This window comes from Podarcis cretensis (assembly GCF_951804945.1).
Source record: "Podarcis cretensis genome assembly, chromosome: 8".
NCBI classification, from domain to species: Eukaryota; Metazoa; Chordata; class Lepidosauria; order Squamata; family Lacertidae; genus Podarcis; species Podarcis cretensis.
Window position 1 is genome coordinate 79,047,249 of NC_137177.1, and position 144,179 is coordinate 79,191,427.

Consider the following 144,179-nt stretch of genomic DNA (forward strand, 5'->3'; position numbering starts at 1 on the left):
CCTTTCGTCCTGAGTTCGAGAGTCTTCAAAGCCCAGGACACCTTTGCTAAAGGCAAACTCCAATTGTTCTCCAAATGGAGTGCTCACAGGCCAGTGATTCCCAGTTGTTGGTGTTCATGCTACTTTTTTCTCTTTTTTTTAGGAGCACACTGCCTCCAACAAGGGAGGTATAACATGGCCTTCACAATTAGTATCCACAGGTAACCCCTAAAGGAATCTAACTCAACCAGCAGGGGTCATCAAACTTTTTCAGTCCACTGTCCATCAGACCATGTGGTGGGCCAGACTATATTTTGGAAAAAAATATGAACAAATTCCTATGCCCCACAAATAACCCAGAGATGCATTTTAAATAAAAACACACATTCTGCTCATGTAAAAACACCAGGCAGGCCCCAGAAATAACCCAGAGATGCATTTTATATAAAAGGGCACATTCTACTCATGCAAAAACACGCTGATTCCCAGACCATCCACAGGCCGGATTTAGAAGGCGATTGGGCCACATCCGGCCCCCGGGCCTTAGGTTACTTAGCCTTGCTCAACCAGGGTCATATTCATCCTACAAACACCCCCTGCCTGCTTTTATCCATCCCCATATTCAGGTTGCCAGTGAATATTTGGGTTGCCATATTTTTCTTGTTTCTCTTGTTGATTTATTATTATTATTATTATAGGGTGTGTGTTTTTTTTACAAGTGAAGGCTCTGGAATGTTAATCGGTATTCACAGCATCAACATGTAGCAATAAGCACTGTGCAATTTTGCCAAGTGTGCCTTTCTGAGAACAGAGGAGAGAAGCCGAGGGGGAGGATTCCGATAGGAGAAGAGCCAGAAATGGGTGTTTGGGGAATGCAAATGAGCCTTGGGTGACAGAATCCCTTTTCAAGGCAGGGAGGGAGAAAAATATCTTAAGTGGGAGGAGGAAGGCATGCATGGCAAAAGGTGTATAATCTTGTCGCAGAAAGGTGGCTTGCAAAGGAAACAGTTGGGGATAATTGCTTCTGGATATTATATCCCCATTCGAATCTCTTGCAAGAATTGTGAATTAGAGCTGTAATGCTGGAAGGGACCTTGAATGCAGTGGTGACTGGTGCCCATAGGAACTGGTGGGGAGGAAGACAAGGAGGTCAACAGTAGGGGGAGCCAGAGCCCAATGGCTGCCTATGGCTCAGCTTTGGTGACAACTTTTATCATGAGGACCAGAGACTCTCTCCTAGGTGTCAGGCGTGGAGAGTTCTCCTCTCCATTTCTTAACTTCACAGATAAGAATTAATGAGCAGTTGATCTATTTATAGTCCTTTTATCACAGCATCATGTTGTAAGCACAAATACACAGCTCTCCGCAAGGAGGGCAGTTGGCTACACTAAATCCTCCTTCCGATTTCTGCAGCATTTTAGACGCCAACATGAAGTTCCTCCCTCCCTCTGACTCCTTTGCTCTCTGATACATTCGGACCTCCAAGTCCATGGGGGGGGGGTCCCCCACACTCTCAAGTGACGTATCAACTAGTTGCCCCCTCCTTTCTGGTTCCCTTGTCATTATCTCATAGCTGGGTAACTCCTCCCTAAGCTGTTCAGCTTCTGCCTCTCTCTCTCTCTGCTTCTGAACACGTTGTGGACAAGGGGGGGGGGAGAAGACTCTTCCCCCTCCAGCTCTCCATCAGAGAGAAGCTGGTCTGCCATAGAATGCACTCCCCAGTCCTCGTCTTCAGACCGTTCCCTGACACTAGGTCTTTTCATCTCTACACTGCTGTTACTTTCTTGTGCTGGCCTATGATCGAGTTTAGAGATACTGGAATCAAGTATCCTCAGAGATGAGATTAAAGTAAGCAAATTTAGAGAGCTGGAATTAAAATTCTTTCTAAAACGGTACAGAACTCTGGCCCAGCTGGCTAATACGGTAGCAGGATTGAATTCTAACTGTTGGCACTGTAAACTAGCCAAAGGATGGTTTCCCCATATATACTGGGAATGCCCAGAGATAAAGGAATTCTGGAATAAAATCCTAAAGGTTATTAATGAAATTTTTAAAGTGAAGCTTTCAATAGACTTTGATTTCATGACAATGGGTATACTTGGAAACACGGCTATAGAGAAAGGTGACCAGCTTACCTTCAAAGCTATGATATTAGTGGGAAAGGCAACAATAGCTTTAGGTCGGAAAGCTAGAGAAAAATGGACAGTAGAGGCATGGAATAGTTATTTGTTTGAATTTATTCAGTTGGACATTGTCACAGTCATGTCACAGGAAACAACATGGAAGGTCAAGTCCACCACGATAAGGAACAGATGGAACCCCTATCTTCAATGGATAAAAACTACTGGAACAAAAGACATTCAGTGGAAACTAAAGACGCTATGCCCGTGGCTGAGGATAATTGTTTGAACCCTTCCAATGGATATGGGTGGGGCAGGGTGGGAAGGGAGGGGAAGGAAAAAATTGTACGGGAAATTTAAAAATTGGAAGGAGATAATATAATGTATGTAAAAATTCCAAACTCAAAAGAAAGAAAGAAAAGAAAAGAATCAAGTATCCTCAACCTGCTGTTTTTTTTAACCCGACTGCCCCAGGGAGCTTCATGGCCAAAGGTTTATTTATTTCTATATTAAGTTATGAAGGTTGCGCCTTTGCCATTAAAGCAGTGAACTAAATTTTAGTTTGGTAAGTACTTATTGCCTGTATTTCAAACTTTCCAAACGATTTCTATTTGTGTGTGTGTCTGTGTAAAAATGGTAGGAAACACGCCCCGCCCAGTCTGTTTCTGAACGTGTTGCAACTCTAGAGTTGATCTTCACAAACATGAAAACCTCTGTTCTGCCTTGGTCAGACCCCACCTGAAGTCCTGAACTCTTTCTTCTTTCCATTGCACCAGAACCATTTACAAGCAGAGCTGACACATTCTAGTTTTGTCCCTGTCCTCCTCCTCCTCCCTGCTGAGTCCTACAAGGACAAAACAATGGTACCTCGGGTTACAGATGCTTCAGGTTACAGATGCTTCAGGTTACAGACTCCGCTAACCCAGCAATAGTACCTCGGGTTAAGAACTTTGCTTCAGGATGAGAACAGAAATTGTGTGGCAGCAGCGGGAGGCCCCATTAGCTAAAGTGGTACCTCCGGTTAAGAACAGTTTCAGGTTAAGAATGAACCTCCAGAATGAATTAAGTTCTTAATCGGAGGTACCACTGCACTGAGATTGAGGAGGAGGAAGCTAGCAGCCAGAGTCATTCCCTTGAACAAAAGCATCGCTCAAGTGCCAGTCTACTCAAGATCTCCATAATTCAAAATATGCATTTGGAGTTTGGTATTTGCCTTTTGCTCTTCGTTCTGCTTCGCTGGCTGGTGACAGCGGGCCAAGAACTCCAAAGCCTTTCAGACAATCAGGGAATAATAGACCTCGCGGAGGCTGGCTGTCCCCCAGACAGAATTTACAGGGCCCGAGAGAGTCTCCTTGGTGTTATTTAACACCCTGGTAATGAGCACCTGAACGGGGAAGATTGCTCAGGCGGTGTCACACAGCCTAGACAAACCACCAGGAGCTCCAAATGGAACCATAAATTTAAAAAACCACCGGGCTGGGTGGCCAACCAGATTTCATTCTGTCAGGAAAGATGAAGGTGAAGGCCATTGTGAGGATGATGAAGAAGAAGTTGGCCAGGGATCATGGGAAATGGAGGAAGTTGGTGACAGAGAGCAACAATTATAAAAGTGGGGTGGGTGCAGGATCAATGGTCCTTTACTGGCAGCAAGAAAGATAGGGGGAAAGAGACAAGGGGGGGGGAGGCAAAGTACATATTTGCAGCTCAGTGGCTCCCAAACCCCCTTAGTTCCTTAAATTCATCCCCAGTGCTCCCTACCCTGTAAAAAGCATTATTCAGAATAGTGCTTTGCACAACTCACTACGGAAGATAATAACACAATATAATTCAAAACAGTAAGTTAATTGCACGTTTATTCAAAATCCAATAAGTTTCATTAATTGATGAACTTGATCCAGTGATGCCAGCTTTTCAAAGTCTGATAGTCTTTTGCAACTCCAGGGGTACCTGCAGTGCCCTTGCCTCTTAGTGCCTCCCCAGGGAATCCCACTTCCCGTCAGGGGGTGGTCCTCCCCAGTTTGGTAGCTACTGTTCTAGCTGTTTTATCCTGAGTTCTCAGCTATAGATCAATAAATGTTTTTTTTTCCCTTCCTATCCAAAATCCTAGGGCATTTCCTTTTTTAGATATTCATTAGGAATTGAGAATCTTGGGCTTTCTCGGCCTCCCAATCCAGCCCTTGGACCTCTCCCTAGACCATGTCCCATGCCCTGGGCACACCTCTTGCCAGCCTTGTTCTAGGCCCATCCTCATCCATTGGCCGGGCTGGAATGTGCCCCTCATCCTGCATGCATGAAGATCTCTGCTTTTTGTGAGTCTGAAACGGAGTCTACTGTGTAAAGGTAAGAGTCACATCCCTTGCTTCACCCACTTTTTTCTCAGGCTCTGCCCACCACTGTCAAAAGGATACTTGGAAATGTGATGGCCTGGGACTCGGACTCGGAGGCTGAACCTGAGGAATCCCAACCTGCACAGGAGTCCCTGCCTCCAGGACCAGCTGAGCCAGGGCTGGGGCTTGAGCCTGAAGGGTCCTCACCTGTGCCGGATCCTCAGGAGCAGACACCAGCTGAGTCTGCTCTGGAGGTGATGGAGGACCTATTGCCTGCAGGTGCTCCACTCCCAGCTCCGTCAGGGGAAGGTGAGGTTGCCTCTGGGTCCAGTAACCCTCTATCCTTTCCTGAGCAGCAGAGGCTCAGGGCAGAAAGGCGGAGGGAACTAAGTTCCTGCAGGAGGAGTGCTCGCCTCCAGGCCAGGAGAGGCGAGTCACCTGTGGACCGGGGCCGCCCTATGCCTTGGGGCAGATAAAAGCCAGTCAGCCCCAGTCCCAGGTGTGGGAGCAACATTGTTGCTAGCCTGTTCCTGCCTGCACCCTGTCCTGCTCGTCTGCCAGAGTTCCTGACCCCACCCGACTCCCTGCCTTGGATCCAGCTACAGCCTTGATGGACAGCCTCCATACTGCACCATCGACCTCAGACTGGACTCAGACCTCGACTCTCGGTTAGCCCCTGGGACCAGCACAGGAAAGTTCCTAACTAGGGAATGAAATTGTACTTCAATCTCCAGTTATCTCCAGATAGGACTAGGAAATGTATCACACTTGGAGCTGTTCCAGGTGCTGAAACTCAATCTATTGCCCACAGAATGGGACCTTCAGATGTTGTTGAACTCCATTTCCCATCAGCCCCACCCAGCATGGCCAATGGTTAAGAGTGATGGAAGTTGTAGTCCTGCAGCGGCTGGAGTCCCCCCCCCCCAATTCACTGCCCTTGCTCTTCAGCATATCAGGGTCCACAATCCCTGGGATGCTGGGAACAGGACTTTGCCCCCAAATCTATTCTGACACAGCTTTGGAAGGAATGTCACTTTGCAGTAGAGTAGAGCATCTTCTCTGCATGCAGAATGTACCAGATTCAATCTCCAGGCAAGGATGGGAAAAGACTCCCTGCCTGGAATACTGGAGAGCTGCTGCTGGTCAATGTGGACAATACTGAGCTAGATGGACCAATGATCAGAATCAATATAAGGCAGAGTTTCCTATGTTCATGCAATGTGATAGTAGGTTTTTGGGTGTGTGTGTGTTTTATTACACAGGATTCCAACAGATCAGTGAACAATTGGGCTCAAATAATATAAATCTACAATTGTGGACTAAAAAGATGCGACAAATCACACATTCTTTGTATTGTCTTGCTTAATCTAGAACACCAAATCCCAAGGAAATGGTCCAGGGATGAAAACTGAGGTATTCATAACTGGAACGTGGTAGAAGATTGCAGGGCCACAGGTGAGGAGATGTCCTTCCTGGGGCGAGTTTGGGACATCTGTGAGGCTGCCTGAGGCTTTTTGCTGGAGTCATTACCAACAGCTGCATTGCAAGTGGAGAATGGGGGCATTGTGGCGCATGCTAATTTAAGATTGTTTACTGGCCTCTCGGTTTGATTGATTGATCACTGTCCCTCACACCCACAGGGGTTCCACTCGCTTGACTGCACTGCCGCATTCTCCATTTGGCCCCTAAATGCTCTCTATATTCCCCGTGTGGACTTGAACAGGATCAGGCCCAAAGCGACCCATCACACCCACCGTCCTGTTCCCACAGTGGCCAGCCAGATGTCCCTTATGGGAACCCTGCATGTAGGACCTAAGCACAAGAGCATTCTCCCCCTCTTGTGGTTTCAGCTACTAGGATTCAGCACCTTGGAGAGAGAGAGAGAGAGAGAGAGAGAGAGAGAGAGAGAGAGAGAGAGAGAGAGATATGGTGGTACTCACATCAAAGCCCTGGGTCTGGAGATGCAAGAGACTGAACCAGAGATCTTTTGCATGCGAAGTAGATACCACTGAGCTAAGGCAAGTCTCCCTCACCACCAACAGCTCAGTATCCAAGGATGTGTACCCAAACTCTGCCCTGAAGATGACATGTAATTCTCTTTACAACTGAAAGATAAATTCTGGGGAAAGTGAGGGTTGCAAGTGGGAGCAGCCCCTTGCCTTCAGCAACAGTGGCCCCCAGGTCCTTGCTGCATCACACGTGTGCAGATTATGTCTGCCCCTCCTTTCCTATTTGCCTCTGTTGTGTGTATATTTTATCATTCAATATTTTATCAGCTCAATATTCACATGATCCCTGCACTGAGGCCAGTCAGGTCCTAGGGATTTTCAAGGGGATAGATACCTAATGGTATTACAGTGCTGTGCCTCTTGTGTCGCTAGTCTTGAGTGAGGTTCTGCCTCAACCCTTCCCTGTCTTTGAATCTTGCACTTGACTCCAAATTCACATGTTTTGTTCAGCAACAAAAAGGACTGTATTTTGGTGGTTGGGGGGTGGTGGTTTAGACTTCCTTTAGCTCAATTATATCATTATTTTTATTTATTTATCACCTACCCTTCGCACTGGGACACGGGTGGTGCTGTGGGTAAAAGCCTCAGTGCCTAGGACTTGCCGATCGAAAGGTCGGTGGTTCGAATCCCCGTGGCGGGGTGCGCTCCCGCTGCTCGGTCCCAGCGCCTGCCAACCTAGCAGTTCGAAAGCACCCCTGGGTGCAAGTAGATAAATAGGGACCGCTTTATAGCGGGAAGGCAAACAGCGCTTCCGTGTGCTGCGCTGGCTCGCCAGATGCAGCTTTGTCACGCTGGCCACGTGACCCGGAAGTGTCTCCGGACAGTGCTGGCCCCCGGCCTCTTAAGTGAGATGGGCGCACAACCCTAGAGTCGTACACGACTGGCCCATACGGGCAGGGGTACCTTTACCTTTACCTTTACCCTTCGCACTAAGATACCAGGGTGGGCTACACCATTCAAACACAATATTAAAAACAATTTAAAACAACATTAAAATTAAGTGGGTCTCAAAAACATACACCTCAAGTGTCATAAAGCCAGGATGAAAAGGTGTGTCTTCAGCATTTGCCAGAAGCTGTAAAATGATGGTGCCAGATGCTTCTCTGTTGGGAGGGTGTTTCACAGATTAGGGGCTACCCCAGAGAAGGCCATTCCCTTCCACGAGCCTTTGAGGGCAGAGGAACTGCCAAGAGGGTTCTCTCTGCTTATCTTGGCACCTGGGAGGTTCTGTAGGGCCTCCAGTGTTGCTAGTCCTGTGTGAGATTTTGTCTCAACTCCTTCCTGTCTCTTGGACATATGTGAGGCTGATGCCACTCCTCGTTTTGCTCAACAACCCCCTTCCTGAAGACTCTCTTTCCCCTTAAGGTAAAGGGACCCCTGACCATTAGGTCCAGTCGTGACCAACTCTGGGGTTGCGGCGCTCATCTCGCTTTATTGGCCGAGGGAGCCGGCGTACAGCTTCCGGGTCATGTGGCCAGCAGGACTAAGCCGCTTCTGGCGAACCAGAGCAGCACACGGAAACACCGTTTACCTTCCCGCTGGAGCGGTACCTATTTATCTACCTGCACTTTGACGTGCTTTTGAACTGCTAGGTTGGCAGGAGCAGGGACCGAGCAACGGGAGCTCACCCCGTCACGGGGATTCGAACTGCCGACCTTCGGATCGGCAAGTCCTAGGCTCTGTGGTTTAACCCACAGCACCACCTGTGTCCTTCTTTCCCCTTACACCTTGCTAAAGCCCACTCCCCCTTATTCACTCCCCACACCCTCATGTCCCAAGGCCCCGGGGAATGTTTCCCACAATCACCTTCCAGCCTTTTTTCGCCTTGCCACTTGTCTCTATATATTCAATCAAACATATGACTCAAGATTCACATGATTTCCAGAGCCAGAGCAAGTGGCGTCTGAGTCAGAGGACAGGCTGCATGCCGGCTGGTTTACCAGGAGGACTAAATGATGCAAGAATGCTGGGGGTGGGGGTGGGGGCCGCTCTCGCTCTCTCACCCTCCTCCGCTGCAGCTTAAAACTCATCCTCGTCTCATCTCTCTTCATTAAATTTCTCATTACTCAGCATTTGACACTGCGCAGCCCTGATACATCAGGCGATTATAGACTGCAGGCATCTCTTCACTGACTTCCCCAGGGAATTCACCCCCACCTCCCAAACCAGCAGGCGAGAGAAGGGAAGGCTGCCTCCAATGCTTGCCCTACTCAGAGTAAGCATGCTGAAATTGATGGCTCTCACTTAGTTTTACTTATTTCAATGGGTCGATGCCAAGTAAAAGTTTGTGGGTGGCAACCCAGAGTTTTCTAAGTTTCCAAGGTCCATGGCTGCAGACAGTTCTCTGGCCAGACTTCCACAGGAACAGTATAGTGTAGTGGTTAGCGTGTCGGATCAGGACAAGTATGCTCAGTCTTTTGTGTATTTCAGGGGTCTTTACATATGGGGAGGAAAGGGTTAAAAGCTCCAGCCAAAAACAGCCCCATCTGCTGCATTTAGGCTTAACATCCCCTGTCACACACACACACACACCCCTGTTCGAATAGGAGGCTGTTTTTAAGCCTTATTGCAGCTGCCATTGACAAAGGGTTGTATCAAGAGAGTAGGCACATTCAAATTTATGAGCCTAAGTTTGTAAGGCCCATTGATTCATTGTGGCTCTCAACCTAACCTACCTCACAAGGTTGTTGTGGGGATTAAGTGAGGGGTGGCAAAAATACTTACACCGCCATCAATGCCCACTGGCAGCAGTCACTCTCCAGGGTTTCAAACCTGGAACATTCCTCTCCTACCTCTATGCCTACAGAACCTCTGGAGCAGCCTTTCTCAACCATGGATCCCCAGATTTTGTTGGACTCCAACTCCCATCATCCCTGACCACTGCTAGCTAGGGATGATGGGTGTTGCTGTCCAACAACACCTGCAGATCTAAGGTTGAGAAAGGCTGCATTAGTGTGTTAATATCAGCAGAGAGGACTCCTATTCTGCCATCCTCAGAAGGGCTGGCTACGGGAAAGGGCTCTCTCTGTGGCAGCCACTAAGCTGCTTGTCTAGCATATTCGTTGCATAGCTTTCCCTGACTCATACAAAATCTAACTGTGCAATGCATAAACTTGCAGGTTGAGCCCTAAGCATGCCTACTTGGATGCAAGCCTTAGAGATCCATAGGGATTCTAAAGAAGCATGCAGAGCAGAGGTTGAGAACCTGTGTGGTCCTCCAGAATGTTGTCATTTGACTCCAACTCCCATCAGTCCCAATAGCCAAGGATGATGGGAGTTGGAGTCCAGCGGCATCTGGAAGGCCACAGGCTCCCCAGCACAGGAAAAAGATCTTCTTCTGAAGATCATAGGAGGTCTAGCATGAGTGGCAGAACCTCTACTTTGCACGCAGAAGGTCTCAGGTTCAATCGCCATATCCAGAAAGGACTAGGAAAAGTGACGTGCTCGGAGCTGTCCTAGGTACTGAAACTCGAACTACTGAACACAGAACAGGGTCCTGCAGGCATTCGTGGCCCTCCAGGTTGAACTCTAACTTCTATAGAAGGTGCGTGTGATGTAGTGGTTAGAATGCCAGACTAGAACCCGACCTGGGAGACCAGAGTTCAAATCCCCACTTGGCCATGAGGCTCACTAGGTGACTTTGGGCCAGTCCATGTCTCTCAGCCTAAAGTACGTCACAGGGTTGTTGCGGAGATTAAATGGGGGGGGGGGGGGTGAAGGATTGTTCAACTGCCCCGAGCTCCTTGGAAAAAAAGCTGGGATAGAAAAGCAATAAATAAAATAATGAATCAGCCCAGTAAAGGATGATGGGAATTGTAGTTCGGCAACATCTGTATGCCCACAGCCACTGTCGAAAAGCATTTTACCCCTACTATACAAAGACCCGTCCCCCCCCCCACTTTCCCCCCTTCTTCTCCCCCCTGCTTAAAATCTCCCTTTCCCCCTCCACGCCGAGGGCTCCTCCTCCTCCCTCCCGCTCAAAAGCCCATACCATCGCGTCCGTCCTCGCAGGGGGAGGCGAGGGTCGTGCGTAAATGAAATACACCCCCACCTCCATCCCACTTACGCGCGAAGCTCTCCAATTTGGAGAAGCCGGAGGCGAGCCGGACGCAGGAGGCGCACAATCCGGGAAAGGATTCGGTGCCCCTTCTGCCTCCCCTCCTGCAGGCGAGGCGTTGGTAGAGGCCAGGATTCTCGGAAGCCGAGCAGCCGAGGCGGAGTATAAAAAGCTGCGGCAGGAGCCGGTGGAAGCTTGTGAGCTGGGCGCTACTTCCCGGCGTGGCGCTTGGTGAGAGGAGCGCGGGTGGGTGGCTGCCTGACTTGCCTACGCGCGCCCTGGCCGTGCTGGGGGAAGGCGCCATTGTCCCGTGGTGTCTCCCCACCTCTCCTTTGCATGAGGGAGTGGTCCCTTGAGCGCCCTCACACCAGCACTAAAGAGGTAGCGGTCTCTGGTCGTGCTCTGCAACGGAGTGCCTTCAGATTTATTATAATTATTTTGTGGGAGGTGGATGCCTTATTAGTTGCCCGCTTCCGAGCCAGCGATTGTAGTGGAGATCGGTTTGCTGGTCGGGACGGAGAGGCAGATTTCCCTGGTTGAATTTACGCCCTATGTATTTTTGGGGGACGGGGGGCGGAGGCTAGGCTATATACCTGTTCCTAGAGAGTGAGCAAGCTTTCTGTATTTTAACTGGGGAGAGAGAAGGGGTGTTTGTGTGTGCCCATTAGTGGTATCTATTGATTCCCAAGTGCTAACTGGCGTTCCTAAGTCTTCGCAGCTGGAGGGCGGGTGGTTTATCCTGAGTCTGCATTGGAGGTTATTATTATTTTGAATTCTTACTCGCAATGCAATATAAGGAACCTTCAAGCGACTTACAAAAATTCAAAAGCATAATATAAAATCAGAGGTCTTGCCTCAAATCTGTGCCCAAGGGTTTTTTTGTCATTGTCTATGTTGTTGTTTTTTTGGGGGGGGGGGGTGTCAATGTGTTTTCTACACTGTAGCTATGCTGGGAGTGGAGAATTATAACCTAATGCTTGTGAGACATTAAGGTTATCCTGCTTTCTGTGATTCTAAGTGTACCCATACTTTAAAAAGGAGTGTTTTGCTTGCTAAGGGTTTTGTTTGTTTATTAGTGGGGTGTGCCTTCTGGGATCCCCTTGATATCTGCCTAGAGATTAAATTTCTCTGGCACCTTTGCTCTAGAGGGAGGGAGGAGGCTGGTGCCCTGATCCTGGCTCAAAAGAGTGTTGTGGCGTGTGTGCTTTGTGGGAGGTTGTTTGCGGCACCCCCACCACCCCAGCTTCTGCTGAGAAGAGAAGTTTTCCCCTTGCCATCTTCTGCCAACTTCAGCTAAACAAAAGTGATCCTGTGTCCAACCAAGAGGTAGGAATCAAACTTGATATTTAAAAAACGACAACTTTATGGAGTAAAGCGAGAGGTGGAGGAAAAATGAAGATGCGTGAAACAGCACTGGTGGGGAGAGGGTGTCCCAAGGGAGGCAAAGGACCACTAATTCAAATCTTTCAGTAACATGAAGAATGGCACTCCTCAATTAGAAGCTCACTAAATGGGGGGGGGTCACTTCCCCAGTTCCCAATGGAGCTCTCCTGCAGAAGAAGACCATAGCTCAGTGGTAGAGCATCTGCTTTGCATGCAGAAGGTTGCAGGTTCAATCCCTGGAATCTCCAGGTAGCGCTGAGATTGTCCCCTCTCTGAAAACCTGGAGAGCCATGGCCAGTCAGGGCAGACAGTCCTGAGCTAAATGGACCAGTGGTCTGATCTGTTGTACTTCCTATGTGCCGACGCCGGGTAAAAGCTCTCACCTGCTTGCTTTATTTAAAGACTCTGAACCGAGCAAATATGTTTTATGAAGTGTGGACGTTTCACTGGCATATGTTTGATGATGTGGAGCCTGGCTAGCAGATCGCTGTTGCCTTCACCTTCTGCTTATAGTCTTCCCAGAAGCGTCTGGTTGGTAGCTGTGGAAAGCGGGGAGGATATAAAGAGATAGTTGGCAAAGGAGCCTGATCCAGCCATGACTCAGGGGGAGAGGAACCACTCTGCATGCAGGATGTCCCCAGGTTTGATTCCTGGCATCTCCAGTTAGTTCTGGAGAAAACTGTTTGAAACTGGCCCTGGAGTGAGCAGTGCAGAGCTTGATGGACCATTGGGTCTCATTCATTTATTATTATTATTATTATTATTATTATTATTATTATTATTTTATATACCACTGATATGCCAAGAGTACATAAGGCAGCCTCCTTTGTTTCTGACTCGATGAGGACTAGAACCTTGTGTTATTTTGAAGGAAAAGGGTCTGAGCTCAGTGTTAGGAAAACACGTTTTGCATGTGGGGGGGAGGCCCCAGATTCAGGTTCTGCGCAGGGCTGGGGAGATTACAAAAAAGGCTGGAGAGCTTCTGCTGGTCAGTACTGACAGCATGGAACTAGAATCATAGGACTGTAGAGTTGAAAGGGACCCCAAGGGCTATCTAGTCCAACCCCCTGAAATGCAGGGATCTCAGCTAAAGCATCCATGACAGGTGGCCATCCAACCTCTGCTTAAAAACCTCCAAGGAAGGAGAGTCCACCACCTCCTGAGGGAGTCCTTTCCACTCCAACAGCTCTTACTAGATGGGCTAATTGTCTTGACTTGAGATAAGGCAGCATCCCTTGGGTGACAGTGGGATTAGTTGTGGCTTCCCTTTCCACCCCAGCTCCCTCTAGACATCATCCTGCTTGGGTGTCTGGCTATGTTTGTGGTTTCCCACAGAGAAAGTGGAGTGGCAGGCGATGTGGAAGTTGTACAAACACAGAAAGCTGCCTTAAACCCTTGGAGAGCTGTTGCCAGTCAGTGTAGACAATACCAAGCTCTTTGGACCAGTGGTCTGATTCTGTATCGGGCAGCTAGCTTCATTTGTCCCTGTCTGAGTCATCCCATCAGAACCATGATGACTGGAATCTTATTTTCTTTCCGGTGGGGATCTCAGCAGTAGATCACCTGCTTTGCATGCAAAAGCTCGCAGGTTCTGTCCTTCACTAGGGCTGGGGAAGCCCCTGTCGGAACCCTGGAGTGCTGCTTCCAATCAGTGTGGACAGTACTGAGCTAGGTGGGACAGTGGTTTGATTTCGGTATAAGCTTCCCATGCTCTGTGTGGCAACCATTCACCCATTTGAAAGCTAGTGTTGTGTCTCCCCTTATCTTCCCTGCCATCGGAATCAAACTCGGCTAGCTTGCAGGAGTGTGTTTGTGTGCAACAAGAATTGACCATCTGGCCCATAAAGGCATTAAGATCAAGAAATGCAACCCAGTTACGTTTGCCAGTGCCTGGTGATTATCAGCATGCGGTAACTTGAAAGCGGGCTTTTCCCCCTGGTAGCGCCAGTGTTGTGGAATGCCCTCCAAGTTGAAATATGAGCGACCCCATCAGTGCCGGCGTGCTACAAGGATACACCTGCTTTGACAAACCTTTCTCTGATCTGGTTTGAGTCTCCTGCTCTGATTGCTGTTTTGTTATTCTGTGTTCATAGGCTCGCCTATTACATATTTTAATTACGGGTGTTGCAATGCAGCTGTTTATGTTTAATAAGATCTCTTTCAATTATGGGCAGTTCTATTTTTGCAACTTGATTTTTATTCTTGTTATCTTGCTGCTGGCTTTTATCGGTTCCACGACCCATTTGGTATTCCTTCTTGAAAGGAAAGGTGTTGTGTGTGTTCTTCTCAGTTATCCTAATGAGCTCAGCATTGCAAATCTAACCTCAGGTCCTTCACCAACAACACCTACCCATGTATGTTCCTGAGCTTCCTAAAAGCTGTGACCATAGGATCAGCCCCCAACTCTTCCCAATATCCCCTTTCTTCATTAGGAAAATTCTCCCGTCTGGTTTTTCCTCCCGAAACCTGTGCTTAATTACTGTTACGAGCCTGCATAAATTATACTGCAAATACCTGTGATTAAAAAGTGATCACCTCTGCTAATGTTGGAAGACTCGGAACGGATAAGAGAAAGTCCTCCTTCACACAGCGGATATTTAAACTGTGGTACTTGCTCCCACGAGAAGCAGGGATAGCTGCCAACTTGGATGGCTTTAAGAGAGGATTAGACAAATTCCTGGAGGATTTATTTAGAAATTTATGTATTTATTTATAGTTCATAACTATAAACTATGGACTATAAATAGTTCATAAGTGGAAATAAAATTCCACGGGGGTTGGGGTTGGGAAGGAAAGTCCGGGGAAGGAAAATCCCTAGAAAATTCCCCCTATCAGTGACTGTGGGGCGGAATTTGCTGGTTGAGAGGTTGCCCTACTTAAAGCGAAATATATGTAACTTGTTTTTTCTTGGCTATGTGGAAAGCAGTGCACATCAGGACTCCAGTGCTGTCTTCTCTCACTGCTTCTGTCAACCCTTCCCCACCCCACCCCACCCCGGTAAGAATTCTAGTTTTTCAGTCCATCCATTTGTATTCCTCCGCTTCCGAGGCAGAAAGCCAGATTTGATGACAAGCTTCCCGGTATGATAAAAGACGAAGAAAATCAATCTCCCTTTTCTCACTCTCATTCTGTTTCTCCCGGCCTTTTCTAGGCAATAGTGACTTCAGTTGCTAGGCTTCCATCTAGGTTTGTGCTATTATTTATTTAAATACGGCGTAATCATCAGCATGTTTCAGCTGCGCCCATAAATATGAACCCCGCAGAGAATAAAGGAAATAAAAAGTCGGGGTAAAACCAGACACTACTTTAAAATGCCTGCTGGAATGAGAAAGCCTTTGTTGTGCACCGAAAGCTAAGCAGAAGAGCGTGCCTGTCTAATCTCAAGTGGGAGGGAGTTCCACAGGCTTAAGCCCAATACACCGAATGCACAGCTTCTGGTAGTTGCAAGTCATGCGGCTGACCCACGGGGGGGGGGGAGGCAGAAATGGAGACCCCAGATACATTACACCATATATTTAAAGTGCTATGATGACACTTTAAACAGGCATATCTCCCCAAAAAGCATTCTGAGAACTGTTGTTTTTTTTTAGGGGTGCTGAGAGTTGTTAGGAGACTCCCTGTTCCCTCCCCTGAGCTACAATTCCCAGACCAGTTTAACGAACAATCCCATCCAGAATGTTGTTTATAAGGCCCTGTCTGCACCATGCATTTAAATCACTATCATACCACTTTAAACAGTCATGACTTCTCCCCACCCCTCCAAGCCACCCTGGGAACTGTAGTTTGTAAAGGGTCCTGAGGGTTGCTAGGAGGCATCTATTCCACTCTCAGAACTACAGTTCCCAGAGATCCCTGGGAAGATGGATTAATTGTTAAACTGTTCTGGGAATTCTAGCTTAGGGAGTGGGAGGGGTTCCTCCTAGCAGCTCTCAGCACCCTTAACAAATGTCAGCATCCAGAATTATTTGGGGTAAGGCGTGACTGTTTGAAGTGGTATCATCGCACTTAAAATGTGTGGTGTGAATCTGGCCTCATTCAAAGATCTCACTGATGGTTCAAGGATATAAGGGATCAGGTGGCCCTTAAGATATCCAGAATGACCTTTAAAATATGCATGGAGTTTTGGAAAGCAGAGTTTGTGTCTCTCTATTGGCATTTGAGGGACGCAGGTGGCACTGTGGGTTAAAGCCTCAGTGCCTAGGACTTGCCGATCGAAAGGTCGGCGGTTCGAATCCCTGCGGCGGGGTGCGCTCCCACTGCTCGGTCCCAGCGCCTGCCAACCTAGCAGTTCGAAAGCACCTCCGGGTGCAAGTAGATAAATAGGGACCGCTTACCAGCGGGAAGGTAAACGGCGTTTCCGTGTGCGGCTCTGGCTCGCCAGATGCAGCTTTGTCACGCTGACCACGTGACCCGGAAGTGTCTCCGGACAGCGCTGGCCCCTGGCCTCTTAAGTGAGATGGGCGCACAACCCCAGAGTCTGTCAAGACTGGCCCGTACGGGCAGGGGTACCCTTACCTTTATTTTATTGGCATTTGACCAGGAGGTGGAAGGTGAGCTAGGAAGAAGCTTGACTTCAGATAACTCTGAGCTGCAGAGGGGAAAGAACAAAGCAAGGCTTGGAACAATCTCCTTTGCTTTTGAAGACATGTCCAGAGTACAAATTTAGGAACATAAAAGAAGAACCTTCCTAGATCAAACACGCTCTGTTTCCCCGCTGCCGATCTAGGACCAGCATCTAATTTCCAATGGATGACTCCAGGAGGCTTTGAAGGAAAGCAAGATGAGGATAGTTTTCTCTCCTTTGTCCGTGCAGGATCTGGCCTTCGGGGGTAGGCTGCCTTCAAGGTGGAGGTTCCACAAGGCTGTTAGTTGCAAGCTGTTAAATGAAACCATCCTTGCAGAGTCTGCCCAATCCACAGGGAGCTTCTGTGAGATATTATCCAGGTAGATAGCAATACAAGAGGCAGCGAGGGGCACAAATGTGGATGGCTTTAAAAATCATGGAAGAGGGTAAGTCTATCAGTGCCTACCAGCCACAAGGGCTGTGTTGCCCCTCTACCATCGGAGGCAGTGAACTTCTGAATGCCGGTTGCTGAAAACCAGAGGTGGGGTTTACTTGCCTTTTGCCCCCTGCTTTCTAGGTACAGGTCTGCTCTTTAAAGCGCCCTTTCCGAGCACTTTTTTTTGCCCTAGTGCTTTCCCTGTGAAAACCTACTCTTCGCTGCCGAATTGGAGCAAATGACAATTCAGGGATTGCTGTTTGCTCCGATTCAGCAGCAAAGAGTGGATTTTGGCAGGGGAAACGCAAGAGCGAAAAATGTTTCAACTGAACGTTCAGACAGAGAGCTTTGAAGTGCAGACCTCTGCCTCGGAATGTGACACAAATTGAAGTCTGGATGAGCTCCAACTGTGGCACTAAGGTCTTGCTTGTGGGCTTCCCATTGGGGCAGCTGGTTGACCACTGAGAGACCAGGAAGCTGGACTAGATGGGCCTTTGCTGTGATCCAGCAGGACTCTGGATCAAGGTGGGGGGACTCTCCATTGGGGGCTTTTAAACATAGATCGATGGCTGGCTGCCTGCATTTCCAGGTGGGGCTAGGAGACATTCCCTGCTTGAAACCCAGAGGACTTGCTGCCAGTCAGTGCGTTCAGTAATTTTAAAAACTTGTAGCTTGGAATTCTTTGCTAGAAAATATTAATGATAGATTCATTCTGTCAAAACAAGAATCATGTAATTTCTTTTATTTGGCTGCTTAGGAAGGATCTGTGAGTAGGGGTTGCTTTTCCAAGAAAGAAAAAAAATTCTCCTTTTTTGAAATGCATAAAGGTAAAGGTAAAGGTACCCCTGCCCGTACGGGCCAGTCTTGACAGACTCTGGGGTTGTGCGCCCATCTCACTTAAGAGGCCAGGGGCCAGCGCTGTCCGGAGACACTTCCGGGTCACGTGGCCAGCGTGACATCGCTGCTCTGGTGAGCCAGAGCCGCACACGGAAACGCCGTTTACCTTCCCGCTGGTAAGCGGTCCCTATTTATCTACTTGCACCCGGAGGTGCTTTCGAACTGCTAGGTTGGCAGGCGCTGGGACTGAGCAGCGGGAGCGCACCCCGCCGCAGGGATTCGAACCGCCGACCTTTCGATCGGCAAGCCCTAGGCGCTGAGGCTTTAACCCACAGCGCCACCTGCGTCCCTTGAAATGCATAGGCAAGGCTAAATTAAGTACCGAAAATAGAAGTGGCTTTTACTGTGGAAGCTTCCCCGAAATGTTTCAGCGAATGTAGGGTGTATCGACAGCAAATGAGATCAAATAGATTTCACTGCCAGCATCTTAAAAAACAGAGAGAGAATTGTCCCTTTCAGATTAATTATCCATGTGCCTAAAATACTAGGGAACAATCGGAGCTGTTCTTTGGGGAGAAATGAAGTGGTATCTACATATTTATTTTCCTGGCTTTTGTAGAACTGTGGAATGCCAGTTTGGAGCTGAAGGCAGCTCGAGTCGTTCTCCTCCTCTCTGTTTTGTCCTCATAACAACTCTCGGAGGTAAACAGAGACAGATTGGCCAATAGCCGCCCAGTGAGCTTCGTGGCTCAGTGCGAGATCTGAACGTGGGATCTCTCAAACTCCTACACCGGTGGTGGAGAACACAAGGCCATGGGTCTAGTTAGGAGTGAGAGACCCTGATTTAGCCTATGAAATTATTTCCCACAAGCCCACCCACACACCTGGTATCATATACTACAGGTTGTAATGCTCACAGTAGACTGTTATAAGAATTTTAAGGTCTCAAATATAGAATAAATATTCATTGATGCACAAATACCTAAATATATGAACCATGTGTCTGAAATAGGACAGAGGAGCAATCCTGAAGCCATTTTGACTCTCCCAATGACCTCCCTCTGAAGTAAGGGAGGCAAATGGGGAAAGCCTTCCCATTGCCTTTTTGCTTGCAAATCCTGTCTTAAGGGCGTATTTGTGTATGAATAGGGTGAGCCTGTGACCTGGAATCAGATAGGCAAACTAAGGCCTGGGGGCCGGATCCGGCCCAATCGCCTTCTTAATCTGGCCCACGGACGGTCTGGGAACCAGTGTGTCTACTCATGTAAAGAGAAGAATGTGTCCTTTTATTTAATATGCATCTCTGGGTTATTTGTGAGGCATAGAAATTTGTCCCCCCCACAATATAGTCCGGCCCCCCACAAGGTCTGAGGCACAGTGGACCGGCCCCCTGTTGAAAAAGTTTGTTGACCCCTGAACTAAGGTATTAACCATCACAAAAGAATGGCCAGACTGTCAGTGGCAGAGCAAGCAGACCGGGTGCCTGGGGCAGCATGGCCCGCGGGGCCTCCAAGGAGTCTGCCTGCCTCCTCCCACTCAGCCACCCTACAGCTGGAGGGGAGGCAGTGGGCGGACCATTTGGGGCATTGCGGAGCCTGTGGGTGCCCAAGCCACCGCGTCATTCCCAGGAGAGACACGTGGCTGAGGCGTGCTGCAGGCCCCACAATGAGTGCCACCCGCCATTTTGTCACCCCCTCAGTGGTGACACCTGGGGCAACCCACCCCCACTGCACCCCCCTTTCTCCGCCCCTGCAGACTGCCCAGGAAATGCAATCAGTGACCACTGTCAGGTATCCTGGCAGGCAGGATTTCTGCTGGAGACTGCCTCCTGTGATGTATGTATGATGTTTTTGGGGGGTGGTCGGGCCTACAGGGTGGGCAATTTCAAAAGTCTATATAAAGGCTTGCACACCATTGTTCAGGGTTCTCCTCCCTCCTGCGTATGTTAATCTTGTTGCAACAGTTCCTTGAATAAAAGCCAGGCTTACTAGCCGCTTTGCTTCTCAATATACTTTGGTTGGCCTCTGTTTCTTCCCACCGATAGGGAACCCACTTAAGGACTCTATACGTGCTCCAGAATACCCCATAAGGGAAAGGGAGCAGTTTTTCTTATACAGTGGTGCCCCGCAAGACAAACGCCTCGCAAGACGGAAAACCCGCTAGACGAAAGGGTTTTCCGTTTTGGAGGCGCTTCGCAAAACGAATTTCCCTATGGGCTTGCTTTGCAAGACGAAAATGTTGCGAGTTCCTGCGGGTTTTTTTCCCTCCCCCCCTTTCCTAAGCCGCTAAGCCGCCTATCAGCTGATCCGCTGATAAACCGCTTAACAGCTGATCCGCTAAAAGCCGCTAAACCGCTAATAGCGCTAATCCGCTAAGCTGTCAAAGGGCTTGCTTCGCAAGACGAAAAAACCGCTATACGAAGAGCCTCACGGAACGGATTAATTTCGTCTTGCGAGGCACCACTGGAACAAGGCCCATTGAAGTTAATTGGCATCCTTCACTTAGGCCCATATAGTCCCGCATGCAGATTCCTGTAGGAAACCCACATGCAGGACATCAGCACAAAAGCCCTTTCCCCTCCTGTGGCTTCCAGCAATAGGTATTCAGAAGCACCACTGCCTCCAACTGTGGAGACAGCGCAATGGTCATCGTGGCTAGTTTCCATTGATAGCCCTTTCCTCCATGAATTTGTCTCTTTTAAAGCCGTTGACAGTGGTCGCTGCTGCCTCTTGTGGCAGTGAGTTCCATAGTTTAATTTCCATGGATCTACCCCAGGCTTCCTCAACCTCAGCCCTCCAGATGTTTTTGGCCTGCAGCTCCCATGATCCCTAGCTAGCAGGACCCAGTGGCCAGGGGTGATGGGAACTGTAGTATCAGAACATCTGGAGGGCCAAGGTTGAGGAAGCCTGATCTACCCAGTGCTTTTTTTCTAAAATAAAAATAAAAATGTTCAGTGGTAGAGTGGTACCTTGGGTTAAGAACTTAATTCGTTCCGTTGGTCTGTTCTTAACCCAAAACTGTTCTTTACCTGAGGTACTACTTTAACTAATGGGGCCTCATCCTGCCACCATGCCACCGGCGTGTGATTTCTGTTCTCATCCTGAAGCAAAGTTCTTAACCTGAGGTACTATTTCTGGGTTAGCGGAGTCTGTAACCTGAAGCGTCTGTAACCCGAGGTACCACTGTACTCTCATTTTGACTCAAGAAAATCACCATTTTATAGTTCAAATCAGGGGAAATAAATACAGTAAATGGACAAAACATTCACAAAATGTTTAGGGGTATGTGTACCCCTGTGTCCCCCCAGAAAAAAAAGCACTGAATCTACCATTAATTAAAGACAACCAGTTCCTTTTTTCTTTTCTTTTTAAAGAAAAAGGTGCTGTTACTCCACAGTTTCAGTAAATGCCACACTTTTGACATTGGGGGAGTAAATAAGGCTTAGAAATAGCCTTCCATTGAAACAGTAAAAGGTGTGTCTGAATGTTTGCGTGTTGGGTGGGGGGAAGCCTAAATGGGTCTGGTTTTGAGTGGAGGTGTTAACCTTTCCCTCCTTGACCATAAACAGCCCCCAAATATTCACATATTTCAGTTAGGCTGGCAGAAGCTCCTTTTGTTTTTGATGGAGGTTTTATTCCAAGATGTATTCCGGTGCTGGATAATGAGTAGGAGTGGGAGAGCCAGGGAGGCCATGGACCAGATGGGGAGACCTTGGGGGCAGCACTGTTTTTCCACCCCTGCTCTGTTGGACGCTGAATAATGGGTTTTGATAGACGTTTGTTTGGGGTCCGGCAAGCCAATTAATGTTGAACAGCGGCCCTGGCATCCACTGCCCATGAATAGTTCATCGTATGGTTTTTTCACCTGATGCACCCCTTGCCTGGCTTTTACTCAGTAAGAGCCTTGTGAAGAGCAAAGGTCTTCATCCTGTCCTCGGAATATGAGGCACTGCTAGCTGCATTATTATTATTCAGACTGATACGGCCAGCCCATCCATAAACATTCCCTGGGTGACTTACAATGAAATATTAAAAACCGACTGCCCCTCACTGGGACATGGTTACACTGGCAGAGGCTGAAGTCCTACTCAGAGTAGACCCCTTTAACTTAATGAACCTAGGCTTGTGTTTGCTAGCATCAGTGGGTTTACTAGCATTATACACAGCATCTAATATTTCTCTCTCTCTCTCTCTCTCTCTCTCTCTCTCACACACACACACACACACACACACACACAAACATATAGTTTTTATTAAATTTTCTATTTTGCAATTTAAAATACTCATTTTACTCATCCTTAAAATATCAATGACTTCCTTTCTTCTCTTTCCGTGGTTTATTTTACATATCACAAATCCCTGCATATTTTACAAAAACTATACCAATCGGTATTCCATTATTGCATCCATCAAAACTTATTTACACTCTTGAATTTATCTTAATGCTGCCAGCGTTCTCAGCTGTACACAATTATTTCCCATTTATTCAATAAACGCTTTCCAGTCTTCTTTAAATGTATATTCTTCTTGTTCACTTATTTTATATGTGAAGTCTACAGGTTGTGCATATTCTGTCCGCTTAAGTTGCCATTCTTCTTTGGTTGGGACTTCGCTTGTTTTCCATTTTGGGACTAACAAAACACGGGACGCAGCAGTGGCAAACATAAATAACCTTTTTTGACACCTGAAATTTTCAGTTTGAATTATCCCCAACAGAAAGTACTCTGTTGGTGTGTTTTTTTTTTGGGGGGGAGTACTTTTAAACATTTTTTTCAATTCGTTATGGATCATTTCCCAATACAGTGGAACCTTGGGTTGCATACCGTCCTCCTTACAAATGCTTTGGGTAGCAAGCTCCGCTAACCCGGAATTAGATGCCCCTAGTTGCGAACTTTGCCCCAGGATGAGAATGGAAATTGTGCGCCGGTGGTGCGGCGGCAGCGGAAGGCCCCATTAGCTAAAGCGCTCCTCATGTTAAGAACGGTTTTGGCTTAAGAACGGACCTCCGGAACGAATTAAGTTCATAACTGGAGGCACCATCTGAAGGCAGGCCTGTTTAGGGAAGCTTTTAATGTTTGATGCATTACTGTATTTTAATATTTTGTTGGAAGCCATCCAGAGTGGCTGGGGAAGCCCAGCCAGATGGGCAGGGTATAAATAATAAATTGTTATTGTTATTGTTATTGTTACCACTGTACTCTTTTACCCTTTTACAAGTCCACCACATGTGAAGGAATGTTCCCTCCACCTCTTTGCATCTCCAGCACTTATCTGATTCAGTCTTATGCATCTTAACAAAGCCACTCGGAGTTAAATACCATCTGCGAATCATTTTCAGGTAGTTCACCTTCAAAGAATAGCACGTAGTAAACTTCAAGTCGCTATTCCAGAGTTTTCCCCAGATGTTAAAATCTATATTGTGTCCTATATCTATTGCACTTCTATCCCACTTTTTCCTCCAAGTTGCTGAGTTCCTGTGTATTTTTTTTATATAATATTTATTAATAGTTTTTTTTAAATTATAACATAATAAACGAAACATACAAAAAACATCACATTTCATAACATATTTTCTTATCCTTTTTGGACTTCCTCACATCTCCCTCTCCTACGTTCCAAAATATAAAAATTAATTCAGCAATTTATCACCTTGTCCCCACCTTATCTAATTTTCCAATGTTATATCTTAAATTTTAGATATATTCATTTGACTTTTTAAAACTTTTTAGTTTAGCCTAATCATTATCTAAAAGTTGATTTTTTCCTAAATTTAGCTTATCTTCATAGTTCAGTTTATCTAATTCAATGGTGCCAAGTTGTTTGTGATCAAGCATCCTCCTTAACATTCATACAGTTTACAATATTTTTGCAAATAGTCCTTAAATTTCTTCCAATCTTCTTCCACCGTCTCCTCTCCCAGGTCTCGAATTCTGCCAGTCATCTCAGCCAGTTCCATATAGTCTATCAGTTGCATCTGCCATTCTTCCAGTGTGGGTAGATCTTGGGTTTTCCAATGCTTCGCAACGAGTATCCTTGCTGCTATTGTTGCATACATAAAAAATGTTCGGTCATTCCTTAGCACCCTCTGGTCAACGATGCCCAAAAGGAAGGCCTCTGGTTTCTTAGGGAAGGTATACTTAAATACCTTTTTCAGCTCATTGTATATCATTTCCCAGAAGGCCTTAACCCTAGGGCAAGTCCACCAGAGGTGAAAGAACGTTCCTTCACTTTCCCTGCATCTCCAACACTTATTATCAGACAAGTGGTATATTTTTGCAAGTTTGACTGGGGTCATGTACCATCTATATATCATTTTCATTACATTTTCTTTCAAAGCATTACATGCAGTGAAATTCAGCCCAATGGTCCATAACTTTTCCCAGTCCTCAAACATAATATTATACCCAATGTCCTGTGCCCACTTTATCATAGCCGATTTAACCATTTCATCTTGTGTGTTCCATTTTAACAGCAAGTTATACATTCTTGAGAGTACCTTAGTCTTAGGCTCTAACAGTTCCGTTTCTAACTTTGATTTTTCCACCTGGAATCCTAACTTTTTATCAAGTTTAAAAACTTCTTTAATCTGAGCATAATGTAACCAATCTCGCACTTTGTCTTTCATCTTCTCCTGACTCTGCAATTTCCAATTATCTCCATCTTTTTCTAATATTTCCCAATACTTCAGCCATTTGGCCTCCATATTGAGTCTTTTCCGGGCCTTAGCTTCCAATGGTGAAAGCCACCTTGGAGTTTTGTTTTCCAATAAGTCTTTGTATTTTGTCCAGACATTAAACACTGCTTTTCTGACAATATGGTTCTTGAAATTCTTATTGATCTTAACCTTGTCATACCATAAATATGCATGCCAACCAAACGCATTGTCAAAACCTTCCAGATCTAGTACATCAGTGTCTTCGAGAAGCAGCCAATCTTTCAGCTGAGTTCCTGTGTAATTCGGTTCCACAGGAGGCAGTGACGGACACCAAAGCTTTCGATGGCTACTAGCTAAAATGGCTGCACTCATCCTCCACGGTCAGAGGCAGCAATGCCTCTGAACACCAGTTGCTGGAAACCTCAGGAGGGGAAAGAGAGCTCAAATCCTGCTTGCAGGTTTCCCAGAAGAGGCATCTGGTTGGCCACTGTAAGAACAGGATGCTAGACTAGTCCATAGGCTGGATCCATCAGGCTCTTCTCAGGTTCTTATGCCTTCCCTCTTGAACACCTGGTCATCTGTAGGTTGTGGTGTGTGTTTGTGCATTTTAAAAGCAAAAACCACTCTGCTAAGCACACAGTGGCTCCACACCTTTCCCCTGCCATCTGCCCAGGGGCCGCACGCTCTGTGAACTGGCACAATGAAAGCCTCGAACTTTGCCAGGCCTTGTTAATGGAGAACATTCCTTGCAGCCAAAAAGGTGGGCTGATCTCTCTGCCGAAGCGTTGTTGGAAGAGGACGGCAGGTGTGCCGAGGGTGGGCGAGAAGGAGCAATGTTCTCTGGCCATCTGGATGCTCCAGAAGCATCAAGGCTGGCGTTTGACACACCTGATGTTGAGGGCGAGGAGGAAGGGAGAGGAATACCCGGCCGAGTTTCTGAGGATGTGAGTTCAAGCAGATCTAGGCTGCAAAACCAGAGAGGCTTTCAGGCTAGTTCAGCTGTCTGCAGGTATTGGGGGACATCCGATAAAGCTGCACATTGGAAGATTGAGGATAGTTAAAAGGAAGTCCTTCTTCATGCAGTGCAGATGCGGGTTGGCGCTGTGGTCTAAACCACTAAGCCTCGGGCTTGCTGATCAGAAGGTCAGCGGTTCGAACCCCCATGACAGAGTGAGCTCCCGTTGCTCTGTCCCAGCTCCTGCCAACCTAGCAGTTCGAAAGCACATTGGTGCAAGTAGATAAATAGGTACCTCTGTGGCGGGAAGGTAAATGGCATTTTCATGCACTCTGGTTTCCATCACGGTGTTCCATTGTGCCACAAGTGGTTTCGTCATGCTGGCCACATGCCCCGGAAAGCTGTCTGTGGACAAACACTGGCTCCCTTGGCTTGAAAGTGAGATGCACACCACAACCCCATAGTCGCCTTTGACTGGACTTAACCATCCAGGGGTCCTTTACCTTTACCTTTCACCTGGTTAAACTATGGAACAAACTCACACAGGAGGCAGTGATGGCAACCAGGTTGAATGCCTTTAAAAGAGGATTAGACAAATTCACAGAGGAGAAAGCTATCAGTGGCTGCTGTCCGAGGTGCTAGGCTTCTGAATACCAATTGCTGGAAACCACAGAAGGGAAGAGTGCTCTTGTGCTTGGGTTCTGTCTAGGGCAGGGGTCAGCCCATGGGCTGGATGCGGCCCACAAAGACCGTTTTACCTCCCCACAAGTTGCCTCCAAACCGAACGGCCCGCTTGGCAAGTACCCCCACATGCTGCGCTGAACCGGCGCAGCGCGGCATGGGGACTTGCCAAGCGGTGCCAGAAATTGTGTCTACGCACATGCAGATACTGAAAATCACTTCTGGGCATGCCCAGAAGCGGAAAATCATGCCTGCGCAGGGGCAATTTTTGGCATCTGGGCATGTGCAGACACGATTTCCGGTGTCACGCTGCACCAGCCCGGCCCACAGACGATCTCCGTGGGAGTGATCTGGCCCATGGCCGGTAAGCCTTGCTGACCCCTGGTCTAGGGGTTTCCCACAACCATCTGGGGGCCCACTGGGAGAACAGGATGCCAGACTAGATGGGCTACTGGCTTGATCCAAGAGGCCCTCCTTATATGTGGCGCCTACCCTTTGAATTTCCCTCCTCCTGGTAAATATTAGACAGTCTGTTGTCATTTCAGCACCTACCAAAGACCTTCCTCATTTGGGGTGGGGGACACAAAAACCTTTTAAGTTGAGATCTTCCTGGTTGACATCTGTACTGAATTCTTTTTCAAATATTTTATCGCTTGTTGTTTGCCGCCCTGGGCTCTTTTGGAAGGAAAGGTGGGTGTAGAGATTTGACAAAGAAATAAATAGCACTAGGCAAATTCATAGAGGGCAAGGCTGTCAATGGCTGCTGGTGGTGACAGATGTGTGCTACTTGCAGTATCAGAAGCAGTATTTCTATTTCATTTTACTAGATTTACAACCTACTGTCCAATTCCTTGGTTCCCAACTCTGATAGCCTTGAAGCATTCTGAATGCTCCACTAGATATCACAAACTCACTGGCCGCTTACGGGAACGGGATGCTGGTAAGGTGCTCTGGTCCAGCATCTTCTTCACAGGGGCCACCTGGAAACCTGTAGGAAACCCTCAAGCCCAAAAGCCCTCTCCCGTGCTGCAGCTTTCAGCAACTGATATCCAGAAACATTACTATCTTCGTCCATGGAGGCAAACCATAGCCAGGATGACTAGTAGGGCTGGGCGATATATCAGTATATCATGCAAAACCATTTTGAAGTCCATATCATGATATCGGTTTCATAACTTTTGACCTGGCAATATATTGTGAATCATGCATGATTTTGTGTGTGTTTGTGTGTGTGAACGCTATGCAAAAAAATCACGATGCGGGAAAAACCACGAAGCCAGACAATGCCTCTCCATCGCTCCATCCTTTTTTTATTTTGCCAATTAATTTTTATTCATTTTTCAAATTTATAACACATCCAAACCAAATCAGAATTTGCGTAAACCAAATTTTCTTTAAAAACTGGCTTCCCATTCTCAGATATATTCAAATTCATTCCCTTTTGCATGCTGCTTATTTTGCAGATTTATCTCTAATTAACATCCATTTCCTAGCAAATCACTCATCCTTCAGCTGTCCCTTTACCAACTCCTGCATATAGATACAACAAAATTACATCGCTCCATCCTTGTTTCATGCATTGTGATATATCACTATCCCATGATGTATCATTGGTGATATATCACAATGTTAAAAACCAGACATCACTCATCACTAGTAGTAACCACTGATAGCTTTATTCTGACTGATCCTCCTTCTGATCCATGGAGGCTCCTCAGCCCAATATATCTGAAGGAATGTCTCTCCCCCCCCCCATCGTTCAGCCTGGACACTGAGGTCCAGCTCTTCTGGTGGTTCCCTCCCTGTGAGAAGTGAGGTTACAGAGAACCAGGCAGAGGGCCTTCTCGGTAGTGGCGCCCTCCCTGTGGAATGCTCTCCCATCAGATGTCAAGGAAATAAACAACAACAGTGCTACCTTGGGTTAAGAACTTAATTCGTTCTGGAGGTCCAATCTTAACCTGAAACTGTTCTTAACCTGAAGCACCACTTTAGCTAATGGGGCCTCCTGCTGCCGCCTCGCAATTTCTGTTCTCATTCTGAAGCAAAGTTCTTAACCCGAGGTACTATTTCTGGGCTAGCAGAGTCTGTAACCTGAAGCGTCTGTAACCTGAAGCCTCTGTAACCCAAGGTACCACTGTACCTGACTTTTAGAAGACATTTGAAGGCAGCCCTGTTTAGGGTGGTGTAGTGGTTAAGAGCGGTAGTCTCGTAATCTGGGGAACCGGGTTCGCGTCTCCGCTCCTCCACATGCAGCTGCTGGGTGACCTTGGGCCAGTCACACTTCTCTGAAGTCTCTCAGCCCCACTCACCTCACAGAGTGTTTGTTGTGGGGGAGGAAGGGAAAGGAGAATGTTAGCCGCTTTGAGACTCCTTCGGGTAGTGATAAAGCGGGATATCAAATCCAAACTCTTCTTCTTCTTCTTAATGTGTGATGTTTTGTTGTGTTTTCAATATTCTGTTGGGAGCCTCCCAGAGTGGCTGAGGAAACCCAGCCAGATGGGTGTGGTATAAATAATAAATGATGATGATGATGAATACTTAAAAACATGAAAGTCTTTTTGGATTAGGCCAGTGTCCCAGCTAGTCTAGCATCCTGTTTTCACAGTGGCTAACCAGATGCCCCAATGGTTAGCCTCCAAGCACAACAGCCTTCTCCCTTCCTGTGGTTTCCAGCAACTGGTATTCAGAACCGTTTACTGCCTCTAACTGTAGAGGCAGAGCACAACCATCATGACCAGTAGCCACTAATGCTGTGTGTGTTTGTATGTGTGTGTGTGTTGATCTGGTCTTCCTTTCTGGAAAACACATGTCACTCAAGTATAATTGGATAGACTGGGAGGGGGATTAAGAGCTTTCCGTTCAAAGGCAGGCAGCATCAATTGGAGCCCGTTATTGACTCTGATAGAGATCAGGAGGCTGTTATTCAATTGTCTCGCCTCCTTCCCACCTCTGAAAGAAATTCTCTCTCCTCCTTTTTAGTTAAGCCCCTTCTTTTTTCTGAAAAGTCTCTGGCAATTTCCAGTCTTTCCGAGTGCCAAAGATGCCTCCTCCAATCAAAGGAATATCTCTATGTGCTCTTGTGTGTGTGCGTGCGCTGTGCTTTTTAAAAACAAGTCCCATATCTTCCCTGACCAGGAGAGAGCTGTAGCTTTAGAAAGGTGAACCTGGAAGGTCTCTCTGCGTGGGAAGAAACCCTCCAAAGCCCATACTGGGAAATGGAAAGCAGCCTAAAATGTGGTGCTCTTGAAATGCTCTCCTTACTTCCTCCAACTCCTCGTTGCTCTTCAGCTCCTGGCTCGGCATGCCAAGTCGAATCTGACAGCCAATTTTTACAGCTGAATTGAAACGGAAAGATGGGCAGACCCGGGAGAGTGTGGAAAAAGACTCAGTAAAAAGTGAGTTTCCCACCCCCCCCTTTTAAAATGAAGCCTGTTTTGTTTTGTCTTTTTTTTAAAAAAAAAAAACAAACCCACCATAAACCTTTTTAAAATGGCTATCCTGCAATAGGAAGCTGCTCTTTGGTCCGTTTGGCTCAGTACGGTACTGTTTACACTGGCTGGCAGAGGCTGTCAAGTAGCTCCGTCCGTAGAGCATAGAATAGTAGAGTTAGAAGGGACCCCATGGGTCATCTAGTCCAACGCCCTGCAATGCATGAATCTCATCTAGACCTCTGCTTAAAAACCTCCAAGGAAAGAGAGCCCACAGCCTCCCAAAGGAGCCCACTCCACTGTCAAACAGCTCTTACTGTCAGAGTTCTTCCTGAGGTTTAGTCGGAATCTCCTTTCCCACAACTTGAAGCCATTGGTTCGAGTCCTACCCTCTGGAGCAGGAGAAAACAAACTGGCTCCATCCTCCATGTGACACCCCGAGAGAGAGAGAGAGAGAGAGAGAGAGAGAGATGGATAGATATATAGATAGATAGATAAACAGATAGATATAGATAAAAGTAATTTTTATTTGATTTTACAAATATAGAATTATGACAATCCAAATTACATACAGTGGTGCCCTGCAAGACGAACGCCTCGCAAGACGGAAAACCCGCTAGACGAAAGGGTTTTCCGTTTTGGAGGCGCTTCGCAAAACGAATTTCCCTATGGGCTTGCTTCGCAAGACGAAAATGTTGCGAGTTCCTGCGGGGTTTTTTCCCTTTTCCCCCCCTTTTCCTAAACCCTAAGCCGCTTATCAGCTGATCTGCTGATAAGCCGCTTATCAGCTGATCCGCTAAAAGCCGCTAAACCGCTAATAGCGCTAATCCGCTAAGATGTCAATGGGCTTGCTTCGCAAGACGAAAAAACCGCTATACGAAGAGCCTCACGGAACGGATTAATTTCGTCTTGCGAGGCACTACTGTATCCATATTTAGAGATATCTTCGAATCTCTGGACTTCCCACCTTCCCCTCCATGAGTCCTATTGTATACCTTCTCAACTGGATATTATTTCATAATCCATATCTTATATATTTCCACATTGTCCATAATATTTGCTACATTACAAGCGTTATTAGAGTCTTACAAATGTTTTCATCAGCTTACAGTAGTCTCCTAGATAAATTATAAATTTTCCCCATTGTTTAGTGAAGATTTGATCCTCTTGGTTCCTGAGCTTTTCTGGTTAGTTTTGATATTTTGGCATAGTCCAACAGCTTGGTTTGCCCATTCCTCTCTTGTCAGGACGTTGTCTTCTTTCCATCTCTGGGCTAGTAGCATCCATGTGGCTGTTGTCCCATAAAACATATGGAAAAAACTTTCTGAGAGTAAGAGCTGTTCGACAGTGGAATGGTCTCCCTCGGGAGGTGGTGGACTCTCCTTCCTTGGAGGTTAACAAGCAGAAGTTGGATGACCATCTGTCAGGGATGCTGTAGCTGAGTTTCCTGAACTGCAGGGGGTTGGACTAGATGACCCATGGACCCCTTCCAACCCATGATTCTATGATTATATGAATCTAGCCAAGCAAAAGCACTTGAGGCTAATGAGAGTGTGTTCAGGAGAGAGTCCCAAGGGCCAAATGTAGAGGCCTGGGAGCCACATTCATCCCCTGGGGCTGAGGTTAGGACATCCCTGACTTTATCAAGGTCTATATCTGACCCTAGGGATGTGGATGGTGCTGTGGGTTAAACCAAAGAGCCTAGGACTTGCCGATCAGAAGGTTGGCGGTTCGAATCCCCACAACGGGGTGAGCTCCGGTTGTTCGGTCCCTGCTCCTGCCAGCCTAGCAGTTCGAAAGCATGAAGTGCAAGTAGATAAATAGGTACTGCTCCGGCAGAAAGGTAAACAGCGTTTCCGTGTGCTGCTCTGGTTTGCCAGAAGCGGCTTAGTCATGCTGGCCACATGACCTGGAAGCTGTCTGCGGACAAATGCCGGCTCCCTCAGCCAATAAAGTGAGATGAGCGCCGCAACCCCAGAGTCGGTCATGACTGGACCTAATGGTCAGGGGTCCCTTTACCTTTACCCTTATATCTGATCCTATAAGTTCATTCTCTCTCTCTCTTAATTTTTATTAAATTGTTCTAATTTACATTTCAAAATATTCATTTAAACAACATTTAATTAATGACTTCCCTTCTTCTCTTTCTGTGCTTCATTTTGCATACCATACATCCCTGCATATTTTATATAAACTAAACCATTCAGTATTCCATTATTGCATCCATCAAAACTTATTTACGCTGTTGAATTTATCTTAATGCTACCAGCATTTTCAAATGTACAGAATTTTCACCTATATATTCAATAAACATTTTCCCGTCTTCTTTAAACGTATGTTCTTCTTGTTCTCTTTTTCTATAAGTCCGCATGTTGCACGTATTCTGCAACTTAAGTTGCTATTCTACTTTGGTTGGGACCTCCCTTGTTTTCCATTTTGAGGATAACAAAACACAGGGCGCAGTAGTGGCATACATAAATAATCTTTTTTGACACCTGGGAATTTCCCTCTGAATTTTTCCCAACAGAAAGGACTCTGGGTGTGTGTGGTTTTTTGGAACGTGCTTTTAAACATTTTTTTCAGTTCATTATATATCATTTCCCAATACTCTTTTACAAGTCCGCCACATACAAAAGAACGTTACTTCCACCTCTTTACATCCCCAGCAAGTATCTGATTTGAACTTATACATTTTAACAAATCTACTCAGAGTTGAATACCATCTATAAATCATTTCCAGGTATTTCTTCTTCAAGGAATAACATGCTGTTAAATCGCTCTTCCAAAGTTTCCCCCAGAGATTCAAATCTGTATTATGTCCTGTGTCTATGGCAGGGGTAGGCAACCGAAGGCCCGGGGGCTGGATGCGGCCCAACCGCCTTCTCAATCTGGCCCGCGGACAGTCTGGGAATCAGTGTGTTTTTACATGAGTAGAATGTGTCCTTTTATTTAAAATGCATCTCTGGGTTATTTGTGGGGCATAGGAATTCGTTCATTATTTTTTTCAAAATATGGGACGCGGGTGGCGCTGTGGGTTAAACCACAGAGCCTAGGACTTGCCAATCAGAAGGTCGGCAGTTCGAATCCCCACGACGGGGTGAGCTCCCGTTCCTCGGTCCCTGCTCCTGCCAACCTAGCAGTTCAATAGCATGTCAAAGTGCAAGTAGATAAATAGGTACCGCTCCGGCGAGATGGTAAACGGTGTTTACGTGCGCTGCTCTGGTTCACCAGAAGCGGTGTAGTCATGCTGGCCACATGACCTGGAAGCTGTACACCGGCTCTCTCAGCCAATAAAGTGAGATGAGCATTGCAACCCCAGAGTCGGCCACGACTGGACCTAATGGTCAGGGGTCCCTTTACCTTTACCTAGTCCAGCCCACCACATGGTCTGAGGGATGGTGGACCTGCCCCCTGCTGAAAAAGTTTGCTGACCCATCTGGTCTATGGTATTGGTCTCTCTCTCTCTCTCTCTCTCTCTCTCTCTCTCACACACACACGCACACACACACACACACCTCCAAGGCCAAGATGGGACCTGCATCTGTTACCTGCCTTTCTCCATTTGTGTACCCTTCATAACAGATAGCTTGAAGGCTGCTTCTCCTCTGTCCTTTCCTCTGTCCTTTCCCTGCCTTTCCTTCATTCTCTGAAGGGAGCCGTGATCTTTAATGTGTTGTGTTTTCTGCCTCCCTCCCCCCCCCCACTTCCGCCTCCCCAATTGTCAACAACCTGCCCGGGACGCTTAGGGAGACAGACTTTCCTCTGTATCAGACCTGGCAGCGTTCAATGACAGCTAAGGAGCAAGATCATCAGCAGGTGAATGCTTTATTCCCAGACGATCCACTTAGAGCAAAGATAAGATGTTCGCTCCTCCGAAATTTGATGCCTTCCATGTACAGAACCGATTCCTCAGTTAAGCCAGCTGCCAGTTAGCCTGGGAGTTCATTAACTCACTTCCTCCCAACTATGTACTGTGGAAGTAGGTCTGTCACAAGCATTTTGATCTTGAATGGTGGAGGGTTGTGTGAAGGCGGTGGTGGAAGAGAGGCTTTTCCCTCCTTTTAATTAAATTAAAGGACTAAAATTTTAAAATTAAAGGACTAAAATTTTAAAAAGAGGGAAAGGATTTGCTGAAATGGATAATTGATCTGGAATACAAAAAAGGGAGGTGTGAGGAGGTCAAGGAAACAAGCTAATGAAAGAATAGAAAGGAGATATGATGCTTTTTCTTTTTTTAAAATTTTGTTATTGTTTAATGGGTTTTATTTTTCTGTTCTTTTTTCTTTTTTATATTGTGGTGTGTTGCTTGGTTTTTGTTTAATGTGGTATGTTCATTTTTTCTTTTTGTAATTGTTGAAACTTTAATAAATATCATTTAAAAAAGAGAGAGAGAGAGAGGCTTTTCCCTCCCAAGGGCCACAAACCCTTGGGGAGACAATCCTTTGAGGATTCAGTGGAATCCTAGAATTGTAAATTGGAAGGGACCACGAGGATCATCTAGTCCAACCCCCATGTGATGCAGGAATATGCACTTGCCTCATACAGGGACCGAACCAGTAATCTTGTTGTTATCAGCACCATGCTCTAACCCAGTGTTTCCCAACCTTGTGCCTCCAGCTGTTTTTGGACTACAATTCCAATAATAATAATAATAATAATAATAATAATAATAATAATAATAATTTATTATTTATACCCCGCCCATCTGGCTGAGTTTCCCCAGCCACTCTGGGCGGCTCCCAATCAGTGTTAAAAACAGTACAGCATTACATATTAAAAACTTCCCTGAACAGGGCTACCTTAAGATGTCTTCTGAATGTCAGGTAATTCTTTATCTCTTTGACATCTGATGGGAGGGCGTTCCACAGGGCGGGTGCCACTACCGAGAAGGGCCTCTGTCTGGTTCCCTGTAGCCTCACTTCTCGCAATGAGGGAACCGCCAGAAGGCCCTCGGCGCTGGATCTCAGTGTCCGGGCTGAACGATGGGGGTGGAGATGCTCCTTCAGGTATACAGGACCAAGGCCGTTTAGGGCTTTAAAGGTCAGCACCAACACTTTGAATCGTGCTCGGAAACGTACTGGGAGCCAGTGCAGATCTCTCAGAACCGGTGTTATGTGGTTCCAGCGGCCACTCCCAGTCACCAGTCTAGCTGCCGCATTCTGGATTAATTGCTGTTTCCGGGTCACCTTCAAAGGTAGCCCCACGTAGAGCGCGTTGCAGTAGTCCAAGCGTGAGATAACCAGAGCATGCACCACTCTGGCGAGACAGTCCGCGGGGAGGTAGGGTCTTAGCCTGCGTACCAGGTGGAGCTGGTAGACAGCTGCCCTGGACACAGAGTTAACCTGCGCCTCCATGGACAGCTGTGAGTCCAAAATGACTCCCAGGCTGTGCACCTGGTCCTTCAGGGGCACAGTTACCCCATTCAGGACCAGGGAATCCTCCACACCTGCCCGCCTCCTGTCCCCCCAAAACAGTACTTCTGTCTTGTCAGGATTCAACCTCAATCTGTTAGCCGCCATCCAACCTCCAACCGCCTCCAGGCACTCACACAGGACCTTCATCCCTTGCCACTGGTCTTGCTAGTCAGGGATGATGGGAGTTGTAGTTCAAAAACAGCTGGAGGCACAAGGTTGGGAAAAACTGCTCTAACCAACTCAGCCACCGAGGGACAGCTGCAAAAGATTAACCCCTGGCATCTTCATTTATTTTTTTATACTTTTTGAATTTCCGCAATTCACTAATTTTATTATCATTTTAACATTTCCAAACTTGACATCCTTCCCCCTCTTTCTGCGGTTCCTTAAATTTATTTTTAATATCTTCGGCATATCCAAATGAACTCGCACATTTATTCATCTTCTTTAAATATATAGTCTTCTGAAGCTGCAGGTTATTACGAAAATCCTGCCAATGTTTTTATCTGTTTGCAATTTATCTGTAAATATTCAATAAACCATTTCCGTTCTTTTATTTAAAAAAATGTTATCTTGATTTCTTATTCTCCCGGTACGTTTTGCTATTTCTGCATATTCCATAGGTTTTTGTATGTATTCTTCCTTTGCTGGGACTTCTGCTTCTTTCCATATTTGGGTGAGTAACATTCTTGCCGCTGTGGTCGCATACATGAATAAGTTTCTATACAGTTTAGTTAGTTCTGTCCCTATAATTCCCAAAAGAAAAGCTTCTGGGGTTTTTTGTTTGTTTTTAAACAAAGGTTATTTTAAACATCCTTTTCATTTCATTATATATCATTTCCCTGGCATCTTCAGATAAGTCTGGGAATATATCCAGTCTGGAATACTGGAAAGCTGCTGCCAGAGAATGTAGACAATACGTAAACCAGGCATAGGCAAACTTGGCCCTCCAGATGTTTTGGAACTACAACACCCATCATCCCTAGCTAACAGGACCGGTGGTCAGGGATGATGGGAACTGTAGTCCCAAAACCTCTGGAGGGCCAAGTTTGCCTATGCCTGATGTAAACAGATGGGAGATGCTCAGATTCCTGCATTACAGGAGGTTGGACTGGATGATCCTTGGGGGGGGGGGGTTGGTCCCTTCAAACTCTGCAATTCTATGATTCTTTGACCAGTGTCTTACTTGGTATAAAGTTGGGGGAAGGTGGACTTGAATGTCCCCCAAGGTCCCTTTCAATGGTGTGATTTCTGGTGCTTACTGGCACTTTGACCCAGTGGGAAGGCCACTGGGGTCACCTAGACCTCAGCCACAAAATTGAATTTTCCAATCAGGCGTGTTTTGCTCAGGGAAGCTATCCTCCTCCCCCTCCTCCCTCCTTTTCCTTTTTTTTAAAAAAATATTTTTATTAACAATTTCAACATACAAACTATCAAAACATATCATATTTGTTATGTACTGAAGTTCTCACCCTGGGCCAGCAGGAGAATACTGTAGATAGTTATGCAAATGAAGGATCGAAAGTGACGTTCAGCGATTGGATAGTTTTAGAAAGTTGCAACAGTTACATTGTTCTGGAGCTCTATATAAGCAGGCTGACTGAGCTCCTCAGTTCAGTTCTGTTCCAGCTTACAAATAAAGAGCTGCTTTGGAATAATTGCTGTGTCGTCTGATATGTTCACCCACAACTTAATAATAATCATTATTATTTTTTTCCTTCCCTCTTCAAACCCTCCCCCGCAAGACTTCCCTCAGCTCCTCTCTCTGATTTCTCAGCACATTTTATTCTCTCTGTGTTATAAAATTGTACATATCCTTACGTTCTCTATCTATCTATCATGTTATCAAACCAATAAATTTGTGTATGTTTATTCAAACCTTGCCAAGGAGTCTAGTTCATTTTGTTGTCTTTTTAGATAATTTGTTAAAAGCTCCCATTCTTCCTTAAAGTCACAGTTGTCCTTTCCCCACAGTTTGTATGTCAATTTAGCCAGTTCTGCGTAACTCATCAATTTTTCTTGCCACTGTTCTTTCGTTGGGATTTCCTCATTCTTCCATCCTTGTGCTATCAAGACTCTTGCCGCTGTCATAGCATACATAAATAAGTTCTTTATTTTTCTTGGCAGGTCTTGTCCTAGAATCCCTAACAGAAATGCTTCTGGTGTTGTTGTTTTTTTAACTCCTTTTCCAGCCTAATGCTTGTTTTTTTCCCCTCCCTGGCATGGCGCAGGGTTTTGCTCAGCGAAGCGAGTTAATGTTTTAATGCTTTCCCCCTGTTCTTGCTTGGCTGATGCCCCTAGCAAGAAGCACGAAGCTAGAATCCTCCGCTTTAGATCAGACAACATTCTCATTTCCAACCTCTTTTTCTCTCCTTCCCCTAAAACACACACCTGCCTAACCTCCTTGACTGTTTTGGGTATAAGAGAGATAGGAGGAGGAAGTCCATCCATTTGCTTTCTTGATTCTTCCTCAGGAGCCGTAGCAGCCTCAAAACCTCCTCTTTCTCTTTGGGTTTCCCCCCTGATCCCTTCCAGAGCTCAGGTATTGTTGTTGTTTAGTCGTTTAGTTGTGTCCGACTCTTCGTGACCCCATGGACCAGAGCACGCCAGGCACTCCTGTCTTCCACTGCCTCCCGCAGTTTGGTCAAACTCATGTTCGTAGCTTCGAGAACACTGTCCAACCATCTCATCCTCTGTCGTCCCCTTCTCCTTGTGCCCTCCATCTTTCCCAACATCAGGGTCTTTTCCAGGGAGTCTTCTCTTCTCATGAGGCGGCCAAAGTATTGGAGCCTCAGCTTCAGGATTTGTCCTTCCAGTGAGCACTCAGGGCTGATTTCCTTAAGAATGGATAGGTTTGATCTTCTCAAGAGTCTCCTCCAGCACCAGAATTCAAAAGCATCAATTCTTCAACAATCAGCCTTCTTTATGGTCCAGCTCTCACTTCTATACATCACTAATGGGAAAACCATGGCTGAGACCGGGAAAGGGGCGTGGCTCAGCTGGAGAACAGATGCTTTGCATGCAGAAGGTCCCTGGTTTGCTTCCAAGACATTAAAAAAAAGACTTACTTTTTCAGCAGTCTACTTAACGCCAAGGTAAGTTCGATCCCCATACGGGACAGCTGCATATTCCCTGCATTGCAGGGGGTTGGAGTAGATGGTAGGGACGCAGGCGGCGCTATAGTCTAAACCACCGAGCCTTGGGCTTGCCGATCAGAAGGTTGGCAATTCGAATCCTCATGATGGGGTGAGCTGCCTTTGCTCTGTCCCAGCTCCTGCCAACCTAGCAGTTCGAAAGCACACCACTACAAGTAGAAAAATAGGTATCATTGTGGTGGGAAGGCAAACGGTGTTTTCATGCGCTCTGGTTTCCGTCACGGTGTCTCATTGCGCCAGAAGCGGTTTAGTCCTGCTGGCCACATGACCCAGAAAGCTGTCTGTGGACAAACTCTGGCTATCCTTGACCTGAAAGCAAAATGAGCACTGCAACCCCATGGTCTCCTTTGACTGGACTTAACCATCCAGGGGTCCTTTACCTTTACCTTACCAGATGGTCATATGGGTCCCTTCCAACACTACAATTATTTGATTCTATATTCTACCTAGATGCGGGTGGTGCTGTGGGTTAAACCACAGAGCCTAGGACTTACCAATCAGAAGGTCGGTGGTTCAAATCCCCGCGAGGGGGTGAGCTCCCGTTGCTCGGTCCCTGCTCCTGCCAACCTAGTAGTTCGAAAGCACGTCAAAAGTGCAAGTAGATAAATAGGTACCACTCCGGCGGGAAGGTAAACGGCATTTCCGTGCACTGCTCTGGTTCGCCAGAAGTGGCTTAGTCCTGCTGGCCACATGACCTGGAAGCTGTATGCCGGCTCCCTCGGCCAATAAAGCGAGATGTGCGCCGCAACCCCAGAGTTGGCCATGACTGAACCTAATGGTCAGGGGTCCCTTTACCTTTATGTTCTACCTTGAAGACAGGAGTGCCTGGCGTGCTCTGGTCCATGGGGTCACGAAGAGTCAGACACAACTAAACGACTAAACAACAACATGTTCTACCTTGGCTGTCTGGGGTGGTCTGGTCCTGGGAGGAATCAGAAGTTGAGAGAGCTGCTGCTGCTGCTGCTGCTGCTGCTGCTACTGCACTTAGGTCCTGATTTCAGGCTCTCCATTCAGGGGCTTGTGGCTGGTCACTGTTAAAATAGGATACTAGACTAGAAAGGCCTTTGACCAGCTGCAGCCCTCTTCTTACAATCTTATGAGTATCAGAGAGGGAGGACCATTGCCTACATACCCTGCATGTGGGCTTCTGAGGGGGAACGACTTTTCTGATCGGCCACTGGACTAAATGACCCAGCAGGGTTGTCCCTATGACAAAGGAGAAATCCTTTTTTTAAAAAAAAGGATTTAGTGTATACATGGAATTTGGTGGTTCTGACGCAATTGATGTTTGCCCACATTGGACCATTTCTTTCTTCTGTCTGAGCTACTGTGCGTTTTTGCTTCTGGAAAGCCCTACTAACAAAATTACAAGCAAAAAGGAAAAAAGCCTATAAAAAGAGTCAAGCTCCGTGCAACACCATATTTCTGCAGCATAATTTTATAAATATTAATGCATAGGTGTTTTTACATGGCTGTGTGCACTGCCAATGCAGGCAATGATTCAGATAATGTGTGAGAATTGGTCATATTTTCAGCGGAACTGGTGGAAATTGTTTTTATCTATATAATTGTTATATATACACCCACACCCCTACCTGTGTGTTTTTATTGTATTGTGAAATTGCTTTGAGATGCTCTCTATAGGAAGCAATTCAGAGTTGAAATAAATACAAAACTCACTTCTCATTGAGCTCAAGGAATGAGCTGGGCATCAGGGAGAGAGAGAGAGAGAGAGAGAGAGAGAGAGAGAGAGAATGAGAGAGAGAAACCCATTTGACCTTGGGATCTTCAGGCTTGTATGCTGTGTTGGCCTTGCTCAGAGTAGACCCACTGAAATTCATGGACCATAGTTATATCAAGGGATGGGGGCAAATTTGATTTGGTGTGCATTTAAAGGCAAACCAAATCCAGTCCAAACTTTCCAAAATGATATGAGATCCAGAATAGGCATCCTTCAAAATCCACACATTTCTGAATTTTGCAATGCAGTTCTCCAACGAAGCAATGTCTACAAAACTGAGTATCTTTGGGGGCAAAGTGTCTGTTTAAATGCATATATTAGTGAAATGAACATGCAAATATGTGCTCTTTTAATGCAATTAGTTTGCTAAAAGAAAAAGAAAAGAAAAAGGTGTCATGCAAAAATTGCATATGAATGTGTATATGGTGGATTTTCATGAGGATTTTGAAACAAAAATTTCACAAACTGCTAACAGCCTGGATAGCTCAGTTGGTTAGAGCGTGGTGCTGATAATGTCAAGGCTGCAGGTTCAATCCCTGTACAACTGCATATTCCTGCATTGCAGGGGGTTGGATCTGATTATTCCAGCTGTACAATTCTAGGATTCTATGATGTGGAAATACAGGGAGCTAAATTCATGATTTGGGAAACGAGGAACTGAAATGGACAGATTCACTCATCCCTAGCTGTGTATGTTAATTTCTTTCTTTTCTTTTTTTTAAAAAAAATAATTTTTATTCGTTTTTCAAACACATAATAAAAACAGAACAAAACAGAAAAACAAAAAATTCAAAACACAAACAAAAACATACAAAACATTTAAACCAATATAACTTCAGAATTATATTTTCATACCCTTCTTTCTTTTGACTTCCCCATACCTCCCCATCCCTGCATCCTTGTTTAGTGATTCTTTAGCAACCCTTTAGTCAATTATCCTGATTCCCTTTCATTAAATTTCCTTTAGCTTTTTAGTTACAGCTGCAATTCTCTGCTTCTTACCCCATGACATCTTAGCATTCCTCAATTTTACAATAGTTTTTAAGGTATATTTTAAATTTCTTCCAGTCCTCTTCCACTGTCTCCTTCCCCTGGTCGCGGATTCTGCCCGTCATCTCAGCCAGTCCCATAAAGTCCATTACTTTTGTTTGCCATTCTTCCAGAGTAGGTAGTTCTTGCATCTTCCAATACTTCGCCAGTAGAATTCTTGCTGCTGTGGTGGCATACATAAAGAAAATCCTATCCTTCTTTAACACCAATTGGCCAACCATGCCCAAGAGAAAAGCCTCTGGTTTCTTAGGAAAAGTCCACTTAAGGACCTTCTTAATTTCATTATAGATCATTTCCCAGAAAGCTTTAATCTTTGGGCAGGTCCACCAAAGGTGGTAAAAAGTGCCTTCAGTCTCATTACATTTCCAACACTTATTGTTAGGCAGATGATAAATTTTTGCAAGCTTGACTGGGGTCATGTACCACCTATAGATCATCTTCATAATGTTTTCTTTTAAAGCATTACATGCAGTAAATTTAATACCGGTAGTCCATAACTGTTCCCAGTCAGCAAACATAATATCATGACCGATATCTTGTGCCCATTTAATCATAGCTGATTTCACCGTTTCATCCTGTGTATTCCATTTCAACAGCAAGTTATACATTCTTGATAAATTCTTAGTATTGGGTTCTAACAATTCTGTTTCTAGTTTTGACCTCTCTTTCTGGAAACCTATTTTCCTGTCCTGTTTGAATGTCTCATTTATCTGATGATAATGCAACCAATCTCGAACCTTGGGCTTTAATTTCTCGTAACTCTGAAGTTTAACCCTTTCACCATCATATTCTAGAATTTCATAATATTTTGGCCATTTAGAGTCCATATTAAGCTTTTTTACTTCCCTAGCTTCCATTGGTGACACCCACCTGGGGGTTTTACTTTCCAACAAATCTTTGTATCGAATCCAAACATTATACAATGCTTTCCTTACAATATGGTTTTTAAAGCCTTTGTACACCTTTGCCTTGTCGTACCATAAATATGCATGCCAACCAAAGCTATTGTCATACCCTTCCAGATCCAAAATGTCTGTGTTCTCAAGAAGTAGCCAGTGTTTCAACCAGCAAAAGGCTGCCGATTCATAATAGAGTCTTAAGTCCGGCAGGGCAAACCCCCCTCTATCCTTTGCATCAGTTAAAATCTTAAATTTAATTCTGGGCTTTTTGCCCTGCCAGACAAATTTTGATATGTCTTTCTGCCACTTCTTGAAACAGTCCATCTTGTCCAAAATCTGCAACGTCTGAAATAAAAATAGCATTCTAGGCAATACATTCATCTTAATAGTAGCAATTCGGCCTAACAAGGAAAGTTTCAACCTTGACCATATTTCCAGATCCTTCTTTACTTCTAACCAACATTTTTCATAATTATCCTTAAATAAGTTCACATTCTTAGACGTTAAGTTTATCCCCAGGTATTTCACCTTTTTCGTTATTTCCAAGCCTGTTTCATTCTGAAATCTCTCTCTTTCTTCCATTGTTAATTTTTTCTCCAACACTTTCGTTTTTTGTTTGTTCAATTTAAAACCTGCTACTCGACCAAATATTTCAATTAGTTCTAATACTCTTTTAGTGCTAGTGTCTGGCTGTTGCAGAGTCAATACTAGATCATCTGCAAATGCTCTTAGTTTGTAGTGTCTAACTCCGACCTGAACTCCTTTAACCAACTGGTCCTTTCTAATCATGTTTAACAAAACCTCCAGGACTGATATAAAAAGCAGAGGGGATATTGGGCATCCCTGCCGTGTACCTTTTTCTATAAATATTTCTTCTGTTACCACATTATTTACAATTAAATTAGCTTTTTGTTTAGAATATATTGCACCTATACCGTTTTCAAAACCTTGGCCTACCCCCATCCCTTGGAGATTCTTTTTCATAAAACTCCAACAAATGTTGTCAAAGGCTTTCTCCGCATCCACAAAAATCAGAACAGCCTTCCTGTTAATGTCGACTTCTAACAGCTCCAAAATGTCTATAATGTTCCTCACATTGTCTGACATATGTCTCCCTGGGAGAAAGCCCGTTTGGTCCTTGTGAATCTCCCCTATCAACACTCTTTTCAGTCTTTTTGCCAAAATGTCTGCAAAAATTTTGTAATCCACATTGAGTAAAGATATAGGGCGGTAGTTTCTAACCTGGTTCTTCTCAGTCTCTGTTTTCGGTATAAGTGAGATGAAAGCCTCTTTCCACGATTCAGGTGCCTTTTTCCCCTCCAGAATTTCGTTGCAAACTTCCTTCAGTGGTTGTATTAGCCATTCTTTCAGCGCTTTATAATATTTAGCCGTCAATCCATCTGGTCCTGGTGATTTTCCCCATTTCATATTCTGAATGGCACCCTCTATTTCTTGTTCTGTTATTTTCTCATTTAAGATCCCTTTACTTTGTTCTGAAATTTTTGGTAGACCGTATTTATGTGTATGTTAATTTCAATGGGTCTGCTCTAAGTAGGGTTGGAACCTCAAGCTTTGAAATAATTCCGCCTGCCCCAATGAGGCCACCAGTTGTTAGAAAGCACAGGAAGTTATCATGCTATTATCCTGCTCTGGTCAATGTTGCCAGTTTCCTATTAGATGTCTGGTCATCGACTGTGAGAAAAGGTTATTGGACCAGGGAGGCGTTTGGTCTGATCTAGCCGGGCTCTTCACACACACACTTTTTTAAAATTAATTTTTCTGTTTTACAATTTAAAATACTCATTTTACATCCTTAAGATTGGATGAACTCATGGAGGAAAGGACTGCTCAGCGCCCCTTCAGCGAAGCGGCAGGAGAAACAGAGCCCCTTCCATTTCTCCTCCCGCTTGGCTGAAGGGGCGCTGCGCAGCTCTCCCTCTCTGCTGAAGCCAGGAGAGTCTTGCTCTCTTGGCTTCAGCAAAAGGAACCCGAAGCCTCCGGAGAGCAGTGGGAACTAGTGCTGCGCTCTGAAGGCTTCAGGCAGCTATCCCCAATACTCTTTCACGCTTTTACAGGTCCACCACATATGAAAGAACGTTCCCTCAACCTCTTTGCATCTCCAGTACTTATCTGATTCAGTCTTGTACATCTTAGCAAGAGCAAGGCTCTTTTTAGGTTCTTATGATGTTGTTTGCCTGGAGGTCCATCAAAAGACCTCGCAATGATCCCTTGCAATGCATCAGCTGGGTCTCAAGCAAATGTCTAAGAAATTTCTTGAGCATAATTCTTTCAGAAGTCTCACTAGGCCAGCAGCATTCAGCTGCTGAACTTGAATGCCGCACTTGTGATTTTACAAAACAGAAGGATCCTCTTCAGTAGTAAACACTTCAGCTAGGTAGGGCATGGTGCTGCCACTGCTTCTAGAAAGCTTACATGAACCCTATGAGATGTGCGTCTCCATCCCAAGAAGGCTGGCAGATGCTTCTCCCTGTCTGGCAAGGAGTCATCCATCTTTCGTTACCAGCGGGAATGGAAGAGTTGTTGTTTATTTAATGACATTTGGAAATCTCTTCTCGTAAAGTATTTCAAAAGCAATTTCACAATAAATGCATCAGCCATGGGGGAGAGGGAACAAGTACATATAAGAAAAACAATCCTAACTTTTCTGCTAAGAAACCCAATTAAAAATACCTTTATATGTAAAACACCCACAAAACTTCATGCCACGCATATTTAATCTATGGAACAGTGGCAATGATGGCCACTGTTTCGGATGACTTAAAATCCGCCTTGGCGACAACAAAATGAATTGGACTCCTTGGCAGGTTTTGAATAAACATACACAAATTTATTGATTGTTAACATAGTAAAGGTAAAGGGACCCCTGACCATTAGGTCCAGTCGTGACTGACTATGGGGTTGCGGCACTCATCTCACTTTATTGACTGAGGGAACCGGCGTACAGCTTCCGGGTCATGTGGCCAGCATGACTAAGCAGCTTCTGGCGAACCAGAGCAGTGCATGGAAATGCCATTTACCTTCCTGCCGGAGTCGTACCTATTTATCTACTTGCACTTTGAGGTGCTTTTGAACTGCTAGGATGGCAGGAGCAGGGACCGAGCAACGGGAGCTCACCCCATCATGGGGATTCGAACCGCCGACCTTCTGATCAGCAAGCCCTAGGCTCTGTGGTTTAACCCACAGCACCACCCATGTCCCTGTTAACATAGTAGATAGATAATATAAGGATTTATACAATTCTGCAGTATGCAGAGAACAATATGAGTTGAGAAATCAGAGAGAGGAGCTGAGGGGAGTCTGGGGGGGGGAGGGTTTGATGGGGAGGTGGGGGAAAATGGGAGGAAATAATGAATATGAGATGTTCTGATATTTTGATATGTTGAAATTCTTAATAAAAAAATTATAAAAAAGAAGAAAGAAATCCGCCTTGGCAGGTAGCTCCATTGGTAGAGCATGAGACTTTTCATCTCAAGGTCAGGGGTTCTAGCCTCATCTCGGGCAAAAGATTCCTGCACTGGGGGGGGGGGGGTTGGACTAGATGATCCTCAGGGTCCCTTCCAACTCTACAATGCTATGATTCTATGAAATGTGGATTAGACAAATTCATAGGCAGAAGCCTATCAAGGGATAGTAGCCTGGCTATGCTCTGCATCCATAGCTGGAAGCAATAATGCTTCTGAATATCATTTGCTGGAAACCGTAGGAGGGGAGATGGCTCTTTGCAGGTTTCCCATTGGGGCATCTGGCAGGCCACTGTCAGAACAGGATGCTGGACTAGATGAGCCATTGGCCTGATCCAGCCGTGAACAACTTGACTGGCTTTAAAAGAGAATTAATCTGAAAGACACTTTCTCTAGGGAGTGGTGGAGCACTATTACACTCACAAATGTTCCAGAAAGATGCCTATATAATGAGAAGTTCTAAATAGATGAAGAGAACATGGACACATTTTGTTAGACACCTGCAGTTCTATTGACTGATTGCATTCGAATTGTAGCATTGTAGATTTGGAAAGGGACCCCAAGAGTTATCTAGTCCAGCCCCCTGCAATGCAGGAATCGCAGCATCTGAATCTGAAGCGAGTGTCTCTGGAGCAGGGTTGGAGAGCTCAGAACTGGCCAGAAGCACGTTGACGTTAGCAAATGCACAATTGATAAATACAGAATAATAACTAGTTAGAATCAATTAATTAAAATATATTGGAGCACATTTAGAACCAGCATAATTAAAGGCCTTTCTGGATAGGAAGGTCTCTGCCTGTCTATGGAAAGATAGCAAAGAGTGATTCAATGTAACCTCTCCCAGGAGGGAATCCCATGATATGGGTGCAGCCACAGAAGAGGCTCTCTCTCTCTCTCTCTCTCTCTCTCTCTCTCTCTCTCTCTCTCTCCCCTTCCTTCCTTCCTCCCTTCCCTTCCCTTCCTTCCTTCCTTCCTTCCTTCCCTCTGTCTCTCTCCTTCCTTCCTTCCTTCCTTCCTTCCTTCCTTCTCTCTCTCTCTCTCTCTCTCTCTCTCTCTCTCCCCCTCACCAACTGTGCCTCTCATGCTGAGAGGACCAAGACAAGGTGCTCACTTGAGGATCTTAGCACTCAGACAGATTTGCAGAGGGATATACGATCTTTCAGGCAGCATGGATAATAATGATAGTTATTAGTAATAATGGATGTAGATAGGGTATATAGGATAAAGGACAACTGAGAAAATGGGGAAAGAGGTGGAGGGGACAGAGAAGCAGGGAAAGGGGTGGAATTTTTCTCTCTGTGTGGCTTTCTTTTCTCTGGGAGGTTAAGTTGTAGAGATGGGGGGGGGGGAGCAGTGAAAGCTCAATCTTCTGGATTTTCTACAGCTGGTGTGCCACCCCCTCCTCAGACCCAGTTGCCTTCCAGGTCTGCACAAATAATTTCTCTTAGTGTGTGCGCGCACGTGTAAGATGCTTTTCCCTGGCTCTGCAGAGCCTTAAAAACAACTAATGAAGCAATTATTCCAATCAGTCTGGGAAATTGCAACAAGGCTGCAGGGATGATGACTTAGTCAATTTTGCCAGCGAAGAGGAGGAGGAGGGGTGGGTGAGTGGGTGGGTTTATTTAAAGTCTCCAAGGACTCAGGCGCCTGCAAGGCCAGGAGGGGTTGTGAACAGTCACGGTGCTGCTTTTCGGGTAGAGATGGGGGAGGAGTTTATCCAGGCCACTCATAATCATAATCATAATAATAGTAATTTTATTTATACCCCGCCCTCCCTGGCCAAAACCAAGCTCAGAGCGGCTAACATCAGATATATAACATATTAACATAAAATCAGGCGATCAATTAAAATACATCCTAAAATCAGATCAGAGTCAAAGTGAAATCCAGTCAGATGGCAACCCACAGATTAGGGCTGGGGACCTTAAATGCTCACCAGCCTAACTGTTTGTACTGATCTTATATGAGCCTGTGAGAAAAGTTGGAGAGCCACTTTCATACAAGTTCTTATAAGGAGAGAGGGGGAGTCAGATTGGACCCCAACCAAAGGACTGGCAGAACAGCTCCATCTTGCAGGCCCTGCGGAAAGATGTCAGATCCTCCAGGACCCTGGTCTCTTGTGGCAGAGCATTCCACCAGGTCGGGGCCATGGCCAAAAAGGCCTTGGCTCTGGTCAAGGCCAGTGTAATCTCCTTGAGGCCTGGGACCTCCAAGATGCTGTTATTTGCGGACTGTAAGGTCCTCCGTGGGGCATACCAGGAGAGGCAGTCCCATAGTTATGGTGGTGGCTCGTGGTGGTTCGGACTGGTAGGGCATAATTGGCTGAGCCAGAGCCCAATGATAAGCAGAGATAACTCATTCTCATTTTTTGTCCCCATACTTCACCCTCCAAGTTCTACAAGGGGCAACAGGAGGAGGAAGCTGGTCACGCTATTGGCAACTGCATAATCTGCAGCATGACGACAGTCTTACCTTTTTATGTATATAGGCGGATATGTATATACAGTGAGACCAGTAGGATGGAAGGCAGAGGGGCCAGCAGGAGGTGAAACCGGAGCCGGTGACTTTCTCCTGGCTTTCTCCTGGCTGAGTTCTATGAGGGGCAACATTAAGACTGAGGAGGAGGAGGAAGCTGACAGGCAGGGCCACCCCCATCCCCCCAGGGGTGTCTGTAAGCCAAGAGTCTGAGGGTCAGGAAACCAGGAGTCAGGAAGGTGAAGCACAGCTAGGTGGGTAGCTTGTTGCTGTGGCAAAGAGCCAGAGGGAGCTGCTGGTTTTATATACCCCTCCCGGCCCTTGCCTCCAGGTGCTACAAGTCTTCTGTCAAGCCTCACCTGTGTGGCCGCACCTTGCCCTTCCAGGCCAAACTCAGGAAGGCCCCAATCCTGCGAGGCCCTACCAGTCACAGGGCCTGACTCCTGCACACACTCCTGACAGTGGTTATGCAAATAATGTTCTTTATGTTGGTTGAAATCTTACATCGTGCCAGCTCGTAATGCTCTATGCCTTTATAGTCATGTGGTATTTATGGATATTATGTATTTGTTCTGGTGTCAAACATTTTTATTTTATTTGCTATGCCTGTGTACGTATGTGTGCATAAACATATAGTGAAAGCTTTGCGATCTTAAATAGTAATAAAAATGGCTGCCCCAGCTGTGTGCTAAGACAGTGTTCTTCAAGCTTGAGTCCCAGATGTCACTGGACTACAAAACTCAGCATCCTCGGCCAGCTTAGCCAGTGGTCAGGGATGACATGGTTTGTAGTCCAACAACTTCTGGGGATCCAGAGACATCATGCATGCAATGGCTGTCACCGGGAAGAGGACTTCCCCAGTGCTGTACAGCTTCAGTGACCACAGCTCCTCCTCTCTTGTGCTCAGAAGGAGCATGCCCTGATGCTGTGCTTAGCTTGGCGGTTTGGCCTCCTCCGTCCCGTCAGTATTGGGGGTGGGGGTTTGAGACCCCTGCTAAGGTATATTGAAGGGGCTGACAACACCTCTGCCCCCTAGAGTTGGCGTGCCTGCGGGGACCCAAAGTCGAAGGAGGCTGTGCTCTAAATGTTCATCACTCTCAACATAGCTGGGCTCCAACTCCCATTGGTCCCAGCACGGTCAGAGGTGATGGGAGTGGTAGTCTGAATGTCAGCAGATTCAGGGCAGATGAAAGACTTCTTCATGCTGCTGCTGCTTCGACAATCCCTCATAGCCGAGTCAGATTGTCTTCCATGAACACGGTCTTAACAGTGAGTCCGTAAGTGACTGTGGAGGCCAGTTCTGGATCCACACATCCTTCCAGAGTGGAGACATGGGTTTCCGGGTGGGAGTTGATCACGGTGAGGGCTTGCCAAGCATGCCTTCCTCTCAGCACGTTTCTCCCTTTCGTCCTGAGTTCGCGCGTCTTCAAAGCCCGTGACACCTTTGCTAAAGGATCTTGTGCTTGGATCCTGCTGGCAGGCTTCTCATAGGTACTGGGAAAACAGAATGCTGGACTAGATGGGTTTTGGGGCTGATCCAGCAGACCTCTTCTAATTTATTTGTGTTCTTAAGCATTCCTAATAATTTTAAGAGGAGCCTCACTAGATCAGAGAGAGAAACACTGTGGAGGATAAAGCGATCAATGGCTCTTAGCTACAATCACCATATCTGCCGCCATGTTCAGAGGCAGCCAGGTTCATGCATTCCAGCTGCTGGAAAGGAGCAGAGAGTGCTCTTGAATCCTACTTGTGAGTTTCCTAGACAATGGACCCTCAAGGTCCCTTCCAACACTACAGTTCTGATTCCAAGATTTGATAAATCCAATGAAGGGCTCCAAGGAGAAAATTGGAGCGTTCTATTGTGTTTTAGTTTTGCTAAGCCTGCCTCTTGGAAGTGCTCAGTCCACTGCCCTTGAGCAGGATCTGGCAGAAGCTTTTCCTTTTTTGAGTCTCATCCAAACTGGAGGCTCCCCCCTCCTCCCCCAACACCTACATGCACAGGCACCTCTGCCGAGGGGGTAAAAAAAGAGGTGAAACTCCAAATTGCTTCTTGGCTGTGTTTCGAAATTGCTTGTGACTTTCAGGGTCAAGCTACAAAGCAGGCTTCTCCGGCACGGAAATTGTCGGGGTTGGGAGCAGATAAAGGATTTTGCTGGGGGGGGGGAGGAAGGCTCTCGGAGGGTGGAAGAAGTTCTTCCATTTTCAAGCTTGGAGGGACGGAGGCTGCAGGACTCAGAATATGTGGTCATAGGCTTGCAGAGCTGGATTTCTGCAAAGGCAGGTGCGTGGGGGAAGAGCACAGGGTGGCACAGTGGTTAGAGTACTGTCTGTCGGTCTGGTCTACAATTGCAGGAGAATACAGTGGACGCTCGGGTTGCAAACGTGATCCATGCAGGAGGCACGTGTGCAACCCACAGCGCCTGCAACCCCAACACTGCGTCTGTGCATGCGCGAATTGCGATTTGGTGCTTCTGTGCATGCGCAAAGCACAATTTACTGTTTCTGCGCATGCGTGAGCACCAAAATCCGGAAGTCACCCGTTCCGGTACTTCCGGGTTTTGGCGCATCCATAACCCAAAAATGCGCAACATGAAGTGTCTGTAACCCAAGGTATGACTTTAATAAAGTGCTGGGAGTCCTGAGCTGTTTGTTTAGAGAAGAGGTGGGGAGTCTCTGGCCTGTGGGTCTAATCTTGCACCAACCTGCCGTATGCCTGGCAGACATGCTTTGAGGCAGGAGTCTCTCTTACTGTGAAATGATATACAATGAACTGAAAAGGATGTTCAAAATAACTTTTGTAAAAAACCAACCAACAAGAAGCTTTCGTTTTGGGAACTATAGGGACAGAACTACCTAAATTGAATAGAAATGTATTTATGTATAACTTAGTCATGCTGGCCACATGACCTAGAAGCTGTACGCTGGCTCCCTCGGCCAACAAAGCGAGATGAGCGCCGCAACCCCAGAGTCGGTCACGACTGGACCTAATGGTCAGGGGTCCCTTTACCTTTACAGCAGAAAGGACGGGACAGAGGACGAGATGGTTGGACAGTGTTCTCAAAGCTATGAACATGAGTTTGACCAAACTGTGGGAGGCAGTGGAAGACAGGAGTGCCTGGTGTGCTGTGGTCCATGGGGTCATGAAGAGTCAGACACGACTAAACGTAAACAACAACACAGCAGCAAGAATGCTACCTGCCCCAAAGTGGAAAGAAGCAGAAGAAGTCCCACCAGAGGCAGAATGGATATAAAAACTTATGGAATATGCAGAAATGGCGGAACTTATCAGAAGAATAAGAAATCAAGATAACAAACTTTTGATAAAAGAATGGAAATGGTTTATTGAATATTTACAGATAAATTGCAAACAGACAAAAACATTGGCAGGATTATTGTAAAAACTTGCAGTTTCATAACAGTACATATTTCAAGTAGATAATGAAATGAGCAAATCAAATGAATTTGGATATGCAGGCCTTCCCGGGCGTTTTTCCAACAATCTTTGCCCTCCGGGCTTTGTGAATACCTGGCTTCAGCAAACTCCATCAACAGATATCTGTCTGGTCCATTGATTATGGAGGCAGAGGGAGGCCTGAATTCCCCTCTTCTAGAGTGGAATCATTAGCCACTGGAACCAAGGAAATCTTTGGAATTATTTGAAGTTTCTACAGTTTTCTATATTGGATAGTCAGAGGAAACAGTATGATACATGGTGTTATAGGAATTCTAAGGTCTCATATATAGAAATCATATGTTCATAAATTTACAAGGCAAACACATGCATAAGTATATAAAGCATTTGTCTGAAATAGTACAGGAGAGCAATCCTGAAACCATTTTAACTCTCCCAAATTGACCTCAAATATTTCTCTGCAAAAAGGAAGGAAATGGGAAAGCCTCTCCATTGTCTTTTGCTTGCAAATCCTGTCTTAAGGGCGTATGTGTGTATGAATAGGGTGTGCCTGTGACCTGGATTCAGGAATTAAAGCATTTACTATCACAAAAGAATGGGCAGGCTGCCTAGGTAGAGCAATCACTGACCATTATGAGGTGTAATAATAAAATTTAAGGTCTTATATACCATATTTTTTGCTCTATAAGACTCACTTTTTCCCTCCTAAAAAGTAAGGGGAAATGTGTGTGCGTCTTATGGAGCGAATGCAGGCTGCGCAGCTATCCCAGAAGCCAGAACAGCAAGAGGGATTGCTGCTTTCACTGCACAGTGATCTCTCTTGTTGTTCTGACTTCTGAGATTCAGAATATTTTTTTTCTTGTTTTTCTCCTCCAAAAACTAGGTGCGTCTTGTGGTCTGGTGCGTCTTATAGAGCGAAAAATACGGTATATAAAATAAATGTTCATAAATGTACCAACCAAGCACGTACATAGATCAGCACAGGAAGACCATCCTGAAACCATTTTGACTCCCAAGCTGACCAAATGTTTCTCTGCAAGGAGGTGAAAAAAACCTTCCTTGCTACAGGAATTTAGAAATCACCATCTCAAAGGAATGGGCAGACTGCCAGGAAAGGCAATCAGATAAGGCATGATCAGATAACCTGACAGACAGGAAAAACAACAACATTCAAATTTCTGTTGTAGACCACCTTTTCTGTGATGTGTCATTAAACTGCCCCCCCCCATTCCTGGTTTTAACAGGCGAGACCCATCCCTCGCTGTCTGTCAAGAGCATTGCTCTCCACCCCGTGACAAGCCATGGCGGGGCAGCTGGTGGAGGAAGGAGAAAGCTGTGGTCTTTGTCTGTGTGTGTTTGTTCCAGCATGGAGAATAAATAACAAGGTTATAAATACCGGAGGGGAGTGTGGGGAGGGGATGAGGAGAGAAAGATCTTCTCTCAGCCTTAATGAGAGGGAGAAAGGAGCCTTGATATATTTCATCCTGCAACGTAAAAAATAAATTAAAAAAATCTCTTCCATGCCAGACAGTCTGGACAAGGCCACTAAACTAGATGCCTCGATGGGATAGTGATCCAAGCTGTGAAGCGCAGGGGAGAAAGGATTCACTTCGGTGCCTGTAGGGATGGTCGAGTGAATGACTGAGGGCTCCCTCTGGAAAGGGCTCGGAAAAGGAGTCAAATTAAAAAGGGGACAGAGAACAGAAGAGTCAAGGCTGCTGTCTGGATCTGGCAGCTTGTCTTTTTGTGGTACTGAGACAGTTTGTAGAGGAGCATAGCGAGGGTACCTTTTCAAAATTATATTATATTATATTATATTATATTATATTATATTATATTATATTATATTATATTATATTATATTATATTATATTATGGTATATACAACCCTTATAATAATTAGGTATATACAACCTTTCATCCAAGGATCACAGTGGTTTACAGTAAGTGTTGGAAATGTAAAGAATAAGAAGGTTCTTTTTATCATAACTGGTGGTCTTGTAGTAAGGTTGACGCTTACTGGGAAATGATATGTACAGTGATACCCCGGGTTACATACACTTCAGGTTACAGACTCTGCTAACCCAAAAATAGTACCCCGGGTTAAGAACTTTGCTTCAGGATGAATACAGAAATTGCACGGCGGTGGCAGTGGCAGCGGGAGGCCCCATTAGCTAAAGTGGTTCTTCAGGTGAAGAACAGTTTTAGGTTAAGAATGGACCCCCAGAACGAATTAAGTTCTTTACCTGAGGTACTCTGTAATGAATTGAAAAGAATATTTAAAATAATGTTTGTAAAAACAACAACCAAAAGCTTTCCTTTTGGGAATTATAGGGACAGCACTACCCAAACTGTACAGAAATTTATGTACAGTCATACCTCGGGTTACAAACGCTGCAGGTTACAAGTTTTTGGGTTGTGGACCGTGCCAAACCTGGAAGCACCAGAACAGGTTACTTCCGGGTTTTAGCACTTGCGCATGCACAGAAGCACAAAATGACATCACGTGCATGCGCAGAAGCGCTGAATCGCATCACACGCATGCTCAGATGCAGCACTTCAGGTTGTGAACGTGCCTCCCGCACAGATCACGTTCGCAACCTGAGGTATGACTGTATGCGACTATAGCGGCAAGAATGTTACTTGCCCCCAAATGGAAAGAATCAGAAGTCCCAGCAAAAGATGAATGGATACAAAAACTTGTGGAACTGCAGTTTTATAAGAGTATATATTTAAAGTAGTTAAATAAATGTGTAAGTTAAGTTAATTTGGATATGCAGAAAATATTAAAAATTTACAGAACCGCAGAAAGAGGGGGAAGGAAGTCAAATTTGAAATGTTAAAATGACTGTAAAATTAAAAAGTGTGTAAAACTGAAAATAATAATAATAAAAAAATACAGTATAGCATACCACCCAACATTTCTCCAATAAAAATATTATTAATAATATCTATAACAACAACAACAACAACAACAACAACAATAATAATAATATAGTATTATTATTAATAGTAGTTATACCCTGCCCATCTGACTGGGTCGCCCCAGCCTCAATGGGTGGCTTCTAACATATATAAAACATAAAACATAAAAAACCTTCCCTATACAGGGCTGCCTTCAGATGTCTTCTAAAGGTTGTTGAGTTACTTATCTCCTTGGCTCGGGGGTCTCATAACTCCATACATGCCAACATTTTTCTAATGAAAATAGGGATGTCCTAAGGAAAAGTGGGACATTCCGGGATCAAATCAGAAACCAGGAGGGCTTCTGCAAATTCGGGACTGTCCCTGGAAAATAGAGAAACTTGGAGGTTCTGACATATGAGTATTGCCTTTGAGGATCAGTTTGTTTATTTCGGAGATCTGGGGCCCTAAGTTGTTGATGGAGCCCCAACTCCCGTCAGCACAAGCCAGCATTACCAAGAGTTGTCTTCTTCTTCTTCTTCTTCTTCTTCTTCTTCTTCTTCTTCTTCTTCTTCTTCTTCTTCAGCGATTATGTAACTGATGATGGCAGTTGCAGTCTTTGATATTCATTCCGTTTGATTCAGGGATGGGAAACCTCTGCCCTTCCAGATATTGTTTGACCCCCCCCAGCTGCCTTGACCCCCAGCCAGCATGGGCAATAGTAAAATCAAATGTGCACTATGGTCCAGCAACTTTCAGAAAGGCTCCCAGGTTTTTGTTTATTTGTTGCTGTTGTTTTAAATTGGCCTACCACCCACACCAAATTGGAACTTCAAGGTGGTTTACACAAATGGAAAAAGAACTGTTTGACAATGATACAGAAATATACCCCCGAAAGCAGCAGATAAAAGCATGATTGCAGATTTAGAATCATATCACATTTGGCCGTGGGAGATGCGCCAACTGCAATTTGAAGACTCAATTAAGAAGACAATTTTGGACACTTTTGTAGAGTTATTTATGTATAATGCACAGCTTTTGACACGACACCCTCTCCTCTCCTTGTGCTATTTCTATAGCTGAGTAATATCTTTTTAATGGTGATGAGGTTATTAAGGCTATAATCTAGTATATATTGCCATTGCCCTCAGTAGGGTTTTTATTGGGTTCTACCAAAGGGACACGGGTGGCGTTGTGGGTCAAACCACAGAGCCTAGGGCTTGCCGATCAGAAGGTCGGTGGTTCGAATCCCCGCGACGGGGTGAGCTCCCGTTGCTCGGTCCCTGCTCCTGCCAACCTAGCAGTTCGAAAGCACGTCAAAGTGCAAGTAGATAAATAGGTACCACTCTGGCGGGAAGGTAAACGGCGTTTCCGTGCGCTGCTCTGGTTAGCCAGAAGCAGCTTAGTCATGCTGGCCACATGACCTGGAAGCTGTACGTCAGCTCCCTCGGCCAATAAAGCAAGAGTCAGCCACGACTGGACCTAATGGTCAGGGGTCCCTTTACCTTTACTGAGGATACCGTACCTGAGAGACATCAAAGATTTGGAGTTCTAGTCCTGGGATTGATGGGAGTTGTAGTCCGACAACATCTGGAGGGCCGCTGTTTCTGCATCCCTGTTTAAAACATGGTTTGCCCGCCAGACTATGAAACAAACCATGGCTTGTTTCTCCAAAGTTTGCTTTGTTTTCCAGCTGTTCTTGCCTCACTCCTTACTAGTTTAGTGTCTGCGGCGGGATGGTCAAGCACACCACAGTTAAGAATGGGTATTAGGTTCACATGAGTCATGATTAAAGTAACCCAAGGCTCATAAACCAGAAACAAACCATGGTTTCGGATTGTTGTTTGTCAGCAGGAAACAACCCTTGCTTAAGCTGCTGGGCAATGCTCACACATAATGCTAAGCTACATTTGAATGCAGCATGGTTTAATAAGCTATGGTCTTGCATTAGAATAATAGAATTGCCGAGTTGGAAAGGACCCTGAGGATCACCTAGTCAAGGAGAACTACTTGAAAATGATTTACAGATGGTATTTAACTCTGAGTCGGCTTGCTGAGATGTAGAAGACTGAATCAGATAAGTGCTGGAGATTCAAAGAGCTGAAGGGAACGTTCTTTCATATGTGGTGGACCTGAAAAAGGGTAAAAGAATATTGGGAAATACAGCGGTACCTCGGGTTACAAATGCTTAGGGTCACAAACGCTTCAGGTTACAGACTCTGCTAACCTGGAAGTAGTACCTCAGGTTAAGAACTTTACCTCAGGATGAGAACAGAAATTCTGTGGCGGTAGCGCAACAGCAGCAGGAGGCCCCATTAGCTAAAGTGGTACCTCACGTTAAGAACAGTTTCAGGTTAAGAACGGACCTCCAGAACAAATTAAGTTCTTAACCAGAGGTACCACTGTAATCCATAATGAACTGAAAAAATGTTTAAAAGTACAGTGGTACCTCGGTTTACAAACTTAATCGGTTCTGGAAGTCTATTCTTAGACCAAAGCCGTTCTTAAACCAAGGCATGCTTTCCCTAATGAGGCCTCCCGCTGGCAGTGCCCTTCCACTGTTTGGTTTCCGTTTGCAGACCAACGTAAAGTTTGCAAACCGGGACACTACTTCTGGTTTTGTGGAGTTCATAAACTTAATAGCTAGTAAGCAGGGCTGTTCTTAAACTGAGGTACCACTGTATTTCCCCCCAAAAAACCCTGAGTCCTTTCTGTGGGGGATAATTCAGTTGGAAAGTCCCAGGTGTCAAAAAAGTTTTTTTATGTATCACACTACGGTGGCCCGTGTTTTGTTAGCCCCCAAATGGAAAATGAGCAACTTAAACTGATGGAATATGCGCAGCTTGTGAACCTAACATACGTTTAAAGAAGATTGGAAAACATTTATTGAATATTTGTGGGGGAATTGTGTACACTTGAAAACATTGGCAGCATTAAGATAAATTCAACAGTGTCAACAAGTTTTGATGGCTGTAATATTGGAATACTGAATGGTTTAGTTTATGTAAAATATGCAGGGATTTATGATATGTAAAATGAAACATGGAAAGAGAAGAAGGGAAGTCATTGATATTTTAAGATTGCTTAAATGAGTATTTTAAATTGTAAAACAGAAAATTTGAATGTGTTTGTGTGTTTGTAAAAAGATTATCTAGTTCAACGCCCTGCATTGCAGGAATATGCAGCTGTCCCATGCAACCTTGGAGTTATCAGTCCCTCGCTCTAACCAACTCAGCTATCCAGTTATGTGTGTTCTAAACAGAGGGGGTGCGGTTTGACCTTTTAGAATTTTGTATGGTAATATTCAGTTATGCCACCAGAAGAACAGTTGCACTATGGTCCAAGGTCCTATTTTATTGCAGGGAATCAAATCCGTAGATTCTAAAGTGTTCTATAGCCATGCCTGTACTCCTTAACATTGTTTCTGTTGTAAGGGCTACACACAGGAGACAAAATAACTACCCGCAGGACAGTGATAAGGAAGAGCACATATTTTATTCACACATGCTATCAGCAAGGATGTGGGCTCAAGCCTGAGATAAATGGTTATGCAAAACACTAGGATGTGCCCAGACTTGTTTCGAACAGGAAAAACAATTAGTGCCTCTAGCAATGTCACACCTGTGGGGAAGGAAGCAGATGGAAAACTATTAGCATGAGTGGCGCTGTAGGTTAAACCACAGAGCCTAGGGCTTGCTGATCAGAAGGTTGGCGGTCCAAATCCCCGCAACGGGGTGAGCTCCCGTTGCTCAGTCCCTGCTCCTGCCAACCTAGCAGTTCAAAAGCACTTCAAAGTGCAAGTAGATAAATAGGTACCGCTCCGGCAGGAAGGTAAATGGTGTTTCCGTGCACTGCTCTGGTTCGCCAGAAGCGGCTTAGCCATGCTGGCCACATGACCTGGAAGCTGTACGCCGGCTCCCTCGGCCAATAAAGCAAGATGAGTGCCGCAACCCCAAAGTCGGCCACGACTGGACCTAATGGTCAGGGGTCCCTTTACCTTTTAATCCCATCCAGATAGGAATGCCAACCTATTAAGCCCACTCCCTTTTCTCTTTCCTGTTGGCCTCCAGGTGTCAAGGATGGACGCTGAGGATGACCCGTTGTTGCAAGATGCTTGGGTGAATGAGGAAGAGGAGGTAACCACCGGCCCCCGCAAGAGAACGGAAGGGCTGCAGCTCTGTGGGAAGTGCCAGTGGAATCCCAGGCCACGGACTCCAGCGACAGCTGTGCCTACCTCTAGTTTTTGGAATGCCGTGGGTTGGATCTTCACCAACCCCTACTCGGCCAGCCTCATCCTCTTCTTGGGCTGTGCCATCCCAACCACCCTAGCCATTGTCATGTTCCTGCACTATCCAGCTCTGGACATCGACATCTCGTACAACGCCTTCGAGATCCGCAACCACGAGTCCTCCCAGCGCTTTGATGCCCTGGCCTCGGCCCTCAAGTCCCAGTTTGGCTCCTGGGGCCGCAACCGCCGGGACCTGACGGACTTCAACTCAGAGACTTTGCAGAAGTTGATCTTCGAGCAGCTGCAGCACCTTCACCGCAATGCCTCGCGGCCGGCTGGCACTGCCAAGCGGAAGCGCAGAAGCCTAAACCAAGAGAGGACTAGCCCCTCACTCCAGAGTCAATCCGGTTTGGCCAACCAAACCTCCCGCCAGCCACGGAGCACCCTGTCCCACTGGGAATACTCAAATGCGGTCGTGAGCACCAACACACAAACCCATGCACACTGGCGCATCGAGCTCATTTTCCTGGCCCGTGGAGACACTGAGAACAACATCTTCACCTCCGAGCGCCTGGTCACCATCCACGAGATTGAGCGCAAAATCATGGACCACCCTCACTTCCGGGACTTTTGCTGGAAGCCCCATGAGGTCCTTAAGGATCTCCCGCTGGGTTCCTACTCCTACTGTTCCCCTCCTAGCTCTCTCATGACTTACTTCTTCCCCACGGAGAGGGGTGGGAAGATCTACTACGATGGTCTAGGGCAGGATCTGGCTGACATTCAAGGTGAGAATTGTTGGGTCACGGCACCGGCCCTACCATTGGGCAGACAAAATGCTTTGCTTTGAGATATCCGGCCAGTTGTTGGTGCTCTTGGGATCTCATATGGCCTTGCAAATAAGTTCATAAAAGCTTGCCAGGCTATCGGTTCCTGCTGTGTTTATGCCCTGATTAAAATCTTTCCTGGTGAGGAAACTGTGGTACTCCAAGTGACTGCGTTCTGCCACTAGGTGTCGCTATAATGCACTTGGCACAGCTGGTTTATCTCTCTTGCTCCCTGCAGACACAAGGGCTGGATTTTTGCCCTAACCTTTACGTCACGGGGTGGGGGAACATCTGCGGCCTTCCAGATGTTGTTGGACTCTATCCCTCAATGAGGGAGCCTGTTGTGGGGGTGCCTGGTTGTGCCCCCTCAGAAATGTTTGCCTGGCACCATAAGCCCCCTGGAAGCTACCCTAGACCAAACTAGAGCATTGGTTCAGTATTGTCCACACTGACTGGCAGTGGCTCTGGGGGCAGGTCTCTTTTCCAACTCTACCTGGAGTTGCCAGAGATCTTCTGTAATAGTTGGGTCTCTCCCACAGAAGCGAGACAACTCCGGCAGTAATCAACTCAGGTTTATTTCTCAAAACACACAAATCACTCTGTAGCTCAGTCACTCAGCATCTGCTTCCAAATTAGCTGTTGCCGAGTTTGAGTTCTGCCCCTTTCTCTTCCCACATTTAAAGCCCCACTTTCGCTTCCTTTCCTGTTCACGCCTCTTATTAATTCTTGCGCTCCTACGCATCATGGGATGGGCTGTTTCCAGTGGCCCTCCCTCTGAGTCCAAGCTCAAACTGTCAGTCTGCGTCTTCCCCCTTGAACTCCCCCCTTCCTTCTCCATGTTCTCGAAGCTCAGACTTCTACTGCAATGCGCTCTGTGTGGGGCTACCTTTCAAGGTGACCCGGGAACTACAGCTAATCTAGAATGAGGCAGCAAGACTGGTGACTGGGAGTGGCCGCCAAGACCACATAACACCGGTCTTGAAAGACCTACATTGGCTCCCAAAGTTTCCAAGCACAATTCAAAGTGTTGGTGCTGTCCTTTAAATCCCTAAACAGCCTCAGTCCATTATACCTGAAGGAGCATCTCCACCCCCATCGTTCTGCCCAGACACTGAGTTCCAGTGCCAAGGGCCTTGTGGCCTTTCCCTCTCTGCGAGAAGCAAAGCTACAGGGAACCAGGCAGGGGGCCTTCTCGGTAGTGGCGCCCGCCCTGTGGAACGCCCTCCCACCAGATGTCAAAGAGAAAAACAACTACCAGACTTTTAGAAGACATCTGAAGGCAGCCCTGTTTAGGGAAGCTTTTAATGTTTAATAGACTATTGTATTTTAATATTCTGTTGGAAGCCGACCAGAGTGGCTGGGGAAACCCAGCCAAATGGGTGGGGTATAAATAATAAATTATTATTATATTATTATTATTAACTAGGCTGCTCCTCCCTCATTCCACATTCCTGCCTAATTACCTCCTCCTGTCTCTCCATGCTCTCCCTCTCTGTCAGCAATGGGACGCAGCTGACACTTTCTGTTCTACCCCTGAGCCAGGGTCTCATACAGAGGCCTCCTCCATCTCTTGCCACTTGGTCCTTTTAACTGGACATGGCAGGGGTTGAACCCAGGACCCTCCAGCATGCAAAGCTGGTGCTCTAACACTGAGCCATGGTCTCCCTATGAAAACCTCTGGTCTCTCTCTACCTGCCCCAAGGTTCGCTGGAGCTTGCAATGACCCACCCAGAGTTCTACTGGTATGTGGATGAGGGTCTGTCGGTGGAGAACCGGAAGAGTTCCCTCCTACGCAGTGAGATCCTCTTTGGTGCTCCGCTGCCAAGCTACTACTCAGTGGAGGACCGGTGGGAAGAACAACGGAGGAAGTTCCAGAGCTTCGTGGTCACCTACGTGGCTTTGCTGGCCAAACAATCCACCAGGTGAGCAAGGAAGGTATTTCGCTCGCGGGTGCAAAGCACTTACAAGCTTGCCCCCACCCACTCTGCTTTTTTGCTGGAAGGAACCATAATGCCTGAAAGAGCGTCTACACCCCCATCATTCAGCCCGGACACTGAGGTCCAGCTCTGGTGGTTCCCTCCTTGTGAGAAGTGAGGTTACAGGGAACCAGGCAGAGGGCCTTCTTGGTAGTGGCGCCCGCCCTGTGGAACGCCCTCCCACCAGATGTCAAGGAAATAAACAGCTATTTGACTTTTAGAAGACATCTGAAGGCAGCCAGTGTGGTGTAGTGGTTAAGAGCGGTAGTCTCTAATCTGGGGAACCGGGTTCGCGTCTCCGCTCCTCCACATGCAGCTGCTGGGTGACCTTGGGCCAGTCACACTTCTTTGAAGTCTCTCAGCCCCACTCACCTCACAGAGTGTTTGTTGTGGGGGAGGAAGGGAAAGGAGAATGTTAGCCGCTTTGAGACTCCTTAAAGGGAGTGAAAGGTGGGATATCAAATCCAAACTCTTCTTCTTCTTCTTCAGCCCTGTTTAGGGAGGTTTTAATGTTTGATGTTTCATCGTGTTTTTAATATTCTGTTGGGAGCTGCCCAGAGTGAGTGGGGAAACCCAGCCAGATGGGCAGGGTATAAATAAATAATTATGATGATAATGTTGCTGCAGCCCTTTGTCTGGTAGAGGAGAGCCCATTAAGTCTTCCAAGTTCCAAAAAGTGAAGTGTCTAGTCCTCATGGAGACATAGACTCCAAATTTAAGGACACAGAGCCTGTCTTGTGGGTGCTCTTGAAATAAACCTGTTTTGACTTTCTGAGACTAGCAGGCAGTGTTAGCCGCTCCATTAGGGAGGGTGCCCGCCACCACTGCATTTGACGTCCCTTTCTCCTTTGTCTGGACAGGGTAGGCCACTCATCTCGCCCACCTCCTGCCCCATCAGGATGGGCTCTGCCTTTTGGCAGCTGCTGGAGGGCAGGCAGCATGACCCTAGACTGACCCACTGCCCTTGGTGGGCAAGGAGATTTTATTTCCAGCAGCTGGTATTCAAAAGCATTGTTACTGGCAGGGACTGGCAGGACCCAGACAAGTGTGCATTGGGGTAAAGGGGTGGGGGCTGGAGTCTGACTTGGGAGAGGTGGGGCAGTGATTTGGGGGGACCTGTACCAGCCAGGAGACAAGAATTGGAGACAGGGAGTGGAGGATGGAGTGCAGGAAGGGTCGGAAGAAGAGGAGGAAGAGGCAGGGCTAGGAAATGAACGGTCAGGGACTCCCCCAGCCTCTCCTGCACCACTGTCTGGGATTAGCTTTGCTTGAAGACTCTTTTTGCAGGCGAGCTGGGCAATTGGGGTGTGTGTGTATCACAGCTCTCCACGTCGGCCACTCCATCTCCTGAATCCTCTCACTCATTTTCCTCCCCCGTGCGGTTTAATATAATGAAAATACCGATTAGGATTCCAGGTGGGATCCATGGCTTTGGGAGTCAGAAAGCTAAGCTCCAGAAGGAAGTGGGGGAAAGAAGCAATCAGACTCTTCTCTTGCTCTCAGCAATCGCTCTCTTGAGAGTGTAATCCTGCTGCTCTCAGCTGGGAAGGGATGTTCTCTGCAATGGGCGGAAGGCAGAGAGGGCTGGCAGGGAGCGGAGATAGAGCCATCGACAGGACTCCTTGCTGGGTTCTCCAAGGACAACATTGAGACTGAGGAGGGAGAGGAAACCGAGGCTGGGTGTAAGTAGGAAGGCCAGCAGCCGGGGGGCCAGCTGAGATCCAATTGAGGTTGGTGGGGCAGTTTCTAATAAATAAATAGACTAGGTTGATGGTGTAATAAACGAAAATCTGCCCTTATTCCCTTATGTGGGGGCACAAGAGCCCTTATAGAGTCCTTTGTAGGTTCTCCATCGGTCGGAGAAAATAACAGAGGCCAACCAAAGAATATTGAGAAGCAAAGCAGCTAGTAAGCCTGATCTTTATTGAACTGTTGTAACAGGGTGCCCCCTTCACATGCAGGAGAAGGAGGAGGACCCAGAACACAAGTGTGTCCGCCCTTATATAGACATTTTAAATTGCCCGCCTTGGAGTCCAAGACCACACCCAGAAACATCATACCTACATCACAAAAAGGGATGGTCTACAACAGAAATCTGAGTGTGTTGTTTACCAGAAATCTGTTGTTTACCTCCTGTCTGGCAGGTTACTTGTTAATGCTTACTTGATTGGATACCCTGGGGAGCCTGGCCAGTCTTTTGTAATGACAAATACTTAGTTCCTGAGCCAGGTCACAGGCTCACCCTATTCGTACACAGACATACCCTTAAGACAGGATTTGTGAATGAAAAGACAATGGGGAGGCTTTTCCATTTTCCTTGACCTTGCAGAGAAATCATTTGGTAAGCCCAAGACACACCCCCTCAGAAGGAGGCAGTCTCCAGCAGAAATCCTTTCTTCCAGGATTCCTGATAATGGTCCCTGATGCATTACCTGGGCAGTCTGGCTCTTCTTTTGTGATGGGTTAATACTTTTGTTCCTGCCAACCTAGCAGTTCAAAAGCACGTCAAAGTGCAAGTAGATAAATAGGTACCGCTCCGGCGGGAAGGTAAACGGCATTTCCGTGTGCTGCTCTGGTTCGCCAGAAGCGGCTTAGTCATGCTGGCCACATGACCCGGAAAAACTGTCTGCAGACAAATGCCGGCTCCCTCGGCCAATAAAGCTGATGAGTGCCACAACCCCAGAGTCGGTCATGGCTGGACCTAATGGTCAGGGGGTCTCTTTACCTCTTTAATACTTTTGTTCCTGACACCAGGTCACAGGCTCACCCTATTCATACACAAATGCACCCTTGAGACAGGATTTGCAAGCAAAAAGGCAATGGGAAGACTTTCCCCATTTTCCTCCCTTACTGCAGAGGAATATCTGAGGTCATTGGGAGAGTCAAAATGGCTTCAGGATTGCTCTCCCATACTATTATGGACACATGGTTCATATATTTAGATATGTGCGCATTTATGAATATTTATTCTGTATTTGGAACCTTAAATTCTTATAACAGTATTCAAAAGTGAAGATGGTAATCATAACTCTCTCTCCCCCCCCCCCCCCCCCCCCCGGTTTCTTCCTAGCAAAGTCCAGGTGCTGTATGGTGGGACAGATTTGTTTGACTACGAAGTGAGGAAGACGTTCAACAATGACATGTTGCTGGCTTTCATCAGCAGCAGCTGCATTGCAGTGTTGGTCTACATCCTGGCTTCCTGCTCAGGTAAGCTATGTCGGGAGCAAGGATAACCTAGAACACAAGGAGAGCCCTGCTGGATTAAGCCAATGACTCACCTCATCCACAAGCAGGTGCACTTTCTCCCTTCCTGTGGCATAGCCAGCATGCCTATTAGCCATTAGTAGTCTTCTCCTGCATGAATGTGCCCAGTCCCAGAACAACACCGTGGAACGATGGTCAGCATAGCCAATGGTCAGAGACGATGGGGCTTGTAGCTTTGACTTAACACATCTGCCTCCTCTGCTGAGCTGGTGGTGTGTCCGCTGCTCCAAGTTCTGATGGGTGGTAAAGGTAAAGGTAAAGGTAAAGGGACCCCTGACCATTAGGTCCAGTCATGACTGACTCTGGGGTTGCGGTGCTTTATTGGCCGAGGGACCCGGCGTACAGCTTCCGGGTCATGTGGCCAGCATGACTAAGCCGCTTCTGGCGAACCAGAGCAGTGCACGGAAACACCATTTACCTTCCCGCCAGAGTAATACCTATTTATCTACTTGCACTTTGACGTACTTTCGAACTGCTAGGTTGGCATGAGCAGGGACCGAGCAACGGGAGCTCACCCCGTCGCGGGGATTCGAAACGCCAACCTTCTGATCACCAAGTCCTAGGCCCTGTGGTTTAACCCACAGTGCCGTGACACATTCTAAAACTCAGAGAGAACCTCAGCAATTGTATGGTCAATCTATCCGGAAGATAAATTGTATATCAATGAGTTAGTGATCTGACACTGGTTGCCCTTCCTTCCCCTGTTCCTTCCCCCTCTCCCCTTCCTGCCCCTGTTCCTTCCCCCTCTCCTTGTCTCTTAAGTTCTTTGATGGCGTGAGAACAGCCTACAATGTCCTAATCAGTTAGGAGGAAGAGATAGTGATGAGTACCTTCTTTAATGTTGAACATTGTTTTGAGAAAGTGAGGCATTGGGAATAATACTTGCAATAATCTGCAAGTAGCCAGTAATGAATGATCTGCGCATAGCCAGTCAGGCAAGCCACAGGCTAGCTATCTAGCTATCTATAATGGTTTGGGCACAGTTTCTGAGAAGCTTGTGCATGGACTGATCGGCTGTGGGACCATGCAAACTAAAGGCTACCGGGGGGGGGGTCACTTTGCCACTTCTTGAGGGCTCCCGAGTGCTTAATTGGTATGTATATATTGCTTGCTCTTTAGAATAAAATCTTTACTCTCACTCACTTGTGTTTTGCATTGCTTCTGAATATGATTTCAAAGGAACCACCTTGCATTTGGCAAGGCCGAAATCAGGAGACCATCTCCTAACATTAGCTTCTGTGGATGAAGCTGGCAATTTCTGAACTGTTAACCAGCAATTGGGGAAACAGAGAAATGCTTGGCCAGCAGCTGTAACAATATAGTTCCCCATCACCTCAGACACAAGGCTTTCCAGCTGTGTCTGTTCACAAAACCAACTGTGACACTTGTGGGCAGGCATGTGTGAATCTGCTTTTTGGCCGTTCTCTGTGCAAAGTGGTTTGCTTGATTTTTCGCTCTCTCTTCCTCCTCTTCCAGTGTTCCTCTCATTCTTTGGGATCGCTAGCATCGGGCTCAGTTGCCTTGTGGCGCTTTTCCTCTACCACGTCGTCTTTGGGATCCAGTACCTAGGAATCCTGAATGGAGTGGCTGCTTTTGTGATTGTGGGGATTGGTAAGTGGCCTAAACCTACCCAGATATCAAAAATCAGGCTGTGGCTCAGTGGCGGAGAATTTTCATTGCATGGAGAAGGTACTGGGTTCAATCCTCAGGATCTCCAGGGATCCCCTTGCCTTGAACCCTAGAGAGCTGCTGCCATGGGTAGGCAAACTAAGGCCTGGGGGCCGGATCCAGCCCAATCGCCTTCTAAATCTGGCCCACAGACGGTCTGGGAATCAGCATGTTTTTACATGAGTAGAATGTGTCCTTTTATTTAAAATGCATCTCTGGGTAATTTGTGGGGCCTGCCTGGTGCTTTTACATGAACAGAATGTGTGTTTTTATTTAAAATGCATCTCTGGGTAATTTGTGGGGCATAGGAATTGGTTCATTTCCCCCCAAAAAAATAGTCCGGCCCCCCACAAGGTCTGAGGGACACCTGCTGAAAAAGTTTGCTGACCCCTGGTGTAGACCATACTGAGTTTGATGGACCAATTGGCCTGACTCAGGATAAGGCAGCTTCATATGTCCCAATGTCTTAAGAGGATGGCTGTAGGTCACTGGCAGAGCACCTGCTTTGCATGCAGAAGGTCCCATGTTCAATCCCCAGCATCTTCAGTTAGGGTTGGGAAAGACCCCTGCCAGAAGAGCTGCTGCCAGTCAGTGTGGACAGTACTGAACTAGATGGACCCAAGGGTCTAACTTGGCATCAGGTCACTCAACCGTCAATACACAGAAAACTTTATCTTGGAATGGACCTGGACAACAGCTCACTTGGGAGATAAACATTCATAGTGGGGTAGAAGGTGGTTTTAATATTGTGGAGCCTGACATCAACTGAAGACCACACTGGTTGATTCTGAGCAGGTTCTGATTGATCCCTTCTTCTCTGTGTGATCTCAGGTGTGGATGACGTGTTTGTTTTCATAAACACCTACCGGCAGGCCACACACTTGAAAGACCTCCACCTCCGCATGGTCCACACCATCCAGACAGCTGGCAAAGCCACCTTCTTTACCTCCTTGACCACAGCTGCGGCATACGCAGCCAACATTTTCTCCCAGGTAAGCATTTTCAGGAGAGCTTTGCTTATAACAAAACTTCGAAGGACGTGGAGCTTGCCCGTGGCATTGCCACAGTGAGGAAATAATACAACACAAGCTTCACTGCCCCTCACATAAAGGATAAAACAATGCTGTCCAGGGTTGTAAAGACTGTGGAGAGAATAACTGGGTGCGCTCTTTCCATATTGGATCAAATCTATGCTTCCAGGTGCCATAAGAAAGCTGCAGAGATAGTGCAGGATAGTACGCATCTCGGAAATGATCTCTTTCAGCTTCTGCCTTCTGGAAGAAGGTACAGGGTTATAAAGACTAGGACTAGCCGCCTGAGAAACAGTTTTTATCCAAATGTGATTTTGGTTTTAAACGTAGTGTAAGGTAATCTCTGTGGGAGTATATTGTATTTAATTATGGGGTATCAGAGTTTTTAGGGGGTTAACTAGGCTGGAATAGCTAGGATAGCAGGCTTGTTGGTTTTTGAATGTCTGATGTAGATTTTTTCAATTTTGTTGTTCTGTATGGCACAATGACAATAAAGATTATCATAATGTATCGTATTGTATCATAAAGGTTTAAAGAATTGACGTTTAGTCTGAAGTCAACAGCCTATGTTTTGTTCAGACGGCTGCTTTCCTTTCCCTTCTTTTCTTCATCTCACTCTCCTGCGAATGCACTGAGGCATTGCTCTGCCTCTTCAGTTCTGGCACATTTAAAATGAGCTTCGTTCTCCACCGCCCCCTTTTCATCTCCAGATCCTCCAGTTCTGCCTTTCCTTTCCCTCTCCTCTGCCCACCTGCTTTCCCTTGCCAAATCCTTCTAATCTCTTTCTTCCTTAACTTTTGTCCAGGGGTCCCCAAACTACCGTATTTTTTGCTCTATAAGACTCACTTTTTCCCTCCTAAAAAGTAAGGGGAAATGTGTGCACGTCTTATGGAGCGAATGCAGGCTACACAGCTATCCCAGAAGCCAGAATATTTTTTTTTCTTGTTTTCCTCCTCCAAAAACTAGGTGTGCCTTGTAGTCTGGTGCGTTTTATAGAGCAAAAAATACGGTAAGGCCCGAGGGACTTGTTTATCTGGCCCGTGGCAACCGCCGCCTGCTCTTACCGGTGCAGCGCTGCGCAGCTGCCCACTTCCAGGTCGGAGGAGCACCAGAAATAGCTTGTGCGCATGCGCAAGTGTTATTTCTGGTGCACATCCGGGTCGGAGGAGGCCTGTGCACATGTGCACAAGCTACTTCCGGTGCTCCTCCGACCCGGAAGTGTGCCGGAAATAGCATGTGCGCACACGTATGAGCATGCACTCCCCCACCATCCGGCCCGCTGCGCAATCGACGCTAGAGACACCGGCCCAAGACACAATATGTTTGCTGACCCCTGTGTTTTGGCTCTCCTCCCCAGCCCCCTTTTCCCTTTCCAGATCCTTTGCATTGAGCCTTTCCCCTTTCCCTCTCCACTAGATCCAACCTTTACAGTGTCCTTTTTCCAAACAACAACAACAACCATCCCTTCTATTTCCCCTCCCCTCCCTTTCTTCCCAGCTTCTGTGTGAGATGATATCTCTCTCTCTCTCTCTCTCTCTCTCTCTCTGTGTGTGTGTGTGTGTGTGTGTGTAAGAGAGAGAGAGAGAGAGGAGGCAAAGGAAATGAGTGACTCCTTCTTGTGTTAAGAGGAAGAGAGAGGAGCAACCTTTAAGAAACTATGCCTCTTGGGAAGATCTCGCTCCTGTCAATTAATTAGGTAAAAAAGGTAAAGGGACCCCTGACAGTTAAGTCCAGATGCGAACGACTCTGGCACTCATCTTGCTCTACAGGCCAAGGGAGCCGGTGTTTGTCCACAGACAGTTTTTCCAGGTCATGTGGCCAGCATGACTAAGCCGCTTCTGGCAAAACCAGAGCAGCACACGGAAACGTCGTTTCCCTTCCCACCGGAGCGGTACCTATTTATCTACTTGCACTTTGACGTGCTTTCGAACTGCTTGGTTGGCAGGAGCAGGGACCGAGCAACGGGAGCTCACCCCGTCGCGGAGGTTCAAACCGCTGACCTTCCGATCGGCAAGCCCTAGGCTCAGTGGTTTAGATCACAGCACCACCCGCGACCCCAATTAGTTAGACTCACCCCTAACTGCAAACAGAATTGAAATCCGCCTCCACCTCTCCTTTTTTCTGCAGATCCCCGCTGTCCACGATTTTGGCCTCTTCATGTCCCTGATCATTTCCTGCTGCTGGGTGGCTGTCCTCTTCATCATGCCTGCAGCCCTCGGGGTCTGGTCCCTCTACTTGTCACCCTTGGAGAATGCCTGCCAAGCGAGGTGAGGTTTGTTGACTGAGCTGTCAGAGGGGAGCTTGCAGAGGACAGCTGGTTGCATGGTCTAATGGCTGAACAATTGTGATATCTGAGAGCCAGTATGGCATAGTGGTTAGGGTGTTGGACTAGGACTTGGGAGACCAGGGTTCAGATCCCCACTCTGGAGGGGAGCTCAGTGGGCTACTGGGAGCCATTCGCCGCCTCTCAGCTTAACCCTGTGGAAGAGGCATGGTGACAAAAGGTACCCCAGGTTGGTTTTCACCGAGACCATATAACACCGGTCCTGAAAGACCTACATTGGCTCCCCGTACGTTTCCGAGTACAATTCAAAGTGTTGGTGCTGACCTTGAAACGGCCTCGGCCCAGTATACCTGAAGGAGTACCTCCACCCCTATTGTCCAGCCCGGACACTGAGGTCCAGCTCTGAGGGTCTTCTGGCAGTTCCCTCACTGCGAGAAGTGAGGTTACAGGGAACCAGGCAGTGGGTCTTCTCGGTAGTGGCGCCCGCCCTATGGAACGCCCTCCCTTCAGATGTCAAGGAAATAAACAGCTATCTGACTTTTAGAAGACATCTGAAGGCAGCCCGGTTTAGGGAGGTTTTAATGTTTGATGTTTTATTGTGTTTTTAAGATTCTGTTTGGAGCTGCCCAGAGTGGTGGGGAAACCCAGCCAGGTGGGCGGGGTATAAATAAATTATTATTATTATTATTATTATTATTATTATTATTGCCTAAGGAAAGCACAGCTATTCAGCCTCAAAAACCTGTCTGAAAAAGAGGATGTAATAATATTGGCTTTCCTTGGAAGGTCGTTGTAAGGCAAGGGTTGGGAGCTTGTGGCATTCCTTTTGTTTGTCACGGATTGGTTGGACACAGACAAATGGTGGGAGAAACCACATGGGGAACCACCAAGGAAAAGAGGCTCAGAGGCCGGGGAGTGGTACTGGGAGGATGCTGAGTAGTCAGATGAGTGGGGAGAGGAGGTATCGGAAGACGAAGAGGTGGCAGAGCTTAGTGAGCTGGGAGAGTCTGTAGCAGGAAAAGGTCAGGATCAGAGGTGGAAGCTGAAGCAGGGGAGGTGGAAGGTCAACAGGCAGCAATGAGCTCCCTTCCCTCCTTGTCTCCCAGAACCAGAAGAGGCATGAAAACGGCGGAGCAGAGGTTGGCTGCCTGCAGGTGTAGTCCTCAATTGCTTGGGGAAAGCCCTGGAGAGGAGGGGACTTAGAGGGCTGCAGGGAGGCAGGGATTTTTAATCTCGGCAACCGATCCATGGGGCATGACCTACCAGGCTGTGCTCATTAGGCCTGACACTCCACCAAGTCGGTGCAGACTGTGTTCTTTCTAATAAAGAGTTAACTCCAACTTGCACAGTGTGATTTGCTGCCAGCTGACCCCAGACAACTGCAACTCCTTTTATCCCTGAATATTGGCACTGCCAGCTGGGGTTGATGAGACCCCCACGGTCAGAGGTAGTGATGCTTCTGACTACCAGTTGTTGGTACCCTCAGGAGGGGAGGGTGCTCTTGTGTTCGAATCCGGCTTGCAGGTTTCCCACAGGTTGGCCACCGTGAGACAGCGGCGTAGCGTGGGTTGTCAGCACCCGGGGCAAGGCAAGTAATTTGCGCCCCCTAACCCGGGGCAAGGCAAGTAATTTGCACCCCATAACCCGGGGCAAGGCAAGTAATTTGCGCCCCTAACTCCTAACCTGCCACCGCTGCCAGCTTCTTCTTGCTGCTGCCTGGGCTGGGGTATTTACGGTAAGGTAGCCACGGCGATGGCGGCGGTGGCGGGTCCATGTCAGGTGATCTGAGGCGAGTTGCCGCTGGCGCTGCCGCCCAAACGACGCTGCTTGCCCGGAGGAGGAGGGCAGAGAGGCAAGGAAAATGCAACATGGCCCATCAGCTGCAGCTGCAGCTGCAGCAGCGGCAGCGGCGGCGGCGGCGGCAGCGGCAGCGGGGCTGTGAGGTGGGGCTGCCTGGCGCGCCCTCCGCGGCCCTGACGCGCAGGGACCGTGGTGAGTGCTGACAGCCGCTGCCTGCCGGACGCCTTCAGCCCGGACGCACGCACAGCTCGTCGGTTCCGCGAGACATGGGGCTCTGCTACAGCCTGCGCCCGAGGCTCTTTGGCCACTCCGGAGGTGGCGAGCGCCCCCCCCAGATGTTGCGCCCAGTGCGGACGGCCCCCCCTGCACTCCCCACGCTACACCACTGCCATGAGAACAGGATGCTGGACTAGATGGGCGACTGGCCTGATTCAGGACTTCTTATGCTTTTAGTTGGAGTCCAAAAAACATGAGGAAGGCTGCAGGTTCTCCATCCCTGCCTTCCAACTGGCTGGACTCCAACTCAAATTAGCCCCGGCCAGGGACCCTGTGCTACTTCAGGTGTTGCTAGACTACAACCTTCCCCCATCCCCCTTGGCTCTTGGCCAGGCTGGCTGCAGGCTGGGGGGTGACTTGAAAGAAGCTGGAGTCCAGCAACATCTCAAGAGCATCACAGATTCCCCATTGGTGCTGCAAGGATCCAGCAAGAATGTGTGAGTTTTTGCATGTCTCTTTCTCAAACCCTCTGGTGCAACAGCAGGGGAAATTGCTTGCACACCAAGCGCACCTGATGCCCAGCTCCGAGCACAGCCCTTTCCCGATCTGCTCGATTTGCCCTTGGCCCTGTCGACAATGATGAGCCGCAGGTGCTTTGCAAGGGGCAAAGTGCTCTGAGATGCTCACTCGGCACCCATCCCTCCCTCTCCCACAGCTGCAGCCAGAAATGCGTGAAGCCGAATGCCCTGCATGTTTCAGATGGGCTGTTCATCTCCTCGGAGGCTGCGGGTGGTCCAGGGCCAGGCGGCCTTCCTTACCTGGACGACGACATCCCCTTGCTCAGTGTGGAAGACGAGCCAGGTAGGCAGTACCTGGAAGCCAGGGCTGAGCTCAGTGTCCTTTTTAAAAAATAAATAAAAAATCCATACAATACATGATCATACAAACATAACCATAACAACAAACGGTTTCCTTATGATACAATAATGTTTATTGTCATTGTCCCATAAAGGTAAAGGGACCCCTGACCATTAGGTCCAGTCGTGACCGACTCTGGGGTTGTGGCGCTCATCTCGCTTTATTGGCTGAGGGAGCCGGCGTTTGTCCGCAGACAGCTTCTGGGTCATGTGGCCAGCATGACTAAGCCACTTCTGGCAAACCAGAGCAGCGCATGGAAACGCCGTTTACCTTCCCACCAGAGCGGTACCTATTTATCTACTTGCACTTTGAGGTGCTTTTGAACTGTTAGGTTAGCAGGAGCAGGGACCGAGCAACGGGAGCTCACCCTGTCACGGGGATTCGAAACACCGACCTTCTTTTTTTTTTTTTTAAAAAAGTTTTTTATTTATACAACAAGAAAAAAACAACAACAAACCCAAATACCGAATTACACAGAAATTACAAAAGTAACCATAGACACATAATTTTCTTAGCAAACAATAAAACATCTATTGGTCTTAACACTAAAGACCCAACCTTCCGTCTATTCCATATTTCAAATTCATATTACTTATTGCCAATACACATTTTTTTCATAATTAAACTCATTCTCAATAAATCTAATTTCTTATATCTACCTTGCAACTATTACTGAAGTTCCTCAAATGCTGCAACAGAATTTAAACTACTATATTTATTTTTCAGATATTCTTTGAAAACCTCCCATTTAGAAACAAATTCCTGTTTTGATTTATTCCTTATTTGTTCTGATAAACCATCTAATTCGGCATATACTGTCAGCTTTTGGATCCAATCTTGTATAGAGGGGATTTCATTACTCTTCCATTTTGCTGCGATCAAAACTCTTGCTGCCGTCGTCGCATATAAAAAGATACCCTTCCTCTTTTGTGGAATATCCAAATCTGTTATTCCTAGGAGGTAGGCCTCTGGTTTTTTATTGAAAGAGATCTTTAGCATTTTTTGCAGTTCTGCATGTATACTCTTCCAGAATGCCTGTATTTTCCTACATGTCCACCACATATGGTAGAATGTTCCTGAGTCTCCGCATCACCAACAATTACTTGACACATTTTGATCGGCAAGCCCTAGGCTCTGTGGTTTTACCCACAGCACTACCCACGTCCCTACTCATTGTCCCATACAGAACAACCAAATTGAAAATCTACATCAGACATTCAGAAACCAACAAGCCTGCTATATCAGCTATCCCAGCCTGTTAAGCCCCCTAAAAACTCTGATACCCCATAATTAAATACAATATACTCCCATAGAGACTACCTTACACTGCGTTTAAAACCAAAATCACATTTGAATAGCAACTGTTTCTCAGGCGGCTTCAAGTTAAAAGAGAAAATTCACTTAGAAGAGTTGCAAATGGGGATACCTACCTATGATGAAACTTGGCCTCCCTCCTTTTCATATGTAGGGGGAGAAAGAAAGTAAAGCTCTCCTGCCAGCCTCACAAAACTGTCTGCAGAGAACCTATAGGGACTGCCAATGTTTTAAGGCCATGTAAAATGATGCCATAAACAGCTCAGGATGGCGGCTAACAGATTGAGGTTGAATCCTGACAAGACAGAAGTGCTGTTTTTGGGGGACAGGAGGCGGGCAGGTGTGGAGGATTCCCTGGTCCTGAATGGGGTAACTGTGCCCCTGAAGGACCAGGTGCGCAGCCTGGGAGTCATTTTGGACTCACAGCTGTCCATGGAGGCACAGATCAAATCTGTGTCCAGGGCAGCTGTTTACCAGCTCCATCTGGTACGTAGGCTGAGACCCTATCTGCCTGTGGACTGTCTCGCCAGAGTGGTGCATGCTCTGGTTATCTCCCGCTTGGACTACTGCAATGCACTCTACGTGGGGCTACCTTTGAAGGTGACTCGGAAACTACAACTAATCCAGAATGCGGCAGCTAGACTGGTGACTGGGGGCGGCCGCCGAGCCATATAACTCCGGTCTTGAAAGACCTACATTGGCTCCCAGTACGTTTCCGAGCACAATTCAAAGTGTTGGTGCTGACCTTTAAAGCCCTAAACGGCCTCGGTCCAGTATACCTGAAGGAGCGTCTCCACCCCCATCATTCTGCCCGGACGCTGAGGTCTAGCGCCGAGGGCCTTCTGGCGGTTCCCTCATTGCGAGAAGTAAAGCTACAGGGAACCAGGCAGAGGGCCTTCTCGGTAGTGGCGCCCGCCCTGTGGAACACCCTTCCAGCAGATGTCAAAGCGATTAACAACTACCTGACATTCAGAAGACATCTTAAGGCAGCCCTGTTCAGGGAAGTTTTTAACGTGTGATATTTTATTGTATTTTTGCTTTCTATGGAAGCCGGCCAGAGTGGCTGGGGAGGCCCAGCCAGATGGGCGGGGTATAAATAATAAATTATTATTATTATTATTATTATACCTTAAGGGCTGCATCTTTCCATATGAACCTACCCAGACCCTGAGATCATCTTCTGAGGCGCTCCTTCCTGTGCCTCCTCCTTGAGAGGTCCGGAGGGTGGCAACATGAGAACGGGGCCTTCTCTGTAGTGGCTCCCCATCTGTGGAATTCTCTCCCCAGGGAAGTTCACCTGGCGCCTTCAGGTGCCAGTCAAAAGCATTCTTTTTTAACCAGGCCTTTGGTTGATTTGATTTACATCCTATTCCCTTTTGAAATGTATTTTGGGGGGGGGCTATTGGGTTGTTGTTTTTTATTTTTATTAGGTATTTTGTGGTTTTATATCTTTATTTTGTTCTGCGAACCACCCTGAGACCCCTGGGCATGGGGCGGTATATAAATTGAATTAATAATAATAATAATCTTATTGCTATGTTCTTTTCTCTGTGGAGACTCTATTGTATTTTTTTGTTGAAAGAGAGAGAATTCACATGCACAATAAATACAGTGGGATACCTGGCTTGACAGAAGGACATTTGAAAAGGATTTGGGGCTGAGAATGCAGGAGGTTTAACTAAATGACTCTCAGTGTCCCTTTCAATTCTACAATTCTGATTCCAAATGCTGAGCTATATAGATCACTATCCTAATCCAGCAAGCTCTTCTCATGTCATTGTTGCTACAGTAATTATTTTATTTATTACCCATCCTCCCATCATAAGGTCCTTGCAGATTTGTGAAAACGACATGCAGAAATGTGTTATAATTAGGAGAAACGCTTTGGAAAAAGTTATATCAATCAATCATTCAATTCATTTGTCTTCTGTCTTTCCAAAGGAAAACCATGCTCAAACACATACCCTCCGACATTTCTCTGGTGAAAATTGGGACGTCCTAAGAAGAAGAGGGACAGTTACCGGTCCTTCTGTAAATCCAGTACCGTCCCTGGAAAATAGGGACACTTGGAGGGGTCTGCAAGCATAACAAAAGTCAAAAGTGTGTAGAAAAAGATGAGGAGTATAAGGAGTATGAGGAGAAACCAGCACTAAAATGCTGAAGAATTTGCATAATAATTTATTCTCTTTTGCTGGAGAAAAGAGTGGAAAACCGAATTTAAGGCTGGAGATGCAGAGAATTGGGAGTGTCAGATTCTTCCATCCCAATAGCTCAGTCGGTAGAGAGTGAGACTGAATCTCGGGGTTGTGGGTTTGAGACCCTTCTGGGGCAAAAAGATTCCTGCATTGCAGGGGTTGGACTAGATGACCCTCGGGGTCCCTTCCAATTCTGCAATTCTACAATTCTACCTTTAATGGGAGGGACGCAGGTGGCGCTGTGGGTTAAAGCCTCAGCGCCTAGGACTTGCCGATCGAAAGGTCGGCGGTTCGAATCCCTGCGGCGGGGTGCGCTCCCGCTGCTCGGTCCCAGCGCCTGCCAACCTAGCAGTTCGAAAGCACCTCCGGGTGCAAGTAGATAAATAGGGACCGCTTACTGGTGGGAAGGTAAACGGCGTTTCCGTGTGCTGCGCTGGCTCGCCAGATGCAGCTTTGTCACGCTGGCCACGTGACCCGGAAGTGTCTCTGGACAGCGCTGGCCCCCGGCCTCTTGAGTGAGATGGGTGCACAACCCCAGAGTCTGTCAAGACTGGCCCGTACGGGCAGAGGTACCTTTACCTTAATTTGATTTTAATTAATTTTTATAATGAAATATTTTTAGAATGTGTGATTATTTGATTGTTTGATTATTTGATTATTGTTAGCCGCCCTGAGCCCGGCTTCGGCTGGGGAGGGCGGGATATAAATAAATTTTATTATTATTATTATTATTATTATTATTATTATTATTATTATTACCTTTACCTTTTACCTTTAATGGGATGCTGGACTAGACAGGCCATTGGCTCGATCCAGACGGGCTCTCCTTAAATTTTTATTCCTATGATCTCCCCACCGACCATCCCCTGAAACTCTCAGAGCCGACTTGGGATACCTGCTTCCTCACCAAAAGCATTTGCTCAGATGGAGAGTTTGTTTTTCTGCACAAACCTTTCCTCCCGCAAAGCGCTCCTTTGCAATACAGGGTCAGGTGACTCTCAGGAAACAGCCCCGGGTGCTCGAAATTCCTGCTTCGCCAGGCGCTTCACCTCGTTGATATGCCATCCCTGCCCTGCATGGTAATTTATGGAAATGGCTTCTTTGCAGCAGTTTCTGGAATAATATGAGACAGGAGGGCAATTTCCTCCGGGGACCCCTCAGGTCAACAGGGCAGGGAAGGTGGTTCAGTGTATGCATGCATGAGGCTGTCATTATAATGAAGGAAGAGAGTGTTCCTCTTCAACATGCTAAACCGAGGAGGAACCATACTTTGAGGCATGGGCATAGCCAGGATTTATGTTTTTTGGGGAGCCAGAATACCCACCTCTCATCATCCTCTGTCTGGCTCTGTCTAGCAGATTCTGAATGAAATGTCTCCACAACAGTTGTTTTAATTACCTTCTTTTGACCCCAAGTGCTCAGAAAAATCTGTCAGAATTTTTCTACGATTTCCATGCGCATATATATACCGTATTTTTTGCACCATAACACTCACTTTTTTCCTCCTAGAAAGTAAGGGGAAATGTCTGTGCGTGTTATGGTGGGAATGCCTACGGATGGTGGGGGGGATCTGCTGCAGTCGTGAGCAGAGGATCCATGGTTCCCCTTCCTTCCCTCCTCCGTGGCTCGCTTTGAAACAGCAAAGCAGGAGAAGAGCCGCTGAGTGGGGAGGAGAGAGGGACAGAGAGCCTGCTTCTTTAAAGGAGCAAAGCGGGAGAGGAGAGGAGCCGCTTACACGAGTGTAAGCGGCTCCTGTCTGGTTGGTTCCTTTAAAGCAAGCAGGCTCTCTGTCCCTCTCTCCTCCCCACTCAGCTCGCTAAATAGCAGCAAAGTTTTTCAGCTCGCTAAGCCGGGGATGAGCGGGGAGGAGGGAGAAAAGCAGAGCCTGCTTGCTTTAAAGGAGCAAAGTGGAAGAGGAGAGGAGCCTTCTCCCCTTATACCCCTCTCCTGCATTATTAGCAGCATCCTTCTCCACACACCCCACGCGTGCTCCTTGTCCCTTGAGTGCTTTTCCTTCCCTCCCCACTTAAAACGTGGTTACAAAGCACGGATCCACATAGATCCTCAGGATTTTGGCACTGGGTCACCCCAAATTCACCATCAGATCACATAGCATGTCCATGGCTACAACTTGCACCAAAAAATCACGCACCCACTGTTGCCTGGGGCCGCAGTGGTACAAAAACGTGGTTACAAAGCATGGATCCACATGGATCCTCAGGATTTTTGCATTGGGCTACTCCAAACTCACCGTCAGATCACATGTCTGTGGCCACAGCATGAATCACAAAAATCATACATCCACTGTTTCATTTAGAATATTTTTTTCTTGTTTTCCTCCTCTAAAAACTGTGCGTGTTATGGTCGGGTGCGTGTTATAGAGCGAAAATATTCTGTGTTACATTTTAAGATAAACATTTTACATCCTTAAGATATCTATGACTTCCCTTCATCTCTTTCCATGGTTCATTTTACATATCATAAAATCCCTGCATATTTTACAAAAACTACCATTTGGTATTCCATTACTGCATCCATCAAAACTTATTTACACTGTTGAATTTATCTTAATGCTGCCAGCATTTTCAGCTGTACACAATTATTCCCCATATATTCAACAAACGCTTTCCAATCTTCTTTAAACATATGTTCTTCTTGTTCTCTTATTCTATATGTGAAGCCTGCAAGTTGTACATATTCAATTTAAGTTGCCATTCTTCTTTGGTTGGGACCCTTAGTTGTAACATTGATACTGGCAATTTCTACTTTTAGCTAAGTATTTTTTATTTATTTACTTGATTTCGGGGGGAGCAGCTGACCCCCCGCCCCGACCCCCTGGCTACACCCATGCTTTCAGGATTTTTTTTGGGGGGTGTAACAAGACTAACAATAGGGAGCTGCTAAATGGAGGGGTTATCATTTCAGAATTTTTTGGGGGGACGAAGAGGATTATCGTAAAGCTTTGCAAATTTCAACCCTAGGATTGGTAGGAGAGAGAGATTGAAAATAAAGCTGCAGGTATGATATGGCCCATTGGTGCAAATCTAGGGTGCAACTGCAGTGGGCAATCTGTGTACGGGTCTGGGTGCTTCAAAAAGATAGAGTCAGTTTGGTGTAGTGGTCCGAGACCCGGGTTCAAATCTCCCCACTCAGACATGAAGCTCACTGGGTCTGACCGTGGCAGTGAGCGCAACCTACCTCACAGGATTGTTGTGAGAATAAAAAGGGAAAGAGGAGAACTCTGTGCACCCCCATGAGCTTCTTAGAGGAACAGGTGGGATGTGAAGAAAAGGAATGAATGATAAATATTGGTGGCTAGTTGGCACTGACAGCAAACCTCTCCGTCTCAGTGAACTTGCCCAACCTTCTTTTAAAGCCATCTGGGTTGGTGGCCCTCACTGGCTAATGTGGGAGAGAGTTCCGCCGTCTAACTTATTCACTGTGTTGAAGGAGGACTTTCCTTCCTCTCATTATCAGAGGTTAACCCAGTGAGGGTGAATGCTGGAAGATTTGGGACAGATGGAAAGGAAGGGAAAGGAGCCTTTGTCCTTAAAAGTGTTCTTTGCTCCTCTGCTAGTGACTCTGGAAATGGGAGATGTTCCCTTGGTCTCAGTGCTGCCTGAGAGTCTTCAACTCCCCACCAAGAATAACAGCCAGGGGCATCTCATTGCTCACCTTCAAGAGCTCCTCCAGGTCTGGGTTTTGTGGTCAGCCGTGAAGAGCAGATGGGTGATTGTCGGTAAGCATTCCTGGGTCTGTTTTGTGGAGATCCACTATTTATTGCTATATGATTACCTATTAATTTATATTCTGCTCAATGCCCAATTGGGTTCCAAAGCAGTTTGCAAACTGTAGAAACCAGTTACGCAACCACTGAAATTTAGAAGAAGGACTTCTAAATTTAAAATCCAATGAAATATGATCAAAATGCACAAAGGAAACTATATTGTTATTAATATAATCAAAATGCACAAAGGAAACTATATTATTATTAATATAATCAAAATGCACAAAATAAACTATATTATTATTAATCATAATCAGTGTATTCATATCCTGGCTTTTCCCCAAACCAGGACTTGAGGCAGCTTAAAACTACACAGATAAAATACAAAGAGCTGAAAGCATGTAAAAGATAATTATTAAAATGTAATTAAACGCTAATAAAATTAAAGCAATATAAAAAGCAAATCTATTGGACTACAGATAAGAGCAATTCCATTGAAAGGTTCAAATGTAAACTTCTGTTATTACAATTTGTAGAACAAGAGACTCAGGTATGCTATTCGGCCCAGCTGCCCTCCCCCCACCTGCCAAAAGTGGCTTATGTGGTTTTCCAAAACAGAAATCACTTAATTACTCAAAGCCTGGATAATATCAGAGGTGAGGGACTCCAGACCTGATGGCCACATGGGACCTGGCAGGTCTCTCTGACTTGGCTTCAGGAATCTCCGCAGGCCATGCCCCCATCCTTAGGCCACACCTATCCACCCCAGACCACACCCACCTCCCCTAAGCCACACCCACACACACCCAGCCACACCCCTCTGGCAGGACTGTGAACTGTGATAATGCCTCTTCCTTGCTTGGAAGGAGAATGGAAAGCTCTCTCTTGTGTGTCCCGTGTGCATAGAAACCTCCTCTGTTTTGCAGGATTGGAACAAAATTGAGAGCCCTAGCTGTTTCCCTGCCAGCTCTTCCATCTGGCTATCTCCACCCCACTGGCATGTGGCCCCCCAGAAGCCTGTCCGGGGTGTGAATGTTCCGCCCTCAGGGTGGAAACTCTTTCCCTTCCTTGCATCAAGCGAGTCATGATTATCCTGAGCACCTGGGGTTGGATCCAGTGCAGAGCAGAGCCATCAAAATAAATGGGGCCAAAGTTAGTCATGTCTAATACATTAGTTGGGTCTACTCTGAGTCAGGATCCAACCTGCTGTGCCTCATATCCTTATTCCCTGCTGGGTCCACAATGCTCAATAAACACACAAGACGTAACCGGCTGTACTTTTGAATAAATAAGATATACTATTCATTGTATCAAATTATAGATTTCAACAGTAGTCTCATAAAGTTCAACGAAAAAAGCAGAAGACCCAGTGGATCAGTTCATTCTCTAGTCAGTTCATGTATAAGGTCCATACATGTACAGTGGGTGGTTAAGTACTTAATTCGTTCGAAAGATCCGTACCTAACCTGAAACTGTTCTTAACCTGAAGCACCACTTTAGCTAATGGGCCTCCTGCTGCCGCCACGCCGCCGGAGCACAATTTCTGTTCTCATCCTGAAACAAAGTTCTTAACCTGAAGCACTATTTCTGGGTTAGCAGTCTGTAAACTGAAGCGTATGTAACCTGAAGCATATGTAACCCGAGGTACCACTGTATAAGTATCTATTCCACCTGTCTGTTCAAAGAGTCCAATAATCCACAAGAAGGGTTGTTACAGTTCCACATAATGCTTTCACAGAGTCTAAGACAAGGATTTCCAGAGTATTAGCCTTGTTTTGCCATCCTAGGCTTCATCAGTAGAACAGGCTCTAGGTAATGCAAATAAATACAATATCGTAATCTCTCACATTTTTACAGCGAAATTAATATAAAAAACCATAAACAACTGTACATACCATATGTAATATTACCGGATAGTGGATCTTACAGCATAGTATTGGTCACAGTAAGAAACGACTGTTACAAAGCAGGATTATACGGACAAGCACAATATTGGTTTGAGTAACAGGTATTGGCAATCCACAGATACAAAATTTCTTTCTTAAAGTGACCCATATGGCACAACATAGGTAAAGCAATCCATGCTCAGATGAAATACATGTAAGATAAAGGTAAAGGGACCCCTGACCGCTAGGTCCAGTCGTGGCCGACTCTGGGGTTGCGGCGCTCATTTCGCTTTATTGGCCAAGGGAGCCGGCGTACAGCTTCCGGGTCATGTGGCCAGCATGACTAAGCCGCTTCTGGTGAACCAGAGCAGCGCATGGAAACGCCATTTACCTTCCCGCCAGAGTGGTACCTATTTATCTACTTGCACTTTGAGGTGCTTTCGAACTGCTAGGTTGCCAGGAGCAGGGACTGAGCAATAGGAGCTCACCCCGTCGCGGGGATTCAAACCGCCGACCTTCTGATCGGCAAGCCCTAGGCTCTGTGGTTTAACCCACAGCGCCACCCGTGTCCCACCTAATACATGTAAACTCATAAATATAATCCATTTTCAGATCTAAAGTAATAGCAGTCCACAGATACAAAATTTGTTTTGCAAAGTAATCCACTCGGCCCACAGAGGTAAAACAAACTTAGCCCATGCTCAGGTGTTCTGCATATAAACATTAGTACACATTCACAAAAAGCAACTATAATGCTGACATTGTTCCTGTGCGGAAGTGGGATGCGAGGTGAGAAGATGCTGGCACGGTCCATCTTTGACCCTCTCCCCCTTTCTTCCTTCAGGGCTCTTCCTCTCTGTTCTCCTTCTGTCCGTCTTCTTCGCCAGCCGCCTCCGCCCAGCAAGCCGGGCTCCCCTTCTCTTCAGGCCCGACACCAACATCCAGGTCCTGCTGGACCTAAAGTACAACCTAAGCGCTGAGGGCATCTCCTGTGTCACCTGCTCAGGTGAGTTGGGCCTCTCAGCTAGAGACCCAGCTGTGTTTAAAGATTGCTGGTCAACAGAGAGCCATCCTTCCTGGAGATCCCAAGAGGACTGCTTCCATGTTGATTCAAAATAGTATCACCCTGCTTTTCCATTCAGTGTTTTAATTTTATTTTTATTTTATAAGTTTTTTTTCCTTTTTTATTTCCATGCTTATTACATACAAAAATGGGGAAACAATACTGAAAAGGGGGTACAACTTAAGAGGGGAGGAAAAAGGAAAGAAGATGAAATTTACACAATCTGTTATTAAGACAAAAATCATGACAAAAATTTGTGATTACAGTTTCATGTTACAATAAAAATAAAAAAATCTCGTTATCTTTTATACCCGACTTCCCATTTATTCCTTAATTCTTTTCACATAAATTTACTGCCAGATCAAAATACTATTTTTTATGTTAATATTTTCACAATTTATAAATGCTTATATTTATATAAGCAATTAATAAAAACCGCTGGGATCACTCAAAAGCTGCTACAGATTTTAACATGACATAATTTTGTTTAAGATATGTTCTGAAGGCCTCCCATTTTGATACAAATTCAATTCTCAGTGTTTTTTTTATTCCATTCAGTGTTTTTAAGGGGGCTTGGGTGGGAAGGGGGCCTGCATGGGCTGGAGGGCACAGCCTTGAACCCGAAGCTGGATTTTATGGGGCAAGGTTGTGTTTTGGAGCTGGCTGTGGTGCAGAACTCGCATCAAATTGTGGGAGAAGTCACTATGACTTTGGCTCCCATCAGCCTCTCCCAAGATCATGACCAAAGGGTGAAAGAAACTCCTCCCCAGTGTGGTGTAATGGTTAGAGCAGTGTTTCCCAAACTGGAGTCTCTGGCTGTTTTTGGACTACAACTCCCACTGGGTTCTAGTGTCAGGCAAAGGAGTGAGAGACCAAGGTTCGAATTCATGCTCACTTGTGAAGCTGGCTAGGTGACCTTGGGCCAGTCACCGCCTCTCAGCCTAACAGGGTTGGTTAAATGAGTTGGCGACAGCCACCTTGAGCTCCTTGGAGAAATAAATAAGTACCGCATTTTTTGCTCTATAAGACTCACTTTTTCCCTCCTAAAAAGTAAGGGGAAATGTGTGTGCATCTTATGGAGTGAATGCAGGCTGCGCAGCTATCCCAGAAGCCAGAACAGCAAGAGGGATTCAGAATATTTTTTTTCTTGTTTTCCTCCTCCCAAAACTATGGTCTGGTGCATCTTATAGAGTGAAAAATATGGTACATAAGAAGGGAAGGGCCATAGCTACCCTCTGCTTCTCAATGTGTATTGTATTGTTTTATGTACTGTGGCTTGCCGTTTTATTGATTACAGTTTAGATATTATTGTAACGGTTGAGTGGATTTCTGTTTAACTTTTATATGTTGATATTATTTTATACTATTCTAATGATTGTTGAATGTTACTTTTTTGATGTAGGTTGCCTATTTTAAAGTTACGTTTTACTATCCCATTTTTGTATTGCATTAGATTGTTATAAGATGCACATTTTTTGTTTCTTCAGCTTGTTAACCGCCTTGAGTATTGTAAGATAGAAAGGCGGTATACAAATTAAAAATAATAGTAATAATAAATAAATAGCTCAGTGGTTAGAACATCTGCTCTGCATGCAGAAGTTTAAAGCCCAGTGCCTCCAGAATTGGGATAAGGCTCCCTGTCTGAAGCCCCAAAGGGTCGCTGCCAGTCAGAGTAGACAATACTGATGGGCCAGTATAGGGCAGCTTCAGATGTTCCTGTGTCTTAAGGGAAGGGCTGTCGCTCAGTGGCAGAGTACAAGATATGCATGCAAATGGTCCCAGGTTTGATCCCTGTGACTTCCAGGTGGGATTGGGATAAGAGTTCAAGATGGTGGTGGGCTGGCCAGCCTAGCTGTCCTCCTCTTGATGCTGGAGATCCTTTTGTCCCTGACTAACGTTGTGCGACAGGCTTGTTTCAGGAAAAACCCCGTAATCTGCAGAATAACATCCGCACCTCTCTGGAGAAGAAGAAGCGGGGATCTGGCCTTGTGTGGGGTAGCCGAGGAGGCACTGCAGGGGATGGAATCGTACAAGGTGAGTTAACCCTGCTCTTCAGCCACAAAAGTGCCCAAAGCAGCTCACGTAAGATTAATAGAAACAGGGCAATCTAAAAGTCACCACACAAAAGGAAAGAGAGGGGAGGAGGGAAGAGGAAAATATGCAAACATAGACACCATTTCTTTATCTCAGGTTGTTCTCTTGCTGGGTACATCTTGGATTGAGAAATTTAGTACAGTGGTACCTCAGGTTAAGTACTTCATTCATTCCGGAGGTCCATTCTTAACCTGAAACTGGGGGCCCCCCACTGCCGCCGCACCGCCGGAGCACAATTTTTGTTCTCATCCTGAAGCAAAGTTCTTAACCCAAGGTACTATTTTGGGGTTAGCAGAGTCTGTAACCTGAAGCGTATGTAACCCGAGGTACCACTGTACAGTGGTACCTCGGATTAAGAATTTAAGAACTCGGATTAAGAACTTAATTCGTTCTGGAGGTCCGTTCTTAACCTGAAACTGTTCTTAACCTGAGATACCACTTTAGCTAATGGGGCCTCCCTCTGCCGCCGCGCTGCGGCTGCGCAATTTCTGTTCTCATCCTGAAGCAAAGTTCTTAAGCCGAGGTACTATTTCTGGGTTTGTGGAGTCTGTAACCTGAAGCATCTGTAACCTGAAGTGTCTGTAACCCAAGGTACCACTGTAGTCTTTTCATACCTCAGGTTGGGGCTGATTTGTAGTCCAAAACAAATGGTGAAGGCTGTATAAGCCTTCTATTTTTCTGCATGTGTCAATGATTTAGGCTTGGGTGAAGGCAAGCTCAGAACAAATATTCATACAGAGATGGGACAGGCAGCCTCTTCCTCTTGTTGGTGTCGCACCTCTGCATGTGGAATGATTTGAACCATTCAATCGCAGGTCACACCCACACATACATTTAAAGCATGATGCTTCCTCCAAAGACTGATGGGGAACAGTAGCTGATCCCTCACAGAGCTGCAACTTAACAAAATACAGTTCCTAGGATTCTTGGGGGAGGGGGGGGGAAGCCATGTGATTTAAATGTGTCTTGGATTCATGGCGTGGCTAGGATATTCCACATGGAAAAGGAACGGATCTGACAATCCACCCCAACCCAGTGGCAGAATGTGATCAATAGCAGTGACTCATACAGAGAGGCGGAAGTGAATTCTCCTCTGTGAATATGTTGCCTTTAAAGAACCTTTAACCCCCCCCCCCCCCAAAAAAATGGTTTTCTCTTAGTCCTCTGCTGGCACAAAGGCCTGGAAACGATGCCTTATGAAGAACGGCTAAGGGAGCTGGGCATGTTTAGCCTGGAGAAAAGGAGGTTAAGGGGTGATATGATAGCCATGTTCAAATATATAAAAGGATGTCACATAGAGGAGGGAGAAAGGTTGTTTTCTGCTGCTCCAGAGAAGCGGACACGGAGCAATGGTTCCAAACTACAAGAAAGAAGATTCCACCTAAACATTAGGAAGAACTTCCTGACAGTAAGAGCTGTTCGACAGTGGAATTTGCTGCCAAGGAGTGTGGTGGAGTCTCCTTCTTTGGAGGTCTTTAAGCAGAGGCTTGACAACCATATGACAGGAGTGCTCTGATGGTGTTTCCTGCTTGGCAGGGGGTTGGACTCGATGGCCCTTGTGGTCTCTTCCAACTCTATGATTCTATGATTCTATGATTCTAGGTCTGGGAATGTCTGGAAGGCTCGTCTAGCCCAATTGTTTGTGGTGATGTTGAGGGTAAGGTCCGGCTGGTGGGTGGATTTTTCAGGGCTCCCTCAGGCTGACTGTACCATCTTCTGCAGCAGACCCCCAGGGAACAGTCTACATCTTCAAATCCAAAGGCAAAGGGCGGCCAGTGGTCTACAGATTCTCTCTCAATGCCACCGTCCCAGCGCCGTGGCAGACGGTGTCAGCAGGAGACGGGGACATCCCCTCTTTCCTGGTGAGTTTCTAGAGCACCTATCAATTACCCGTGTGGCTGAGACGCAATGCTTTCATTAATGCAGCTCCATGAAAGGCAGGGAAGGCCGTGATATGGGGAACGTCTCTGGGGTAAACGCATGGAATTTCCTCCCCCCCCCCCCGCCCCGGAGTCCTGTTGCAAGATGTGAGACTGGTTTTATTTGTATATTATTAGTAATTGTCTGATAGCGCTCTCCTGGTATGCCCCGCAGAGGACCTTAAGGTCCATGAATAATCATAGTTTAGAGGTCCCGGGCCCTAAGGAAGTATTATCCACCAGGGCCAGGGCCTTCTCAGTGATGGCTCTGACCTGGGGGAATGCTCTGCCCCATGAGACCAGGGCCCTGCAGGATTTAACTTCCTTCCGCAGGGCCTGTAAGACAGAGCGATTCCATCTGGCTTTCAGTTTGAACTTATTCCCCTTCCTTCCCTCCCCCTCCCCTTTTTATGAAGATTACCCTCTCTGGGATCCCACAGCTAATTCTCCCCTGGTCTCCTCACTGGCCCAAATAGGACTAATTTAGCCAGCTAGCCCTGGTCATCATCTAATGTTTATTGGATGGATTTCCCCCCTAAATTGATTTTTGAATTCTGAATTTATTGTTATTCACGTTTTATACTGTATTTTATGCTGCTTTTTGTTGCATCAATTAAGTGTTTTAAATTTGTTGTTAGCCACCCTGAGCCCGGGAAGGGCGGGGTATAAAAAATATATTATTTATTATTTATTATAAGGTTCCCTGTTTAGGGCAGGAGAGGGGAACGTTTGTCCCTCCTGACGTCACTAAACTACATTTGGCCTCATCCACTGCTATCTCATGGAATTTGCAGGAAATTTTTCCATGTTTAGGGAAGTTTTTAATGTATTTTTATTATTTATTTATTTATTATTTAATATTCTGTTGGGAGCCACCCAGAGTGGCTGGGGAAACCCAGCCAGATGGGTGGGGTATAAATATATTATTATTATTATTATTATTATTATTATTATTATTATTATTAGAATCGTAGAGTTGGAAGGGACCCAGAGGGTCATCTAGCCCAACCCCCTGTCATGCAGGAATCTCTGCAAAAGAATCCCCGACAGATGGCCCAACCAGCCTCTGTTTAAAAGGAAAGGGAGTATTCCCATCCGAAAGTTATTCCTAATGTCCAGGCCTTGCAATTTGCATCCATTGGTTACTGGTTAGAGGGAACTGGGCTTGTGCAATAGTTTTAGCACACAATCTGGTGTGTGGGTGTGTACACAGCAAGCCCGAAAGCCCTCATCTCCTGGTATGCCCTGCGGAGGACCTTAAGGTCCACAAATGTCAACACTTTGGAGGTCCCAAGTCACAAGGTGGTTAGGTTGGTCTCAACTAGGGCCAGGGCCTTTTCAGTACTGGCCCCGATTTGGTGGAACGCTCTGTCACAAGAGACTAGGGCCCTGCAGGACTTGACATCTTTCCGCAGGGCCTGCAAGACAGAGCTGTTCCACCAGGCCTTTGGTTTGGACTCAGTCTGACCCTTATGTTTCCCTCCCCTTATGGTTTTGATCTATGTGCTACTTTTAAAATGAGGGTGCATTTTAAATTGCATTTTAACCTGTATTTTAAATCGGTTTTATTATTATTATTAGTAGTAGTAGTAGTAGTACTATGTTTTTACTGTAATTTTAATGGTGTTAGCCGCCCTGAGCCTGGCTCTGGCCGGGGAGGGCGGGGTATAAATAAAATTTATTATTATCATCTAGTTGCCACTTCATGCAGGGGCAAGTGTGCGATGCTAATATATATCTCTCTCTCTTTTTTACGTCCCATGTTCCTCGGCTCCGAGACATGTGTTAGTGAAGTCTTCTGTTTTCATTAATCCATTGCTTAGGTGTATAGAGTTCCTTACGGTAACTTCACCAAGAGGCTGACCGCTTGTATGTCCACAGTAGGGCATGTCCAACAGACGGGCCCCAAGAAGTGGATGGTGACCACCTTGTCGTGCGACGCCAAGAGAGGGTGGAAATTCGACTTCAGTTTCTACGTGGCTGCAAAGGAACAGCAGCGCACAAGGTAAACGCCCGGTGGCTAAACTCTGACATGGGTTAGAATAGACCAGGAGGGTCATCTGGTCCATGGGTAGGCAAACTAAGGCCCGGGGACCAGATACAGCCCAATATAAATCCGGCCCGTGGACGGTCTAGGAATCAGTGTGTTTTTACATGAGTAGAATGTGTCCTTTTATTTAAAATGCATCTCTGGGCTATTTGTGGGGCATAGGAATTTGTTCATATTTTTCCCAAAAAATATAGTCCGGCTCCCCACAAGGTCTGAGGGACAGTGGACCAGCCCTCTGCTGAAAAAGTTTGCTGACCCCTATTTTTTATTAATTTTTAAATTACAATCCAATAATAACCTCATTATAACAATACCAAATTATAATATAACTACTAATACCCAGTGCTTTTTTCGGGGGGGGGGCGCAGGGGGACGGATACCCCTAAACATTTTGTGAATCTTTGTACTTTTGGCCATTTACTGTATTTATTTTTCCCTATTTGAACTATAACATGGTGATTTTCTTGAGTCAAAACGAGAGTACCCCTAAACATTATTTTAGAAAAAAAACACGGCTAATACCAGTCCTCCAAATACCGAATTATATGATTTAGGTGCCGCTGCCCCCGTGTGCTAGAACTGATGGTTTGATGCTTTTCTTTATTTCTGCGTTCCAAAATCTTATTAATTTCAATTGCTTTCCAATCAAAATAATAATCCCTTATACAACAACTGCAATATAGTTGTACCTTTGTTACGTCAGTCTCTGGTTGCGTTTTTTCAGGATATGAACGCGGCAAACCCGAAAGTGTATACTTCCAGGTTTTGCCGTGTGCGTGTGCGCAGAAGCGCTCTGCGCATCTCACGCATGTGCAGAAGCGGCGCTCTAGTTGCGGACTTCTCAGGGTGCGAACGGCATCCCAGAACCAATCAAGTCCGTAACTAGAGGTAAGGTAAAGTTACCCCTGACCATTAGGTCCAGTCGTGACCGACTCTGGGGTTGCGGCACTCATCTCGCTCTATTGGCTGAGGGAGCCGGCGTACAGCTTCCGGGTCATGTGGCCAGTATGACTATGCTGTTTCTGGCGAACCAGAGCAGCGCATGGAAACGCCGTTTACCTTCCCACCGGAGCGGTACCCATTTATCTACTTGCACTTCGTGATTTCGAACTACTAGGTTGGCAGGAGCAGGGACGGAGCAACGGGAGCTCACCCCACCACGGGGATTCGGACTGCTGATCGGCAAGCCCTAGGCTCTGTGGTTTAACCCACAGTGCCACCCGTGTCCCGTAACTAGAGGTACCACTGTATTAATAACTTCCATTTGTGCTGAAACATTAAATGATTTATAGAACTACAAGGGAGGCACTCAAACTATATCTTGTTCTTCCTGTGTGTGACAATTATAGTGGTACCTCGGGTTAAGTACTTAATTCGTTCCGGAGGTCCGTTCTTAACCTGAAGCATCACTTTAGCTAATGGGGCCTCCCGCTGCCACCGCGCCACCAGAACACAATTTCTGTTCTCATCCTGAAGTAAAGTTCTTAACCCGAGGTACTATTTCTGGGTTAGCGGAGTCTGTAACCTGAAGCGTATGTAACCTGAAGCATATGTAACCTGAGGTACCACTGTATTCTGTCTGCGGAGTTTCTTCCTGTTCTTGTAAAATGTTATATCTATCTTTTCCTGGTTGTTGCTGTTCTCTATCATGCCTTGGGAGCTGATATCCCATTGCTGTTTCAGAAATTTCTCCATCGCCCCGCAGTGTGCTTCATTGTTTTGCAACTTTAACAACAGCAACAGCAGCCACATTCTTGGCTGGGGTCCCATTTATGCCTCATATAACCCCTGTTTTAAAGCAGCTGCACTGGCAGTTCATTTCCAGGTCCAGTTCAAGGAGCATAAAGCCTTAAAAGTCTCAGGCCTGATATACATGCAAGTTTGCCTTCTTCCCCACCAACCTTCTTGGGTACTGAGATTGACAGAGGGGGCTCTCTTGGCCGTTCCTGGAAGAGAGTCTTCTCTATGGTGGTCCCGAAGCTGCAGAACTCTCTCCCCACAGAGGTGCAGAAGGTGTTATGTTTTTAGGATCCACCTTATTTTTGTGACTGGAAGTTCTTCTTAATTGTTTGTTTCTTTAATTTAAGAAAGCACATGCACACAGAAATAAAGAAAGACAGTACAACTGAATTAAAATTAGAGATAATTTGGGTTGTTTTGTTCACAGTCCCTGGCAGCGGCGTAGTGTGGGTTGTCAGCACCCGGGGCAAGGCAAGTAATTTGCGCCCCCTAACCCGGGGCAAGGCAAGTAATTTGCGCCCCTAACCCCTAACCTGCCGCCGCTGCCAGCTTCTTCTTGATGCTGCCTGGGCTGGGTTATTTACGTAAGGTAGCCACAGCAGCGGGTCCGTGTCAGGTGATCTGAGGTGAGTTGCCGCTGGCGCTGCCGCCCAAACGACGCCGCTTGCCCGGAGGAGGAGGAGGGCAGAGAGGCGAGGAAAATGCAACATGGCCCAGCAGCTGCAGCGGCGGCGGGGCTGTGAGGAGGGGCTGCCTGGCGCGCCCTCCGCGGCCCTGACGCGCGGGGACCATGGCGAGCGCTGAGAGCCGCTGCCTGCCGGACACCTACAGCTCGTCGGTTCCGCGAGACATGGGGCTCTGCTACAGCCTGCGCCCGAGGCTCTTCGGCGACTCCGGAGGCGGCGAGCGCCCCCCCCCAGATGTTGCCCTCGGTGCGGCCGGCCCCCCCTGCACCCCCCACACTACGCCACTGGTCCCTGGGCAAAGGATTATTATTTTTATTATCGGGTGCTGGAGTAGTGACATTTCACTCTCCCCACCCCCCCATCCTGATTTTAATCATTTCATTTTATTACATATAATGGTGCAAATGTTTGAGAGATACAGAAGCTAACTGTGGCTTTCCTGTTTGGCATCATATGGTCCATAACTTTAAAAAATTAACCAATGCAGAGTGGATAAATGGCTATTGCAGAGAGAGAAAAGCAATGCCACAAACGATAGGATCATGATTCCGTATTGTGTTATAATGCTGTAACCTGCCCTGGGACCTTAGGGTGAATGGCAGGTAATAAATATGTATTACTAGTAAAAGTAATAATAGAAGTACAGTCATACCTCAAGTTGAATGTGCTTCGGGTTGAGCACGTTCGAGTTGCGCTCTGCGGCAACCTGGAAGTAACAGAGTGCGTTACTTCCGGGTTTCGCCACTCGTGCATGTGCAGACGCTCAAAATGACATCACGCGCATGCGCGGAAGTGGCGAAACACGACCCACACACTTGCAGATGCACCGTCGTGTCTTGCATTCCGTTTGGGATGCCAAATGGGCTCCAGAACAGATCCCGTTCGCATCCCGAGGTACCACTGTAGTAATAGAAATACCAACTGGGTGTATGCATGCATTTTTTAAAAGTGGTACCTTGCCCTGGACCCTGAAGGTACAGTCTATATAATCCCATAGAAAATCCCTATACAGTGGTACCTTGGTTCTCAAACTTAATCCGTTCTGGAAGTCCGTTCCAAAACCAAAGCATTCCAAAACCAAGGGGCGCTTTCCCATAGAAAGTAATGCAAAATGGATTAATCCGTTCCAGACTTTTAAAAATAACCTCTAAAACAGCAATGTAACATGAATTTTGCTGTCTAATGAGACTATTGATCTGTAAAATGAAAGGAATAAACAATGTACTGCAGTCACACAAGTCACAAAAACAAAACAAAAAAGCCGCAAAACAGACCTCAGCGTAACACTCAAAACAGAAGTGTGCCACTCAAATCGGAAGCGTAACACTCAAAACGGAGCACGTTTGGCTTCCGAAAAATGTTCACAAACTGGAACACTTACTTCCAGGTTTGCAGTGTTTGGGTTCCAAGTTGTTTGAGTTCCAAGGCATTTGAGAACCAGGGTACCACTATATAATCCCATAGAATCCCATAGGAAAGTGGCAAAATATGAGTGGCAAGATATTGACAAGTCAGGACATTCACCATCCTTTGTTGCCCTATCGGCAGACGATTTACCTGTTGGCCTCTGCTGTCAAAGCTGCAAAATCTGAGTCAGCTCTGTTGGACGGAGGAGGAGATGCAGACATCGAAACGGTTCTGCCACGTCCCTGAAGCCCCAAGGGATGAGCGTGATGTTCTGTAGTGTTCGTATTGATCGTCCAGCTTCATTACTCTCCTCTTTCCATCTTCTAGGAAGCTCTACTTTGCCCAGTCCCACAAGCCACCTTACCACGGCCGAGTCTGCATGGCTCCACCCGGCTGCCTCCTTAGCTCCAGCCCCGATGGACCAAACAAAGGATTCTTGTACGTGCCGAGCGAAAAAGGTGAGATGAAGTGGGATTTGTGTGGCTTCGATAAGAACGTCAGAAAAAGCCCCATTGGAATAGGCCAGTGGGTCATCTAGTCTAGCATCTTCTCAGATGTCTGTGGGAAAGCTTCAAGCAGAATACAAGCACATGAGCCCTCTCCCCTCTGACCCTGGAGGCAGAGCTTCTTCTTCTTCCTTCTTTGGTGATCCCATGTAGCTGAGTAATAATAATAATAATTTTTTATTTGTACCCCGCCCATCTGGCTGGGTTTCCCCAGCCACTCTGGACGGCTTCCAACAAAGATTAAAAATACATTAAAACGTCACACATTAAAAACTTCCCTGAACAGGGCTGCCTTCAGATGTCTTCTAAATGTCAGGTAGTTGTTTATCTCTTTGACATGGGAGGGCGTTCCACAGGGCGGATGCCACTACCGAGAAGGCCTTCTGCCTGGTTCCCTATAACTTTGCTTCTTACAGTGAGGGAACCGCCAGAATGCCCTCGGCGCTGGACCTCAGCATCCGGGCAGAATGATGGGGGTGGAGATGCTCCTTCATATACTGAGATATGATGGGGGTGGAGATGCTCCTTCGTATACTGGGCTGAGGCCGTTTAGGGCTTTAAAGGTCAGCACCAACACTTTGAATTGTGCTTGGAAGCGTACTGGGATTGTCTTCCCTAAACATGGTCTTAACAGTGAGTCAGTAAGTGACTGTGGAGGCCAATTCTGGATCCACACGTCCTTCCACAGTGGGGACATAGGTTTCTGGGTGGGAGTTGATCACGGTGAGGGTTTGCCAAGCGTGCCTTCCTCTTAGCACGTTTCTCCCTTGCGTCCTGAGTTCAAGTGTCTTCAAAGTCCATGACACTTTGGGTAAAGGCTGTTCTCCAACTGGAGGGCTCACAGGCAAGTGTTTCCGAGATGTCGGCGTTTATACTACTTTTTTTATATATAGATTTGCCTTGAGACAGTCTTTAAACTTCTTTTGTTGACCACCAATATTACACTTTCCATTTTTAAGTTCAGAACAGAGTAGTTGTTTTGGAAGATGATAATCAGGCACCCACACAACATGACCAGTCCAACAAAGTTGATGTTGAAGAATCATCGCTTTGACACTGGGGAACTTTGCTTCTTCCAATTCCAGTAGTTTGTCTGTCTTCCCAAGTGATGTGTAAAATAGTCTCCTCTTCCTATAGATTTAATTAATCCTATTTTAATGCCATCTACACTGGTAGCATGGGGGCGCGGGTGGCGCTGTGGGTTAAACCACAGAGCTTAGGACTTGCCGATCAGAAAGTCAGCGGTTCTAATCCCTGTGACGGGGTGAGCTTCCGTTGCTCGGTCCTTGCTCCTGCCAACCTAGCAGTTTGAAAGCACGTCAAAGTGCAGGTAGGTAGATAAATAGATACCACTCCAACAGGAAGGTAAATGGCATTTCTGTGGGTTGCTCTGGTTCACCAGAAGCGGCTTAGTCATGCTGGCCACATGACCCGAAAGCTGTACACTGGCTCCCTCGGCCAATAAAGCGAGGTGAGCACCGCAACCCCAGAGTCGGTCACGACTGGACCTAATGGTCAGGGGTCCCTTTACCTTTTACACTGGTAGCATCAGTTCCCTCAAAGCATCAGCATGTTTCTTGGTCACAGCTCTGGCTTATCAACCAGCTACAAAACCTCCCCTTCCCTCTTTCCTGACTGCTGCTTCCCATCCTGAGCAGGCAAGGAGTAGCAGGACCATGATCCATCAAGGGCAATTCAGAAAATGCCTTAAATCACATTTGTGCAATTGACACAGCCTCAGTTTGTTGCCAGAGTCGAGCCACATTAGATTACCATAATAACCTGCAGTTTCATAAGAGTATATATTTAAAGCAGGTGGATAAATGAGTAAATTAAGTTAATTTGGATAGGTGAAAAATATTAAAAATAAATTTAAGGAACTGCAGAAAGAGGGGGAAGGAAGTCTAGTTTTGAAATGTTAAAATGACTGGGAAATTATTGAAATGTATAAAACTGAAAATCATAAATAAAAAATGTGTCGAGCCACATTGGATTGACTCAGAAATGAAACAGAACTAACTCTGTCTCTTTTTAAAAGACCTCACCAGAAATAGCCTGGTTATTTTTCTGAAGCCCAATCTCACGGTTGCAAAGGCCACATTTCAAAGTGTTGCTCCTGACCTTTCGAAAGCACTAAGTGGTTAGGGACTTGGTTATCCGAAGGAACACCTATGTTCCTGTAAACCTGTGTAGACCTTCAGATTGGTCCCGGGAGTTGTGCCCTTTTCCTCCCATCATGTTTTGCAAAAGCATCAGACTGATAGATACCAGACTGGCCTTTTGGGGGGTAGTCCCCTTGCCAGTGGAATTCCCTCCCGTGGGATCTGCTTCATGTCGCTGCTGCTCTGGATGTTTTTTAATGGGCCCCACAGATTCACTTGCTTCCAGGGCAAACCTAACAAGGGATTGGTGGAGTATCAGATTCACTGGCACCTCCAAAGTCTTGCTGACTCCTACCTCAGAAAGAAGTTGGAAGGTGTATTTTATTTCCTGTTTTTGCTGCATCAGATCCATGCTGTTGCAAGTGAGCGAGCTGAGGATCGGGCCCCTCAGGGGAGCCTCAAAACATTGCACCCAGCAAAACCCTGCTTCTGCATATTGAGGGGCTTTCCGCTGGCTACCCTCCATGAGAGAACCCCTGGCAGTAGCATCTCACCTGCCAGGATGGAGCCTGAGATTTCCACCACCACCAGTTCTACTTATCTCTGTTGTGCAGCATTCGAAGGATGGTGGAGAAACTGCACCCTGGAAAGAGAGACAGATAAAGAGTTTGTTTTCATTCGACTCAGGACAAATAACCCTTGCAGTGAAGCTGTCATTGGCTTCGAATCCTGACTGCTGTCCACTGTCGGAGGCAGGAAATGCTTCTGAATAAGTGGTACCTTGTTTTAAGAACAGCTTAGTTTATTAGCTTAGTAAGGGACGCAGGTGGCGCTGTGGGTTAAAGCCTCAGCGCCTAGGGCTTGCCGATTGAAAGGTTGGCGGTTCGAATCCCTGTGGCGGGGTGCACTCCCGCTGCTCGGTCCCAGCGCCTGCCAACCTAGCAGTTCGAAAGCATCTCCGGGTGCAAGTAGATAAATAGGGACCTCTTACCAGCGGGAAGGTAAACGGCGTTTCTGTGTGCGGCTCTGGCTCTGGCTCTGGCTCTGGCCAGAGCAGCGATGTCACGCTGGCCACGTGACCCGGAAGTGTCTCCGGACAGCGCTGGCCCCTGGACTCTTAAGTGAGATGGGCACACAACCCCAGAGTCTGTCAAGACTGGCCCGTACGGGCAGGGGTACCTTTACCTTTACCTTACCTAGTTTATTAGCACCTTATAGACCAACTACCGTATTTTTCGCTCTATAAGACGCACTTTTTCCCCTCCAAAAATTAAGGGGAAATGTGTGTGCATCCTATGGAGTGAATGTAGGCTCCTTGGCTTCAGCGATAGCAACGCGAAGCCTCCGGAGCACAGAGGGAGTGCTCCCTCCTCGCTCCGGAGGCTTCGCGTTGCTTTTGCTGAAGCCTGGAGAGCGAGAGGGGTCGGTGTGCTCCGAAGGCTTCAGGGACAGCTGCCAGAAGCCTCCGGAACACAGCAGGAGGTCCCGCTACGCTCCGGAGGCTTCGGGTTCCTTTTGCTGAAGCTGGGAGAGCAAGACTCTCCTGGCTTCAGCAGAGAGGGAGAGCTGCGCAGCGCCCCTTCAGCCAAGCAGGAGGAAAAATAGAAGGGGCTCCGTTTCTCCTGCCGCTTCACTGAAGGGGCACTGAGCAGAGAGGGGGAGAATTTTTTTTCTTGTTCTCCCCCTCTAAAACAAGGTGCGTCCTATGGTCGGGCACGTCCTATAGAGCGAAAAATATGGTAAGTTTGTTCTGGTATAAGCTTTCGTGTGCATGCACACTTCTTCAGATGCACACGAAAGCTTATACCAGAACAAACTTACTCGGTATATAACAGGGGTAGGCAACCTAAGGCCCGTGGGCCACAAGCGGCCCACAGGGGTCGTTTAACCTGCCCCTGAGGCGCCCTGAACCAAGCTACCTGCTCGGTGAGTCCCCACATGCTGTGCTAAACCGGTGCAGTGCGGTGCGGGGACCTGCTTCCACAGTGCCGGAAATTGCATCTGCGCAGACACAGATGCCAGAAATCACGGCCGTGCGTGTGCAATCCAGCCCATGAAGGGATCTCCGCTGGAGTGAACTGGCCCAAGTGCGGTAAACCTTGCTGACCCCTGCTCTATAAGGTGCCACTGAATAATTCTTATTTATTTATTTATTTATTTATTTATTTATTTATTTTGACTGTGTCAGACCAACACGACTACCTACCTGAGCGTAGTTTATGAACAACTTGGATTAAGAACACTGCAAACCCAGAAGTAGGTGTTTTGGTTTGTGAACTTTGCCTTGGAAGCAGAACATGTTTCGCTTCCTGTTGAGTGTGTTCCATTTGTAACGTGAGTCCCCCGCTGCTATGGGAAAGCACGTTTTGGTTTAAAAACGCTTTGGTTTAAGAACGGACTTCCGGAACAGATTAAGTTCGTAAACCAAGGTACCACTCTATTAGTTGCTGGAAACTGCAGGGGGGGGGGTCTTGTGTTTGGATCCTGCAAACAGGCATCTGGTTGGCCACTGTGAGAACAGGCTACGGGAGGCTACCTTTGAAGGTGACCAAGAAATTGCAACTAATCCAGAATGCGGCAGCTAGACTGGTGACTGGGAGTGGCTGCCGAGACCATATAACACCGGTCCTAAAAGACCTACATTGGCTCCCAGTACGTTTCTGAGCACAATTCAAAGTGTTGGTGCTGACCTTGAAAGCCCTAAATGGCCTTGGCCCAGTATACATGAAGGAGCATCTCCACCCCCATCGTTCAGCCCAGACACTGAAGCCCAGTGCCGAGGACCTTCTGGCGGTTCCTTCACTGCAAGAAGCCAAGTTACAGGGAACCAGGCAGAGGGCCTTCTCGGTAGTGGCACCCGCCCTGTGGAACGCCCTCCTGTCAGATGTCAAGGAAATAAAACAACTCTCTGACTTTTAGAAGACATCTGAAGGCAACCCTGTTCAGGGAAGTTTTTAATGTTTGATATTTTAACTTGTTTTTAATATTCTGTTGGGAGCTGCCCAGAGTGGCTGGGGAAACACAGCCAGATGGGCAGGGTATAAATAACAAATTATTATTATTATTATTATTATTATTATTATTATTATTATTATTATGCTAGACCAGATGGGTCTTTGGTCTGGCCCAGCTAACTGGCTCTTCATAAGTCCTTAAGTTTAAACTAAGCAAACGATCCTCAACAAGATCCTAATCACATCCTTTCTCTTGTACATCTTCTCCTCCAGCCTCCCCTAAAGTCAAGTTATCCGTCACTTCTGGATTCAACCCTTGTGGGAACGCTAGCTGCGGGAAACCAGCAGTGCGTCCCCTTGTGGACACGGGAGCCATGGTCTTTGTGGTGTTCGGAATCCTAGGGGTGAACCGCTCCCGGCGCATGGACAACCACGTCATCGGAGACATGGTACACCTGCCTTCTTGCTCAGGGTGGGAGGGTTTGGAGGGATGCAAGACCCTCTCTGATCTCCCCGGATTAGTTCTCTGCTGCTACAAGGGACCAGGCTAGAACAAGTGGGGTGCAAATGCAGAGAAGAAGATGAACCAGGGCAGCGAGGGATAGTGGGAATCACGGTCCAATATGACTGCAGAACTTCTGAAGCTGCCTGGAGACACAGCAGGGGATGGAAACTGGGAACTGCTGCATGCAAAACAGATACTCTTAAGGAAGAAAATACAGTTAGTGGTACCTCAGGTTAAGAACTTAATTTGTTCTGGAGGTCCGTTCTTAACCTGAAACTGTTCTTAACCTGAAGCACCACTTTAGCTAATGGGGCCTCCTGCTGCTGCCACACCACCGGAGCCCGATTCCTGTTCTCATCCTGAAGCAAAGTTCTTAACCTGAAGCACTATTTCTGAGTTAGTGGAGTGTGTAACCTGAAGCGTATGTGTCAGGGAACTGCCATCGGAGCCAGAGGAGGAGGGAGGGCTCCAGAGGGATGCCGGAGAGTGTCCCAGGAGGGAGAGAGGAAGCCCATCTGCTGGGGAAGGAAATCAGCGTAGCACCAGTGGAGAAGGGGGGCAGATGGGGGAATCGGCGAGGGGGCTCCATGACTCCTCGCCGGAGACCAGCGGGGAGAGCACGGGTCCTCCACTGCCCACACCCTCCCTGCGCAGAAGACTTCCACGCAGGGAGAGTAGGCGGAGACTAGGCGTCAAAGAGCTTCTTTGCTGGAAGAAGTTCAAGAAACGCCCACTGGCAGATTCTGCCAGCGATTGAGTGGCTGTCCGGACAGAAAGGGTTCACCCAGGTAACCCAGCCAAGCGTGGCACTGATTTACGCACGAGCAACCCCTAGAACCATTACAGTATGTAACCTTAAGCATATGTAACCTGAGGTACCACTGTATAAAAGGGGAAACCAGTGAAATTTCTAAAATATTATTAGAAAAGGAGGATCAAGAAGATCAGTTAAAAGAGATGTGGGAAAAGGAGACAGCAGGGCAAATAGATCAAAGCTGAGGGGAAACAAGGGAGAAACATACGTTGAAAATGTTGTCTGTAAGAATAAAAGAAAATTATTATAAATTAATTTGGAGGTGGTATTTAACGCCAGTCAAATAAACAAGGAATATTCAGTGTTATGTTGGAGGGGGTGCCGGGAAACAGGGAATTACGTTCGCATGTGGTGGGGGTGTAAATATGTACAATTTTTATTATAATTATAATTATTATTATTATTATTATTATTATTATTATTATTATTATTATTATTTTGCATAGGGTGTTTAAAGACTTAACAGAAATCACTGGGTTAAAACTGACCGAAAGTCCAGAGGGTAACATTATTATCAATTTACAATGGGATGGAAGATTCGCAGGCTAGGAAGGACTTGCTCGCAAATTTATTGACGGCTGCACAAATTATGATAGCCAGGAAGTGGAAGGGGCAAGCAGAATATAAAACGGAAGAATGGTATAAAGGGGTGTGGGATATAGCTATTCATGATAAATTAACATGTGCCATTAAGGTAAGACAGGGAATATGCAGGAGGAATGATTTTGCGGAGATAGGGAGGGAGTTTGTAGAAGGGGGTCAAACCATCGCAAGAGATGTCGAAATTTTGGGTGGTTGGATAGTTCCAATGGAATGGTCTTGGTGGTGGGGTGCACATTTTGATTCTTATTGTAGCCTTATTGGGTCTGCGTTGCTCCGGGACAGGAGGAAGGAAGTCAAATGACACCGAGGTTGAGTCAAAGAGGACCTAAGGGTTGCTAAAGAACTATTAAACAAGGATGCAGGGATGGGGAGGTACGGGGAAGTCAAAAGAAAGAAGGGTATGAAATGATGAGATTGAAATTATATTGTTTTGTATTGCTTTTGTTATCTATTTGAAAAATGAATAAAAATTATTAAAAAAAAAAGAAAAGAAGTAAGCCCAAAAAAAAAAAAAAAAAAAAAAAGAGGTTGAGTCAAAGAAAGAGTTTATTCTGCTCTCCGGATAGCAGAAGGCACTTGCGTGATCAAGTCCACAGCAAGTCCAAAGAAATGACAAGTTTCATGCAGTATATATATCCTCCAGGCACCCTCTCCCTCCTTCCCATATAAATCCAACCACGTCAGTCTATGTACGCAGGTTGACATCACATATGTTCTTGCTCTGGTATTCTTAACCATAAAAGGAAATTCCTTCCTGTACTTCTGACCATAAAAGGATCTTCCTCTTCCTATTATCTTGGAGGAAGAGGTCATCATCTCTGAGAACACGCTTTGGCGTTGTTCCGGACTTAGGTCTGTGCGTCTTTTGTGGTCAGCACATAAGATAATGCACAGGTGTGTTTTCTCTGTTCTGCTGGTGCAGTCAAGGTCATTCCTGCCGTCACAAACTGATAAAGGAGAGGGCTCTGAGCACAGCCGGGTTTTTCTTTATACATTGACTCAGAGCTCAAGTTAATGGATTTTAGCTAAGGAAAAATAGGGATTTTGGTGCAGTTTCAAACTGCCTGCACAGTCAGTTTTGGGTTTGGGAAACCCATTCCTTCATTACTTATTTATGGTTATTACTTTGTCAAAAAACACTACAAAAAAAACCCCCAGATTCTCTGCCCCTGAACTCACCAGCCATTTTGCATGGAATGCTGCCATCATACCCTTTCCCATGCTGCAGATCCCGTACAGGGCTGAGGGTCAGTCTGGATGACACACACCCCTGGAGTGCCCTTTCCAGCAGCGTCTCTGTTTTCCCGACTTGATCCCGTTGCCTCATGTGTTTGTCTCTTTCTGTTTGTGTCTCCTTGTGAAAGGGCAGCGTCATCTATGATGACGGCTTCGACCTCTTCAAAGAGATTGGAAACCTGTGCAGGATCTGCAAAGCTATTGCCAGCAACGTGGAGCTGGTCAAGCCGGGAGGAGCCCAGTGCCTGCCCTCGGGTATGTCGACTCCTCTTCCAGTCTTGTGGCCCACCATTTGGAGTAGGGGGGTCTTTGTTATCACAGAGGTATGCAGGACCGACAGGAAAGGGGAGGGAGCCAGTGGAAACTACTGGGGTCCAGGGTCTGGCTACCTTGCCTATGCTTCTGTCCTTCTTGGTAGTCTCAAGTGAGGATAGCTCAGTCAGTAGAGCAGGAGACTCTTAAACTCGGGGTTGTGGGTTCGAGCCCCACGTTGAACAAAAAAAATCATGCATTTCATGTACTAAATTTAGACCCTTGTGGTCCCTTCCAATTCTACGATTCTATGATCGTTTGCCCAATTGCTTGTGACATCCATTGTAAAATCGGTGAATTTCAAAGAAAATAATAATGCATGCTGTCAGGGAACTGCCATCGGCTCAGGGGGGAGAGGGGAAAAGCCGGATGGATTACAGAGAGCCCCCAAAGATCGTGGGAAGCAGCTCCTCCTTCCATGCCAAGAGGGGAGGCGCAGACTGGGCGTCAAGACACTACTCTGCTGGGGAAGGTTTAAGGACCGCCCACTCACGGATTCTGCCAGTGAATGAGCCAGCCACGGGAGAGTTTGGCATCAAACAGCCGAGCAGGGAGGCATTTGCCTGCTTGCTCTCGAGCAACCCCTTGGAAACCTAACACATACGTATCATTTTTATTTCCAAATGTTTATTCCTAGATAGATGATAGATAGATAGATAGATAGATAGATAGATAGATAGATAGATAGATAGATGATAGATATTTATAATGCTCAGTGCATGCACAGTTCTGAGTAATGCCTTGCTAACATGCCACGAACCAGGCATCTCAGAGTATTTCCAACTCCCTGTGCGCTTTGACAGCACAATCGCCACTTACTATGCGCCATCAGATTCGTAGGTTTTCATAAGCGGAAACACCCTGTGAATCCAACCAAGTTGATACGCACAATGTGGGTTATGAATGAATGAATGAATCTTTCTTTGTGTCAGCCGTCAGCCATAGCAATAAAACAAAAATACAATACACAAAGAATAGAAATAAAAGGTCCATTATGTAAAATACATTTTAGGGTTTTGAATGAATAGTCAAATAGTGGATCCTATTCTGATGGCCGCAATGTGGGTTATATATACATGGATCAGGCCGAAGGGGGCCCATCTGGTCTGGCATCGTGTCCTCATATTGCCCACCCAGGTGTCATTAATGGAAAGCCCACATGCAAGACCTGAATGCCAAGATTCTCCTGTGATAACCACTCAGAAGTGTGGGATGTGAAACACAAGAGCAGTCAAGTACAACATTCCTAGAGTGAACATGTTTACACATGGGGAGGAATGTTTGTCCAGCCAGCAGGTAAACTTCCTGTTTCCTTCTGGGCTGGGACAGACTTCCTCTGCATGTGACTAGAGGTGGGCGTGGCCTCACCTGTGCAGGTAACGACAAAAGCACAGGGCAGGGCAGCCATCTCTCTCTCTTTGACTACATGCATTGAAGAAGCAACATCTGCTTGGCCAAAGATGCTCTCTTGGCTTCCAGCCAAGTGAGGACAAAGGGACTGTCTCCTTATGAGATAGTTTCCAGGTTCTGGGATCTGATTGTGAACAGAATGTGAGTAAACTCTTTTTTATACTTTTATAGAAGACTGTGTCATGTCTTACCTTTATGAGGGAATAAGGGGAAAATACCAGAACAGTTATTATAGAGGCTTTAGTGAGCCTGAGCAAATGCATCCGCTGCAAGTTTAAAAAGGGGAATGTTACTCTGGAACTTGTTAACACAAGTTGGAAAAGGATATAGTCAAACAATATATCCTCACCTGCATCGCTGAACATTCTCACAAGAAGCAATGCTGCCTCCAACAGCCATCGTGACTCGTAGCCTTCAAAAGCCCTCTCCTCCATGAATTTTTACATTCCTCTTCTAGAGCTTTCCAAGTCGGTGGCTATCGCCGCCTCTGGTAGCAGGGAGTTCCATAGTTTAAATATGCTTTGTGTGTAGAAGAACTTTTAAGCCAAGGAATGTACAAGCCAAACAATACTCATTTAGTCACAGTCTTAAGCTGGAGTTCAGGAGAAGGTAAGATAAGAACCTAAGAACAGCCTGCTGGATGCAATGAGGTTAAGGGAGTGTTCTTTCATATATGGCGAACCTGTAAAAGGGTAAAAGAGTCTTGGGAAATAATCCATAATGAATTGAAAAAAATGTTTAAAAGTACTTTCCCCCCAAAACCAGAGTCCTTTCTGTTGGGGATAATTCAGACTGAAATTCCCAGGCGTCAGAAAAGGTTATTTATGTATGCCACTACTGCGGCCCGTGTTTTATTAGCCCCAAAATGGAAAACGAATGAGGTCCCAAGAAGAATGGCAACTTAAGCTGATGGAATATGCGCAGCTTGCAGACTTAACATATAGAATAAGAGAAGAAGAAGAACACACATTTAGAGAAGACTGGAAAATGTTTCTTGAATATATGGGGGGAAATTGTGTACACTTGAAAACATTGGCAGCATTAAGATAAATTCAACAGTGCAAATAAGTTTTGATGGATTTAATAATGGAATACTGAATGGTTTAGTTTATGTAAAATATGCAGGGATTTATGCTATGCAAAATGAACCATGGAAAGGGAAGAAGGGAAGTCACTGATATTTTAAGGATGTTTAAATGAGTGTTCTAAATTGTAAAACAGAAAATTTAATTAAAATTATTAAAAAAAGAAAGAAAAGCCTTCTGGATCAGGCCAATGACCCATCTAGTTCTGGCATCCTGTTCTCACAGTGGCCAACCAGATGCCTGTGGGAAACCCACAAGCAGGATTCGAACACAAGAGCAACTCTCCACTCCTGCAGTTTCCAGGAACTGGTATTTACTGCCTCCAGTGTTCAAGTTAGAACACAGCCAAACAGGGTTAGTGTAGCCTTATTAGACTTTACTGATTGGTGGGCTCTGCATTGCTCCCAGATGGAAGGAAGGAAGTCAAGTGACACTGAGGGTTGGTTCAGAGAAAGAGTTCTTTATTTCTGCTCTCCGGAACAGCAGAAAGGCACCTGCGTGGTCAGTCCACAGCAAGTCCAAAGAAATGAGAAATTTCATGCAGTATATATATCCTCCAGGCACCCTCTCCCCCTTCCCCAGGAATCCAACCACGTCAGCTTGTACATGCAGGTTGACATCACAGATGTTCCTGCTCTGGCACTCTTAATCATAAAAGGGTATTCCTTCCTATACTTCTGACCATAAAGGGATATTCCTTCCTGTACTTCTGACCATAAAAGGATCTTCCTGTTTCTATTCTTATCTTGGAGCAAGAGGTCACCATCTCCAAGAACACCCTCTGGCACTGTTCCCAGACTAGGTCTGTGCGTCTTTGTGGTCAGGATCTAAGATAAGGCACAGACGTGTCTTCCCTGTTCTACTGGTACAGTCAAGGCCATCCTTGCCATCACAAACTGATAAAGGAGAGGGCTCTGAGCACTTGTCTATACAGCCGGGTTTTTGTTTATACATTGACTCAGAGCTCAAGTTAATGGATTTTAGCCTTACCATGATGGTTATGTATTCTGGGTTGCACAAAAAGGAACCGTACATCTATCTATCCCCCTGTCTTTCTAGGATACAGTATCTCCACTGTCCTTCAGATGCTGCACCCAGAATGCAAGAATCTTCCCGAGCCAAACCTCCTTCCTGGACAGCTCTCCCACGGGGCAGTGGGGGTGAAGGAAGGCAAAGTCCTATGGATCTCCATGGCCTTCGAGTCGGTGAGGACTCCCCACCCGAATTCTGTCACCCCCATTGCAGCTGCTTTGGATTTTGAGCCAGCTGAGCTATATACTCAGAGTAGACTCCTTGAAATAAATGGACCTGAATTCACCCTGTCTGTGAACTTCAGTTGGGTCTACTCTAGAGCAGGACAAGCCCTGATGACAACCTTCTGTTCTTTTGTGTACTCCTTTGTGTGTGTTATTGTCATTGAAATTCTACTCAATATCGAGCCAGAGGAGAATTCCAATGTATAGTTAGCCAAGTAAAAACTTAAAACACATTGCAGGATTCCCCCAAAATAGACCAGAGGCAATTGTATGTCATCCAGCAGAGCTTTACTGCTACAGAAGGCAAATGAGCCTAATGGTCACAAATCCAATGCATTCAGGATTGACGCTGTCCATAAGAAATCCAGTTGCAGCAGGCTTAAACTTACAATAACTTATAATAAGTGTAAACCTTAACACTAAGTATACTATGTGCAGAACACCATATCAGAAGGAAGAGAGATAGAAAGAGAAAGTGAAACCCAGGCTCCTTCTGGCCTTACTTTTATAGACAGCATGACTTTGACATAAGAGATGAGGAACAGCTAAGGGAGCTGGGCATGTTTAGCCTGGAGAAGAGGAGGTTAAGGGGTGATATGATAGCCATGTTCAAATATATAAAAGGATGTCACATAGAGGAGGGAGAAAGGTTGTTTTCTGCTGCTCCAGAGAAGCGGACACGGAGCAATGGATCCAAACTACAAGAAAGAAGATTCCACCTAAACATTAGGAAGAACTTCCTGACAGTAAGAGCTGTTCGACAGTGGAATTTGCTGCCAAGGAGTGTGGTGGAGTCTCCTTCTTTGGAGGTCTTTAAGCAGAGGCTTGACAACCATATGTCAGGAGTGCTCTGATGGTGTTTCCTGCTTGGCAGGGGGTTGGACTCGATGGCCCTTGTGGTCTCTTCCAACTCTATGATTCTATGATTCTATGAGATAAGAGAATCAGTTTAAGCCAGCTGAAATCAGTCTCTCTAAAGGAATAACCCAAACATCAGGAACCTTCCAGAACCCTCTTGAATTAGGTAGAATAGGAAAGAAAAGATCTCTACACATCAGATCAATACTTTCTGCACTAAGAAAGTTATCCCCACCCGCTTCTTTTGAGTTCTACAAGTAAAGTTTCTAGCCCTCATTGGGTAAGGGAGACATAATCAGCAGGTGCCTTGAATAAGTAAAAGGAAGGAAGGAAGACTATATGAACAGCACAAAATATGTAACGAAAAACCCCTCCACCATTATTGCAGATACAGTCACCAACAATGCATGCATCTTAAGCCAAACATCTAAGCCCTTCAGATGTCCAAATAGATCCCCACAGGAAACTGGCGTCCATTAGGAAGGAGTTCACAGATGCAAAATTGATGCAACTTCAGACCAAAAAGAATATATTGCAGGCTCACAGCATGTACCTCAACGGGGCGTCCTCAGCATCATTGGACAGTGACTTCTATAAAAACGTTGTCCAGTATATTTGAAATGTTGATTTCTGCTGGATCGATCTCAGTTTGGAGTCTAAGAAGGCGGACCCTGAGGACTGAAGTGGGAACCTCTTTCTGTCTCTCTCAGACAACCTACAAAGGGAAGTCGTCCTTTCAAACTTACTCTGACTATCTCAAGTGGGAAACTTTCCTCCAGGATCAGCTCCAGCAGTTCCCCGAGGGCTCAGCTCTGCGCCGGGGCTTCCAGACCTGTGAGCACTGGAAACAGATCTTCATGGAGATCATAGGTAAGTGGCTTTCCTCCCCTCCGTCTCCTGTTCAAGGAGCCACTCAGAGAACCAGGGATGGCTGTGAATGGGGTCAATGGCAGCAAATTGGGAGCATCCATTCACTGCAGGCACTGTGAATTGAGAGTGATTTGCATGTCCCAGTATGTTTCCAAGCACAATTCAAAGTGTTGGTGCTGACCTTTAATTCCCTAAACGGCCTCGGTCCAGTATACCTGAAGGAGCGTCTCCACCCCCATCGTTCTGCCCGGACACTGAGGTCCAGCGCCGAGGGCCTTCTGGTGGTTCCCTCGCTGCGAGAAGCCAAATTACAGGGAACCAGGCAGAGGGCCTTCTCGGTAGTGGCGCCCGCCCTGTGGGACGCCCTCCCACCAGATGTCAAAGAGAAAGATAACTACCAAACTTTTAGAAGACATCTGAAGGCAGCCCTGTTTAGGGGAGCGTTTAATGTTTAACAGACCACTGTATTTCAATACTTTGTTGGAAGTCACCCAAAGTGGCTGGTTAAACCCAGCCAGATGGGTGGGGTATAAATAATAAATTATTATTATTATTATTATTAAGCAGATGCTCTGCCACTTGAGCTACAGCCCTCCCTGCATTCTTTGGACAAACAGTTTGTGTGCATGTTTTAAACATAATAAATAAAATCTCTCCCCCCCCCCTTTCCAGGTGTGCAGAGTGCCCTGTATGGGCTCATCCTCTCCCTCGTGATTTGTGTTGCTGCTGTTGCAATCTTTACCACACACGTGCTCCTCCTGCTTTCTGTGCTGCTCACCATTTTAGGTAGGTACCTAGTTGTGATTTTGAAACTTTGGATTCCTGAGAACGCGGGAACCTGCCTGATTGGACTATCTGTCCATTTGACCCAGTATTGTCTGCTCTGACTGGAAGCAGCTCTCCAGCTAGACCTTCCTAATGTTCATAGTGAACTTTCTTTTCCTTACCTCTGTGTGTGTGTCCTCCCTGCAGGGGTCGTATGCTTAGTAGTGACCATCATGTATTTGTCCGGCTGGGAAATGGGCGCAGTGGAGGCCATCTCCCTCTCCATCCTTGTCGGCTCCTCTGTGGACTATTGCGTCCATCTTGTGGAAGGGTTCCTTCTGGCAGGAGAGAACCTGCCACTTCACCTGGCAGAGGTAGGACAGCTGTCCTTTTTTAAAAAAATTAAATAAATACTTTTTCTTGATTTGATGACAACAAATGGCGCAAGTCTCAAGACTATAAGTTACTCCAGTGTGTTCTGTGTTGGCTTCCCTCGCACTTGGTCCAGAAGCTGCAGTTGGTGCAAAATGCTGAAGGAGTGAGACCCTCTTGGTCTGGTTCACTACTGGGACAAATTCAGGGTTTGGCTATTAGTATAAGGTAAATGTAAAGGGACTCCTGACCATTAGGTCCAGTCATGGCCGACTCTGGGGTTGCGGCGCTCATCTCACTTTATTGGCCGAGGGAGCCGGCATACAGCTTCTGGGTCATGTGGCTAGCATGACTAAGCCGCTTCTGGCGAACCAGAGCAGCGCACGGAAACACCGTTTACCTTCCCGCCGGAGTGGTACCTATTTATCTACTTGCACTTTGACGTGCTTTCGAACTGCTAGGTTTAAAATGGAGTTTTAAACTTTGGAACTCCCTGCCCCTTGATACACAAGCAGGTACCTGCTCTAAAAAGGGTTATCGTTTGGCCAAACCTATCCAGATGTTTAGATGGGACTACTGCAATGCGCTCTATGTGGGGCTACCTTTGAAGGTGACCTAGAAACTACAACTAATACAGAATGCGGCAACTAGAGTGCAGCTGCCGAGACCACATAACACTGGTCCTCAAAGACCTCCTTTGGCTCCCAGTACGTTTCCGAGCACAATTCAAATGTTGGTACTGACCTTTAAAGCCCTAAACGGCCTCGGTCCTGTATACCTGAAGGAGCGTCTCCACCCCCATTGTTCTGCCCGGACACTGAGGTCCAGCGCCAAGGGCCTTCTGGTGGTTCCCTCCCTGCGAGAAGCAACGTTACAGGGAAGCAGGCAGAGGGCCTTCTCGGTAGTGGCGCCTGCCCTGTGGAACGTCCTCCCATCAGATGTCAAGGAAACAAACAACTATCTGACTTTTAGAAGACATCTGAAGGCAGCCCTGTTTAGGGAAGTTTTTAATATTTGATGTTTTATCGTGTTTTTAGTATTCTGTTGGGAGCTGCCCAGAGTGGCTGGGGAAACCCAGCCAGATGGGTGGGGTATAAATAATAAATTGTTGTTGTCGTCGTCGTTGTCGTCGTTGCAATTTGACGGCAAGTTTAAATCTGGCTTTGATCTGCCGTTGTTTTAGCTTTAGCTCAATGTTGACACTTTTATCTTCTTTTGTAACACACTTCTCTCCCCCCCCCCTTGTGTTTCCTCCTTTCAGGACCCCAACTCCAGCCGCCAGTGGAGGACGATCGAGGCGGTCAGCCACGTGGGCGTAGCTATCGTTTCCAGCGCCATCACCACCGTCATGGCCACCGTCCCCCTCTTCTTCTGCATCATCGCCCCCTTTGCCAAGTTCGGCAAGATCGTGGCCCTCAACACGGGGGTCTCCATCGTCTACACGCTGACTGTGAGCACCGCCCTGCTGAGCATCATGGGGCCCCCTTCTTTCACCCGCAGCCGGACTTCCTTCCTGAAGGCCCTGGCAGGGGTGCTGGTGGCCATCGGGGTGGGGCTGTGCCTTTGCCTGGCACTGCTCAGAAGCGGATTCAAGATCCCTCTGCCCAATGGGACAGTCCTATAGTTTTCCCCAATGTTTCCCCAATGGCCTCTTTGGATATCGTTTCTTCTTCTCCCCCCAAACTGGATTTTCCCACAGAAGTCCTAGAAGATGTCCAGGGATGCTTTCAATTACAGTCCTCACTTGCCGTTTCCAGGATGTCTCTTGTGCCCCCAAGAGTCTTGCTCTTACTGTGGGTTAAGGGTGCGGGGATGGCGGGCAGAACCCGGGTTCAAATTTCTCCAACCCTGCAGGACTCCGACTCCCATCAGCACCAGCGATGGCTTCCCTGACAGCCAGGGCTGGTGGGGGTTTGCTTCGAATTGTGGCACTTGTGCCCCAACTTTTGTCCAAGAAGCTCAGGGTGGCATACACAATTCTCCTCTTTATTTAATCATTTAATCCTCACAATGACCCTGCGAGGGAGGGAGGTTAGGCCAAGAGGGAGCAACTGGCCCAAGGCCACCCAGTGAGCTTCAAAGCCGAGGAGTTGAGGGAGACAACCACAAATTTCATTTTATAATGTATATAAAACAGAGAGAGCAGCTGTAACAACAGATGGGAATCAAAGGACGAAAAGCGAAACTATGAAACAAACACGTAGGATGCGTACAGTTGTACAAGGGTTAAAATAACAACTCCAAATAAAGTGGTACCTCGGGTTACAGACGCTTCAGGTTACAGACTCCGCTAACCCAGAAATAGTACCTCAGGTTAAGAACTTTGCTTCAGGATGAGAACAGAAATCGTGCGGCAGTGGCGCGGCGGCAGCAGGAGGCCCCATTAGCTAAAGTGGTACCTCAGGTTAAGAAGGGACCTCCAGAACAAATTAAGTTCTTAACCCGAAGTACCACTGTATTCAGATAATCAGCATTATCTGATTATCAAGTCCAATTCTGGGTTTGCCAGGCTTGGGAAGAGGGTTGCGTTGGAAAGGATGGTTCTGTTGTATAGTGGAACTTGAACCCAGGTCTCCCAGGTCTTAGTCCGACACTCTAACCACTTCACCACTCTCAAGTCTGATGGCATATTGAGTTTGGGGAAGGGTGGCCAGGAGTGTAAGGTTCAGCTCTCCCCTCTGACCTGCCAGAGTTACAAAAGGAAGGTGATCTGAAGCCCTGGCTCAGCCTTCCCCAAGTTAGCACCCTCCAGATTTTGGGGACTCCCAATCCTATCAGCCCCGACCGTTGGACCAAGTCATCGCTGGAACTGATGGAATTCAGAGTCCAGGAACAGCCACAGGGTACGAGATTGGAGGAGGCTGATCTGGGTCTTGCCTGTCATCACCTTGATAGCAGAGTCAGTAAAGCATGGGACTCTTAACCCCAGGGTTGTGGGTTCGAAGCCCACATTTGGGTGAAAGATTCCTGCTTTACAGGGGGTTGGGCTAGATGACCCTCACACCCCCTTCCGGCACTACGCTTCTATGATTCTGTCTAAGGGCAGGACTCTGAGTACACAAATGACACCCAGGAAATGGCAAGCGAGGGCCATGAAATTCCAATGCCCAGCAGCCACCTCTTGTAGTTTGAAACATCTGAAGGCCACCAAGCCTGTCCTATCCTGTGACAAACCCCAGCAGGGTAGGTCTTCCCCCATGGATATGGGGGTAGGAGAGGCAGGGGATGGAATGATGCCGATACCCTTTCCTGTGGGGTTTAGGGGACAGGGGTCTCCTTTTCCAACTCTGAACCAGTTTTGTACTCCAGTCTGACTTGCTGGATTTCTGTGTCTAGTTTTATAAGAATATTTTTTTGTATGTCTGGAAGAAAACCGATTCCACTTTCCTCTCCTTGCTCTCCCCCTGCTCCCAAGTTTGAACTGCGCTTTACCTGCTCTTACCTTTGCTCTGAACCTGCTTGTGTTTTAATTTTATCGGGAAGGATGTGGGAGAGTTGTACGCGGTGTCTGGTGGTGGGAGAATTGCCAGTTTGGGGGTGCCCTTGGCCACATCCACACCTAGCATGCACCCTATAAACAGCCAGGGTTTTCCCCAAAGAATCCTGGGAGTTGTCGTTTTTTAAAAAGGGGGTGCTCACGATTCCCCTCCCAGACCTACAGTTCCCAGAGCAATCGGTTGTTAAACTAAGGTTACCAGATTTTTTTCAATGATTCCGGGGACGCTTTTCAACTTCAATGGATTTTGTATGGGGACTGATTTGTAAATCCGGGGACTGGGAAATGGGGACATCTGGTAACCTTATGCTAAACCGCTGTAAGAACGATAGAACTGGGGTCTCCTAACGACTCTCAGCACCCGGAACAAACTACAGTTCCCAGGATTTTCTGTAGGAAGCAGTCCTGACTGACTAAAGTGGAGTCATAGTGTGAATGTGGCCATAGTTGAAGGAAGATGTGCATAGTTTCTTATTTTTGCTGCCTTTGGTTCCCCTCAGGCACACAGCAGAGGCTGGCCCATTAGGGCAAAAGGGACTGTGCCCCACCCATCTCAATCTGCCCTTATCCAGTCTCGATTTGTCTGCCACCCAGTCCAGGGGGTGGCCCTGCCAGCTTCGGTCCCAGAGCTGCCCTTTGTAAAACTCAGCAGAGGGCAGACGATGGGGGCAAACCTGGAATGAATTGGTTCTGCCTCTCATTGGCTCTGTCTCAGCCAGTCTCTGGCTCTGCCTACTGTTGGTGCCAGTCTCAATGGGCACCAGTTGCCACTGCACACATGAAAACCTGGAAGCTAGGCTCTGCATTTCCAGACCCATGGAGACAGAAGCTGAGGTTGTCGCCTGGGATATGAAATATATCTGTCTCCATTTCACATTGGGTCTACGTGTGCACCCCCCCCCCGGGTTTCTAGTCCTCATGATATATTTGAGCCATAGTCACTACCAACCTTGGAACCTCCTAGGGTGGTGGTATAAATGTAATGTAGGTCAAAAAGATAAAGGACCCCTGGACGCTTAAGTCCAGTCAAAGACAACTATGGGGTTGCGGCGCTCAACTCGCTTTCAGGCCGAGGGAGCCAGCGTTTGTCCACAGACAGCTTTCCGGATCATGTGGCCAGCAGGACTAAACTGCTTCTGGCGCAACGGAACACTCTGACAAAAACCAGAGTGCACAGAAATGTCGTTTACCTTCCCGCCACAGCGATACCTATTTATCTACTTGCACTGGTGTGCTTTTGAACTGCTCGGTTTGCAGGAACTGGGACAGAGCAATGAGAGCTCACCCAATCACGGGGATTCAAACCGTCGACTTTCTGATCGGCAAGTCCAAGAGGCTCGGTGGGTTAGACCACAGCGCAAACTGGAGGCAGGGGTAGGATCTTTGGAGCACAATCGAGCATTGAGTGCAAAGCACTCTTACATTTTGACATTTTTACTTCTGGGCGGATAGAATCCATTGGTTTGGGTGGAGGTTGGTGGTGGGAGACAGAGCTCAGAAACAAGCGAAGAATCGGAGAAAGCCATACTTTCTCTGGGACGGCTATATTTGTCCAACCTGAATGGGAAACTTTTTAAACTCTTACTGTGGAAGACAGTCAGGAGCCAGCCAGGGTGGGGAGAAGTATTCTGGTACCCTGCATGTCCTAGTCTGACACTTTTAACCACATGGGCTCCTTTCCCATTAGCTTGCCTTTTGTGATTTCATGGAATGTTCACTTCAAACATATGGAGGCAATCACTCTTTTTAATTTAATTGCATTTATAGCTCACCTTTTTCTCCAAAGATCTCAAGGCAGTGTATCTGATTCTCCCCCTCCTCAACAACCCTGTGAGGTAGTGACTGGCCCCAAATTCACACCCAGTGACCAAGTGAGGATTGGAACCATGGTTCCCAAGGCTCAACATTCTAACCACTACTCCACACCTGCCACAGCAGCTTGCTTCTTTCTTTCTTTTTAAGGACCCGCTCCAAAAAAAAGGGCATTATTTTCATGCTCAGTTCTCCTAAGATCCAGTGCGGCCCAGTGGTTAGTGTGAAGCTGGCTTGGTGACCTTGAGCCAGTCACTGCCGCTCTCAGCTAAACCTACCTCACAGGGACGTTGTGGGAATTAAAGGAGGAGTGGGGAGTACCAGGTAATTGAGGTCATTGGAGAAAGCAGCTGGGATAAAGGTAAATAACTAAGATAATAAAATGCACTGGTTTTGCGTGCAAGTGTTTCCCCGCATAGACATTTTCGCAGACCATTTTTGTTCCCCTAATAGGGTGCATTTTGGTATGGCGGAGTGTGCAAATTTGTGGGGAAGGTTGAACACGCTTCCTCTTAATGTTGTTGGAGGAGTAAACCCCCCCCCCCCCCCGCTGAAGACGGAGGAGTGCGGCTTTCAAAAGTGCAGCTGCGTTTTCAGTTCCCATATCGTCTTGGGCGACATAGAGTCGGATACATTAAAAATGCCAAACAAAAAGATTTTCACTCTGCCCTCCCGCCCCTCTGCCCTGCCCTATAGCCTCCGCGGGCTGCCTGTTCCGAGCAGACAGTTTGCATTAAGCCCCAGATGAAACCACAAACCGACTCCATTAACAAGTACATTTGAAGCATCGCTGATTCCCATCAGTCTTACGGATGGCATAACTAAGCAACGGACTTGGTATGCATAGCAGCTTGTTTTACTAAAAAAAAAGATGAGGAATTGCTCATTAAGAGCTGCTTAGAATCACAGAACTGTGGAGTTGAAAGGACCCAAAGGATCGTCCGGTCCAACTCCTTGCAATGCTTCTTAAAACATTTTACTTAACAGAGATGCAGACAGAGGGGGAGTGCACCCATACATGGATTGTAGCTTTGCTTAGGCAGGCTGAGAACTGAGGTCAAGCTTGCACTTCTGCCTTTGTCCCACAGTTTTTATTTTCTAAAAAATTTGCTTGCTTTGTTTATTCATTGCTTTTTGACCCCGAGGTCTCTCTCGCTCTCTCTCTTTTTAAAAATAATCTTTATTAATTTAATTTACACACATATACAAAGAATTTACAATCTCATTGTTGAAAATTAAAGAAAAAAGAAGAAAAAAGAAAAGAAGAAAATACAGAAAAAAGAAAGAAGAAAAAGCAGATTTACGTGCATAAAAATACTTAATCTTCCTAATTAATACTTAAATAAACACTTAAATAAAAAAGACTTCTGACAAAACAAGACACCGAGGTGTCTCAAAGCGACTTAACAAAGCAGGAACAGAAATGGCGAGCAGCTGTGATTCCGGCATTGCAGGGCGTTGAATTGCATGACCCTTCTTGACTCTTCCAACTCCTTGGAGAAAAGAATGGGATGTAAATGCAATTAATTCATTGATTAAATTCCCCATATGAAAACATCGAGAGGTGGTAGGAGTACGAATGAAGACAGGAATAACCAGCTTAAGGCCAAATGTAAGAGGGACCTAAAATTCTCATAGATAGATAGATGTGTGGGTCTTACCACCCTACTAATAGGATGAACATGGGAGGGGGTGTGGGGAGGCCAGGAGCATATCAGATTTCTTTACTCTGGCTTTTGCCACCCGAGATATGTGTTTCCAGGACCCACCCTAGTCCTGTGACAGTCATTTGTCTTAACCCTTTTCAATTCTGAATTCTAAACTGGTGTTTCTAGCCCTTGTGGGCATGGCAAAATCTCAGAGGTCTGTGTGGTTCTTGGTCCAAGAATGAGGCATCTTTTGTGATGTTCTACATGCTTGGATACTTGTGTTCTTTGCTGGAAAACAGCTCTATGTAACAATAGGAACTGTTTGTCTGATTTTTGAAATGCTCTTCTGTCCTAAGAAAGGAAGTATGGACGTTCTCTGGAAACCTACCTGGTCCAACCCTGAGCTCCTCTTAAGTGCTGGCTCTTTGGCATATTTATTTATTTATTTATTTATTTATTTTGAAGATAGTTTCCTTTCCCTGGCTGGAACCCATGGAGATTACTGGAGCAAAGCATGGCAAACTGTAGATAAGACAGTGGAAGGTCAGCACCACGGAGAGCTCTCTGCAGAAGACAAGGTTCGGTATCTGGCGAGATAATAGACGATAGGGAGCTAGACAAAGACTGTTGCTTCAGCACTGGTCTGGACCCATGGAGGTACTGAAAGAATGTATGATGAAGCACAGATCAGATGGTGGAAGGTCAGGACCACAGGGAGTTCCTTGCAGAACAAGTGGTCCTAGGCAGTAAGGAGCTAGGCTAGGGCAGTGGCTTCAGCACTGGTCTGGACCTGGCTGAAGCTTTATTTAGCCCTTGGTTGAAATCCTCTCTCATTTTTCTTGGTTGAAGGAAGGCACAGCTTCCTCATTCTTTTGATCATAATTTGTGTGCCATGAATTTTCCTTATGAGAGAAGCTGCTTCTCCCGGGAAGGTAATAAAGTGCACGTTATTTACCACGCTGACTGATATAAATCCTCCGATGGTCTCCACCAGCAGAGATGGCACGAACTGATTTACAGACAAACTGGGAAAACTCGAGGCAGGCAGGGTCCTCTGCTTGTTGCTTTTGTAAATCATCGTTGCTGCAGAGAGCATTTCAAGCAAGGGAGACTCATGGAATTTGCCTCCTTGGAGGTCCTGCGGATCCACTGTGGCAGGAATGCTTACTGGATTCCCATGGAGACTGGAATTGGTGGGACTTCTGCATTCCCAGTGGTGTATTTAAATCCACATTGACGCTTAAATTAAATATATATCCCCAATCCATTTTCCCCATTATTATTATTCAAACGAAACCTTCCTACAGGAGCATAGTTGCGATGCTTTGGGGAGCAAAATTAAAACCCCAGATTTCAGCATATTCTAACCAAAGAGGATGCTGCAGGGAGGGTGATTTATCTGTGCTGTTCTTCTGCTTTCAAATGGGTCCCAGAAGCAACGATTCCCTCTCTAGAAACAAGAACCTTTCCTGATGTTATATCTGTTCCACCGGAACACAATGAGAAATCAATAAAAATCACCATTAAAATGAAAAGAAATGGTCCCATGCCACCAAATAAGCTAGTTAGACTGTGCCGTTAAAACAAAACAAAAAAAGTTCTGTGGTTGCTCACTGACGGATGAGATCCCCAAATGATTCAACAACCAGAGCTTTGAAGATCGGGTCCAGTTTTTCATCACCTATCCCAGCCACCCCTGATGAAACCTGAAGTCACAGATCACTTTTACACACTCAGAATTGCTTGGATATATCTTCTCGGTCACACCCCCTCCCCCGGAAACTTAGGCAGTGCAATCTATTGCTCGGGTGTAAGTCCTACCATGCTCAATAGGGTTTGCTCCCTTGTAGGGTGTGGGACGCAGGTGGCGCTGTGGGTTAAAGCCTCAGCGCCTAGGACTTGCCGATCGAAAGGTCAGCGGTTCGAATCCCCGCGGCGGGGTGCGCTCCCGCTGCTCGGTCCCAGCGCCTGCCAACCTAGCAGTTCGAAAGCACCTCCGGGTGCAAGTAGATAAATAGGGACCGCTTACCAGCGGGAAGGTAAACGGCGTTTCCGTGTGCGGCTCTGGCTTGCCAGAGCAGCAATGTCACGCTGGCCACGTGACCCGGAAGTGTCTCCGGACAGCGCTGGCCCCTGGCCTCTTAAGTGAGATGGGCGCACAACCCCAGAGTCTGTCAAGACTGGCCCGTACGGGCAGGGGTACCTTTACCTTTACCTTTACCTAGGGTGTGTTTAGAAGCACAACTTGCTCAGACAGGTGGGGAACCTCCGGTCCTAATTTGGCCCACCAGTCCATCCTGTTTGGCCCACAAGGCTGAGCTGTAAGGGGGTTTACACTTTCGAACCCTGGCAATCAGCTGTGCAGGCAAACATGGGTCAGGCAATTGACAGGTTGGTATCCTTGCCCATTGGGAAACTTTCCCCAGGGTGGTGGGGTGGAGCAGAAAAGTTCTCCGTCCCTGTGGTTGTTGTTTTTTATTATTATTATTATTATTATTATTATTATTATTATTACAGTGGTACCTCGGATTACATACGCTTCAGGTTACAGACGCCGCTAACCCAGAAATAGTGCTTCAGGTTAAGAACTTTGCTTCAGGATGAGAACAGAAATCGTGCTCCGGTAGCGCGGCAGCAGCGGGAGGCCCCATTAGCTAAAGTGGTGCTTCAGGTTAAGAACAGTTTCAGGTTAAGAACGGACCTCCGGAATGAATTAAGTACTTAACCCGAGGTACCACTGTATTATTATTTATTTATACCCCGCCCATCTGGCTGAGTTTCCCCAGCCACTCTGGGCAGCTCCCAATCAAGTGTTAAAAACAATACAGCATTAAATATTAAAAACTTCCCTAAACATGGCTGCTTTCAGATGTCTTTTTATTTCCTTGACATCTGATGGGAGGGCATTCCACAGGGCGGGCGCCACTGCCAAGAAGGCCCTCTGCCTGGTTCCCTGTAACCTCACTTCTCACAGGGAGGGAACCACCAGAAGGCCCTCGGAGCTGGACCTCAGTGTCTGGGCTGGACGATGGGGGTGGAGACGCTCCTTAGGTATACAGGACTGAGGCCGTTTAGGGCTTTAAAGGTCAGCACCAACACTTTGAATTGTGCTCGGAGAATGTATTGATTGATTTACTTATCTGTTTTATTGCATTAATATCCCATTCCCCCCCCCCCGAGGAGCTCAACGTGGCACACCTGGCTCCCCCACTACTCATTTATTCCCCACAACAACTCTGTGAGGCAGGTTAGACTGAGAGGCAGTGACTGGCCCAAGGTTGCACTCCATGAGCTTCACAACCAAGTGGGGGAGGGGATTTGAACCCTGGTCACTCAGGTCCTAGTCCCAACACTCTAACCACTAGGCCACGCTGTCTCTCCTTTGGTCTGCAGCTTTAGGTGAGCTGGCCCAGTTGGTACTTCTTGGGTTATAACTGAATATCCAGTTTTTCAGCTGCAGTTTTCAATGTTGCAGTAAGTCAAGATTTTTCCGTGTGAATGTTCTGGGCCAGGTTTGACTTGCATTCTAAATATAGAGCTATGCAAAAAAAATATTAAAAAGAAAAGGGGGGAGGCTTTGGGTGAGACACCAGGAAGGTACTGAAAAGCAGTAGATCTCTGGCTTAAATGAGGACTATTGTGAGATGCTGGCGGTAGGAATGGGGGGCGGATCTTGCATGTGGATTTATTTTATAGTGTTGGTCTCCTATCCCCTCTCCACCCAAGAAGGTTACATAGCACAATTTTCTCATGTAATGTACCTGTTCTTAACTTTTGTGTTCATTCTTTCTCTCTTAACTTCTGATTTCCCCCAACATTCCTATGTTGTTGATTTTTAATTTTTTTGAGACTGTTGTAAATAAATAAAGGTTTTGACATTTGCCTGTCTTGGAGCCCTTTTGCGCAAATTTGTTTCCACCTGTTTTGCTGGACCTGCAACGGCTGGTCACGCATTGAAGGTTTGGTGAGTTAAGGAAAGTCCTTCTGAATCTGGTCCAAGCGTTATATTTGAGAGTATAGCTGATAAAATTAATGGACACGTGCTAATCCCACTCAGTCATTTCAGCGAGTTTATGCAGCACTGGTTACAACCCCAAATGCCCATGGGGGGTGGAATCCATCTTCACACATCACATAGCTAAATTACAGAATCTTTATTATTAGCAAACCAATTTGATATACAGGTATTGGGGGGGGGGGGTTGGAATAAAGAATTAGAGATCTCAGTTTCGACCACACAGTGAGAAACTGTTTTAAGTGCTATTAACAAGGGTGTCTCTGGATCTTAAATTGAGGCTCACACAATAAAAAATGATATTTAGAATATTTGTTGTTGTTTAGTTGTCCAACTCTTCGTGACCCCATGGACCAGAGCACGCCAGGCACTCCAGTCTTCCACTGCCTCCCGCAGTTTGGTCAAACTCATGTTGGTAGCTTCAAGAACACTGTCCAACCATCTCGTCCTCTGTCGTCCCCTTCTCCTTGTGCCCTCCATCTTTCCCAACATCAGGGTCTTTTCCAGGGAATCTTCTCTTCTCATGAGGTGGCCAAAGTATTGGAGCCTCAGCTTCAGGATCTGTCCTTCCAGTGAGTACTCAGGGCTGACTTCCTTCAGAATGGATAGGTTTGATCTTCTTGCAGTCCATGGGACTCTCAAGAGTCTCCTCCAGCACCAGAATTCAAAAGCATCAATTCTTCGGCGATCAGCCTTCTTTATGGTCCAGCCCTCACTTTCATACATCACTACTGGGAAAACTATAGCTTTTTAACTATACGGACCTTTGTTGGCAAGGTGATGTCTCTGCTTTTTAAGACGCTGTCTAGGTTTGTCATTGCTTTTCTCCCAAGAAGCAGGCGTCTTTTAATTTTGTGGCTGCAGTGATCATGGAGCCCAAGAAAGTAAAATCTCCCACTGCCTCCATTTCTTCCCTTTCTATTTGCCAGGAAGTGATGGGACCAGGGGCCATGATTTAGAATACACTGGACCCCATTACGTTTGGGTGTTTTTTTAAAAAAAAAGGTCTAAGTAAGGTATCTAACTGTTGGAGATGCAGTAGTGATAATGCTTCTCTAAAACATATTGTCCTATATTGAAAGATTTCTGGCAGAAGGTAACTGAAACTGTCAACAGAACTGTATGGAACAACCTTACATTTACAGAGCAAAAATATCCTCTTGAATTATATACCCAGCTCATGGAACCTTGCAAAAGGACAGTACGAGTGGACTCTTTGTGCCCTTCCCACAGCAAAAAGACTGATGCTATTGAATTGGAAAAATAAAAAGGCGGCTCCCTTCTATGATTGGATTGAAGACTTATGCAAACTCACAACACAGGAACAACTTGCATATAAATGCAGATTTCCCATGCACAAAATCCATTATATTTGGAATCCATTCTTACAAATACTGCAATGGGTTAAGATTGGGTGAAGTACAATAACAACCTTGCAAAATAAAAAAAAAATACAGAATTTGCTCCCGCAAGAGGCAGTAACAGGCATCTGCTTCCATGGCTTTAAAAGGGGGTAGGCCATTACATGGAGGGGGGGAGCTATCAATGGCTGCTAACCACAATGGCCATACTCTGCCTCCACTGTTGGAGGCAGGGGACTCAGGTCCTGCTTGTGTGTTTCCCACTGGAGCAGCCTTTCTCAACCTGTGGGTCTCCAGATGTTGTTGAACTACAACTCCCATCACCCCTAGCTAGCAAGGCCAGAGCTCAGGGATGATGGGAGTTGTAGTCCAACAATATCTGGGGACCCACAGGTTGAGAACCCCTGCACTGAAGCATCTAGTTGGCCACAATGAGAACAGAACACTGGACTACATGTGTGTTTGTCTGTAACCAGCTAAGTTTCTCCTATATTCCTGTGTCACATCTTACTACCAGGGAGGACGCAGGTGGCGCTGTGGTCTAAACCACTGAGCCTCTTGGGCTTGCCGATCAGAAGTTTGGCGGTTTGAATCCCCACAACAGGGTGAGCTCCCGTTGCTCGGTCCCAGCTCCTGCCAACCTAGCAGTTCAAAAGCACACCAGTGCAAGTAGATAAATAGGTACCGCTGCAGCGGGAAGGTAAATGGCGTTTCCGTGCACTCTGGTTTCTGTCACAGTTTCTCATTGCGCCAGAAGTGGTGTAGTCAGCTTCCTCAGCCTGAAAGCGAGAAGAATGCCGCAACCCCATAGTCACCTTTGACTGGACTTAACTGTCCAGGGGTCCTTTACCTTTACCTAGGTATAGGTAAAGGGACCCCTGACCATTAGGTCCAGTTGTGGCCGTCTCCGGGATTGCGGTGCTCATCTTGCCTTATTGGCCAAGGGAGCCGGCGTACAGCATCCGGGTTATGTGGCCAGCATGACTAAGCCGCTTCTGGCGAACCAGAGCAGCACACAGAAACAGCGTTTACCTTCCCGCTGGAGCGGTACCTATTTATCTACTTGCACTTTGACATGCTTTCGAGCTGCTAGGTTGGCAGGAGTTACCTTTACCTGCTGATGAGTAAATTTATATACTCTCAGGCTGACTCTAATCACACATATGGCCTCTCTGTGTCTTTCTCTCACTCAAACATGCACACCCACCCGCTCCACTTAACTTTGAAAAACTCATCTCCAAGTCCTTCGCACTGCTTATCCCTTCAATGGGCAATTTATGCAGAGAAATGCAGAGTCCTTAAATCTTAACGTGTCTGCAATTTAGCAGGCACTTCTCTTCTCTCTCTCTCTCTCTCTCTCTCTCTGTGCCATGATAGCAATGGATGTCAGCGTGCATGAATTTCCGATGGGTGTAATTGCACGCATGTGCACACATGCACAGCAAAGCTTATACTGACATTGGGTTACCCACACACACCCCACCGTGCTATTTTTCTAGAAAAAGTGATGCCGGAACCCACCATGAATGCTTCCCTTGTTCTTTTATAAAGGTAAAGGGACCCCTGACCATTAGGTCCAGTCGTGGCTGTCTCTGAGGTTGCGGCGCTCATCTCACTTTATTGGCCGAGGGAGCCGGCATACAGCTTCTGGGTCAAGTGGCCAGCATGACTAAGCCGCTTCTGGTGAACCAGAGCAGTGCACGGAAACACCGTTTACCTTCCCGCCGGAGCGGTACCTATTTATCTACTTGCACTTTGATGTGCTTTCGAACTGCTAGATGGGCAGGAGCAGGGACCGAGCAATGGGAGCTCACTCCAGGGATTCGAACTGCTGACCTTCTGATCAGCAAGTCCTAGGCTCTGTGGTTTAACCCACAGTGCCACCCGCATCCCGTTCTTTTATAAGGTAAAGGTAAAAAAGGTAAGGGACCCCTGGATGGTTAAGTCCAGTTAAAGGTGACTATGGGGTTGCGGTAGGGACGCAGGTGGTGCTGTGGGTTAAAGCCTCAGCGCCTAGGACTTGCCGATCGAAAGGTCGGCGGTTCGAATCCCTGCGGCGTGGTGCGCTCCCGCTGCTCGGTCCCAGCGCCTGCCAACCTAGCAGTTCGAAAGCACCTCCGGGTGCAAGTAGATAAATAGGGACCGCTTACCAGCGGGAAGGTAAATGGCGTTTCCGTGTGCGGCTCTGGCTTGCCAGAGCAGCGATGTCACGCTGGCCACGTGACCTGGAAGTGTCTCCGGACAGCGCTGGCCCCTGGCCTCTTAAGTGAGATGGGCGCACAACCCCAGAGTCTGTCAAGACTGGCCCGTACGGGAAGGGGTACCTTTACCTTTACCTTTATGGGGTTGCGGTGCTCATCTTGCTTTTAGGCCAAGGGAGCCGGCATTTGTCCACAGACAGCTTTCCGAGTCATGTAGTCAGCAGGACTAAACTGCTTCTGGCACAAACCAGAAGGAAATGCCGTTTACCTTCCCTCTTCAGCGTTACCTATTTATCTACTTGCACTAGCGTGCTTTTGAACTGCTAGGTTGGCAATAACTCTTTTATAAGGGCAATGGCACCCACATGAGAGGTGCCGAAACTGAGTTGCAGCAAGATCCAGCTGAAAAAATAGCCCCTTGAAATGAGGGCTACAGATGCAGGAAGCCTCTGAGGGTTTCGTCGCTTGTCAGAGGTGTGGCAGGAAGCTTGCTGCAAGGATGGGGAATGTGGAAGCATAGCAAGACCATCGCTTAATCTAGCTCAGTATTGTCAACACTGACTGGCAGCAGCTCTCCAGGCTGTCAGGCAGGGAGTCTTTTCCCAGGTGCTGGGGACTGAACTGGGGACCTTTGGCATGCATGCAGAGCAGATGTTCCACCACAGAGCTACATTGTTCCCCTTAAGACACTGGAAGATAAGAAGTTGCCTTAGACCAAGCCTGACCAGTGTTCCAAATAGCTCAGCTTCCCAGCATTTTAGGGGGTACTTCTTGCATGGGATGCAGATGGTCTATCTAGAGTTACAGACATTCAACAACACTTTTGGTTTCCATCATCCCTCTGGCAAAAGGCTGTAGCTCAGTAGCAGGACACTTGCTTTGAATGCCGAAGGTCCTGCATCTGATCTATGACATCTCCCAGTAAGCCCTGTCTGAAATTCTGGAGAACTACCACCATAGAAGCAAAAAAAGGTTAGATGAGGCAGAGGGGGCACTTTTCAAGGATTCTTCCAGGGGTCTGTAGGGTGGTTGGGCTGTAGCTCCATGGTGGAACATCTGTCTTGCATGCAGAAGGCCTCAAATGCAATCACTGGCATCTCCAAGTAGGGCTGCGAGAGCTCCTGTTCAATGAAGTCCTTCAGACCTACGAGGAGTAGGTTCCTGCTTTGTTTCTAGGGAAAGGGCCACAGAAGAACATTTGCCCCACATGCAGAAGGTCCTAGGTTTCATCCCCAGTGGCAGCTTCTGGTAAGGCTGAGAGGGACCACAGCCTGAAAACCTGGACAGCCACTATGGGTCAGTGCCAACTATCCTGCGCTAGTTGGGCCGATGGTCTGACTCAGTAGAAGGCAGCTTCTTGTGTTCCTGTGTTTGCCTTTTATATACTCACAACAACCCTTTGAGGTAGGCTAGGCTGAGAGGTAGTGACTGGCCCTAGTTTCCCCAGTGAGCTTTATCACTGAGCAAAGCACACATTCCACATGCTGAAGAGGCTTTGCTGACCTCCCGGTCCATCTTCTCCTTTTAGGTAAAGATCATAAGGCGACCCAGATGGTCGCCAGATTCTGTCTACAGATCTGTAGGTGCAGACGATCCCCTGATACAAATTAGTCTGTCAAGAAAATCCCCATACTCACAGGTTAAAGGTAAAGGTAAAGGTACCCCTGCCCGTACGGGCCAGTCTTGACAGACTCTGGGGTTGTGCGCCCATCTCACTTAAGAGGCCAGGGGCCAGCGCTGTCCGGAGACACTTCCGGGTCACGTGGCCAGCGTGACAAAGCTGCATCTGGCGAGCAAGAGCCGCACACGGAAACGCTGTTTACCTTCCCGCTGGTAAGCGGTCCCTATTTATCTACTTGCACCCGGAGGTGCTTTCGAACCGCTAGGTTGGCAGGCGCTGGGACCGAGCAGCGGGAGCGCACCCCACCGCAGGGATTCGAACCGCCGACCTTTCGATCGGCAAGCCCTAGGCGCTGAGGCTTTAACCCACAGCGCCACCTGCGTCCCACTCACAGGTTACTCTGGGCCAATTTTCTATTGTAGTTTTTCCTAAAGATTTCCTAAAGATTTTATGTGTTTACGCGTTTAGTGCATTTTTTTAAACATGTAATCCATTGCTGTAAATTGTTTTAAATGTCTGCTTTGCTTTTGGGAGTGCAGTCCCATTATGTGTTTTACAAGCTGGTCTCTGACCATAATAAATTATTATTATTATTATTATTATTATTATTATGCACACATTCATAAACAATGCTATTAAATATGGTCTGTTCTGAGAGAGTGGGAAAGAGAGTCGAAAGCATCAGTTACCCCCGAACACCACATTGGACCACTTATAAAAGCCATCTCCTACTCCTCGAAAAATTCCATCAACTGTGTCTCCAATTTTTTTACACATCACTTGGAAAGACAGGCGAACTAATGTCAGTGTACTGGGAGAAGTAAGATCACCAGTGTCGAAGTGATGATTCTTCAACACTGAGGTCCAGCTCCAAGGGGCTTCTGGCAGTCCCCTCTCTGCAAGAAGCCAAGTTACAGGGAACCAGGCAGAGGGTCTTCTCAGTAGTGGCACCTGTCCTGTGGAACGTCCTCCCATCAGATGTCAAGGCGATAAACAACTCTCTGACTTTTAGAAGACATCTGAAGGCAGCCCTGTTTAGGGACGTTTTTAATGCTTGATGTTCTATTGTGCTTTTAATTCTGTTGGGAGCCACCCAGAGTGGCTGGAGAAACCCAGTAAGATGGGTGAGGTATTATTATTATTATTAATAATAATAATAATAATTCAACATCAACTTCTTTGGACTGGTCATGTTGTTCATGTTGCCTGATTATTGTCTTCCAAATCAGCTGCTCTCTTCCAAACTTTAAAAAGGAAAGCGTAATGCTGGTGGTCAACAAAAGAGGTTTAATGACTCTCTCAAGGGGAATCTAAAAAAAAAAAAGTAGTATAAACACCGACAACTGGGAAATACTGGCCTGAGAGCACTCCAACTGGAGAACAACTTTTGCCAAAGGTGTTGTGGGCTTTGAAGACACTGGAACTCAGGACGCAAGGGAGAAACGTGCTAAGAGGAAGGCACGCTTGGCAAACCCTCACCATGATCAACTCCCACCTGGAAACCTATGTCCCCACTGTGGAAGGATGTGTGGATCCAGAATTGGGCTCCACAGTCACTTAAGGACTCACTGTTAAAACCGTGTTTTTGGAAAACAATCTTACTCGTCTGCGAGTGATCGCCAAAGAAGAAAAAGGTGATGGGAAATCTGCAAATAAGCAGGTGTGTGTGTGTGTGTGTGTGTGTGTGAGAGAGAGAGAGAGAGAGAGAGAGAGAGAGAGGTCATAATTTATTTACAGCTAGGAAAGGTTCTTTTCTATTTCAAAGCTGCTAATAGATATTTTCGTCTTCTTCACCCCATCTGGCTTCTGCAGAAGTGGGTGGCGAGGGGAGACAGCACTTGTTTGCTGAGATCATGTCTCAAGAAAGCCCTCGCTGTACCTGTGAAATTCCACAGGTTCCTAAATTTGGAGCCAGCCGTGCTAGCAGACAACAGAGAAAGCAGCCCATCAAAAAGGACAGCTTCTGAATTGCTCAAAAGGCTTTCATGCGGGTGGGGGGGGGGAGAAGAGAAGACTGTATTGGGAACTGATTATGCCCCGGTACACAAGATGGTTGTTTAAGAGCATAAGAAGAGTCCTGCAGGATCAGGCCAGTGACCCAACTGGTCCACCACCCTGCAGGGCTTCCCAGACACATCTGGTTGTTGTCCACTGCGAGGCTGGACAAATTGAGCTTGGAGGCTGAACTAGCTAGGTGGGCTCTTCCTAGTTCCCTGTGTCATAAGGGATGGGACCTTAGCTTAGTGGTTAGAGCATCTCCTTTGTGTGCAGAAGTCCTCATGTTCAGTCCCTAAGGTCGTGCTGGGATAGAGGCTCCACATCTGAAGAATTGGATGACACCTGCCAATCAGTGTGGGCAATCCAGAGCTAGATGGACACAGCTTTCTGTGTTCCTATGTTCCCCTTTTTTGTCTTCACAACAACCCTCTGAGGTAGGCTATGCTGAGAGGTGGTGGCTGGGCCTTAGATTCTCCAGTGAGCATTATTATTGAGGAGAAAGAGAGAGAGAGAAAATAATTAGATATTCTGCTGCTGTTCAGGTATATCTAACTGATCATAATATAGACATGGAAGCATGGGAATGATTGTGGAATAGGGATATAACATTTACAGCATGCTATGGTCTAAGAGAAAATTATATGAAAACGATACATTGATGGTACCTAACACCAAGTAAGCTGGCAAAAAAATGTATAAAACTAAATCAAATAAGTGTTGTCAATGTAGAGAGAAAGAAGGTGTTTTTTATCATATGTGGTGGTCTTGTAGTAAGGTTAAGGCCTACTGGGAAATGATATATAATGAAATGAAAAGGATGTTTAAAATAACCTTTGTAAAAACAAAAACAACAACAACCCCCAAACAGAAGCTTTTCTTTTGGGAATTATAGGGGTAGAACTACCCAAACGGTATAGAAACTTATTCATGTATACTACTACAGTGGCAAGAATGTTACTTGCCCAAAAATGGAAAGAAGAAGTCCCAGCAAAGGAAGAATGGATGCAAAAACTTATGGAGTATGTAGAAATGGAGAAACTTACCGGAAGAATAAGAAATCAAGATAACAAACTTTTTTTTATAAAAGAATGGAAATGGTTTATTGAATATTATAAATCATTTCCCAATACTCTCTTACTTTTTTACATGTCCACCACATATGAAAGAATGTTCCCTCCACCTCTTTGCATCTCAGCACTTCTCTGAATCGGTCTTAATACATCTTAGCAAACCTAATCGGAGTTAAATACCATCTGTAAATCATTTTCAAGTAGTTCTCCTTCAAAGAATAACATGCTGTGAACTTCAAGTCACTATTCCAGAGTTTTCCCTAGAGCTTAAAATCTATATTGTGACCTATAGCTCAGGATTGTCTACACTGATAGGCAGGTGTCAACCAGTTCTTCAAATGGGGAGCCTCTCTCCCAGCCTTCCCTGGGGATGCCCATAGGGACTGAAAATTGGGAGTTCTGCACACAAAACAGATGCGCTAACCACTAAGCTAAGGTCCCCTCCCTTATGACACAGGGAACTGGGAAGAGCCCACCTAGCTGGTTTTAAACATTTGAATTGAATTGAATTGAAATTGAAATTGAAATACCTTATTGTCACTTGTACAACTTGTATACAGTGAGATTACACGAGCACCCCCCACTCAACTCTCTTAGTCTTAATTCCCCTCGTTTACTGATGCACACCCACCAAACCTGAAAGTCAGTTGCCCTGCCATTCAGCAGCCTAACAGCCCATGGATAGAAGCTGTTCTGTTGGTGTGACTAATCATGCTTCTATATCTTCTGCCTGAGGGCAGGAGATCAAGAAAGTGCCGGCCAGGGTGTGAGTCATCCCTGAGAATTTTCCTCACTCTCCTGAGGCAACGTTCTTCTGCTATTTCATCCAGCGCATTCACGGGACAGCCCATAATATCTTGTGCTGTATTCACCACCCTCTGCAGGCACTTCCTATCAGATGATGTCAAACCAGCATACCACACCGTTGATGCAGTATGAAAGGGCACTTTCTATTGTTCTATTGTTGACCGGTAGAAGGAGATCATCAGATGTTGATTGACATCGTTCTTCCACAATACCCTGAGGAGATGGAGTCTCTGTTGGGCTTTCTTAACCACCCGGGTTGTATTTATTTTTCAAGTAAGGTCTTCACTGAGGTCTTCCAAGTAAGGTCTTCCTAGGAATTTAAAGGAAGAGACTCTCTCCACACAGCCCCCCATCCCCGATGTACAGCGGGGCTAGTTCTCCTCTCTTCCTCCGAAAGTCCAACACCATCTCCTTTGTCTTGCTGATATTAAGGTGCAAGTTGTTCCCTAGGCACCATGTAGATATTTTTTGGACCTCCCCTCTATACGGTGATTCGTCTCAACCTGTTATTAAACCCATTATGGTGGTGTCATCTGCAAACTTAATAATTGCAGTAGACGGGTCAGATGATACACAATCATATGTATACAATGAATACAGGTAGTTACCGTATTTTTCGCCCTATAGGACGCACTTTTTCCCCTCGAAAAATGAAGGGGAAATCTGTATGCGTCCTATGGGGCGAATACAGGCTTTCACTGAAGCTTGGAGAGCGAGAGGGGTCGGTGCGCACCGACCCCTCTTGCTCTCCAGGCTTCAAGAAGCTATCAGCAAGCCTGAGGAGCCCGCGGGAGTTCCCGCAGGGCTCCCCAGGCTGCGGATAGCAGCCTGCCGCCCGGCACGCAGGACGCCCTGAAGCAGAGCACCCCTCGCGCCGGGCAGACATCGGCCAGCCCCACAAGCTCGGGGGACAGCGGGGAGGCGGAGCACCGCCATACCGCTGTTCCCCGACCTGGTTTGGGGGGGGGAATAAAAAAAACTAGGTGCATCCTATGGGACGGAGCGTCCTATGGGACGAAAAATACGGTACTTATCGCAAAATATTGGAAGACACAAGATTTACCCACTCTGGAGGAATGGCAGGTGAAGATGATCGATTACATGGGATTGGCAGAAATGACCGGCAGAATCCGAGACCAGGGAAAAGAGTCAGCGGAAGAGGATTGGAGGAAATTTAAAGACTATTTACAGAAATACTGCAAAATTAATGAATGTTAGAATGATGTTGGACAGAAATTAAATGGTTACCAGCTGTAATGTAAAGGTTGAACAACAAGCTAAAATAAGTTATATTAAGTTATAATAAGGATTTGCTGAATTAAGAATTTGAATTGGAATACAAAAGGGGGAGGTGAGAGGAGGTCTGGGATATAAGGTAATGGAAATAAGAAATGGGAATTACATTTGTTTTGTTTTGTTTTAACTGTGTATTTTTGCTTTTTTGTCTGTTGTTTTTCTTTTTGTATTAAATTGGAAAATTTTAATAAATATCTTTAAAAAAAGAAAAGAAAAATACGTTACTTAGCACATATTAACAAACAAATCAGAAACAAAAGGGACTTAACAAACAACAATTCCCACCCCCATGCATTATAAATCATTTCTCCCTTATCTTCTCCACTCTGTGCTTCTCTCTTCTCCTGGCCCTCATCCTGCACCCATCTCTTGCCTCCTGCCAGCTCTCCAGGAGGCATGTGGGAGTGTTGCCACTGGGCGTCTGAGGTGTGTCACCCAGGGTGTGGGAAATGACTATAAAAAGAGCTGAGCCACTCCAGTCAGCGCACGAGCCCAGCTGTCAAAAAGTGAGACACAACGTTGCCCTGGGTTTTACTCAGTTGCTTGCAAAGCCCACCCTAAGTTTTGCAGAGACACAGCACCATGGTTGGGTTAGCATCCAGATGAAGATTGCCAATTTGCTCCTCCACAGACCTTGGATTGATCTTGAAAGACCTACGTTGGCTCCCAGTACATTTGTGAGCACAATTCAAAGTGTTGGTGCTGACCTTTAAAGCCCTAAACGGCCTCAGCCCAGTATACCTGAAGTAGTGTCTCCACCCACATCGCTCAGCCCGGACACTGAGGTCCAGCTCCGAGGGCCTTCTGGCGGTTCCCTTCCTGTGAGAAGTGAAGTTACAGGGAACCAGGCAAAAGGCCTTCTTGGTAGTAGCACCCGCCCTGTGGAATGCCCTCCCATGAGATGTCAAAGAAATAAACAACTATCTGATGTTTAAAGGCATCTGAAGGCAGCCATGTTTAGGGAAGTTTTTAATGACTGATGTTTTAATGTATTTTTAATCTTTTGTTGGAAGCCGTCCAAAGTAGCTGGGAAACCCAGCCAGATGGGCAGGGTATAAATAATAAATAATATATTATTGTTATTGTTATTATGTGCTTTCAGAAGGGGGCAACTGTTGGGAGCTAAGCAACAATGCTTGCAATAAGTTTCCTGACCCTGGGGAAGGTGGCAATAGACAGACAGGCCACCCTTTGCTGATTCCCTCTTGAGTAACTACCTACAATTGCTCTCTTTCTGGATTTACTTCCTTCCTACTGCTTCTTCTGTTACGTACCCTCCAACATTTCTCTGATGAAAATAGGGGTGTCCCCCTCCCTTTAAATCCATATCAGCAAAAAGAAAAGAACTCACTCTGAAACTCACTTACAGGTGGAACTTAACACCATATAAACTAATGCTAATATGCCCAGGAACCTCACCAAATTGCTGGAGAGGGTATACCTCCACAGGAACATACCTCCACATGTGGTGGGAATGTCCTAAAATCCAACTCTTCTGGACATCAATCATACAAGAAATACACAAAATAACTAAGCAAGTATTAGAAGTCACCCCAGAACTGGCCTTACTAAATATCTTCCAAGATCATAAAATAGGGATGTCTCATTCAATAATAATAATATTTTTTCTATTTATACCCCACCCATTTACCTGGGTTGCCCCAGCCACTCTGGGTGGCTTCCAACATATATAAAAACACAATAAAACATGAAACATTTTTTTAAAAAAAAACTTCCCTATGCAGGGCTGCCTTAAGACAGCTTGTGGGGGCAGATAACTCCGTACCCTCTAACTTTTCTCCAGTGAGAATAGAGACGTCCTAAGGAAAAGCGGGACATTTCTGGATCAAATAAGAAACTATGACGGCTTCTGTAAATCAGGAACTGTCCCTGGAAAATAGGGACACTTGGAGGGTCTGCAGTTCGTCTTGGACATTAACCTCATGAATCTTTGGGGGGTGGGCATTAATGTTGCCTGGCTGAAGAACAGGTCCATATATCAGGATTTAACCACCCCTCCTTTAAAGGAATGAATTGGTGGTTGTGGATTGGGGAGGGGGAGACTTTCCTACTTCCGCTGCTAAAAATGGCTGGAGTATAAATGAAAGAAAACAATGTAATTTTCTTCCCATTGTTCAACAGCCACCACCCCACTGTTGTTTTTATTGAATGGATGGTGCAACTGGCAACAATAAATCAAGCTATTTCTTTTGTTTCCCTTTTTTTACTGCCGGCACATTTTCAAGCCTATGAAAGAAGCTGATGCAGGGGGGCTGCCCACCCATCCCCAGTTGCGATGCAGAAACATGGATCAGGTTAAGGACGGGGTTTTTCAGGAGACTCTCGCTATCAAGTTTATCTGCACGGATGTGCTTTTGCTGTTGCAATTTCGGTCTTGCTCCTTCATTGTATGCCACCCTATACGTGGAAACAACGCAAGCCGAGTTTATGATGGGAAAATGAGAAACCCTTATACATTTATTTATTTCTAAGCTGTGTGCATGAAGATTTCAAAAAGCATAGGTAAAGAAAGGTAAAGGGACCCCTGACCATTAGGTCCAGTCGTGGCCGACTCTGGGGTTGCGGCACTCATCTCACTTTACTGGCCAAGGGAGCCGGCGTACAGCTTCTGGGTCATGTAGCCAGCATAACTAAGTTTTAGATATTAGGCCTCTGCTTAAAGACCTCCAAAGAAGGAGACTCCACCACACTCCTTGGCAGCAAATTCCACTGTCAAACAGCTCTTACTGTCAGGAAGTTCTTCCTAATGTTTAGGTGGAATCTTCTTTCTTGTAGTTTGGAACCATTGCTCCGTGTCCGCTTCTCTGGAGCAGCAGAAAACAACCTTTCTCCCTCCCCTATGTGACATCTTTTTATATATTTGAACATTATTATTACAGTGGTACCTCGGATTACATACGCTTCAGGTTACAGACGCCGCTAACTCAGAAATAGTACCTCAGGTTAAGAACTTTGCTTCAGGATGAGAACAGAAATCGTGCTCTGGCGGCACAGCATCAGCAGGAGGCCCCATTAGCTAAAGTGGTGCTTCAGGTTAAGTACAGTTTCGGGTTAAGTATGGACCTCCAGAATGAATTAACTACTTAACCCGAGGTACCACTGTATAATGAAATAAAAAGGATGTTTAAAATAACGCTTGTAAGAAAACAACAACCAGAAGCTTTTCTTCTGGGAATTATAGGGACAGAACTACTTAAATTGTATAGAAATTTATTCATGTACGCAACTACAGCGGCAATAATGTTACTTGCCCAAAAGCTCAGGAACCAAGAAGACAAAAACTTCAATAAAGAATGGGGGGAAATGTACAGTTTATTTAGGAAACCATTGTAAGCAGATGAAAGCATTAGCAGGATTTTGATGGCACTTGTAAAGTAACAAATAACATGGATAATATGGAGAGATTTAAAATATGGGTTATGAAATAATATGCATTTAAAAAGGTTGACAGTAGGACCCATGGAGAGGAGGGTGGGAAGTCTTGAGAAATCTCTAAAGATGGATATCTATTCTGTATTGTTATAACTTTGCACTTGTAAAATCAAATAAAAATTATTTCCAAAAAAGAAGTTTTGAAGTGGTGGATGCAATGCAAAATGGATAGATTGGTCCTTCCTCATTCCAAAGTTGGGAGCTGGTCTTGAAAACAGAATCTGAGGTTCAGACCACAGCACCCCTCCACCCTTCCCAGCATAAATTAAGGCTTGTAATTTTGCCTCCAAATGGAATATTTTCCAACCAGATGTGTACAGCTGTCCCAATCAGCTGGATTATAACAAATGAGGTTTCCAAATGGAACGTTGCCTTTCTGTGAGGGCATAATACATCTTTTCACTATCTGGTGGAGCCCATTGATGGATGAGGTTAGGTCTTCCCGCCCCCCTCTCCTTCCCTCCCATGGTTGCAAAGCAAAAGCCAAACAGAGCTGCAAGATGTTCCTGAATTTGAAGCAATAGTCAAGCATTCCGTCTCAAGCCATCTTTGATCAGCACTTTTGCCAAATCGGTTCTTAGCGGGGGCAATTAGAATAAGATCTACTATTGGATTATTGATGTAACCCCCCCCCAAATGTATTTTCTATAGTTAAATTTTTGCCTCTGTCTTCAGTACAGTGGTACCTCGGGTTACATACGCTTCAGGTTACATACGCTTCAGGTTACAGACTCCGCTAACCCAGAAATAGTGCTTCAGGTTAAGAACTTTGCTTCAGGATGAGAACAGAAATCATGCTCTAGCGGCGCGGCGGCAGCAGGAGGCCCCATTAGCTAAAGTGGTGCTTCAGGTTAAGAACAGTTTCAGGTTAAGTACGGACCTCCAGAACGAATTAAGTACTTAACCCAAGGTACCAATGTACTTTTTTTTTTCTTCTTCTTTTTTCTTTCTTTCTTTTGCCATGGCTAGTGGCTGATGCAAATAAAGATTCTTCTTCACTTTTGCCAGACATAAGCCCAGCGACCTATTTGCCGTTTCCCTCTCAGGATCGCTGCCAAGGTGGCAATTCTTGTCATCTGAAGTCACTAGATCTTCCTTACAAATTGTGTACATCTCTGCTTCAGCACAGCTTTTTAATTAATTAATTAATTAATTAATTAATAAGTCTGCTGCTGCCCGTGGGCTTTCCGTGACATCATGGACTCAAATGAGCACGGGGACAAGCAAAGGAGGGCAACTTCACTGCAGAGTGTGGCTCCCATTTATCACATCCGCTGCACAACAAGACAATAGCCTATCCACCCCCCCCCACCCCAACAGCATACAAATTGATATCGCTAATCTGACTCGACAACAACGAACAGACCTGTGGTCACGTAAAGCATACTCAATAAACACACAAGATGTAACCGGCTGTGTTCTTAGATAAATAAGGTATACTATTCATTGTATCAAATCATAAATTTCAACAGAAGTAACTCATAAAGTTCAACAAATGAACAAAGCAGAAGACCCAATGGATCAGACAAGGCCAATATTCCAGAAATCCTTGTGTTTAGACTCTGTGAAAGGATTCTGTGGAACTGTAACAACCTTTCATGTGGATTGTTTGGACCTTATGAATAGACAGGTGGAATAGACCCTATTACACGGATGTACCTTATGCATGAACTGACTAGAGAATGATCTGATTCACTGCTCACATAGGGGGCCTAGGAATGGTGTTTCTATTGGCCAGAGGAAGGACATGAAGCAGGGAAGTGAGTTGGAATGAGGAGATCAGGATCCCAGATGTTGGATGACAAAAAAAGAGGAGCGTCTGGTCTTTCAAATTCTGCAATTGTCTGGCTGCCAACTGCTCTAGGGTTTCACTTGTATGGTGGTTGACATTTCGGCATTGCCAAGGAGCACACGCTCCCATCTGCATCTTTCCAGAGCATCATCAGCCAAAGCAGCCCTCTCATTGCAAAACAAACAACAATAAGTAAAAATTGAGGCTGCTTCTAATTCTATCCAACCCCAGAGGAGGATGAGCCACAAGGAAGCTAAGCCAGATACAGGGTATTTAACCCCAAAGTGCTGCCACCTCCCAAGTCAATCATTTTTTAGAGCTGTCTTATATACACCTCTTTTAAATTATGGTGCTGGAGGAAACTCTTGAGAGTCCCATGGACTGCAAGAAGATCAAACCTCTCCATTCTGAAGGAAATCAGCCCTGAGTGCTCACTGGAAGGACAGATCCTGAAGCTGAGGCTCCAATACTTTGGCCACCTCATGAGAAGAGAACACTCCCTGGAAAAGACCCTGGTGTTGGGAAAGACGGATGGCACAAGGAGAAGGGGACGACAGAGGACAAGATGGTTGGATAGTGTTCTCAAAGCTACCAGCATGAGTTTGACCAAACTGTGGGAGGCAGTGGAAGACAGGAGTGCCTGGCGTGCTCTGGTCCATGGGGTCACGAAGAGTCGGACACGACTAAACGACTAAACAACAACAACATATACACCTCTGCAGAGCAGTCTGGGTCCAGCTTGTCATGTGTGGGCAGAGTAGGAATATTTTGAATCCTCAAGAGAGGGCTTGTTCTGCAGTGTCTCGTGAGAATCCTAACCCTTCTTATGGGCCAATAGGCATGAGAGATATGCTCTGACCACCCCCCAGTTTGAGGAAATAATGCTTCTGGGTTAGGGCGCAAAGGCTCATTTTATGGCCTACCGATAAACATTGGGTTTACACTACCAAACATTGCAGGAGGCATTTTACACATGTTTGGCACCATTTTCCAGTGAACTGGAAGACGTCGGGTTTTTGGCGAAATCCGTGACCCCACGGGTCAGGGTGCCAAGGGCTCATTTTTGGCCTACCTGGAAATGTGGTGTTTGCACGGCCAGGACGCAGGCCAGGATGGTCTTCCTTTATATACTCTGGGCATCTGACCCTCACCTGAGCCTACTCCAGCTGAGGCATCACACACCTAGTTCCCAAGCCATCGAGCCCCACCTGGGATAATTCACTATTCAGGTCAACTTTACAAGGTTTCAATTTCTTTCCTCTCAGCAAACCATTTTTTAGCAGGTCTGCTATAATCCTGATTCCGGAGCAAAGCACACAAGCCCCTGCCCTGCAAAAGATCCATTATTTTCAAAGTCTTGTGCATACAAAACACCATCTTTGGCAACTGCACATTTGTTGTGATTCAAATTTACATTAAAACCATGCTTGGTCAGGGTTGGCGCACTCAGCAAACTGTCTTTTTATTGGGGCAAGTTAACTACTTGCAACAAACTTGAGCGAACCTGCTCATTATCCTTGCACAGATATTTTGTTGCCATTTTCAACTGTAACTGTCTCTGAACAGTTTTCATTTAACTCTGACACCATCCGATTCACTCCAAAGTGCCTGCAAACATCAACAGGAGTCCCACTGTAATGTTTGGCAGTTAAAACAACACATTTCACAGCACCCCACAAAATGATCCCCTCAGCGCCCTAATCCACAGCGTCAATATTTAACCAGAAATTCACACAAAATAATAATAATAATAATAATAATAATAATAATAATAATAATAATAATAATATTTATTTATACCCCGCCCATCTGGCTGGGTTTCCCCAGCTACTCTGGGTGGCTTCCAACAAAATGTTAAAATACAGTAATGCATCAAACATTAAAAGCTTCCCTAAACAGGGCTGCCTTCAGATGTCTTCTAAAAGTCTGATAGTTATTGTTCTCTTTGACATCTGGTGGGAGGGCAGTCCACAGGGCAGGTGCCACTACCGAGAACGCCCTCTGCCTGGTTCCCTGTAATCTCACTTCTCGCAGTGAGGGAACCGCCAAAATGCCCTCGGCGCTGGACCTCCATGTCCTTGCTGAACGATGGGGGTGGAGACGCTCCTTCAAGTATACTGGACCGAGGCCATTTAGGGCTTTAAAGGTCAGCACCAACACGCTTTGGCTGTATAGTGCAGATGGGGCACTGAGTGCATTGATAGGTATGCTCTCCTTATCATATCATGTCCATGGTGGGACATGCACTCACACAACTGAGAATGACCGGCCATCGCTCTGCAGTGAAGCATATGCAGTAGGTTCCAGGTTCAAATCCCGAATGGCAACTCCAGGTATGGCTGGGAAGGTCTCCTGCCTGTAATGCCACTTGGCCGGCAGTTGCAAAGGAGTTAGGAGTTAACTGCAAATCCAACATAAATAGAACCCTGAAGCCCATCTAATCCAGCATTCTGTTCTCACAGTTGCTAGCTGGAAGTCCAACAAGCAGACCCTGAGGATAGCTCAGTCAGTAGCACATTACACTCTTCATCTCACGGTCATGGGTTTGAACCTGTCAGCGACTGATCTGAAGAGGAATGGTGATAGCCCCCCCCTCCCTTTTCTGAACCTTCCAAAGGTCAGGAGGACAGTTGATTTAGAACAGTGGTTTGCAGAAAGGCATAGTACAGAGGGGGAAAGCTGAGAAATACTGGGTGAGGAACAGCTAGAAGAGGAAACACCAGGAGAGAGACAGCTGGCAGACTCAGTGTCCTTGGACAGCATTCCTGACCTCCCCTTTGCCTAAGACTAGACAGTGTGATGGCCTGGGAATCTGATTCAGAGGCTGAACCTGAGGAATCCCAGCCTGCACAGGAGGGCCAGCTGAGCCAGGGCAGGGGCTTGAATCTGAAGGGCCCTCACTTGTGCCGGATCCTCAGGAGCAGACACCAGCTGAATCCGCTCTGGCTCCGGAGGTGATTGAGGACCCATTGCCTGCAGGTGCTCCTCTCCCAACCCTGTCAGTAGAAGGTGAGGTTGCCTCTGGGTCCAGTAACCCTCCAGCCTCTCCTGAGCAGCAGAGGCTCAGGGCAGAGAGGCGGAGGGAAGTAAGTTCTCTCAGGAGGAGTGCTCGCCTTAAGGCCAGGAGAGGCGAGTCACCTGTGGGCCGGGACTGCCCTAGGCCTCAGAGGAGATACAGGCCAGTCAGCCCAGTCCCAGGTTGCGGGAGCAACATCGTTGATAACCTGTGTCTGCCGGCACCCTGACCTGCTCTCCTGAGTTCCTAACCATGCCCGACTCCTCGCTTTGGACCTTGCTTCGCCACTGACAGACAGCCTCCTTACCCTCGACCTAGGACCGGACTTAGACCACGCCGCACGGTAACCCCCCCCCCCCCGGGACTAGCACAGACAGGCTTGGAAAGTGATGGAACAGAAATTGCAATGGCAACAAGCTCAGATTACCCAATGTAGGAGTGGCATAGATTAATGGGGACGGAGGGGGTAAACCTTTACTGGGAGCAACACCATATTTTAGAGAGATATGCAATTCCTTTGTCTCTTGCCGTGATTATTAAATAACTTATCTGGTAAGAATGCTCCTTTTGTTTGATCTGCTTAATTACTGCCACCAGGGGAGGGATCAGATTCCCCGAAGCCTGACAGAGCCCCACACTGGGCAAAAGATTCCTGCATCGCAGGATTTTGGCCTAAATGACCCTCGTGGTCCCTTCCAACTCACCAATTCTGTGATTCTATTATTCCCCTCTCTTGATTCCCAGCAAAAGAGGCATACAGTCTCTAACAGTGGAGGCAGAACACAGCCATGGATAGCCCAGTCCTCCATGAATTTGCATGTTCCAAGTTGGTAGGCCATCATTGCATTGCAGAACATAAAAACATGAGTCGTGCAGGGTCAGGCCAGTAGTCCATCTAGTTCAGCATTTTGTTCTCGGGGTGGCCAACCAGACGCCTCTTTTGCAAAGCCCCCAAGCAGGACCTGAGTGCAACAGCCCTCTCCCCATCTGAGATTCCCTGCACCCGGTATTCAGTAACATTACTGCTTCCAACAGCAGTGGTCAAACATCACCGTCATTTCTGGCAGCCTTTGACATCCTTACCCTCCTCCCTGAATTTGTCTAATCCTTTCATTATAGGACCTTTCACATGAATAAACAGAGGTTGGCTGGCCACCTGTCAGAAATTCTTTAGATGTGATTTCTGAATTGCAACTGTACAACTCCACAAATCTATGAATACAGTTGCAGCCCTTATTTAAAACTTGCACCTTGCTATTTCTCCACTAACGTCTCTGTCTGATTTGCATTTCTCTTCTTGGCTGAAGAAACACCTTGTTAAGAAGTGGGAACACTTTCTTGCAGATTAGGAGGGAGCGTGCTAATGAAATTTCCTAATAAACAACACACATCTGGGATAAGCCAGTTAATAACAGACGGGCAGAGAGAGAGAGATGGGGGCGAATGCAACCAAAACAGCCCCTCTTTTTAATGTTTTTGTGCATGGTGCTCTTGAATTAAACAATTTCTGGATAATTGACAAGGCTCATGCCATTAAGCAAATTGACTTTAAATTGATTTCAAATTAGTGGATTAATGATTCTCCCCACCTCTGGGCTGTCATTTCCAAAATGGACAATACAGGGAAGGGTGCATTCTTTCATAAAGGGTGTCCATTAAAAAGCTGTTTTGTCCTAGAACCAAACTCATAATTGGACTGGTTTGGTCACACTTGGTGGATGTATTATTGATCTACATAAAAAGTGTATGTGTGCGGGGAGTTAAACCTGCTGACTTGCCATCATCTCCGAGGGAACGAAAGCGGGAGAAAGAAAAATCTCGCTGCGTCTGCATTTTTTTTCTTTTTTAAATAGCTTCCTTTTCTCCGTTTTTCCCGTGAACTCCTAGTAAATGCGCTTTAATGCGGCCAAATTGATTCGCTATTGTTAAATAACCTTGCGATTTATGACAGCATTAAAAGTTTATTCATCGCACTGAGGTGCTCGCCTTGAGGTGTAGATAATGCAACCCTGGCCTTCGCAAAAAGCAATGCTCCCAGATCTGACAGTTCACAGCTCTGGAGTGTCAAGAGATGTTAGTGAGTGTGGGAAGAAGTGCTTGGGTGGGTAGCTTGGTGGGGGAGGCAGAAGCGAAGCAGGAAAAGCAAAGTCCTTGAACAATATTCAGTGCAGCATATTAAAAAAAAATGTCAGCGAAAAGTAAGTTTGATGTTAGCTTATATATTCCTGAATAACTCATTGGTGGTGTTTAGCCCATGTGAGAAGGTGGGTGTCTCCAGTGTTGGTCTTACTCAGAGTAGATCCCGTTGAAATGAATGAACCTCAGTGGTTTAGACCACAGCACACCCGCGTCCCTAGAGGAGCCCAACTGTGCTGGTCCCAGGGGGAAGGTTACCGTTGGCGTAGTCAAAGTCCGGTCCTGGGTCAATAGCCTGGAAACAGTTCCAAAGGAGCGGGGCGAGGTCCAAAGCAGGAAGCCGGGCGGGGATAGGAACACTGGAGGAACAGGACTGGATGCTGGCCGAAACAGCTCTTCATCGACGTTGCTCCCGCAACCTGGGACCAGGCTGACTGGCCTTTATCTTCTCTGGGGCCAGGAGCAGTCCCGGCCCCCAGGAGACCCGTCTCTCCTGGCCTTAAGGCGAGCACTCCCCCTGGAAGAAACCAGTTCCCTTCGCCTCTCTGCCCTTCGCCTCTGCAGTTCAGGAGAGGCTGAAGGGTTACTGGGCCCAGGGGGAGACTCACCTGTAGGCATTGAGTCCTCAACCACCTCTGGAGCCAGAGTGGAATCACCTGGTGCCTGCTCCTGAGGATCCGGCACAGGTGCAGGCACTTCAGAATCAAGGCCCTGCCCCAGTTCAGCCGGCCCTGGAGGCGGGGACTCCTGTGCAGGCTGGGATTCCTCTGGTTCAGCTTCTGAATCGGAATCCCAGGCCATCACACCAACTGAACCTCAGGGGCATGAGGAATGACCAGAAATGCTTCACCAGCGGTGATCAGATCAGATGTTCCTTAAGGTACTTTAGACGCAAAGTATTTATTTATGGCCCACCTTTCTCCCAGAGCCAGGACTCAAGCATGGCTGACAAAAAATTAAAGCAAACATGGATGAAACACCGATAGCTAAAAGCAGATAAAGGTTAATAGTTACAAGGCAATTAAACTGAAATAGAATCAGAACTATGTAAAAACACAAAGTAAAACCCTATTAAAATGTGGATAGTGAAAATAGAACAGCACTATTTAAAAGCTCTTTCCTGAAAAGCAGTCAGCTCCCCAAAGCCTGCTGGAAGAAAACAGTCTTCACCTGCTGGCAGAGGGACAGCAAGGAGGGAACCAGTCTAGTCTCACTAGGAAGAGAGTTCCAAGGTTGTCTGGGAGCAACCACTGAGAAGGCCCTGTCCCTTGTCCCCAGCACATGTGCCTGTGAGGGTAGCAGGACTGAGAGAAGGGCCTCCCGGAAGTTCTCAGGGCCTGGGCAGCTTCCTATATTTAGAATAGGCATAGGCAAACTCAGCCCTCCATATGTTTTGGGACTACAACTCCCACCATCCCTGGCCACTGGTCCTGTTAGCTAGGGATGATGGGAGTTGCAGTCCCAAAATATCTAGAGGGCTAAGTTTGCCTATGCCTGGTTTAGAGCTTTGTGAATTACCGTATTTTTTTGCTCTATAAGACTCACTTTTTCCCTCCTAAAAAGTAAGGGAGAATGTGTGTGTGTGTGTTATGGAGCGAATGCAGGCTGCACAGCTATCCCAGAAGCCAGATAAGCAAGAGGGATTGCTGCTTTCACTGCGCAGCGATCCCTCTTGCTGTTCTGGCTTCTGAGATTCAGAATATTTTTTTTCTTGTTTTCCTCCTCCAAAAACTAGGTGCATCTTGTGGTCTGGTGCATCTTATAGAGCGAAAAATACGGTTGTTCAAGTAGAAAAATTAGTAGTAGGAGCTGTTCTAGGTGCTGAAATCCTAGCTGCTATAGAACAAGAGCAGGGTGGCTATGGGATGCGGGTGATGTTGTTGTCTAAACCACTGAGTCTCTTGGGCTTGCTGATTGGAAGGTTGGTGGTTTGAATCCCCGTGACCAGGTGAGCTTCTGTTGCTCGGTCCCAGCTCCTGCCAACCTAGCAGTTCAAAAGCATGCCAGTGCAAGTAGATAAATGGGTACCACTGCGGCGGGAAGGTAAATGGCATTTCCACATGCTCTGGCTTCCATCATGGTGTCCTGTTGCACCAGAAGTGGTTTAGTCCTGCTGGCCACATGACCTGGAAAGCTGTCTGTGGACAAACACCGGTTCCCTCAGCCTGAAAGTGAGATGAGTGCTGCAACCCCATAGTCGTCTTTGATTGGACTTAACCGTCCAGGGGTCCTTTACCTTTTACCTTAGGAACCGAGTCTTTAGCATGGCAGGCCCTGCCCTGTGGAACTCCCTGCCAGTAGAGATTCAAGAGGAACCCTCTCTGCCTTCTTTCAAATGCCTTCTGAAAATAGCTTTTTGGACAGGCCTTCACAACGTGATTTAAAAGAAGAAAAGCCAGCCACTACCTACTAATGTTTTACTGATGTTTAAAATTACATCTTGAATATATTTATAGACTGTCTTTATTGCATTCTGTATGTCATCATCTGCCTTGTTATAGAGTGGAATTATAAATTCCCAAATAAATAAATATGAAAGTGTACAAATGCGGGGGGTAGGGTATAGGGGGAGCCATTCTCAAATCTGCCCGCATCCCTCATAGACAGTATGGAAAAGGACTGGGTACAGATTGACTGCTGAGAAAAGATCTCACAATATGTTAGTTGAGCTTGAAGGACTCTTGAGAAATTCTGTCATTGTTGGCACTTCATGCGGCCAATAATTATGGTACATCTCATTAGCACGTTCAAGTGGATTCTAGGACAAGTTTTGTCCAAACATTATTCCATTTATTAAGTGCCTTCTCTCTCTCTCTCTCTCTCTCTCTCTCTCTCTCTCGCTCTCGCTCTCGCTCTCTCGCTCTCTCTCTCTCTCTCTCTCTCCCTCTCTCTCCCTCTCTCCATAGACTGAAACTTTATCTATGAGACACACTCCATCATGCTGTGCCTCCATAGTGCTCTGGGTTCCTCTATGTTGCTCTGTGTCACTTCATGTCACAACAGAAGCAGCATTTAGCTGTCCACTGTTGGGAGCAGAGCACTGGGTTGGATCAGGCATAGGCAAACTCGGCCCTCCAGATGTTTTGGGACTACAACTCCCATCATCCCTAGCTAACAGGACCAGTGGTCAGGGATGATGGGAGTTGTAGTCCCGAAATCTGGAGGGCTGAGTTTGCCTATGCCTGGGTTAGATGGACTTTTGCTCCAATTTAGCAGGGCTTTCTCTTTTTTTGAGGGGGCAATTATGAAAAGACTGAGAAACCCTGGCTTAAGCTACAGCTCTAGCCATTTTGCAGCTGTTTATAGAAAGAGAGAAATTTATTTTAACGCAAGGGAGAAATACATCTGCTGACTTGCAGAGCTGAGATATGTGAGAGAAGAGAAGCAGCTCAGAGTGCACATGGCTAACGCTTCACAAGTCGATTGCTCCATAGCAAAATAAAAATAAAACCTTGAGCAAGGGCAGAGTAAGTTTCAGAGCTGGCCATAAAACCTGATGGATGGCTTCCTGAAAATGAGAGTTTTTCTAATCCAAAAATGCCAGCCCGCCAGCTGGTCTCCTTCGGAGAAGAGGGACAGCAACTCATTACCAGATTTGCCACTTTGTTCTCCTCTTTCTCTCTCTCTCTCTCTCTCTCTCTCTCTCTCTCTCTCTCTCTCTCTCTCGGATGTGGGTGGTGCCCTTCGCAGGCTGGAGAGATAGCAGCAATAGGAGGAGAGCAAAAAGATTGTATTGGCAAGGCAGGAATTGGCCTGTTGCCTCCCACAGTGGAGATGATTTTGCAAACCTCTTCCTTGGCTTCCCTCTAAACTGAAAAATCCCAAACTCTGCAAACGTTCCTCAAGTAATCATACACACATTCATTTACCTGCCCACTTTTGCCTCTGGCCCCCAGAAGGCTGCTCTGAGGGGAATGTGGCCCTTGGATGAGAAATGGTTCCCCACTCGTGTTTCCCAGAGTGTCTGCTGCTGCAGCATTGCAAATCCGAGGATCTTCAGGGTCTGCCCTCTGCAAACAAGGCCAAATGACTACAGCCAATGGTTTCCTGCAAGGCAAAACTGACAGCCATCGGACCCTCATCCCTGCGAAATGGCAAAAGAACCCGTGGCGCTCAACATGCCAGCTTACTAGAAAGGCACAAACAATTACCCTTGCACAAAAGCTGGAGAGACGGCAGGCCTTAATGGTGGTGGAAATTAAGCTCATAAATTGGAGAGAGCAGCTAATTGTTGTTTTATGGAGTCGATGTTCTCCTTTTTAAAAAAAAAATAAAAAAATAAACAGAAGTCATTGTAAGTACTCATAAGGCCTGCTGGTTCTCTTTTGACGGCATAGCATAGGCACAGCTGGAGATGGAGGGTGAGGAGTTGGGTGCAGCTGGCAGCTCAAGGTCACCCGAAACATCTGAGTTGCATCGCTCAGGTCAATGCCGTCTCCCAGGAGGGATTCTGAGAGCAAGCTGTCCCATCTGACTGCACCAGACCCATGGCAGCTGCTTTTGCAAATTGGGTTGTGATGAAGCAGGCAGACTTTGGCACTGGGTAGCATCTGCTC

General features: G+C 46.5%; 1 protein-coding gene across 5 annotated transcripts; it reads left to right on the forward strand.

Moving 5' to 3' along the window:
- The first annotated feature begins 10,609 nt into the window (after positions 1–10,609).
- On the forward strand, positions 10,610–109,659 carry DISP3 (dispatched RND transporter family member 3). Of its 5 annotated transcripts, none has more exons than XM_079986759.1 (21): positions 10,610–10,873; positions 58,033–58,975; positions 60,717–60,936; positions 64,061–64,197; positions 65,731–65,865; positions 66,754–66,914; positions 69,081–69,220; positions 71,969–72,114; positions 79,258–79,419; positions 82,138–82,299; positions 84,265–84,390; positions 86,173–86,312; positions 88,193–88,374; positions 92,580–92,710; positions 98,088–98,263; positions 101,101–101,227; positions 104,839–104,984; positions 106,604–106,763; positions 107,436–107,549; positions 107,736–107,902; positions 109,162–109,659. In XM_079986759.1, exons 1-21 carry the CDS (start codon positions 10,829–10,831, stop codon positions 109,522–109,524), a joined length of 4,083 nt encoding a protein of 1,360 aa, XP_079842885.1. In that variant the 5' UTR covers positions 10,610–10,828; the 3' UTR covers positions 109,525–109,659. The 5 variants fall into 5 exon arrangements, with proteins under 5 accessions (XP_079842885.1, XP_079842887.1, XP_079842886.1 ...); XM_079986761.1 differs by lacking the exon at positions 10,610–10,873 and adding an exon at positions 11,403–11,818; XM_079986760.1 differs by lacking the exon at positions 10,610–10,873 and adding an exon at positions 33,184–33,246.
- The last annotated feature ends 34,520 nt before the right edge of the window (positions 109,660–144,179 follow it).

Bases quoted from the DNA above. Each gene is read 5' to 3' on its own strand.
- DISP3 (XM_079986757.1), top strand. From the start codon at position 54,674: ATGGGCAATAGTAAAATCAAATGTGCACTATGGTCCAGCAACTTTCAG. The intron at 86,313-88,192 runs GTGAGTTTCTAG...TCCATTGCTTAG, and splicing joins GGGACATCCCCTCTTTCCTG to GTGTATAGAGTTCCTTACGG. The intron at 107,903-109,161 runs GTAGGACAGCTG...TCCTCCTTTCAG, and splicing joins TGCCACTTCACCTGGCAGAG to GACCCCAACTCCAGCCGCCA.